Source organism: Corapipo altera, unplaced genomic scaffold (genome assembly GCF_003945725.1).
Source record: "Corapipo altera isolate COAL_440 unplaced genomic scaffold, ASM394572v1 56, whole genome shotgun sequence".
Lineage (NCBI taxonomy): Eukaryota > Metazoa > Chordata > Aves > Passeriformes > Pipridae > Corapipo > Corapipo altera.
Window position 1 is genome coordinate 1,585,983 of NW_020884896.1, and position 141,833 is coordinate 1,727,815.

The window sequence follows — 141,833 nt, forward strand, 5'->3', positions numbered from 1 at the left end:
CTCATGAAAGTTTCATTTACTCTCCTTAGAGCTGCTAAAGGAAGGAATTAGTGGCACTGAATGTAACATTTCTACCAAATACATTTATGGTAAGAAAAAAGACCTTTCAGCTGGGACCAAAGCTATTTGTGGACACAGACCAGCTCCAGCAGACCTTTCAAGTGAAAAGTCACTAGAGCTACAGCAGGCTGTGTGCCACTAGAGTTGCTGGCAGAAACAGATCCACTCAATACCCTCTGCACATGTGGGAACAAAACATTTTGTGAACTTGTTTCCAATTTGTTTGGAAGCAAAGCCAAATATAAAGCCTGAGACTATAGCAAAATGGGACTAGCCACCCCTTCGCAGCTAGCCAGCAGCTGTGATGCTAAGGCTAGTGACAGCATAAAACCCCATGACTCACCATATATTGCCTAGCTGATCAATCAACATTAGCTGGCAAATTCTTATGTTCTCCCCTATCTTTGCACCAGTCTTCACTGCCAACAGTAACTCAGCTGAAGCCTATAAGCCCAAGGCCTCTGTTTTGCTTTTAACCAAGGCTTGTGCCCAGCAGGCTCACTGGCAAACACTGAAACATTCATATCTCGCTCAAAGCACCTCACTAGCACATGGGGCATACTGCCAAGCAGGGCTGCATGCCGAAAATGCCCATACGAGGCTCAGTTTGCTATAGCTGAAGTTGTCACCTGGCCCAAGACCCCATCAGGGTCACATGCTCATTGCAGCCTGCCCAGTTACCAAGCCTCCCCAATTTCCAGCAGAGCCAGACACAGCACAAGTTTCTGCCCACCCTGCCAGGCACCCAGCAGTGCACATCTGACCCTCTGGGTAGCGTGTTTGTGTGAAGAGGCACTCACCTTTAGAACCAGCCTTTCACCCAGGTGTCTCCAGCTCCCACTGCCAGGCAGGTCCTACTTTCAAGGTGCTATTTTGGTGGGAAAGTAAAAGTAACAGCAGCAACAGATGGGCAGGGTCATTCCCTAATAGCTTAAAGTTCACTTCCCAAGACATAGTGGCTGTGCCCAGGTTAGAGCTGCCTTCTCCACAGGAACAACCATCACCCAGCAAAGCTTACTTAGCTGCTGCCTTTGATATTTAAGTATCCTACTGTGCTCCCATAGGCCACTACAACCAGCCAGCCCACCCTTCGCCTAAGAGATGACCTCTCCAGGTGAATCTTGGCTGAAATCCTGAAACCCCAAAAATTGCCCCAGGTGCAGCCTGGGAAATAGGAAAAAGGCTGGGGAAGAAACAAACAGATGGATGCTAGCAGTAGGTGAGCAATCATATCTATTGCTAGCCTCAGATCCCAGCTTTAAGTGTTGGGATAATCCTGTAACAACATGTTGAGAACATTTCTGGAGGGCATGACAGTAAACTGTGCTTGGGCAAGCTGCAGCAGTGCACAGTATGAAGTGAAGTTCATGATCAGACACAAACACAATCAAATACAAATATTTGCTCAGGGACACGGTCTGTTTGCAAAACAACATGCCTGATACTTTGCTTTCTTTTTAATGGGAATAATTTGTCAAAGAGTTTGTATCTCAAAGCAAGTTATAACTTTGTGCTTTAAATTAATAAGAATGCTTCTCTTTTCTGAGTCATTCCCATTCAGAAATAAAGCAATGCCAGCTGATCCGTAACATCCCCCAAATCATCAGCAGCAGAGAGGAGGCAGTCCAAGCAAAGAGCTTGTTAGCACCAGTCCACAGGCTGAAAGACATTACTCTGATATTTTTTTAAGCCTGTATTTAATTAGGAAATAATGTAGTACAGTTGGAGTAAGGGACAAGAAAATTTCATGCATCTTTGGAGATTTTATTCTGGCTTTTTTTCTGCAATTTTGACTCAAAAATATGCCATGAGCAGTAGCACAAGCTTAGCAGGACCACATTCACATAAGGTCCTCTGCTGCAGCCAGCCCACCTCCTTCTTAACTGAGAACTTCTGAAAAATAAACACTGTTTTCAGTGTTTGGTTTGACCAACTTTATGGAAGGACTTACTGTGAAGAAGACAAAGGCAAATCTGAGACAAGTTACTTCCTATTTGGCACCAAAACCTGATCTGAAAGACGTTCCTCAAACTCAACCCTGTTGCCCATGAGCAGATCAGATCTTTGTCCTGCCACCCTCAATGGGCATCACAATGCTGGCGAGGGGAGAGGGTAACTCCACAGCTGCACCATGCCTACAGCAGTTGAGCAACAGTCCCGTCTAATGTTTCATTTTTTAATAAGTATTCGAACTGAGAAGCAAATGCTGCTGCACAGCATGTTTGTAGGAAGCAAAAGGAAATAAATACATACCAGAGAGGAGGGGTGTGCGAGGAAGAGGAACACATAATCGGCTCCCAGCTGTCATCAGATGATTCTCTTTCTGGGGCACGTTCATTGAGAGAATGGCAGCAAATCTCCTGGATGCTCACATGAGAGACCCGAGTTAAAGCACTGCAGCTAGAAACCTCAGGCCTGACTCTGGTCAGTCTTACGTGATAACTAAAAATTATCAAATCACTATATAGATAGATAGATAGATATATGTCTTATAGTCTATACGTCTGGGTTGGTTTTGCAATTTCAAGTTGCATTAAAGTCAGGATGTTTAAAGAAGGGTCTGAATCTGACCCAGATTCATATCCAAAGGTGACCTCAACTTCTGATCCTTTTGTTCACAGCAGAAGACAGTGGCAATAATGGCCACACAAGCCAAGAAAGCCCTGGAGTTACCTCCAGCCTCCTCAGTTTTCACTGATATTCCCCCTTAGCCTTCTTCATCTTATTCCATCTTCATTTTTAGCTTTCTAAGTCCATGGTGGCCTCTCAAACATACTAAATATAAATGTGTGGACTCAGCTATGTAAATAAAATGGCTTATGTGGTGAGCACATGTGAGAGCAGGGGGCCTTTCCCATGGATGGGAAAGCTGATTGCCAAGCAAATCCCAGCCCTGCACTCCTGCACAGAGAAAGGGAACCTAAGATTTAGGAGGTGTCACAACTTTTCTTAAAACAGATGATCTTTTTCTGTACCTAGGATAGAAAATGGCAGTCACTGGCACTCTAAAATCTGCTTCGAGCACCAGAAGATGGAGACTTGGAAGAGAGAGGGCCAGGGGATAGGGAGATGTGGGGAGGAATTTTTACAGATGAATGGTATGCAACCAGAAGGGAGGGATTTCTCCAGTCTTACTGTTGTGTTGCTGGTATATGTGTACATCAGTGTTGAACAGGGTGGACAACTTATGTGGGCAGTTGGAGATAATTTATTTGAGTGAATCCCTTGTTCCTTCCTGAAAGGGAAGCAGCTCAGACTTCAAAAATTAATCACAGGGCTGTTCAACAGTGATGTTGACTGGATCTCAGTGTGAAGTGAGATGAAACACAGCCAGTAGTGCGCAGGATCACAGGGGAGGCCCAAGCCAGATGAATATAATACATGGTAGAAACTTCTGCCCATTTACCACAGACTCACCTGGACATTTGATGTGAGGGACAAACTCACATTTACATCCCAGCTTGCCAGCTGAGGCTGGGACAGCCTCCTCTTCTTCCTCCAAATCACAGTAGCCATGGCAGGGTCATAAGCTTTGCAAGGCAAGCGTCCTTTTTTTGAGACCCAGTGCCTGGTGCCTAGGATGGGAGACAGAGTTGGGATTTGGGTCCCTCCAGGGACTCCTCTGACCTTCTCCAAACTCCATCTCCAGGAGGTCTGTCTCCTTTGCTGCTCCTTCTCCTTGCTCTCAGCCTCTTCCTATTCCCAGCCCCACCTAGGGGTGACATGACAAACCTTCTGTTTTTAAACTTATATGCTTGAAACTCTTCTAGACAACCTAGTAAAAGAAGTGGTGGATCCTGCTGTGCTTGTTTGCTTTGCAGCCTTTTGGAGGCAATGCCAAATAAAAGGAAGCCCCAGAATAAATCCTACTGAACAGGAACATTTTTACAAATAAGCTCAGCTACACAGCTTCCAAGTGCTTGAGTATTTCAATATCTCTGCAGCCAAAAAACATGTGTTTTGTATTGCTTCACACAAATCTCCCTGGTTATTTATCTGCATAAAGCCTTTTATAAATTGCTCACTGGGACTTGAAATGCAGCAAGCAGGCTCTTTGATGTATGTCTCAATCACCAGGTGCATCAATCATTGCTGTGTACACCTTGTTTGCTTCCATGCAGGAAGAAGTTACCAGTCCCCTTTGCTAGAAAAGAGGGCAGAGAGTCAAATTGTTTTGATGGATGGATGAATGTCTATGGGCTAAAGCTTATGCACAGAGCTTGTATATACTGCATTACTAGCACTCTAGTGATATAAAATACTCCTCCACCAGCCTTCCTTATGAAATACACTCCAGACCAAGAGCCTGCACATGAATATTTGATCTCTTTGTGAGCTCCTTTTACACTGCTGCATTTCCTCCTGTGGTGGGAATTCCTCTCTGTACAGGAATAAGTAGAACATTGGCCTTATTCTGTAGTGTTAAGGTGGTATTTTAGTCTTGTTGCAGACCTGCTCCACACAGAGGTGGATCTCACTCTTCATCATTATAGCACAACTTTTAGCATTCATTTTGAGCCCTGGAAATGAATCATGGGTTTAGGTTAGAGTTTAGCTAAGTAGCTTCCTTGATTGAGAGCTAGCATTGTATTTCACAAGGGATGTGCAGACTCACTGACAGGCAGGTAAGATTCATTATCCTTGAGTAAACTGTAGTGCTGACGTGATACTGTCTGGATCAAGGCATCACCCTGCCTCAGTTTCCCCATTCAAAATGAAATGCAGTGGAAAAACTGCATGAAGTGCAGTGGAAAAACTAAGATCGCGTACTTTATGTTGACACATCACTACTGTTGGCCACATTTTCAGGTCTCCATGATGAGAAGCCTGCATATACAGAACACTGTAAGATGTCATACTACTCCAGGGAAAGCAATCCCTTGTGAACACCCTCACCCCTGCATGTGGCTCCTGCACTGCTGCTACAAGCTGCTCTCTCACAGGGTGACAGCTGATATTACAGATTTATTTTTCAGAGTGGAGGTTGAAGGGATGGAGAAGTTGGAAGAGGGGAGATGGAACCTTAGAGCAGCCTGGCCAGCAGTTCAAACACCTATTGTGACAGCCCAGAGCTCATATCCGCTGACAGCTACTGAGGAAGAAATTGTCTGGCTATGGGAGTAAGCTACAAACTTTACTCAGGGGTCCCACCAGCAGCTGAACTGCTGATTCAGACAGAATACGTGTGATTGATTTCATCCCTTCTTCAGCTCTGTACAAATAGGCTGAAAGTGTTCTGGAATATTTAATGGGTAATTTTTCTGCCTCTGCACTGCTGCTGTGTAGTTATCTTTGGTGCCCCCTGGACTCTGTGCTGTCTTGTGACCTGTGATGTGGGGCTGGATGTCTTTTAATACAGTCCACTGCTAGAAACAATATGCTATTATTAAAGGTGGGGATGGGTCTTTCAATCTACAATTACCTCCCTCTTTGATCACTCCAGTCCCACATGACTTCTTGTGGGGTAAAGAATTTTCCAGTGTCAGCGGGAAAAGTGGATGTGTGCTCACATGTATCCATATGAGGTGAAATCCATGGCTTTCACATCCAGATCACCAGCTATGCATATACTGCAGTAAGCGATCCTAAGCACAGCCTTTTCCATCTGCTCTGCCTGCCCATATGTGCATTACTGATCACTTCTGGTTGCCTCTTAAACAGTACTAAACAACATACCCACCTGCTAGGACAGCTTTGTCACATCAAACTTGGGAAGTGTTTTAAACTTCAACTCAGATATGCAGGCTCTATGGAAAAAGAAGATGGATTTATTTTTAGTGTAACACTCCATTGAGAGGCACTGATGCCAATTTCAGCGTGATGAGTCTCTCCCAAGTTCTGCAGCTGACCGATCCACGGTGGGGGTTCCTGTATGTGTGGGCCACATGTTCTGTGTGACACGTCAGTTCATCTTTGAACCCGTATGGAGTTCCCACAGTCACCGTATGGGAGCAGTTTACAGCAAGGGAGTCTGACCAAGCCCATACTCCTGCAAGAAAGAATGGGAACTGAGGGGCAGCAGACATATAGAGGACATGCAGGGACTCGTGCAGGGTGTAGCCATGCCCCAAGGTCACACGTAGCTCCCTTTATGTTTCCCTTCCCTCTTTACATGGAAGTCAAGGTCTTCTGTCATCCACCTGAGAGCCAAGATCAGTCTCATAAAGACCAGAGATTCCTAAGGAAGATGGACAAGGCCTGGAAGTCCCCACTACCAAGCCCAGCACTGAGTTCTGCTTCCTTTGCCCTGGGTATACCACAGATGGGCATACCCATCACACTGAGACTCCCTCTTGATCCCACTCCCTCTTGGTGGAGCTGACAACCAGCTCCTTTGCTGTGTTGCCCCACAGTGCAGGGCAGACAGCCCCACTGGAGAGGGCTTCTACCTGCAACCCAGAGCAACCCACCACTGGGTGCACCAGGCACATCCCTGATGAGCTCCCTGGCAGCTCCCTGGACAGAAGGCTCATGCCTCCCACTGCCTGGCATCCCCTCCCCCTCGCTAATTTGGGTGAGCATCCCCATCCCTGTCAGGCCTCTGCTGTCTCCACGATGCTTTGTAGCTCCCAGCCCCACTCCTACCTCAGTCCTTCTAACCACTCACTCTCTGCTGTCAGCAAAGAAACTGCACAGGCAGATGAGAAGTGGTGAGATCAAAGGCATTTGTTGTCTTGGGGCTTAGACTTGTAGTTAGTCTTGCATAATCACAAGTTTCTGGGAGCTGGACACGAGCCTCTGGGAGCCCTGCTATTGAACTGAAGATCAAATGCATAATAAATAAATGTCATTTTGATCATTCTTGTTATTATAGCTTATGGTTTTTCATTGCATACATACATACGTGTGCATACATCCTGATGACACATCTCTGTGCCAAATACTATGTAAAATGCCACAAGGTCAGCACACAGTGCCCAGCCCACTCTGTCTTGGAGAGCAGAGCGGCACTGGGATGGGGATTGATCCCAGCTGTACTGAGCAGAGCCAAGACCTGGATGATGGCCAGCCAGGAGCCCCTCACACATGCTTCCACGGGGAGCCAGTGTTAATCCAGTTTTTGGGAACCCTCTAAGGCTGGTGTCAAATAGGCGACCAAATAAGAGAAGGGAAGTTTATGCTGACATGTTGCCTTCCTGACCGAGAGGAGTTAGCTTGGGAATGAGGTGAGGAGGTTTGCAGGTTTCACAGGGAAAGTAGGAATCACCAACAAGTCAGAGGCACAGTCTACTTGGACCCTTGGCCCTCATCCACTGGAGGAGATAGAGGTGCTGTAGAGGTCTATGAGATCCCCACAAGTGTATCAGATGCCTTCCTACATCCATTTGCATTGATGGCCTTTGCCGCAGAACCACCAACCTCAGCCCCTTCCTCTGGCACCATCCCCACATCATCCCACACCACAGTGTTGTGAGTTTCATTAACACCATATACCTGGATGAGAGCTCACCTCCCAGCCATTGCCAGGCACAAGGCACAGGATGTGCAAATGCCAGGCCTGGCCCCAGGATAAACCCAGTGTCTCTCCTTCCTGCTGTCAGTGAGAGTGTCCCTAGGAGAGGCTGTGAGCACAAAGGCTCTTCATCAGCCCCTCCAGCTCACCCTCTCTGTTGGTTTAGCCTCCAGCACTGGAGCTGTGCACCAAAACCCTCTGGGGCTGGCTAGTCTGATGTGGGACAATTGGGGCAGTGTACAGCTGAGCCTTAGCATCCCTGGTGGGGTGGAAAATTCCCAGAGGAGCAGATGCATGTTCAGCAGCATGTTGATCCCTTTGATCTCAGAGCATAAAGCGAAAGAGATCGGTTATTGATTTGTGTTTGCTGCAGCTCTGGACTCTCCCCAGCCCCTTCAGATCCATGTGGTGTCTATCATGCTTTTCTTGTTCAAGCAGTAAAACTTAACGGTGCCCTTTCATCCCCACCTTGCAGAGGGCTGGCTGCAGCCTGCCTTATGCAGGGAGCAGCCGGACTGTCTGTGTAGTGGTGGGGCCCTGCTGTCCCCTGCTGGGCATCCCCAGCACGGCTTGTAGTGCTGCCCCAGGTTTTGAAACTCCAGAGGGCATGATTTTGTGGTTATAACATAGGAAGAGGGGGCACACTTAAGATTTTCTCTTTAGCTCTTCTGCTTATGTGGCTTCAGGCACCCTACTGCCATGTTTTTCTCTGCTCCAGGAGAGTAAGGAGATCTGCCAAGCTTGCCTCAGATGCTCTCAGTTCATTTAGACTGGTTTGGAAAGCTGCGGACCTCTCAGGTTACAAGGCAGAGCAAATCTCTGGATTGCAAGGTGTTTGCACCCAGTGAACCCACAGTTGCAGGTAGGTGCTTCCAATCAGCTGGGCCCATCTACCATTAGCTGGCTGCAGTGACAATCCATTTCCTCTCCACAGCAGATGACCTGGTGGAAGGAGGGCACAGGAAGGCAGCACGTGGCACCACTGCAAAGGCTCTGGGCAGCTGCCTGCTGGCTCCCTGTCCTTCAGTGGGCAAGGGAGGCTGTTGGTGTCAGTCTGTTTCAGATGGACACATTGGTGGAAGGACCTCTGCTGCCACTGCTCAGAGAGGGGACCAAAGCTGCCAAGCAAAGCTGCCAGACGTGGTAGTTATAGCTGAAGATGTGGAGAGAGGAGGGAGGGAAAGAGCAAAACCAGATTTCCAAAACATTGTACAAGGCAGTTTGGGAACTGTTTTTATACACTGGGCAAGCTAAGTCAAGCAAGTTTCTTCCAGAGTATGGGTTGTGGCACCCTATGCCCCATCATGGGCATCTCCACTCTCTGCAGTGCTCTTGCACCATCACCATTTTTCGGAGACAAACATGAGGTGTCTGTGCTGGTCCCCCACAGCCTTACAAGGGCAGCCACTCAGCACAGGTGCTGCACTGTGGCCTTGGTCACAGAAGAATGGCCACAATGGTTGTGCCACAGCAAAAATGACTTGAGCAAAGTGTGAGGAGGAAGAGATTAAGGCAAAGACTACCACCACCATGAAACCCTAACACTGAAATAAAATCCTCTCAAATCAACCCATAAATCACGGGAAGCAGCCTGTAAATGTGAATCCTGGCTGGCAGCCAAACTGCAAATGGCAAGCCTCTGAGCAAGAGAAGTGGCTTAATGCGCAGTGGAGACCATTGCTATTATGTGTCCTGGAACAGCCTGTGCTGGTGCATAGGTTTTGTAATGTTGGTTACAGTCTATTAAACCCCTCTCAGTCCTCTTCTGACTGCATAGCTCATTCCTAAAAACCTTACCAAAACACTCAAATGGCTTATAGCTTCATTGAGGGTATCATCTCCCCACTTGAACAGAGGCAGAATGAGAAAGGATTCTTCTACCAAGGAAAATCAGGTTCATGTGAGGTTGCTTTGTAGTAGCACTAGACAAAGAAATCCTAAATTGAAGGAAGGAGTGATTAAATGAGTGTTGGTAGAAGTCGTCTGCAGATACCTGTCCAGCTCACTCCATGCTACCCTCCTGGGTACTGGAGTGAGAGAAAGACCTAGTGCATGGAGAAACAGTGGGTGAAGACCTTATGTTACCCCAGGCTAGCGGTTTCCCAACGTGGGGGACAAGGACCTTCAGGAAGGCTAATATAGGCCCACTCAGAGGATGGAGGTTGGGCAGTAGCTAAAGGAACATGGGAAGGAGATGGAAAGTTTAAATTGTTAATGTATTAATCTGCGTTTTCCAAACAAATTCTGTCTCTCCATCACCACCACCACCGGCACCCATAAATTTACATTTATTTAAACCCCCGAGGTATGTTGCTTTCCAGAAAGGAAACATTGCTGTCAAGGGCACTTGGACAAAGTAATTTACTTTCTGAGTAAGAGCTCAGTGAAGTTTAATAAGAGCTCCAGAGTAACAGCCCAGCATGCTGCAATGCTCATGTTGGCTAAGGGGACCCCCATCACCGGAGGAGGCAGCAGCTTACTGCCTTGAGCAGTGCTGGGTGCTGCTGAAGGGTGGGTGCTGACAGCTCAGGGTTGCACTGTGGTGTTTTCTGCTTTTCATCAAGCCTAAGCTCATGGCTCTAAATGATTCTGAAACATTCTTATGTCTTCCTTTCATCTGTTTGCTCTTCAGGTAGTTTTCTAGTTTTCATGTTTGCAAAGAGACACCTTAAATTCAATGCATCAATGTTAAAAAAAAAGAACATGGCAGCAAGGAAAAAAAGCACCCAGACTGTTTGCACAACCTCAGGGCTCTTAAGCTGGTTTGGTGATTTCTGGAGGCAGAGGGTGTCCCTGGAACCTGCGGCAATGTGCTGGGGTGCCCTGGCTGGGCTTTTCCTCACTCTTCATGTGATCTTCCCTGCTGGCTGCCTCTGTTTTCCACTTTATGTTGCTCTTAAAAAGGAAGTTTTGACACACTAGTGAGTCACCAGTTGTGGAAAATGGGTAGTTCCTTCAAACACTGGAGATGGTGCAGGAGGACAAGAGGAAATGTAAACACCCAAAGACAGTGCCACTGCTGCAAAGCAAAGACACATTTTGGGTTTGCACCATTCAGCATTGCCCTCAGGATGCTTTGGAAGCCCTTCTCCAGTGGGCTTTTCCATTTTTCACATGAAAAATGCTCACTGCCCCCGAACCTTGTCAGCATTGCCTACTGGAAAATCCCTTCTACCCACAGTCTTGTGAGTGTTCAAAAAAGCACTATCAGCAGGAATTATAGACTCATTTCATAAGTTGAAGCATTTGGCTGCCCTGGGAGAATCCCAGTCTGAAATACAGACTCAGATCCTGTGGAAGAGAAGCTGTCACTGCGCCCTTGGACCAAGTCATCTCTACCCCTCGGACAAGTCAGTACAACACATACTGTCCAGGTTCAGCATTGTGGTGTCAGGCAGGTGAGAAGGGATCACAAGGGACAGGTTCAGCTGGTAGCTGCCTCCCCACAGGGCTGTCTGTGCATGAGCTGAGTGTGATTCACCCAGCCCCTTGCCTGCACCACTGCCAGCTTCACAGCAAGCACGGTGAGGGGCCAGGGCTTCAGTGACTCGCCAGACAGTGGCTGCAGCACAAGGTGAGCTCACTGACCTGTGAGCCTGCAGCCCAGTGGCACCAGACATCTGTGCTGGGACTGTGCTGTGCTCACATACCCCTCCCGCTGGGACTACCATGACCAGATGCTGTTGCCCACACCAGCTCTTCCCTGAGCAGCAGCATGTGGGGATCGATGGTGACCTCCAGCAAGATGCACCCTGTTCAAACACGTAGGAGTGTGGGGCTGGGGTCCAAAGCAGGCCAGTTCTTTCTTGTCTTGCCCTTCTGACACACCTAGGGCTGCCCCTCTCCTGAGGCAATGTGTCCTGCAGAGACAAGCCAAGGACCCCCAAGCTGTCTACCAAATTCAAGGCAAAGAGGTCAGAGTACCTGTTCAGCCCATTCTGCATGTTAGGACACTTGCAAGACCCTGATGCTGCTCAAATGGCTCTGATAGCTACAACACAAACCCACATTTCACTGGGGTTCCCAAGCAAAGAAATACAAATCTCCCTTGCTATGGTTGGCCAGAGTCTGTAGGACCTCTGTGAATAAATTTGATCTCTTTGTTCCTGTGGTTGCACATCAGCACAGACACTTCCCAAGCCATACTAGTCTGGAGCCTGGAGGAACCTGACATTGAGCAGCAGCCATGGCAGGGGACTGAGCTGCAGGGGGCAGTGGGGCTGGGGTGCCTCTTGTTGCTTGCCAGAAACGTGCTGCTCTCTTGCCAAGAACAAATATTGTCATCCTCACAAATGGTTAACCTGCCGGGAGCTGCACAGCACTAATGACTTCACATTCATTTAATCAGCTTGGGCTTCCAGAGCCTCCTCCTCAGGAGCAGGGAAGGCCATGCACCCATGCACCCGGGGTACAAATGCTCCCAAAGCCGCACCCCTGCCTTACCAATCATTAATCACGCCGGGCCAGCAAGGAGCAAGCGGCAAGCAAGCAGGAAAAGGCCAGGTCTCCACAGCCCCCACGGGAGCAGCAGGAAGCAGTGCTGACCAGTTCCCTGTGGTGGCAGCTCACTCTCTGACCACCCTCCCCTGGGAGGCCCCGTGGAGGTGGTCAGTCCTGCACGCACAGTCCTTTCCTTCAGGAAGGTCACTCGGTCCAGGGAGCGAGAGGCTCTGCCTGTTTCTGGGAGCTGCTGAGCTGCACATGAGGTGGGGGCTCTGAAGAGGAGTTTCTGTGTGGCTGTACCACAGTCTTCATCTCTTCACCATGCAGCACAAGGTGTTTTGGAGTGCCCTGGAGTACACCTGCCGATTGCTGGGCATCTCCACCGCAGCAGGTAAGAGGAAATTCTCTTTTTCTTTGTCACTAAAAGGCACTGAGTGGGTGTTGGGACCCCCAAGCTGCCTCCCTGCCTTTGGCCAGGTGCAGCCACTGCCCCATCATATGAAGGGGACAAGGAAACTTGCTCACTTTTGCTTTGGGACGAAGGGAGGGAGCATGCTGAGTGCCTGGCCAGGCTCTTTCCAGACACTGCAGGAGGCATAGTGAGACATCAGAAAGGAAGAGCCAGCACTCAGTATGTCAGAGGGCAAGATAAAGCACATATAGAAAAGAAAACTAAACCGTATTCTTCTAAAGCAGGCAGGGGCACAGTCAAGATGTGAATGAGACTGAAAAGCAAAATACTCATGGCTGTAAAAGACTACCAGGCTGCTCTGTGACATGTGAAGATGAAGGAAGAGCTCCCTGTGCTTTGTACAGTGAAATGTCCTGTGCCAGTCAGGATGGAGAGGTTCCATCCTAGTCATCACAGCACAGTTACTGCAAAAGCACTGCTCTGCCTCTCTAGTAACCTGTTGGGGAGCAGGCTCAGAGCAGTTCAGGTTATAGCTGCAGTGCAAACATCATAAATTCACGCACCTGGTTAGTTGCATCCTCTCACCCACTGTCAGGGGCTGCTTTGGACCAGGGTGTTCTGCGTTTGGTGACACATCCAAGCACTTGGTTTCAGGTGACATGCAGGTGTTTTGAGCCAGGTGTCAGACACAGCATCTCACCTAGAAGGGCTGAACAACCCTCTAACATGGATGATTCTAGATGGGATTAGGGGAAGAAACTAAAGCAGAGGGCTCAAGTGATGAGTCTGGCACTGATTCACTGTTGCTGACTCACTGTTACGGGACAGGACAGACAACACTTTCTGCCTCAGTTTCCCCATCAGTAAAGCAGAGATCAAGGTGCCTGATTTGTCTAAAGGCTGGAGGTGTGACACAGAGGTTCCTGGTGAGAAGTGACTTGAGGTGGTGCCTGTGGTTCCTGTTTCAGACCCCCAGGGATTTCATAATCAGACACTGTAGAAGAAATCACAGCAGGCCCTCCTACCTTTGCATTTCCTTTATCGACTGTGGACAGCCATAAAAGACACACTTTACTCTTGTCATGGGCAAAGTAAAAAGCACAGAGGTCAGCTGAAGAGTGCACAGGTCCCCAAGGACACGCAAAGCCCAGCTGGGACGATGAAGGCCCTGGAATGTGCTTCAAACAACTAATACTGATAACAAGCAGTGATTTGAGTCTCTGAGTTTACACAAACTCCCAGTAGATAAGTGCACATCATGATGAGACTGCAACAGTGGGAGCTGGGACACAGCTTTAATCAGCAAATGCAAATCTCTTCATTTCTCCCTCCCCATCCCCCTTGGGCTCCTATAAGTCCCATGCTGGTCATATTCTCACTTAAAGCTCCCAGGAAACTCATAGAGACCTTCCTGGGATAAAATGTGAGTTTGTTGCCATGAGAAAACTAAAGCTATAACAACAAAATTGAAAGTAATTTACAATGTGGAAGTGCGTTAGTGGAATATAATCTCTCTCCTTATTTTCTTTTCATCATTTTGCATCATCTGCATCTCTTTCTTTAGTTTTTCTTTAAATGAACAGTGCAGTTGTCTCTCTGCTGAGCATCACAGAGCATAGGACAGCTGTATGACCAATCTCTGTGCTTTTCCATACCTTTGGTGCATTCCTAGTATCACCTGACTTTCCAAAAATGCCATTGAAGGATGTGCCTGTGTTTTATTCCTCTATGTGTCTCAATGGAGTAAGAAATCAGCTTGATGCAGTATTCAGTGCCTGATGAAGTGTGTGAGGGTTTCGCATGAAATGGAAACCACACTGAAGAGACTCCCATGGGTTTTGTTTGAAAAAACTATGAAAGAGAGAGTGCATCAGCCTCACTAATTGATTCTGAGAAGGCCTGGCCAGCTCGATATGCTGCTAGTAAATACAGGTTATGCATAGTATAAACCTCCCTTTCCCCCAGGATCTTGGAGTGTAACAGCTGTCTGCAATGGTGTAGCTACAGGGTTTCTTCTGTATGAGAAAATGGCTAACTTGTCTTATGGCAAGTTAGCAAAATCAAATAGCCCTACAATTTGCTACAATATTGAGGTATCTCTCTAGTTCAGTGATTTTAGGCCTTGTGATATTTACATCTAGGAAAGAGTTCCTACTTACTTCTTAATTCTCATACTTTCAACCATTTAATTCCTAATCATGTGCCTTTAGCCACATGGTTTGGACAAAATCCAAATCAAGGCAGCGACTAGTCCAAATAAACACCTCGGAAAAAGCCCTTTTTTTCCCCGCAGATTCTTCATCCAAACAGCTTTGTGGATAAAGCAGAAACCGTACAAAATGAGGAAACCTCCCCATCCACAGCAGAGGCTCGAGCGTAACAGCCAAGCTGTTGAATTCTGCATTCATCCACAGGGAATAAATGAATAAATGAATGAACTCCACATTTGTAGGGAAGATTACAGAAAACAGTTCTCAGTCACAAGATAGTAGCGGACAATACTTTGCGTGTAGGATTACACAGCTCATGCAGCTTCACAGCCCTCTGATCAGAATAATTTCTCTGTGCTCTGCTCAGGGCTGGAAAGGCAGTGGAGGAGGGTGGCACATGGGCCCCATGTGTTCCCTTGGCTGACAGGGGCTAGCAGCTGCAGGTGACACAAGGAAAATACAGAGGCTCTTTGTTCAGCCCCAGTGGGAGAGCTGACCCTTGGTGTTGACCCACCCTGCAGTCTTGATGGACAGTGATGTGCATCCTTGTTTGGGAGCCTGGTATCCTTCTCCAGATGGGACAAACCACAACTCAGAGAAATGGATCCAACCTGCATCTCAAAACTTAGGCAGTGGGCATTGAGCAGGATCAGTGGTGAACTTCCTGAGCACCAGTGAATGGGTGGGGACTGCTCAGTGAGGTGTGGAGACATCAAGTGCAAACACAAGTGTAATGGTTGTCCAGAGTGATGCTCTGGCTGTAAAATCTGGGCTCCATTCATCTCTGTGCTGCTGGCACTGGTGCACTGTGACTGCAGCTGGTGTAAGTCACTATGTTTCTGCTCCATTTTAGAAATAGTCTTGAAGGAAACCGAAGGATGTTGAAGGAAATGTTCCATCTCCTGAAGCTATTGGCCAATCCATCGAAGACTTTAGCCTTATTAATACTCTTAATCCCCCTTAAACTGACTCCCTGGTGTGCTGCACTGGCTGGGGCACTGAGAGAATGTTCATTCTCTGTTTTTAATCTGCCTGCTCCCATTATGTTTTTCTGTTTGGCTAGCAAAGGATCTTGATGCTATGGCTACAGCCCTTTGTGAAGGCAGCTGACACAGTTCCTGTGTCCTGCTGCTGCCCTACAGCCCTGTGTTGGATGAAGCAGGCCTGGGCAAGCAGAAAGGGCAGGGGACTGAGGCTGGCAGGCACTGGGGGGACCTGGGCAGAGATGGATGGGGCAGTGGGCAGTGGGCCCTGTGGCAACAGTGATGTGGTGGTGTGGTAAAGGGTGAAAGGGTCACAGGTCACTGTTCACTTGCCCCATCAGTCCAAGGCCAGCTGGTATCCCCAGAGCACCTTTCCCCAGCCCACACAGTGGCAAGGCTGCCATAATAGTGGTGCTGCTGGGATGGGTTTCAGGGCTGTGTGTCAAGGCCAGCATTGAGCTCTGACTCCCATGGGCTGGTGTGTCAGCATGAATCACTGATGCTGCCAGTCCTAACGTGCTGCACTGCATGGGAGAAGCAGCCTTGCTTAGCCTCTGGGGAATGAGGGCATTGATCCTGGGAGCTGGTAGGGCACCAAGGAATCAGGAACTAACCCTGCAGTCAGCATCTTTCCTATCTTCTCTTTCTAGTGCTGATCGGTGTGGGCGTAGAAACTCTGCAGCGAGGACAGTTCAAAAGCCTGGCTTTCTATCTGCTGTGAGTATTTTTGCCCTTGAATTCAGAGCTGGCAGAGAGTGACACGGTCAACCCCTCCACCATATATGGCACCAGACCAGACTGCAACAACAGCAGGGAACAGTGTCCAAGGCTTTGGGGATTTCAGGTCTCCATATTGAGGTTTCAGAAAAATAAGCTATTTCTGGTAGAGAAAGACAAGCTACTGCAGATTCAGGCAGGCCAGAGGTGACACTGGCTGCAAGTTGACTGCGTGGGGACAGGAGGGCTGTGAGCTCTCCTCCACAAACTAGCTGAGCAGAGGGTGTTTGGACCTCAGCACACAGACTGTAGTGAACTGGATAGTAAATTCTGGTTCTCTGTGCCCCTTCTTCCACCTAGACAGCACACTTAAGCCCAGCCCTGTCCCCCTGACAGCTCCACCTTTCAGTTTTTCAGGGGTTGCAGTTACTGTCTGTGAAGGCTTCTTCTTTATCAGTTTGTTCCTGGAGATGTGTTTCACGTGAGTAGACCCTGTCCACTCTTCTCCAGCCTTGGTGGGACCTCCTAAGGCAACTTGCCTCTTACAGGCAACACCAGACCTGAGGGAGCTGCAAGTGCCAGACCAAAGGTCCTTTCCCTAATGCCATGGCAAGTGTACTCAGGTAGGGGTGAGGTAAGTGGGGCCGTGTCCAGCACCATTTACACCTGTGTTTTAAACCAGGCTTGTGCCTTAATTTGCTGAGCATCAGCACAACAAACTCTGCTCTCCAGCATCCACTTAACACAGTATGTAGGGACAAGTATGGGGGTTGAGGAAAGAGCCAGATCGCCAGGATGAGCTTCAGCTCCCTTCCAGAGACAGTGCAGAAATTAAAATTAAAATGTACAAAATCCTTATGTACTTTTCAGAGGCTGAGCACTGCCACTGTCTTCTAGCATAAACTCAAAAGCCCTCATATCTTAGAGGCAACACCTTACTCCAGCTACTCAGAGGCAACAACTTACTCCAGATAATACACACTTAATTAGTGACCAAGTGGGCAAACACATTGAGAGATTGCCTGAGATGCTGGCCTCTGGCAGATGCAGCCCCAGATTCTTGGCTTGGTTTACCTTCCCTGACCAACACACCAGTCTCCTGGAAAACCAGCGTGAAGATCTGCACATCTGGGTGGGTGACACTTAGGTCCAAATTCTTGCCATGTGCTTGGTGCCTCATCCCACAAGGACCTCTCTTTCTCTCCCCAGTCCCAAGCCTGAATCCCTGGCACAGGCCTGCTGGAAGCGAGCTAGACGCCCAGGGAGCTTCCAGAAATTCCTGGGGTACACGATGCTCTCAGTGGCTTGCTTCCTGCATCCCATCCTCGTCTGGCATGTCACCATTCCTGGTGAGAAGTTTGGGTGGGGAGCAGTGCAGACAGACGAGGAGCATGGTCTGTCAAGAGCCAGTGAGGGTGGGGATGTGTGGGGTGCTGGACCAGTGGCAGATGGTAGTGAGCTAGCCAGACCAAGCACTGTTTGGTGAGCTCTTCCCACCTGCCACAGCCCTCAGCCAACATGGCCTTTTCCCCAGGGTCCATGCTGGTGCTCACTGCCCTGGCCTACTTCCTGCTGAGCAAGAGGAGGAAGAGCCCAGGACACAAAGAGATGCATCCCCAGACGGGCCAGTACGTGGACCCTTCAGCCACAATGGCAGCCCCAACCATCGTTGGTGACACTGAGCAGATCTACACCTTCCACGGGGCCCAGAGGGAGCAGCACCACTCACTTCTGGGCCACATGAAGAGCATCCTGAAGGGCAGCAAGGACAGAAGCTCAGCCCCAGTAACTCCTGCCCAACCAGCAGCCATGTCAGTCCCTCGCAAGCAAGTGCACTTCCAGGAGAAGGTGGTGCAGATCATCCCCTCTGTCAGCGAGAGCTTGGAGGACATGGAGAGTGAGGCTGAAGAGACCACATCAGACACAACACCCATCCTCACACCACCAGATGCCCCCATCATCGTTGCTCCACTCAGCTCCACAGGGCTCTTTTGAGCCCTCAGCAGGAATGAGGACATGACAGACCTGCTACCCCTGGCACTGGTATTGCTCCCTGATGCTCCAGTAGCCAAAGGGCCCCAAGAAGTGGCTCTTCTTGCCCTCCCTGCGTCCAGGGTGGCAGCTGTGCCACTCCCCTTTTCAAGGGGCTGCCCACCCTACATGGTCCCACATGTTGTGGCAGGGCCAGGGGACAGGTGGTGGTTCAGCCAGGGTAGTGCAAGGACAGAGAGGTTTCTGCTCCCGTGGCCTCTCACATGGATCACCCCTCTGTTACAGCACTACAAATCACTGCAGCTGCTCCTGCCTAACATCACAGCCATGGCATGTGCCTCCCCTCTGGCAGCAGCAGGCAGGAAAAGCGGAGACTGACATGCCCCAGAGCAGCCTCTGCTGGGGCAGTTGTCTCCCTTTGGTCCTTTGTGCACATTGGAGAGCTCAGGGCTGGGACACGTTTGGCACAGGGCACTGCAGCCTGCAGGTTCCCTCACAGCACCTGCACCAGCTGCAGCAGCCTGGGATATCCAAAATGTCATTTTGGAGGTGGACTGGGACCAAGCACACCCCTGCTCAGTACCTCCCCTGAGACACACCCTGAGCCCAGCAGGGAAATTACCTCTGGCCTTGGGAGCACCTATGGGGCAGCAGGGAGCACCCTGGGGCTTTCTGGTGTCCCCTGCTTGGACAGACCTCTTGAATTAGGAGAGCTTTGGGATGATGTGTTAGCTCAGGTCCTGAGATTCAGCTCCACGCTGGCACGGCAGACTGTGTGCCACTCCCAGTGTGTAATTATGGCCCCTAGAGGGCAAAGGCAATAATAAAATTACATCGCTGTCTCACCAGTTCCCTCCATGCCAGCTCTTCCCTGAACACTTCATCTCTGGCATAATCCTAGCATAATTTCTGCCTCTTGAGGACCATTCCCTTATAATCAGGCATTTCCCTCCAGTTCAGCTTATATCTTTGGTTCTATCCCACCTGAGAACATGTGGGAAAGAACTCAAGTGGCTGGGTTTCCTTGAACATGGGACATTAAGCCACACTGTCACCCCTGTTGGGATGAAGAGTTGTAACTGTGCAGAGCTGAGACACACAGCATTGGGGTAAGACAACAGTAGAGAGAGAAGTTCCTTGAGACCTGCTAGACTATTTATAAGGTAGAAGCCAGTAATGCTGGCTGTTTTTCTTGAAAATAGGTTATTTCTTCTCTTTGAAATCTCACCTCTCCAAGTGACAATCATCATGCTCATTCAGGAAAGCGGTGTAGGTCAAAGTGTAATCAGAAAACACTTGAGATAAGAAACCAGTGGTACTTTTTAATAAACTCTTTTAAACTGACTTCTAATTTAGGAGATGGATGAGGAAGAAGGTGAAAGATGATGACTCCGAATATTTGACTGCCTGTGTTTGATAATGAAACGCTGTCAATAAGAGAAGCTTATGAAGGGTTGCACATGCTTGTCATTCCTACAATCAAACATAGACAAAACCTTTTTGTTGCATCACCAGCATTTAAAATGATAGCTGGTATCAATCTACTCTAAACATGATGCATGGATTAGAGACCTCTTTTTTCTAACTGCAGAATTTAACCTTCCCCCCATAATTGTGTGTTGGAGAAGAATCACGTACACATCTGCCTTTAGGGCAGATTTGCACCTGGAAAAATGTCTTCAGAAAATTGCACCTGGTTCTAGCCTAATGCTGCACAACTGATAGCAGCAAGCCCAGGATCCAACCACAGCTCCACCCCGACCTAGTGTGTTCTTCACATTAGGAAATAAAAAATAAAATTATTTTCCTCTGAAGTTGGTGACAAACAAGCACACCTGCACCCATGAAGGTCCTGACCCAGCCATGCTAACAGGGTACCCATCCTTGCCAACTGCCCAAAAAGGTTGTGCCTGGAGCTGGCTCCCCAGCTCAACTACACATCTGTTCTGCAATTAGAACTACTCTTATACAAAGAGTCAGCTTTCTGCATCATTCAAGGTTCTTCTTTGAACATTGCATAATTAATTACACACAGAGAGATAAACTTTGTTGAAAAGGCACCGCTCCCAGTGTATCAGGCAGTCTGCTGACAAGAAAGACCACAATTCTGCAGACTCCTCTCTAGCCCTCAGCAAAGGGCAGCCTGGGTGGGAACTGCTGCTCTGAAGCAAATTTCATCCTTCAGCCCTTACTTGATCAAGCCCTTACTTGATACACATGGGGCAGCAGGGCCAACTGGCAAGGGGAGAAGCAATGTGGTGAGAGCACCTGTGGCACCCTGAAGTGTGTGGGGTGCAAATTTCCTTGCTCTGTGAAATACTTAAAATGAGTTTGTAGTTTCTAGAGTCTGAAGAATTAGGTTTCAGTTTTTAGGCTCACCTTTTAAAAGTCTGTTGTAGGTTTCCCTTCAGAAGCAAGACTGGGGAAAGCTACAAGGTGAGGTGTTTTTTCACCCTTCATGGAGACAGCATTCAACCTGGTCGCTTTTCTTGCCTGCTCCCTTGTGTTGGCCTGGCCCCTCTCCAGACTCACAGTTAGTTGGCTCAGGAGATAAAGGCTAGGAAAAAAAACTGCTCATCTTTTCTGTGGTATTAAATTGACTGTTCAGTTAAGGTCCATAGCTGACTCACCCTGGAGTCAGCCAAGAGCCTGCATCAGTGCTAGGGAAGTGGATATTCCTTCAGAGGCAGACAGTTTGTGCCCCCAAAAGCACTAGAGGAATGTGATCCCACCACAGGAGCTGATCTGTTTCCTGGGTTGCCCCTGCCAAGAAGTCCATTTGTACCTCCTCTGCTCTGCTCCTCACCACCCATCCCACCCCTGGTGCCATATTCCAGCTCCATCAGCATACACACCTTGCTAGCCCAGAGGAAAAATAATTAGGAAAAAGAAAGTGGGTGGCTATCTTCTTGGGTAATGAGCCAAGTAAATTCAGGGAGGGCCAGCCACAAATGAAGGGGATGGGGAATAAAAGCACCTCTTTCAGAAGCAGAAGGCTGTTAGAGCAGCTCAACTGCTTAAAGAAACACAGCCTCAGGCTTTCTTTAAAATCGAAGTGCAGGGAAATGTTCAGCCTCAGGGGGTGTCAGATGACTTTGCAGAGGCCTCAGAGATTATTCACTCAAGTGTACACTTCTCTGTTGGCCCCTCTCCCTAAATCTAGCTGAGAGGGTTATCCCAGATGGTATTGAAAGCACCAGACATGCTGTGGAGGGCTGTGGGGGGTTCTGTATGAGAAAAACTCTCATATATGCAGGGTAATTGCAGGAAAAGAAAAAGAGGAAGCACTTGATGCTATTAACTGTGCAGTGCAGTAGTATCTGAATTTAAGCTGCTTGAACTGTAAGTTCACACAGCACTACATGAACTCTGCTATATAATTTTTGCCTGCATTGCAAAAATTCATTACTCAGCCGGTCCACTGAGATTAATTTACTGAGTTAGAGTGCATAAAGCTATAAACTCCTGTGGATTCACATACTGAAAGGAAACAAGATGAATCATCCAAACGAAATACATGTGTAAGGTAAAACTCTGTGAGGTAATCCTGGCAGAAATCGTTTCCTTCGAAATTTCCATGAAAGATATCCCTGCATGAGGAAAAATTTTCCTGCTTTGCACGTACATGTGTAGTGGAAACACTCTTCGATGCTACTTGACTATTCCCATCACCACTTTGTGAACTGCAATGTTGCAAACAATTACTCCATTTTAAGTTTTATATGAAGGCGAAACCAGATTTCAGTGCAAGCTTTAGTTACAATTCTTCTCTGCCTCCACTGCACACTAGTATGATTACCTGTTGCAGAGCCCCAGAGACAGCCCCACATGACTTGCCCTGCCACAGTGCTCCCACCTCACACCAGGTACTTAGATGGTCACCCTCCAAACTCCCTAGCTCCCCACTGGGACTCTGGTCCCCAGGGTCTCTGAGCACTGCTCCGTGTTTGAAACATGGAAACGAATGTTTTACGCAAACAACAGCAGTGTTAGGAAAATAAGGTACATTTGGAGAGAAAAGTGTTCAGTTTCTGCAGCGTCAGTACTCAAAATCAGCAGTGTCCTGCTTGTATCTGTGACTGCAACACCCATGGTAGCAAACACCAGTGTCAGCATCGGTGGTGTGGGTGGCTCCTAGTTCAGTATTGAGTCATATCCACATGCAGGAGAGGACCTGTCTCCACTTGATTCCAAATGCTTCATGTTCACATACTTGCAACCCCACCACTCATCATCACTGCACCTTCTATCCCATTCAGGAGATTCTACCAAGTGCTGGGCCAGAAATGCAGGTTCTGTTTTGTCTGGTCTCCTGCATTTTGTGCTGTGCAGGAAGTTACAGGAAGCAGAAACCAGATCCCAAACCTGCCTGGGATTGCTTGGAGCTGTCAGCTCCCTTATCTTCTTGGCATAATGCAAAATCAGGAATGTGACTTCCAGCCGCCATATCTCATCTGACATACCACTAGTGAAATGACTGCATAGGTTATATCTGAATGAATGATTAAGGCACCTTTTGGATTCTAATTCTAGGCAATTATTCACTCAGCGTGTGACTAAATTGAATCTTGTTTTGAGGCTCTTGGCAAAACACCAGGAACCAACCTGGGTCTTTGGATCATAGACTGAAGAGGGAATCCATATTTCAGAGAGAAAAGAAAGTAAATAAAAATGGGAAAAAAAGGGAAGGGTAATGTTTACTGGTAGCTCCTCCTCATCCCATCCCAGACTTCCTACAGCCCAGGAAGAAGTCGTGAACAACATCTTAACATTAATCCCCCTTTACATTCCCATCTCTTCCTTCTGCCCAGATACTCCTTCACTCCAAACCTTTCCACTCCAGAGCACTATTTAAAAAGAAGTATCGTCTTGATCAAGTCACGCTAAACAAAATTACACATACTGTGACACAATTACACAGTTCTTTTCTGCCCCTCCCTCTCCAAAACTGCCCTGTAGGAGTGGTTGGATTTGGTACTCACCCAGGCACCCAACCTTACTTGTTAGCCCGCAGCTCCCTGCTGGCACCCAGCTGGTGCACAGCCCACTGCCCCTAGACTTGCTCTCCCTGGAGTTACACACTTGCAGCTGAAGTTTTGGGTGAGGCTTTCAACACTGCAGAGGGAGGTAACACCTACCAAACTGTGCCTAGAAGGAAAGAAGGCAGCAGACACAGGGGATATGCCCAGTGAAGAGAGACTGTATGGCAGCCCTAGATAACTTGTTATGACTTTCTGGGTTTTCTTTGGCAAATCTCACCTTCCAGCTTTTGATGCCTTCTTATGCGCTACTAATATCACACCGTAAAAAAGCAATTTATTTTTTTCAGCATTATTTTTGCTAGATCGCATTACTTCCTTCAATAGTATGAGAAACCAGAAGAACACAAGAGTTTTATTGTGCACAAAACTGAGCTGAAGAAGCTCTTCTATATCGGCTGCTCTCTCAGACACACTCGAGTAGAATCCTCGGGGGGAATTTGGTATAGTGACAAGACTTTTGAATTTGATATAGTAACACTGCATTTCTCCTTTTCAAGGTGGGGAGACTTAGTCTGCTTTCTTTATTACTTCTTTCCCTGTTGTGCCTATTGAGGAGACAGTCCCCAGGATGGGAACAAGCCTGCTTCCCTGACCAATCAAATGAAGCGACCCCATCCCATTTTGTGCCACACGCTGCCAACTTATGTCCCCATACCATGTGCTCAGAAAGACTAAGGCTGCCAATGAATGTGCAGGTGTATTCTCTCCACTGGATTCTCTCCATGCTCCCAGATTTAGTGGGTGAAGTCAGATGGGCCATTTAATCTGAAGCTCTTTTCTGGGATACATTTGCAGCCACATGGCAAGGAAGCTTGATCTGGGAGGTTCTTGGGGGATAGGATTTGAGAATGGAATTACACCTTTTAGCCACACATTCCCCTCAAAAACCCAGGCCCAGGCATGAAAGTGAACCTCATCTTATTTCTCTCAAATTAATTATTATTCCATCCCAACATCTGTTTCTCATGTAAGCATATGCAAGCACAAAAGAAATCATCAGCTGCATAAATGGAAATCCAAGTGTCTTCCCCAGCATAGACATATTATATGTTCCACACAGAGAGTGCACCTTGTGACAGTGTAAAAAACATAACAATCTTACTGTCAACATCTCTCGTGGAAGTGCCCTAAGAAGGAAATTGCAAACAAGTTCCTGCTGACTGCTTTGGAAATGGAGAAGGCTGTGCTTTTGTCATTACTTTTCCTGGCTCTTATCCAGTACTAAAATATTGCATTTATGCTATAATTATTTTATCATTGTTACTCATTGTTTCAAGTTTCTTCCCTTCCAACTAGTAGTCACAGGCACAAACATTTCCTTATTTAAACTGATTTCTTCTAAGTCAAAATTACATGCCTTTATTTTCCACTTACATAGCACTTTCAACCATGGAAAAGCTGGCACAAAATGGTAAAGTATTTTTTGCTTTGTGTCCTGAAGCTACAACTAAGAATGCCCCAAACCTATTAATTGTAGCATTGCTCTTTCCTGAAAGAGTGCCATATGTATGAATTACTCCATCAGTACTGTGTATCTAGACAGGGCACCATGACAGATCATGCGATACAAGGCAAAAATACCATATGGAATTTATATTGCCATGAAATTCTGTTGCAGCTACTGTGCTGGTTCTGCCCTGAAACAGTGTCCTGTGTGCCATTCTGGATAGACTCTTTTCTTGTTACCTGCTTATAGCTGTAAACGACAGCAGAGAGATACCCAGAGCTCAGCTCCAGTTTCCTGCCCACCTGAGCATCTTCTGTGGCTCCCACTCTTGTGTGGTTCACACCTGTTAGATGCTCATACAGCCACTCAGGACTGCATGGAACTGCTGTGCAAAAGCTAACCTTTGTTACTCAATACTTTTATTGAAAAAGTAATTATTTGAGTTATTGCCCCACAAGCAGCTAAATCAGTAAAACAATTTAAAAAAAAAAAATGTAAGAAAAATCAAGTTGAGCAATGTGTTAAATCTTTTTTATAGGACTGTAACTCCTATGTTGCTGGCATTGAGATCAGCCATTCAAATGGGAGTGTTTTCTTGCTAAAAAAGATTGTACATCTCAGGCAAGCACTGTGAAAATTACAAGTTGAATGGCATGCAATCAAAGCTAGGCTCAAGTACAAAATCAAGTATTTTTAATCAAGTAGAGTTTTCACTTAACTAACTAGAAATTACAAGTTGAATCATATTTCTGAACACATTCCATGGATTTTTAATGCTTTAGTTACTAAGATGAAAGATAATTTTTATAGCATTTTGCTTTTGCTGTATCCTTTTAAGAAAGAGTCTGACATCTTTGGAAACTTTCTTGTGAAGCTGAGTAGGTGTGTATATGGCTCAGTACCTGTGCAGGGTAGCTGCTAAGAAGAACTGAAGCCAAGTAGAATTTCTGTTTTACTATATTGTGGTTTATATTTCATTTGATCTATTTAATCACATTTAAAGTCTGATTTATTCAAAATGGTCATGAGAAATTTTAACAGACCGCTGAGTTCACAAGTCTATAAATTTACTCTGCCTTGGGTGAATCATTCACAAATGGATGTGTACCAAAAGCAGGAGAGGTAAATGGAGATATTTTTTTTCCTTCATCCTGAGCAGAAATATGGCAATTTATAGTTGAATTTGAAACTGAAATTGTCACATATGTTAGAAGTGGCTCTTTCCCCTTCAAAGACCAGAAGGCAGACTAAAAAAAAGCAAATATATAGCAAACATAAACAAACATGGATACATGATGATTAATTGCTCTGTATAACTTTTCCATCAGCTTTTTAATTTTGAGATGGTTTGAACAGCTTGTGCAATACTCTCTGCTGCTTGCAGCATTGCTGTGTGGTTTCGTGGCAAGAGCAGCAGGACAATGTGCATCACTTCTCAGTGCAGATGGAGATGACTGGATGGGACTCTGAGACATGGTGCATCAGGTTGTGGATGGGAATGGCCTGTCCTTACAGTGCCACGGCTGCAGCTAACCAGCATTTCCTCAGCTCATACAGGAGGTACCACAGCTCTTCATGCTATGATTGTATTTAACAAACCAGGTTCACCCTAAATGACCACCCCTATCTATTACTAATAAACAAGACAAATGTGCATTGCATAATAAGACCCTGCTATTTCATTCTGTGTCACTGCAGTAAATCCACATTGCTTTGATGGGAAATATCAAGATGATTGTCTCCAATTAGGTACAGTGACAGTATTTCTGACTGTGATTTCCCAGACAGAAATGCATGTGTGCATGCTGGGTGCAAACCCTCTGGGATTCACATGCTAACAGAGCTAGCCTCTGCAGCACAGCTACACACACACTCAATGTGTATCACAGATCTCTTCAAGCGAAATGGTCTGTTGCATGTAAGGAAATATATCATGGCTAGAAAAGTAATAATGATGTAAAGCAGCCTCACCACCAGAGTTAATACCAAATATATCAGAAACAGGGGGAAAAAAGGCAACACGACTGAACCAAAACCCTCTAATCTGCACAACATCAAAAACTGGATAAAAAACTATGATATTACCTGCAAAATATTTTTAAGTCTGAGGATAATATCAAACCCTATATGATCATGATAGTAATTTTCAAGCTTGTCATAGCTATGAAGAGCCATAATTTAAATCATAATGGTGTCATAAATTAATGAATTTACTGAGATTTTATTGAAAGGTTGGTTGTAATTTCCATTAAAATTACTACTCCTGGAGTCATGTGAGGATATACTGAGTTTCTGTTGAAAGAGTCATACCTCAGTCATACAGAAAAAGGTTGAAAACCGGGAACACCTGCTGATCCTGGAGAGTTTGTTTGTGTCTTTAAATGCACAGAACTGACTAGTCTGCATCACCTGTTAAAGAGAAAATATTCAGAATTCCTCTCATAAACAACCTCCTGCTTTCACCCTTTCTTCCCTATAATGTTCAGCTACAAATAGCATAAATTTTGCAGACAATAGATGTCCATGAGTTTAACCAACTTGTGCCCATTAGTTGTTACAGATGGACAATTTCTTCTACACCTGAAAATCTGGCTGTGCTTTGCATAAACCAAGTGAAGATTACCTGCAAGTCCAGTCTTCATTGTTTACTAATAGCTTTGTAAATAAAGCAATCTTTAACAGATAAGGATAAAACATAAGGTAAACACTTCACAGACTCCAGACATGATCCAGCAAGAAACTGGTTCAGCCAAAATTACTACATACAAAGCCAAAGACAAATCCCAGAGGCAGGTAGGATGCCCAAGTGCATCTGAAATGGCACTAAACCCCATGTTTGGTTACTTCATGTTGTTGGATCCAGGGACTGATTACTTGTGTGTTAAGTAGCCCCTTTTGCTACACTCCTTTCTTTGTTGAGCGTTAGGAAGCAATGTCTAAAGACTGAAATAAAAAGAAAAAGCAGGCAGATTAGTGCCTGAAATTCTGTGATTCTGCAAAAAAAAAAAATTTCCCCAAAATTCTCTCTGAAATGAATTGCCAGCTAAGGGGAAAAATAGCCATTGTGAGTAGTGGATTGTATGTGCACAGCCTGTGTGCATATACACCTTGTATTTATGATTTCACCTGCTGGTAGTTGACAGCTGGTGTACCATGCAGAGGAGTCAGTTTGCCGTAAGCAATTACCTAGCTCTGGCTTTGATTTAAATTTCTAGTAAATAAACTCCAAGGCTGTAATTCTCTGCAGTCCCAAGTAAAAATTACAGGCTAGTGGTCACAGAAGCCATCTCAGAGCTGACCGGCCCCTGATACTGCTCCCCCTCCCTGGCGCCACTGGCAACAAACAGTGCGGAGAAGGCATCGCACGTGGGAAAGCCATCGCACATGGGGGAGGCATCGTGTGGGAGATCTGCTGAGCCAGGCAATCCTGCAGTGGGAAAGGGAAGGCTGTCTCCTTCCACAGATAATCCCAATGCCCCTTGCTAAGACATACAGTGTGAAAAGGACATTGTATGGTGACACGGTTCATTTCTGTGCCATCCGGAACAGCCTCCGGGGTGTTGAACATGCCAAAATGCTAATGTATCTTTCTCTGTACATTGCAAACCCCTCAGAGACTGGGAACTCTCCTCCATTTTTAGGTGGATCCTGTCTTCTCTGAACAGGTCTTATTTCAGTTCCTCCCTTGTTGAAATTGAACCATGCACAGCCATGCCGACTTCAGTGTGCTTCCTAAGCCGGTGCCTTCCATGGAAACAAATGCTTTCTTATGAAATTAAAAAAACAGGTACCCAGTATGCATATCACATACAAGTTTTGCATGGCTCATTGCCCATCAGGCTGTGTTAGTAATATCAGAGGGTCCATAATATTGGAATGACTCGTTTATTAAAAATACTGGCACATATCTTTATAATTTGAAAATTATACTAGTCTAAAAAAAACATTTTTTTTGCAACGACAAAATCCCTTTTCAAAACATGAAGACAAGAGCAATGCAGCAGCAGTGTAGAAGCATACAGTGATTTTATTCAAAGGCTTAAGGAAGGATGGTTTAGCTGCCTTCCTGAGGGATTATGCGGTCTGTGTGTTCTTCTGCATGTTTCCTGGTTTTCACTCATAACAGCATAGTTCTCCACAAAATAACTAAAGATTCATGTGTTGCATGACAAAAAGTTGACCAAGAGAAAGATTACAGGTGTCCTGACCAGTGAAGACTGTAACATGATTAGGAAATTAGAAGAGGAAGAAGAAGAGCAACAGAGATACCCCAATCACTGGAAATATTTAACTGGAGCTTGCAATCAACTGTAAGGTACAAACAGACAGGAAACCAGTGTTGCTTCACCTAGTGCTCAGGGAACAATTTATTAAGCACAGAAGAATTCTGGTAGGATTGAATGAAAATTCTGACAGCATTGCTAACTCCAAGAATCTGCTTGCCTGTTAAAATTTTGTTTCATTTTTTTTCAGATATTTTCTTTTTTTTAAGTCAAAGAAATCACTTCTTTATTTCCAGTAGTCTATTCTCACAAGTCTCTGTCAGTGCAATTTAATAAGGACATTTCTGTCTTTATGATTTATATGAATAAAATCTGACATCCCTTAGGGCACAAAAGGAAGGATTTCAGCCACAATTTTCATTTACTTATTTGAATATTCATTCAGATTAGCAAGACTGCAGCTTGAACTGAAATATCCCTTAGAAGCTGTTCAGACAAGTAGCAGGGACAGTTCATGCACAAAATCCTCCTAATTGAAGGTGCCATCTGGAAAACAGGAAAGAAACAAAAGCCCTGGAGACCAAAATTCCTTGGGAAGATTGAATAATACCAATGAGTGGCCCAATGTCCTAGTCATTAGACCTGGACACCAGTTATTTCAAGATGTCAGGATGACCTGAATGAGATAACAGGAATATAACAAGTGCAGAGTGATTTGGCTGAGCAGTGGTGTAGGGTACCAGGGAGTGCAACAGCAGGGAGGTGTCAGCCCAGCTTTGCAGCTGAGGAGCAGGGTACAGCGCAAGGGGTACAGCTCCTAAAAAAAATGATGCTGCCAGAGCCAGGTCTTAGCTGGTACCCCATATGCTGCTCTGTAGGGATGCTCAGACCAGAATCAGCCTGAGGATCACTGCACCACAACTTGTTGGACAGTGAAGATGTGACCAAATTTCCTGTTGGCTTTCAAAAGGAAAAACAAATTACCAGCTTTTCAGACCTGTTTGTCCTCTAATATTGGAGCCTCTCTGCTGCAGATTGACAGTCCCACTAGCAGAGCATGGATCCATGAGGCATCCCTGCTGAGGGACAGTGTCCTCTTACACAGACCTTGGGAACTCACTACTTTTCAGATGGTCACTATTACCTGCTCCAGGGGAACAAAACAGCCATGACACCCCTCTGCAAAGGGATCTTCCTGCCTCAAGACATTTCACAAAATGCTTCTAAAGGTCATTCTGATCATAAAAAACACATGGATTTCCTTTGTGACAGTCAGAATTATGCCCTTATCTGATATTACTTGTCTTAATTAAAGAATGTTCTCTTGCTTCATGAAAACTTGGAATGTCTAGTGCAACATCCAGTGGAGCAGAGCTTGAAAGTGGTCCACAAGTTTCATTTGTTCTTTGTGCATTGTTGTGGAATTGTGTGTTGGCACTAACATTTTAGAAGTAAACTTCCTACACGTAGCAAAAGAATGAAATATTTTGTTGACATAAGTAAAATAGAACATGTAGATTCTTCATTTGATTTTGAAAATAATCACTTTGGGGTCAGCAGACAAATTTTGTCTTTATAAGGGAAAGCTTCTATTGAAAACACAGACTATATTAGATAAGGAACTGTGCTATTTAAAGTGCATTTCTATATCTAAGGTTAAAATATTTTTATCATGTTCCATTTTCCTTACAAAAGGTCAAAACAATACTGTAAGTCATAAGTGCGAAGTAATCATCTTAATTTTATAATTACTTTGTATTTCATTTGTTGGGTTTTTTTGTAGTAGACAATGGGGGGAAATTAATGTTGACACCCAGAATGGAACAGCAGTTTGTATTGGTAATTGTATCTTCACTTTTTAAAGAAAAAGTATTGGATCTATGAGTTAGCAATACCTTTGCTGTTTCAAACAAAATTCCTACTGTGTGTAAAGGTACAAGTGAAAAAATAAGGGCTTTACAATTTGGAAAAAGCACAACTATGATTATTGACATAGCAACCTGTTGACATAGCAAAAGTTGGTGGGATATTGGTTTTTATGCATGAAAAAATTCAACAAACCATGATGGGGATGATTAGTAGTGGAATTCATATTTGAAGAGAATTTTCCCGCAGAAAGAAGGCATGGAAAAGATGCTCATGGGAAGAGAGCTGGTGGTCCCAGCTTCCAGCCACCTCGATGCTCAGCCCTGACCTAATCTCACTGCCCACTCCAGGCTGCTGCCAACTCAACCCTCGCTCAGCCCAGTTACAGGTATGCAAAGATCCCAGTTTGAGTGGAGAACAGAGGTTTTGTGATCCTGTTTCTAACCCCCTCCAGCAACCTCCTTCTGTGTCAGAGCAAACCTGTTACTTTAATTCTTAGCTCTAAGAAAAACCCAAGCCACTCTGCCCAGAGTCCCTCTGACCCATCCTTAAAAATAGCTGGGTAGGTCCTGCTAATGCCAACACAAAACTGACCATAGTACATTGCATGACCCAGCCCCACTCATTCATTAGTCCAAGCCTGCCAATGCATAATGGCCCATGCTCACCAGGACACTCACTAGCACTGACTGGTGCACACTGAGTGTTAAGTCCTGCATAGTGCTCCTACTGGTTCCAGTTCTTCTCCCAGAGGATTTGAATTCACACACACACACACACACACACACCAAGACTTTCATTTAGCAACAACTGCAAGAGAAATAAAGCATACTTAATTTTCATCTTTCCACACGTGTAGGCAGATTTGTGAGTTCCTTTTTTCTCTAATTACAATAGATACCTATGGGGGTGATGAGGTATTACTCTATACATTACTACATTACTACAAAATCAACAGAGGGATAAAAATTACACCTGCAGATTGTGGGGCAAAACAATTTGAACAGTTATGCAAAGCTTATAAATTGCAACACAGACTTCATCCACCCTCAGAGGTGAAGAAATCCTGGCTTCCATACATTTCACAAACTTCAGCATCAGCCAAAAAGTGTTGTAGAAATAATTGCTGTTTTCACAAATTGTATTTTCCTTGTATAAGTTAAAAGAGATGCTGGTGCTGAGCTTTTCATTTGCAAGTTACCCCTTCTATGGGTGACTGGTGCTTGGGCAGGAGGCCAACACTACCTGGGACATTCCCAGACAAAGAGCTGGGAGTGTGAGCAGAAGAGGTAGGCATGCAGCCCTCTCTGTCCTTCATGAGCCCTTCCTTTTGAGACTTCTTACTATACCTATACACCCAAGATTCATAATTATCTAAGTGCCAGCTCAGAGCTACCTCACTCATCACTTATGAATATTGTGCCATTCAACTTCATTGCTCGAAATCCGCAGGCCAGCCCATGCCATTGACCTTGATGATGAGTACCAGGAATATTCTTGCAGGCCTGACGGTGCTGAGGAGAATCTTCCACCCTATTCTCCCTAGTGTTCAGCACCTGTTCTCACTAGTGCTTTATGCTTTTTCACTCCGGTCTCTCTTTGTGTGGACTCCACTGGGAGGAATTCCATCGCTGTTTGGACCTGTAGGGTCCATTGCTGAACAGGGAAGGTCTGCCTTCACCCCCCAAAATACACCTGCCCTGGGAGCCAGCAGTGGTCCAGCCAAGGCAACAGTGTGGGGCAGGTGGCTGAGGGCAGTTGTTGCATTATTAATTGTATTATCCCAGGGATACTGTGGAGAGCGCACTGTTAGACCCTGTTCTTAGTTCTCAGTGCTTTACTCACACTCAATAAACAACTGCTTGCACCATTATGGCATGAAATGTTTTTAAAGCCATATGAGTGCTTGAGGGGTTCTTTCTGTTTTTTGCTGCTTTATGTTCCCTTGGAGACTCCTGGATGGCAGCTTTCACAAAAACAAGTCTGTCTCTCAATAAAGCATACCTCCCCTTAAAGGCCCTCCTTAACATACTCAAAATAGCCAAATGTTTCTGATAAGTACGTACACTAGCTGGATGAAGAAGCCAAAAGGACATATTTGATACATGATGAACTGCTATATTCAGCTGTATACAAATATCTTTCATTCCTAAGTCACTTCCAGAGCCAGGTCTAATTCCCAAAATAGGAGGGAATGGGGAGAGTAAAGAGTTTACAGAAAAGATCAAAATGCTAGCAATTATATGCTGGACATTGATGGGGCTTTCATCCATAAGGAGCACTGAAGGAGTTGACTTTCATAAACTGAGTGTGCAGTCAACAATTTATACAGAAGCACTTATTTATATAAGGGCACCTAGAGAGACCAGTTAAAAGTTCATTTACATATGACTACATTTGTGAAGATGCAACCACACCTCTCACAGCAACATCTCAACCTTTAAGCATTTCCACTTAATTCTACACCTGATTATAATGTGAGTAACTTCCCCTGAAACCTGTCAGTTTGCAACAGAGTGTGCATGTCTATTCTTTTTAGAAAATCAGCCCAATACCCACTCTTGTTCATCTTCTTTCCCCACCTCAAACACTCCCTTCAAACACGTACTGCCAATAACCTGCAATGACTTTATCCAATAGTTGGCTATTTATGGTATTATGCCATTTATACCTTGTCCTTTCATGCAATATTTTCTTTACTGAGTTATTTTTGTCATTGAAGCATTGCTTTGCACTAAAGAATGAAGCTGGCTTTGTTTACCACGAGTTAATAGCACATCTTAATGACTTAGAATAGCATGAGGTACTTGAAGGCAAGTATGCATTTAAACACTTCACTCATGAAATTCATGTCAAGCTTCAAAAGAAACGGAGACTTTTTAAAAGGGGAAACCCTGCTTTTCTTAGAGGGAAGATGAAAGAACTTATAGTATATGGAAGGAAATAATGAGAAGATTCAAGAAAAACCCCCATCCCATGTGTAGAGTCAATATTTGAAAACACTCCATGTCCTAAACCAGCTCTTTGAAAATCATTTCCTCTCCTAATTCCTTGCCAGAAACTGAACTCAGATCTTTCTATTTCTCTTTGAAGGCCTGATAACAAGTCTTGTAGGAACAACTCTTCTCTTGAGATTTTCTTCCATATTTCTTTCTGATCTGTAAATATTAAAGAAAATAACTTTTAAGGATATATTAAATATTTTTAGTCCTAACAACAGCCAGTACTGGAAGAAGAAAGCATGCAAGCTATAAAATAAATAGAAATGTCAAAGCCTGTTCAAAACCTTGCTCAACCTTCATCTCAGTGTTTAAGCTGATCTGTTCTATGTGGATGAACAGTATCTCTAAGACAAAATGAATATTTGGACAAACAAGTATAGCAAAATGAACAAGAAAGAATAATTAGTTTCAAGATTTAAAAGTACCACGCTGGAAAGGTAGAATGTAAAACCCACCAAGTTTATACCAGAGTACATAAGTGAAAAAAAAAGCCTCAACTCAATCATACTTCTGCAAAGTTTGTACTGTAGTTGTAGTGAAGACATCACTCCTGTGGTGAAACATGGCTCCACAAAAAGAGCCTCACAAAGGCCACTGTCCCGAAGACATAACTGTCTACTCAAAACTACCTACCTAATTTCCATTGCTGGACAATATTGGCCCACTCCCAGTATGCTTGAGACCACTGATACAAGTCTGCCCATTATAATAATGTTTTCTGAGTCCATAGAGATTATAGAAAAGCATACTGGTTTCATAGCTATTCATTTAGGAAAAATCTATTGAATTCTATGGCCATCTGAGAGATGAAAATATAAATAGAGGAAAACGTCCTGAAACCACTCCTGCAATAATGTAGAATTATAGAACAGCAACAAGAGCATTAAAAGAATAAAAGAAAAATATGTACAATAACATCTGTAGAGGTATCAAGAGTCAGAGTTCCTTCTATCCTTTCCAGATAACATGAGAAGCTGGAATTGGTAGGTTGTTAGTAAAAGAGAAAATTGTTACAGATTTATTGACAATTTCATTAGATATGATAAGGTATATCTATGAATATATTTGTTTTCAAAATTCCTGATCCTGCTCTGCCACTCCACAGAGACTGGCATTCTCCTTAAAAATCCAGCAATCTGTGATAATGAAAGAGCCTTGTTATAGCTGTTGTGGCTAAGGAGCTGGAAAGCACGAGGTTTAAGGATAAAAGGAGTCACCTCTCTCTCTAAGGTGCTACCTTAGGGGAAAGCTGAAGTGATAGTAGAAGGAATGAGGAGTGGGGAAGAAATAGCTACTTGTTGTCAAGATGCTGCATGATTGGGGAAAAAGCAGTGCATGACCATCATTTCACTGCCATCTTTACCCAGCACAGCTTCCTAACAGCCAGGAACTGAGTTTCTGTTCTTCAATAGCCAAACTCATGACTTCTGGTACAAGGTTGGTAATGCTTTGAATTATTTCTGATCCAAAACTGATGAAGACTTTGTGGGAGCAGCAAAAGATGGTATCAAACCTGAGCTTGAGGATTTGCTTTAATATTTGGAAACAGATATGTTTCATTGTGTTGTTTTGTTTGTAACTCATATGGCTCATATGTGCTCTTATGGCTATTTCTTTAAAAGTTCCTTTTGGATAAAGAGGAGTAGCCTGGCTCAACTACCTTGAATTTAGGTAACTGTGGGATAACTGCAGAGGTATGGGAAAATGGAAAGTGAGGGAATAAGAAAGCAGCGGCTTTAAACCAAAATAAAGGAGTCTAGCTCAGTAAAACAGAGGGTTTTTTAAACATCTGTTCCTTTTTCTGCAAAAGGACCCAAGTATTTTCAACACACAGATTGTACCGGAATGTAGTGCTAGGAAGTTAAAATATAAATTGTTGTTCTGTCATAAGAAAAAGGCTATCATATTACTCTGGAAAAAAAGTTTAGAAGTCTTGATTAGGAAAACAATAAATACAATAGGTTTTATGGCTGATTCAGGCTGGCTTAAAGATCTGTTACTGGGGCAACAGAAGTTCAGATGTGGCCTCCAGGGGTTTGTGTTATGTAGAGAGGATGCTGATTCAAACACTGCATTTTCTTTAAGCTATGAGTAGGTAGGTCTTCACAGACAGTGGAGCTGTTATGTGTGCATCTAAGCAGGATAGTTACCCTTCGGGTTTTTTTGTTCCTTACTTGCTGAACAAAACTGGATGTCCCTGTACTCAGTCTCTACCGAGCATTACATTTAGCAAAGCTTTCTTTTCTTTTCTCCATCCTCATTCTATAGAGTTGAAAAAATGTTGCCGTTGAGCAGTTTTGTATACATTTCACCAGGCAACTAAAAGTAACTGCTCTATTAAGGTTCCTAAGTTTTTGATTAAATTATATTTACTTTTTTCCTTTTATTTACTTTTTTTACTTTCAATTGTCTTTGCTTTTTTCAGCTAACTATCGAATAACTTGTTTGTCTGCACTTTTAAAACTTCACTGACATGATTGATTTACTTACAAGTTGCCCAATAACACCTCTTTCCAGGGTTAGCCAGAAATGTTTCTAAATTCATCTACAGAACAAATGTGTGGTACGGTAATACAAGTGACCTACTTCTCAGACAAATGAGTAAAATCCTTTTCTCCAAAAGCTTTGCTCCTTTCCTTGGATTCGTTGATATTTTTGCCCTATCAAGAGCAACACCCTGGTCCACGCCTTAGCAGAGAACCCAGGTTGCTACCAAACTCCCTCAGATAGGTGTTTGAAATCAGCTTTGTTCTGTTTAATTAAGAAGTAGAGTGTCCCAGACTGGCTCCATTTACTATTAGGCAGAACTTCCCTCATCAGAGACCTGTCTGGATTACAAGTGCAGAGCAGGACTACTGACAGATGAATGTATCGCTTTTTGCAGAGAGAAGATATGGCTGTTTGTTGCTGTGATGTGTTTGTTTCAGGGAATTACTTATTCAGAAGAACTGAAAAGAATGGAGAGAGCTGTGGATCCTGAAGCATTTATGAATGTTGTAAGTTGCTCGGTGGAGTGACCTGAGGGTGGACGTAATGCATGTCTTACAGTAGAGAGGTTTCTAAGTGTTAGAAAGAACAAGGTAGATAAGCTGCTTTACTTGACCTATCCTCTGTAGTCACTGTATATAGTATTGCTTTCTCTTCTCTTCTGTTTGCATGTCTAAGAGCACATCTTCTGTTTGATAGAAATTGAGGCAAACACCTTTCTTTAGTAAATCTCCAGAGTTAATTTCCTTTTACACATCACTTACCAGTTTGCTGTTGCTGGCACTATCTGCATATATGAAAGAATGATCATCAGGAATGTCAACATTTCATCAGCAAAGAAATCTCTAAATAACTAGTGGTGACCAGCATAGATCAGAAATGGCCAGCTTTTCAGAAGAATACCTCTCGCCAAGCAAACTTGTTTAGGTCTTTAGTCGCTTTTTAAAATCTTGGGGTTTCTGTCCTGCATGACAAAAAACATTGAGTAATTCTCTGAGTACAAGTTATAAAAAACAACTCTCTTTTGTAACAAATAGGTTAATGTTACAGGGCAAAAGTAATATTTACTTCAGATCTTAAGGTGGGCTGTGCTAGTGATTTCCCTCATGACTATGCAACTGACTGATCTTGTTTTTTCATAAAATAATGTAGTCAGCTTCTCAGCAGTACTCATTGAATCTATGCAGTTCACAATAGGGCAGTTGTGAAGCTTTCTGGGTTTCTCTGAAGGTAGTTTAAATAAACTGGTTACAGCTTCCATTGCAGCAGACCAGGAGCATTGCACTCAGGCAGCTCCTCACCTCAGCCACACACCTTATCTCAGCTCATAAACTCCTGCTATGAGTTTATAGTGATTCTTTTATCATCAGAATGCAAGATCTTGTGATGATTATATGGCAAGAGTATAATACAAGTTTTACACGACATATTTTAACTGAATGGTAAAACCCTAGATATAATAAAAAGAATAAACTAAATTTGTTGTTGTTTTTTTGAGGGTTACAATATCCAGTCTGATGATGGTTTATTCAGATGCTTAATATATGTAGATTAAATGCCCAATCTGCTTTCTAACATTTCTTCATTCTATTTTTTGCATGTAATACACGAAATGGAGTTCTGCAAGCAAATGTATTTGTACCTTCTCTTCTAGAATGAGCTCATTACTTACAAAGGGTACCCCAGCGAGCAGTATGAAGTGATGACAGAAGATGGTTATACCATTACCATTAACAGAATCCCTTATGGTACTCAGAATCAAGGAAGCTCAGGTACAGTTCTTTAATATGACACAAGACCAGCCTAGATAGGGCATGTTCTAAAAAGTGATACCTTGTATTTGCATAATGTCCATCAAAGCTTGTATACATGAGTGAAATTTTAAGAGCATTCTGGCTGCCCTGAACAACCTGCAAGATCTACAAAATTAATGTCAAATATGCCCATTTATAATAAAAATCCATTATAATATGAAACGCATGCCTCCTAATAAGAGTTGATGAGTAAAAGTTAAAAAAAAAAAAAAAATAGAATAAAGGTTGTAGTCTGCTTAATCAGCCTGTTACGAGAAAGCAGTTCTGGCTTCTAATTTTGCTTTGGTTTTGCTTACACAAGGTTAATATCAGTGACTGATTCATATTTTGAGTAAGGGAAACCTCTACAAACAATCCCACACCTTCATTCTCTGTATCAGAGTTGAGAATCTCAAGCTGAAGCTACACAAACAATGACCAGAGGGTGCCCAGTTAGATGTCAGGTAGATCTTTCTGTAAATCCTTACAGAAGCTTAGAAGTTCTCTCTTACACACAGGGATGTTTTGCTCTTATGATTAGTTGATGCAGGAATAAATCCCAGTATTGAATAATATCCCTCAACTACAAGGAAATGAAAAAAAAAGTTATTAATTGTTCTTTTGTTTCTGATTTGCTTTTCAGCTTCGAAACCTGTTGTGTTTCTCCAGCATGGATTATTGGGAGATGCTAGTAACTGGGTCACAAACCTGCCCAACAACAGCTTGGCCTTCATGCTAGCTGATGCTGGTTTTGACGTTTGGATGGGAAACAGCAGAGGGAATCGCTGGTCACGAAAACATCAAAAATATTCCATTGATCAAGATGAATTCTGGGCTTTCAGGTAGACAGAACCATTGAAGGGCATATCCATTGCCCATCCTCACATATTAATTTCAGCTGGCTAAAAATCCTACCTTTTAAAAAGCATTCTTTACCTTCACTTTTGCTGAGGTGCCCCTATACGTGCATGTGAACTGTAATAGTAATGGAGACTACTTTAATTACTGCTAGAACAGGTTCTTCAAACTAGAGGCATAGCAGCAGAGCAACTCAGAGGAACCTGCACAGGTGATCTCCAAGCCATTCCTATGCCCTGGAGGCAATTTTGGCAGCTATTAGAAACATTAGTCTGTATATTACAATAGCACAAAAGTGGCAGCAGGAAAAATGTAAATAATTTTTACCTTTATTTTAATGAGCGCTTAGAAACAGACCTTTTTTTTTAATGCCGAATTGTATAAAATGTGTGATTCCAAGGAAGGAGCTCTGTTTCTTCTGTATATTCAGTTACAATTCAGCCTGACACTTCTTGAAGCTATGGTCCTTCTGTTAAAGTCAAGGGAGAAATTACCCCAGAAATTCTTGAATAGTATCTTCCATATCCAGTGTCAGGAAAACACAGAACCGAAAACACTAAATGGTTCAGACTGTTTCTTTGCTGACAGGCCATTAATAAAAATGGGAATTCAATTCAAATTCTGATTTTTCATTTATGCATGTCTCTCTTTCAATCTCCTGACTACAGTTTTGATGAGATGGCAAAGTTTGATCTTCCAGCAGCAATAAATTTTATTGTGGAGAAAACAGGACAGGAGAAGTTGTACTATATTGGATATTCACAAGGTACTACCAACGGTAAGTTAACCACAACAGATGAATCCTTCAGAAAAACAGGAGGAAAATGTGATTTGAGATACTGAGCTACTGAATGTACCTTGGGTTCTCATTTACTCTTTACAGGTGTGAAAAGTACATTTTACATTTATTATAAAGGCAGTAAAATATAATGGACCAAATGCACTGCTACCAGAAGTCTGTCAACTTAAAATTATACTGAAAATTACTGTGGGCCATGAAAATTGTTTCTTTCCAAGATGCAGGGGTGTGCCCAACAGCATCTGGTCAGTTGACTAAAATAAACAAAACAGGAAGATGAGAGTACAGACAGAGAAGTTGGCCAGTTTGGACCGGATGTACACACAAAAAAAGAAAACATGAAATTGGACTGACAGGAAGAAAAACAACTTCTCCTCATATGAAATGCATGAATGTACATCAGAAATATGCATTTCTGTTTAAACAGGCCTGCAAGAAAGCTACAAAGGCAAAATATAGAGATTTCTCCAAAAAGGGAAAAAACCTACAAGCTGGTACTCATGGAGATGAGGGATTTCATGTAAATCTAGACTGAACCATAGTCACTGAACAACTAATAAGGTTGCTTGTAGGCTTGAAGTTGCAGAATAGCATTTATTAATAATGAAAAAAATTTACAAACAGTGGTTTTTTAACTCATTTTTTTTGTTTTCTCAGCTTTCATTGCATTTTCAACAATGCCAGAGCTGGCTCAAAAAATCAAACTCTATTTTGCATTGGCACCTGTCACCACTATTAAGTATGCTAAAGGCCCCGCCACAAAACTCCTCTACCTTCCTGAAAAAGTACTCAGGGTATGTGATATCTTGGTTTCAACTGTTTAACTGTATGCTTGCTTGTTCAGCTCTTAAAATGGTTAAACAGAAAGTATAGGGCTTTGTGAAGTCTACTTATTTGCATGTGGGTAGGTTTACCTTACGGCTGAAGCCTTTGAAAGTTCAGACTGGGCTTTCTATTGAAGGCAATACTGCAGCACTGGGATGGGTCACCCAGAGAGGCACAGAGATGCAGACCCTCAAAGGTGCCCAAGATTTGTGTAGACAAAACCACAACTGATATGCAAGCTTAAAATTAACTGTGAATTGGAGTTAATGTTTAACGTACTTCTTCATTAAAAGTGATGTAACAGAAATTGAGTAATGCCCAAGAAGGCTGATGCAATGCAAAACCAAGTTTTTTCTTTCTTGTTTGTGGGAACATCAATTGGCAATGGAGAAAAGCAAGCAAGAACCACTGACAGTGCTGGAGAAGAGGAACAATGTACATTCTTAAGTGAACGTTACTTTGTATTTCACAGGGTATGCTTGGCAAAAGAGAATTCCTTCCCCAGACTGAGGGTCTGACAAGGATAATAGCCCCTGTCTGCAGCCACCGAGCTTTTGCCAGCCTTTGTAGAAGTGTCTTCTTCAGTCTGGGTGGCTGTAACTTGAAAAACATTGATGTGGTATGTATAACTCTTGCCAGCTCTACTGAGAGTTTCACCTTCTGCTCCCAAAACTCGCCTTCTGTCCTGCAGTGTAAATCCTGAATTTCTGCTAGTGTGATGTTGCAGGGAACAGTCCCCACTACTGGACAGCAGTATGTGCTGATTGCCCTATCGCTACCAGGGGACCACTGCCTCACTCCTCAGAAGAGCACTTGGCAGCATCCCTGCAGTCAACAGCTGCTCAGAGCCCCCCAAAATTCTGTAGTCTGCCTTCTACCAGACCTCACCCAGGGCACATTTTACTCCTGGTTCATACTGTGTCTGCCACTGGTCTCATGAGAAATATTTAGTATGCTCGCACACTGCAGAAGAAGAAATAAAACACTTCATGTTTTCTCTTTGCAAGAGAGTAGGGAGTACATATATTTCCCCTTGTCCTCCTCCATGCCCAGAGGCACAAGATACCTTGGGGATACCCGAGAGAGAGTTGGCAGACACTGTAGGGGGTTATTAAGACATACTTGGGCACCTCATGCTTTGTTCAGCTCTAGGTCAGACCACACCAAAATTTTGCTCCAGCATTTTTCAAAAAATGCCTCAGAGTGTGTTTGCCGAGGAGGGATCACAGAGCAGCTTGTTAAGAAACCTGGCAGGACTAGAGTGTGTTTCCTTTCAAATAGTCATGCATTCCTAAGGCAATTACATTTCCCTTTGCTATTCTGTCCTAGAGTGATGCTCTCTCACATAGGATCTGATACAGATTTCTGAAAAAAACCGAGCTAGTTTGAGGTCTAAATTGCTGACTTTCTATTCTATACTTTCCACCTGTAGATTCTTTTAGATTGTCAGTCATACTGGAAAATGTTCTGATTGGGGATTGTTCTTCCAGTGCTACTCTTAACCTAACACATTGCCATATCTGGAGTAAATCTGAAGGAGTCTCCAATCACACCACTCCAATTTCTATTGGTTTTATCAATCCATGACACTGCTGTAGCAGATGTTTTGATGTACATCTGAATGGAAGGGAAGAAGAGAGTGCTCACTGAGTATTTTCTTTCAGAACCGAATCAATGTGTATATTGCCCAAACCTCCGCTGGAACTTCTGTGCAGAACATAGTCCACTGGAGTCAGGTATGAGCAAACCCCTGGAAGACAAAATACATACTCACCTTGGGGTGAATAGAGAGGTTTAGAGATATCCTGCCATGAAGCCATGGCTTATTTCTTGGAGACACATGTAACTTGTGGTTTACAACTAAAATCTCTGTTCAAAAGACTGTTTTTCATTGATCTTTCTTTTGCCAGCAGGATAGAAATACCTTGTGTGATACAGGTACATTTGAAGCTGCATTTGTGTAAAAACATGTATTCTGGAAGCTGTATATCCAGATGTATATATCGCTCTTCTTATGGGGTATCTAGTACCTTTTATAAATGATGTCCACAGTTCTGTACAGAGCTTCGCTTAAGACATTAGTCATGTTTCCAGTGTGGAGTGAAGAAATGAGCAGGACTTAGGCTGCTGTGTAAATGATCAATTTTACTAGTAAAAACCCATGTAGTTTCATCTCTTGCTTTCAAAGCTCTCAGTGTCTGGACAGCAGTATAACCATAAATAGTAAACTCTTTAGTAGACTCTTTATATCCCTTACCTACAAGGTACTGCCACAGTATTACTGCAGCAGCAATGCTGATGGGAGCTGCCTTTCTGTGTTGGGGCTCACACTTTCAGGATTCATAAAGCCTGGGCTCACTCACAGAAGCCCCTGTAGCAAGGCTGGTTTCCTGGCTGCACTGCAGGCTCTGGAGCAGCACAGGAAGGAGCCCTGAGCACAGTGAGCTTGCAAGAGCGTGAACGCACTTTTCAGCACAGCAAACACATGGGTATGTCTGAGTGACATCTGCACAGGCATTTACTCAAAATTAAACAATACTTTTGGCTGTTCAAATAAGATATTAGATTTGATGAAGTTGCTTTTGTAACCATGACTTAGACCTGTAAAGAAAAAGGGTCCCAAAAACACAGCGGGGGAAGTTCTGCAAACTGACGCAGATGTAATTCAGCATCTAACCACAGATTGGCAAGCACAAACATGCAGAAGTAATATTTCTGAGTCTTCACTGTCCTTGCTGTTATTACTATTCAGGGAGCCAACAGACTTTCAATATTAAGATCCCACTGAAGGTGTCTCTCACAGTAGTAGTAATCCATGCTGTAGGCAAAGCCAAGGAGCATATGAGAAGAATTAGAAATGGTGATTTCTGTACTTAAAATAGAGTGGGAAGAGAAAACATAAGATGAAGCCACTCATAGAGCTGAGTGATGGCAACACGACTGTCAGAAGAGGACAAGACAGTAGCAGTGAGGGGAACTTGCTGAAGGCAGTTGTTATTAGCAGTTTTCCAACCTGAACAAATTGCCTGCAACGACATCTCTGGGTCTTTCTGCAGAGGAGATGATTTTTTTGGTTCTGACAAAAACATTTGACTCCTTTTCACTGTTTGACATTTTTAATTAATTTACTACTGGCTCTTTCATAGCTCTTAGAAGAACTTCTGTTGGGGCTTTAGATTGGAGTCAGTGGCTCAGCAGGAAAAGAACACACAAACTTCCTGAATAACTGCCCTTCTCTTGTTCACCCTTCTAGGTGGCCCGCTCGGGGAAGTTCCAAGCTTATGACTGGGGAAGTTCAAAGAAGAACATGGAAAAATACCAACAGGTATGTTTTGGTGAAACAATATTACCACCCTTGGACATCACAGAAGCACAAAGGAAGTACGTAGGAGGAGACACATTTTCAGAATATAAGTAGATGAAAATATTACTACTTTTCACTTGGGAGGTCAGTGGAGAAAGCATACAAGCACTAATGGAAATAATAAATTTAATACATTTTAAAAGGAAAAAAGAGAGCAGGGAAGAGCAAAACTTTTAAATTACATTATCAATGGGAATAAGAGGAAGTAAGGGTAGAAATTATATAAAATGGATTTTGAAAAAGAAAACTAAAGGAAAAGAATAGAGACATATTACCTACTAGTGTATCTGAAACAGTTGACAATGCATGAGAGTTCACAGAAACAATATTAGGAAGAGTACAACTGAAGAACTAACAGCCACTCCTAAATTCTGGCAGCCAGAGACAAAAGGACTTTTTCCTCAAGAAGACTCTGAGGAACAACTTCTCCATTCAAGACTCTAATCCCATCCTTGACCCTCCTACCCTTTAGGTCTCCACAACAACCTGTCATTACGAGCTACATGTTTTAATTATGGTTTGCATGAAACACAACTTCTTTTGGTTTGACATGAATTTGCTTGCTCCTGGAAAGTCACTGGATGCCTTTTAGGTTTTGTGTTATGAGAAGTAGTGGGATAAATACTTCCTGTGTTCTTTCTTCATACTATTTGTGATTGTATAATCTTGTCTCCTGTACTTGCTCTGGCCTCTCTTTTCCAAACTCAGAAGTCCTAAGCTACATTCCCTCTCCTCCTGCAGAATCCACTCCATGATCCTTTTCATCCTTGTCACATATGTTTTCTAGCTAGATCATGTCTTCTGGGACTGACCAGCACTTCAAAAGGACCATGATGGGGATTTATCCAGAGGCATCCTGACATCTTCTGTCCTGTTCCAGGTTCTTGCCTTAAGATTCCTGGTTGAGAGGGCAAAGACCCAACAGTAACTCTTTGTCAACCCAGGAGGTGTTTTACCTTTGACACTGCTGTCAGTTGAGCAGTGATAGGCGAGCAAGAGAACTTCCTTCCTCTTTGGTTTAGGCACCTCTACTTTGAAAAGTGACAGAAGAAAGCCCAAAATGGACATTTAAAGTTTTCTGTGCTCTCCTGGACATTCATTCCTGTACTGCTTCATGTTTTCTAGACTATTCCTCCTGTCTACAACATAGAAGAGATGACTGTGCCAACTGCAGTGTGGACTGGAGGACAAGACTTGCTCGCAGATCCCAAGGATGCAGCCATTTTACTGTCTAAAATTAAGAAGCTTATCTATCACAAGAAGATTCCTGAATGGGCACACCTGGATTTTATCTGGGGATTGGATGCACCTTTGCATATGTACAATGAAATTATTGATCTGATGCAGAAATATCCTTAACCCACAACCAGTAGCCTTACCTGACTCATTCAACAGTATTCACTTTCATTCAGTATGAAAAAACCCCTTCTGTTGCATCTGGAGGCAGAGAAAGGCTTCCTCCTGCACACTCCCTGTTACTCCAATGCTTTTTGCATCCTGATAGTGCACTTCATATTTTCTGGCAACCCCGTGGCTCTGTAATACTTTCTTGATTGATACAGGTTAGATTCTGCGATAACCATACTTTGCTAACAGAGGACAGGGTTTGCTTGCAGCCTGCTCTCTTCTTTAGGCTGTTAACAGTAACAAAAGCACTTACTTTCTCTGGATACATTCAGTGATCTCAAGATGTTTTCAGTTCTTCATATTATTTCTCAGTTTATTGGGTTGACAATTATTTAAAGGCATAGTGTAAGCCAAGACTAACTCTAACAGTTGTAGTATTTATTAATTTTCTTATTAAATGAGATGATAACCATAAAGCAAAAACTGAGTTAATACAAAAGAATCCTCACTCCTGAAAAGAAGATGGTTTGTCTTAATTTTAAACAGGACTGCTCACTGTTTTCATGAGGAAGAGCAAGGGACACAGGGAGACCCAACAGAAAACAATAGCCAGTCTCATGGTTCAAGCATGCACTTGGAAGCTGGGAAACTTGGGTTCAGGGCCCACCCTGAGATAGGGAAATATTTACAAACTCGATCTCTGCTGACAACACTTTCAGGATCTGTGTACATGATCTTTCCAGTGTGGGAGAAAGGAGCCGATTTTATTTTGGCAACACTTTCACAGGACACTTTAGTAATACCCTGAACCCAGCAGGAATCTCACACCTCCTTTTATTTTCCATGTAAGCTACTGGCTACCACACAGTTGAGCTGTTCTGACCTTTATCGTGGCTCTGAGCAGCCTCTCCGGAGTTTAAACACTAAAATGAAAAGCACCCAAACATTGCTAGAAAGAATCCATTATCTCCACCCCATGGGTATTTAGAGCACTTTGACCACTACTGAAAAGGGCTGCTTTCAAAACAGTGCTGAAGAAACTGTCATCCTATTAATTTCCCAGGATAACTATGACTCTACCAATCTTCTTTCAAAGAGGTAGTTACTGCACAAAACCACTCAGTTGAAGGGTAACCTCCATGGTTATTAGGTTACAGCATGATAGGTCACCATCCCTCCACAATAAAATGCCATTAGCTTCACTGTGAAAAGAAACACAGTGCATTTAGGGGTTTCCTTTCAGCATGACAACTTCATTCTCCATTTGAATGAAATGTTAATGTGGGCCAAATCTGGGATGCTATCCAGGGCAGGTATAGCTGTTAGACTAGGACAGTTCACCGGTTACACTGTATGACCAAAAGACCAGTGCCTCACTCTGCGTAATGGTTCATTAGCCAAACAAATTAACCATGGCTATTGCCACTTCTGCACCCTTCCCTTCCAAAACAAACAACAGGCCTGTTTCATCTTCGAAGCCCACTGCTGAAGCCTGTTCTGTTTCCTTCTGCTTCACAAATGTAACTAGAGTTTGATCCAAACAAAACAGCTCTCCTCCAGACAAGGACATTCCTTACACGAAATACAAATTCCTGGAGTCAAATACCCTTCAGAGAGTCAATCTTTCAACTCTCTCACTGCTTGTAGGGGAAATGTATGAGGACTTCAGGCCTACATTATAAGTTTTTCATACTTTCAATGGTAAATGACATTGCAATATAGCTGAAAGTAGCCAGAGCATTCCTTAAGGTCACCTAGGAAAGAGCTTGCAACCGTACAGCTATTTTACTACCTGAGACACCACAGAGGAGGCAGGGTGTTGAATTTTCTGGAAAATCAGTAAAAGCAGGTTGGGCAAACAGCATTGGACACATTGTGGGGACTATTGATCTCACCCTGGGATGTGAGGAGGGATGAGGCATCATGTGATTAATTATGTGATTAGTCTGAGTGATTAATTTATGGTTTAATGAAAGTTGTTGTCACTTACAGACATCAGAGAAGCCAAGTTATAATGCTTTTCACTAAGAAAATATCAAATCACATTTTTCACTGTCCCAAACAATGTTCTTTACTTTGTATGTAAAGCAGAACTGCTACTGTGCCTTCACTGACATCTTGTTATTTCACTCTTTTCCTTCCCCCACTAGTCAAAGGTATCATATCATTTGCAATGGTGTTCCCAAGAATACACCCCTTTCATCTGATGTTCTTCTAAATGCTCATCAGCCCATGATGAAACACAAGTTCTTCTGAAGACACTTGTGAATGTATTGGCTGAACAGGCTGATCCTCACATAGGAGGATTCTGCTTAGTTTATAGCCCAGCTGCCCAAGGGCAGAACGAGTCCTTCTGCCCATGGTCATCAAACCAATCTCAGTGAGCACTGAGCCCTCAGGCTGACTATAACTAATTCAGCCATTAGGCAAAGATCTCCAAAGATACCATGTTTTCAGAGCTGATGAAAATGGCTTGGGATAAACAAGACCCCTTGTTTGTTCCCTCACTGGGAGAAAGGTTGTATGTTGTGTTCAAGCATTCTTTGGCACTGGAGTGTGATAAACGCAGAATAAGATGGGTTTCATGAGTTGTCATGCTCAGTGGGAAACAGATTTAGGTCAGTCTGGAATCGTAAAGTTAACATAAACAAATGAAAAGCAATAGCAGAGACTGTTCTTGAGAGACTATGTTGAGAGAAGCTGGACACTTCCTCGTTTTCATCTTAAAAGATTATATTTGAAGCAGACCCTCAGTTGGGCAACAGTACTGGTCAAGGTCTGCCACAGCCCCAGCAAACTGGAACACCCAGGTCCCAGCTAAACATCCTAACCACTGATTTGTAGGTAGTCTGTAAACTCTCCTGCTCCATAGTGCATTTTGGGTTTGTGAATTAAACCAGAAGATCTTTTTCATCACAAGGATTTCCCCACTTCTGAAGCATTGCCAAATCAGCACTTAAACACGTTCTACAATACATGCTGCCAGCTCATGACACTCACAGCTGCTTCCCCGAAGTGCTCATTTTGTTTTGACTTCCTTTTATCTGCGCAGGTTTCTGCCAGTGAATCAGTCTGCTAGTGGAGACGGAGCAGGGACAGTGGCAGAAGATACAAGCAAGGCAGTCAAAGCAGAGGTAAGTTGCTTGTACATATGTGTTCATGGTCTCTTCCTCTGTTGCCTGTCTCCACAAAGATGTGCTGTCTTGGTTTTATGCAGTTCGTTGTAAAAATAGACAGTGTTTTGCCTCTCTGATCTGTAAACCTACTGCTATGCACAGAGGTGCTTCTTTGCTCAAGTTAGAAGACAAATAAGTTTGATGTGCACAAAAGGAAGAAAAAGAGCAACTATTTAATTTTTCTCTACTTGTTTTCTTCAGTCTGAGAACAAGGGAATGAATGTCCCAGAATTGCAACAGTGTGTGTAATCTGGACCTCCCATTCCTGCCGTGTAATGCACATGTATGTTTTGTTAGTGAGTAAGGCAGCAAATTCTCATATATGTTTAGTCACAGTCGCTTTTCTGGTTGGTGTGTGGTTGCCTTACAGCTTCTGTGAAATAAATTTTAGACTGCTTAAGGCACAAGGGTAGAAGGATGAATTTCGGAATGGCTTTCATCTTAGTATCACTAAATCTTAGAAGTACCTAAAGAACTTTCAAGGGCATTTCTTTCTCTGAGCATTTTTCCATCTAAGCATGTTCTTTTATAACAGTTTGGTTTCACTAAATCTTAGAAGTACCTAAAGAACTTTCAAGAGCATTTCTCTCTCTGAGCATTTTTCCATCTAAGCATGTTCTTTTATGACAGTTTACCATGCCCAGTAGTTACTTAGTTATTTCACCTCACTCGTTGGAAACAGCTGCTCACATCTCCTGTCTATATTCCTAAAACTTAAGAGACTAGTGGCCTACCAAGATTGATAGTACTCAGCCTGCTCTATCTCGTTTAAAAGGTGAATACCTGGAAGTCCATGAGCCATGCCAGCTAAGCCAGGTGATGACAGAGTGCATTGAGGAAAGTTTGCCCTAACAAGAGGAATAATTTAGCCTCTGCATTGCCACAGCTAATCTTGGTAGTGATTTGGAAACAAGCTGAGCGGAACTTTTTCTTCCCAAATGAGATTCCCTGTGCAAGGAGAGAGAGGTATATTTTACTCCCACTAGAACAGAACAAAACAGCAGAAAGCAAAACAGTGTTGCACTGCCTGAGTATGTAGTTGTGAGGCTTCCTGTTTTGACAACAGAAATTAAGAAGTATTTGTTATACAAAGGGAATCAAATGAATGTGTTTTGATGCCAAGTTTAAAGTTTTGGGTGTTTCCAAATGCTGCCTCATTTCAACTGTTTGATGACTCATGAGATTTAACTTCTTCAAATTTGTTCAGTCAATTTTAAAGGTTAAATTGAATATCACAAAAAGCCAAAACATATTATCCTATAAGGATGTTTAGAGACTAAAAAAATCTCTTGGTTACCCCCCTCTCATTCCCACAAATCCTGTTCATATTCCCCATTACTTGACAGGGAATAGTTTCTTATTTTCTCTTGATCTTGATATTGAACATTTCCAAGTACAAATACACTTCATAGAGCACCATATCTCATCATAGTAGATGACTTATGCTAGAAGCAGACTCAATAAACATGTGGCTGCATGAGAACCTCTGTTCTTCATTAAAAATTACATTCTCCATCTCTAATGCCTGCTTTAAGAAAGACTTGTCTCCTGGGTCTGCTTAACTTCCTAATGAAAACTGTACAGCAGACACAGGTCCTATGAAATTCACTCACAAACCATGCATGCTGTAGCTACTTTGAAACTACATGGACACTGAAAATTGACTTGCTCACTCTTGCTGACTGCTCAGCTGATTGCCGGACATACAACAGCTGCCTTCAGCCTGCCTCCCCTCATGCAAGGCTAAACCCTGTTGAATAGTCCTTCCCTGACAAACAGTCCTCAGGAGCCCCATTACCTTACAGGGTTGTATCTCAGTGCTGACAATTACATCAAAAGTTAAATATGGGATGGACAGAAAGGTGAACTAACACAAACACACCATGGTCATGTCCTCTTCTTCTGAGGAAACCAAGCTCACAAGAGCAGTAATGTCCTCAGTCATTACTGGTGAGGCAATCTTACAAGACACCTTGATGAGCTGAAGCCTTACACTGCATTACGTGTACCTTTTGTCCCATGGATTCTATTGTTGAACATTTGGGTGTCCTGCCTGATCTTTATGGTCTTTATACACATGCAGAATGGCTGCTACTTTTCCCTTCACAGCCCTCATTCTCTCCTCCCACATTCAAGCACAGCATACAACAAAAATCAGATGTATAAGGGCTTTTCCAGAATGTGTGAGCACAGTACTGAGCTTCATGCTTTAATCTTTTTGTACAGTTTTTTAGAAAGGATAATCCCATCCCCAAATCCCATCCCCTCCAGCTGTCTTGTAGGCAGGGAGCACTGAAGTTGTCAGCACTTCTCTTGCTCTCCAAACAATTTTAGTCCATAATCCCACACTCAGTAACTTTCTGGGTCACAGAATCTGTTCTTCCCTTTCCTAGGTTGTATTCAAGTCAAAATTTTCATGTCAAAAAAAAGGTCTGGGAAGGTCACAGAGAGCAGTGTTCCCGCTCTCATGGACCTGAATTCTGGAAAATAAAGACTAAAGCCTGGAAGCAATATCTCCTACTCTTACTGTAGGTGGAGTGGACATAAACTTGTACTAGGTCAACTGCACTCTGCAATTTCTATTCAGAAAAGCTCATCTGGTGCCATCAGTCAACCCAGGAAAGGGCAAGATCTCTCACCTCCCCATGACCAATACAAGATTTGCACTGTGGACAGCTATTTCTAAGACAGAAAGGAGACAGGCCCCTGGCAACACAAAAGCAGTCTTGGGATCCACTGCTCACTGCTCAGGCTGCTCAACTGGTGGCTGAGAGGTAAGGCTGACTGGGAACTGACTCATGGGAATTGTGGGGAGCCACACATGGCCACCTTGTTTGCTTCATATTCTCAGAGGAACTAATTTCAAGCAGGACTTGAACCTGATCTTGGGCACCTCATCCTGTGATGAAAGTACAAGCTGGCACTGACCGTTGCAAGTATGTTCCCCTAAGCCGAGTACATCTCCTCACAGAGTCCTTGAATCACTTCTGGCCCCTTCATGAGCCTCATTATCTGATGCCTCACCCCCACATGCCACTGACAGCCCTAGGAATGGCATTTGATCATAGAAGAGGAGAGGGTAGGTTCAAAGAGAGCCCATCCTAATCCTCTCTCACCTCATTCCTGAGGAGACAAGAATCAAACAAAACTTTCTTCTCCGTTCACCTCTTCTGCTGGCAAAAGAGTGGAGAGAGATAAAGGCAGGCAAGCTGGGTGATAGTCATCTGAGGTACTCATGCTTCTTTGTCAAGCTTCTCCTAGACTGATACCAAGAGCTGGCCTTGCCTACTGACCACAGTTCTCTAGGAATCTACAGAGTGCTCAGGCATATTCTTGCATGGTATCCCAAAGTGTTTTATTCTCCTGTTCTGCAACCCTACCTGTTAAACAGGGTGAACTGTACACAGCCCCTTCTCACACAGATACTTATTCTGCCCTTTGGGAAACAGACCTTGGGCAACCTTCAGGAGATTTCTCACCTGGGTCTTCTAGTGGAATTCCACACCACTCCCTTCCTAACAGGCACACCCCTGCATGTGCTCTTTCACACAGCCCCAAGATGTGGTGCCTCCTCCTGCTGCTCTGCTCCCAGGGAATTGCCTTTTCAGCAGGATTCACAGCACCCTCCATTCTGAGTGCAGACACAAGCCCGTGCAAGAAGACTCGCAACCCTGAATGCTTTATGAATGTTGTAAGTTGGATCACCTTCTTTCCCTTTCTTTCTAAAGCTTCTCTCCCAGTACCATTACTACTAACAGTCCTTGTCAGGAAGCTAAGAAGGGCCCCTTTTACATTTCCCATTTTCCCAATCTTCTGTTTCCAAAACCACTGCCTTAGAGTCACCACCAAAATGAGGGCTGGCTCTGAACATGCCAGGGACATATTGCACAAGGGCAGACACATAGCACTGTGTCACAGTGCACAGCCAGAGAATGCTGGCTGCTTCTTTTGGCTCCAAGGCTAGGCAACTCCCTAGAACCTCCTGAGGAGCACTGGATGCCCAGGCTACTGAATTTTGATCCCAGCAACTGGACTCAGATGTGGACTGTGGCAAGAGCACAGATTACGTGCTCCAGTCCGTATCAAACTGAACAGCAGACTTTTGCTGCATGTGTTTAGGGTGAACCTCAACAGATACATGATAAACGTGAAGCTGTGTCATGCCTCATGACAAATGTTTGCAGCCAGCTTTTTCAACACATATTGGTATTTTGGACTACCGCACAAAGGGAGGAGTGCAAACCTGGCAAGAGGACAAAGAGCCCTCCAGCAACAGCCTGGAAGAAACCTTTAGTCTCCTATCTGAACAGTCTGGGCTGCCACAGAGAAGAATTCCTTTGCAATGGAGGCAAAGGCTGGTTTCTAATCTCAAGTGAAGCAAAGGCCTGCCCTTCCGTAAGAACCTGTTTGCTCAGAGGTAGGAGAAGTTGAACTCCTCCTTCAAACAGCAGATTCTCACAACACAAACTAATCCAAGATGGCTTGCCCTGAATCACCAAAGATTTCCTCAGAGTACATGCAAAATTAGGTGTAGGTGGTCTTATGAGTTCCTTTGACAAGGTCTCCACCCTTGTTTGCCTTGCCTGCATGGCTTGCCTAACCACACTTTGGCAAGAAAGGATTCATTATGGACCTCCCCACAGCTTTTAGCATTGTCTTATGCAGATAGGGCGGCATATTTAATCTGTAGAATGGTACGATCTGTATCAGCCTTGCAAAGCATGACAAATTGTCTCCCAAAAGGTTAGTCACTGAGTACAGTTCTGCTTTGTCCCATAATAGGGAGCCAAAAACCAAACGACTACGATCTAAGCAGGTCTGGAGAGGACTCTGCTGCGTCTTTTTACAAGACCTGTAATATTTATTGTCAGCCAAGGTCCTTGTGGCCAGGGGCCTTGCCCTACCACCACAGTACATCTCATATCCACACTGTTATTTTGGTTACCTTCCAGAACAGGACAACTTGCGTGTTAACAAACTCTCCTTTGGCTTTCTGCAGAGTGAAATTATCAGATATCATGGGTACCCCAGTGAGGAATATGAAGTTACAACAGAGGATGGATACATTCTTGCTGTTTTCAGAATTCCTGCTGGGAGGAACAGCCGAAATACAGGTGTGACAGAGTTATAGGACATAAAGAAGGTCTGAAACCCAACTCTTACTTGGGTGCCCTCCCCTTGGCACATGCAATGGCATGTACCACACCTTTCCATCTCCACAACAGCATCTCGTCAGAAATGTGGTTTGAATACTGAATCCATCTGAAGTCTGCACATTCACTGTCTCTGCCTTTATTTTAGACTTTTCTAATAATTTTGTCGTATCCCAGTTTGGGGTTTTTTTGCTCAAATGAGCTGTGGGGATGGATTGGTAAACAGGATTTGGGAAGGTTTTGTATTAACACACTAAGTAATAAACATATAAAATAGAAGCCTGATAACAAAGCCTCTGAGGTTAGGCATACAAATATTCATTCCTGGGCTTCTGAAGGACAGAGATATTCTTGAGGAAGGAGGTAAGAAATCATGTCATTGGTGAAAAGCAAATGCATTTCATCAGTTTCATCACATTTTCTGAATGGAATAAAAATGTCTAGCTGAAATTTGAAGCATCCTGGGTACTGCTACTTTGTTTAGTACTCCTTGTTAGAATTATAGAATTATTTATTTCAGATGCCTTCTCCTAATTGAATCTCTTCCTTTGGAGACCGTTTGGACCAGCCTGACTCTCAAAGTAAGGCTAACCAAGGTTAGATGAAGGGCCTCTCAGCCCTGCTCACTTTGTTACCTAAGGGTGGATATGCTTCTTTGGATGAATTTTTCTTTGTCTTCAATACACTATTACGCCTTCAGCAGTTTTCAGCTTTGGGTAGATGGTTTCAGCATAGGCCCTGTAAGTTGGCTTTCCAGTGCTAGAAGAGATGAGGACAGGTCTCCTCAGTAAATTCTTTATTTACCAGACCTGTCATAAAATGGCTATGAAATGTCATAAAAAGGTTCCTGCTTGCATGGAACAAACCTCCAGGTTTCTCAGAACAATATCTAAGTATAGTTCTCCTGGGAGCTTCTTGAAGATGGAAACCTCTCACAAGCTGAACTCTGCACTTCAATGTTAATTACTGCTCCAATATAGGAATATTTTAATCTTTTTCAGGGCAAAGGCCTGTAGTCTTCCTACAGCATGCTTTTCTAGGAGATGCTACTCACTGGATTTCTAACCTGCACAACGACAGCTTGGGCTTCATCCTCGCAGATGCTGGCTGTGATGTGTGGATGGGAAACACCAGAGGGAACACTTGGTCTTTAAAACACAGGACCCTTAATCCCAGCCAGAAAGAATTCTGGAAGTTCAGGTACTCTGTAGAGAGAGAATTACTTAACATAGAAACTCCAAGGGGACTAGATAGCTTCAGCCTTATGGCTTTTACCTAAACCAGCATTAGAACAAGATCTACACCAACCAAGGAGAGTAAAGAATCAGATGAAGAACGATGCTCATAGCTACTCAGGGTTGGGAGAATTGGCTGGGAATTTCAGACACTGGGAAATTAAATATCATGCTGAGGAAAAGGGAGTACTGTGAGAGGGAGAGCAAGAACCTCAGCTAGAACAGGCCGAGCAGCCTTGTCTAGAGATCTCTAATCTCTCACAGTTGAATTCAACCGAGAAAGAAATGTGTTTTGTAACCCATGCTGGTGAAAGCATTGATTAAATTCAGTTCCCCAAGGGCTGCAGCTGTCAGGCAAAACTGGCATCTCCTCCACAGAGAGCCCAAGGCATCAGGCAGCCTGGCTGTATAGCTGTGTCCCTCTGCCCACTTCCCCAAATCAAGCAGACACAGCCTGCAACCTCATCCTTCAATGGGTCCTGCTGGGTGCAAGGAACAAAACTGACATTCAGTAACTCACACTGAGATGGCTGAATTATCTGCAAGCTTTTTGTGTTTCTCCCTTTAGCTTTGATGAAATGGGTAAATATGATATTCCAGCAGAGCTGTACTTCATCATGAATAAAACTGGACAGAAGGATGTGTATTATATTGGTCACTCTGAAGGCACAACTGCAGGTAATGTTAGGACACATTCACAATGATTCATGTCCCTATCTGATCAGTAGGTGGGTCTCCCCATTGATTCTCTTGTTTCTCTTGTTCATAGAGAGCTAGAAAAACATAGAGGGTTTTCTGGGTTCAGATTTGGAAAATATGCAAAACTTTTCTAAAAACAGTTTTGGTCACTGTTAATAAGCAAATAAACCTAATAGCAGATGGAAATATAGTTTAACTTTTTAAATAATTAGAGACATAGAAGTGAACATTTACTGGGTACTTCAAGTACTGTCATTGGCTATTTTTCTCAGCAATAGGAATTTTCATTAAGTTCTTTGTTTGTATAGAATCATAGAATATCCTGAGTTGGAAGGGACCCACAAAGGTCATCAAAGACCAGCTCATGGCTCGGCACAGGCCAGCCCCAAGAATCACACCATGTGCCTGAGAGCATTGTCCAAATTCTTCTCTTCTTGAGCTCTGGCAGGATTGGTGCTGTGACCACTTCCTTTGGGAGCCTGTTCCTTGTGAATCATAGAATCATAGAATCATAGAATAGATTGGGTTGGAAAAGACCTCCAAGATCATCAAGTCCAACCCCTGATCCAACTCCAATTACTATATCATGGCACTAAGGGCCACGTCCAATCTCTTTTTAAAAACCTCTAGGGATGGTGAATCCACCACCTCTCTGGGTAGGCCGTTCCAATGCCTGATAACCCTCTCTGTAAAGAATTTCTTCCTAAAGATGGAAAAACTAAAAAGATAAAACAGCACATATAATACATAATTAAAATTAACAGAAGACAAGGAAAAATAACCTCAACATTACTAAGTCATGTGACTTAATGTCAATCCTACAATTTAAAGTGTAGTTCATGAGTGGCTATAACTGGCCACATTACTGTTTAAAAGCATAGTGCCAGAGACTGAAAATTAGGAAAGAAAAAATATTATTAACTTCTTTTCTCTTAGGCCCAACCTTTAGCATTAATTTATTTCATGGCCTCTGAATGCACCTAACTTTCTTCTAGCATCAGTTGAAAGCTCTTGATATTTATGGTTTATATGTAAGATCCATGAACAGATATTGATCAGAAATGAACAACTGCCAGTTCATTAGTGTAAACAACCCAGAAAAAAAAGAGAAGGAAGAGTGGGAAAATCATAATATTATCACAGCTCCAGATCTTACCTTCTTTGCCTCTCATAAGAGATTTAAAGACCCCATGGCCAAACAAACTAACCATCTAGGCATTCTTCAGCTACTGGTGATGCAAACAATCGGTTGAAAACACTCAAACCTCCCAGTATTCAGCTGATTATTGTACAATTTCTTCATGAAAGCATAAACAGATAATATATATATATTATATATATAATATAATAAACTATAATCTGAAAATCTCATTTTTTATGAGTGTTTCTTGAACTTTAGAGGGAATTAATGTTATCATGAAAACCTCATTGACATGTTGCTACAAAAGCTGTTCTGATGAAGGCAATGCCCAGACATGCTCTAAACCTCAGAATGAACTTTGCCTCCCAAATAAATTTATTTTCAGGACTTATCTTCAACACTTGCCGTAAGCAAAACACGCAGCACAGACAAACATGAACAACAGACAGCAAATCTGGTATCAGTACCTGCTGTTTATGTATTTAATTTATCTTTGGAAGATATCTTCACTAACTCAGTCTGCCTCTTCTCTGTTTGCAGGCTTCATAGCATTTTCTACATACCCTGAGCTGGCCCAACGGGTGAAAGTGTTCTTTGCTCTGGCTCCAGTAACCGCATGCCCACATGCTACAAGCATTCTGGTTAGGATAACAAATCTTCCTGAACCACTGCTCAGGGTATGTCATTTTTCCTTCTAAGGGGCCCAATCCCTTAGTAACCTTCATGAGGTTCACTCAGCCTGAGATGAAGTGTTCCCAAACAAGTGACCTGCTGACACTGAGCTTGGGATGAATTGAGTGCTCTTGAAAAATCTGTTCCCAAACTCCATGGGTAAAACAGTCAGGTTACAGAGCTTTCAGCAGCAGATCCCTGTGAAGCAGGAGACTAGTGAAATTCTATCTTCTTGTACAACTCTTGCAGTTTAACTAATATTTTGCTGGCCTCATGCAGGAGGAACTAAACCAGTGCAATAGCAGCCATGGTAGTTTCTGAGACTTCAAAAATGATTAGGCATTGAGGTCATTACACTAGAAATAGAAGGATGGCTTCCTCCAGGATTGATTATAATAATATGAAAAAGGAAGAATAAATGATGCACTGTGGGGAAGAGGGTGTTTTAAGGGGTACTGTGAGGGTAAGCTGTTTCAGCACTCTTTGAATAGTGCTCTGGGATGCTAGGCTATTAGCTACAATTTCCTGCATAAAATGCTTCTGTAACAAGAAAAAAAATGTTGCACTTTTCCTTTCCTTCAGTTAATGTTCGGCTGCAAAGGAGCCTTTCACCAGATCGGATTTCTGAAAGGACCCGTGACACAGTTATGTACAAACTTGGATAAGTTTTGTGCCCATGTTCTCTGTTACATAGCTGGAGGCAGCATAAAAAATCTGAACACGGTAAGTATATGCAAGAACACCTATTCAAAGTAAAACTAAAGTGATTTTGGAAGTTTCGCTTGTACATTCTCTCCTTACCCAGTTACTGTTGTGGATGTAAACATACATAAACCACAACATAGTTCTCAGCAGACTGAGGGAATGCCAGGACATTGTGTGCTGTCAACAGCAGCAGCATGACTAGAGGCAGTGATGGATGGGACCAAAAACTAGGCACATTCCTATTCCAGAAAGAAAGGACTGAATTCAGAGTACAGCTATATTGTAAATGTCAATAGATGTACTCTCTCTGGGGGCTAAGCCAAACAGAATTGGTCACACACAGATGTACTTTAAAAAGAGACAGTGAATGATGGAGTCAGATTTATTTTTGGCAATACAGTTGCCAGTTTCTTCCCTTGACATGTGGACACTGGGGTCCTCTGAACACTGGAATAGCTAAAAGTCAGGAAAAAGCCCCTTTTAAATTCCCACTTTTAAGACTACTTGCACCAAAACTTGGTCCCAAAGAACAACTGTAAGGGGTATTTTCCCATTTTGTTGACCTTAGAACTGGACCCAACAGCTCAATCTACAAGATGCAGAGCTACACAAAGTCCTTACGTTGTGCTGAGGAGTGCAGCACACCTACAGTGGGATTCACAAACACTAATGCATCAGTCAGAGGGGAAGGAGAGACAGAAGAGTTTTCTGTGTGCTTGCCAGCATATGGACATTGTGGTGTCAAGCCCCTTTACAGTGGCCAAAGTGCAGAAGCTGGCCTGTATAATGTTTATTACTGCAATAGCTGTAATGACGGGAGGCATTTTTTCCATCTATAACCACTTAAAAGCAGTTAGAATCAAAGGTTCAATGCAAAAGAAATTAAAGGCATCGCAGCCCTTTTGAATTGCAGAGCTAAACCATTAAGGATATTTCCTGATTTGTGTTAAGTCACTCATGTGGTCCTCAGGGCAAGGTAACATGGCTGAGGAAGAATCTGGGGAGATGGAACTGGAACATCTCCCTAATAGAACTACAAAAAATACAAACAGAAACAAAATGTATCAGTTTTGTAAGTTGGCTTCTTTAGGACTAGGAGTGAAGTGAAGAAAAAACCAAATCTTCATAAGACTTATAGATGCATGGGGGTCTGGTGTGAGATGGGAAGTCTCCTTTGAAAGAGTTGGAAGGTTTTTCCCTAATTTTGCTTGGCACAGGATCCCACAGCAGTACTGTCTTCGTGGAATGTACTGCTTTCCTGGAGAGGGCATGTAGATACATACTCTTAACCAGCTATTCTGAAGTCTGCTTCTCCGTTTTCTGTCTGATATTCAAAGAATATCCCATTAATATGAAGGTTTAATACAGCAGCAGTATGTTGCTCAGTTTCTTCGCATTTTTATTCTGTCACAACACTGGGTCTCTGTCTTTATAAAATTTCTGCTTTCTCCTCAGAGTCGAATAGACACATACGTAGGACATTCCCCAGCTGGAACATCAGTACAGAATATTATTCATTGGCAACAGGTATAACTGCGCACAGATGTATAAACAGTCTCTTCCTACTGCTTTTTATGCAACCAACAGCCTACAAGGAAATCCAGAGATTATGGATCTGGGAAACTGACCATCACACTTTCTCACCTGCTGCCATGAGCACCTGCACACTTAATGTAGTCTAGAATGTAGATTTGCTCTTGAAGACACCCTTGACAATGATTCCCAGCAGTCAGTCCCACAGGATACAACCAGCCAGGACATGGAGAAAAACCACTGACAGCTAGCGACTTTACAGTCTATTTTGCCAGCCTCTAACAAAGTCAGGTGGATAAAAGCAAACACATACAGCAAGATCAAATAGCAGAGACAATACAGCAAGGAGATTTCTAGCACACACCCAGCTACTTAAATCCTTGAAGCAAAGGTTTTCTAAATTGAGAGGCCCTGGCTTTCTTTCAACCTCCATTACATACAACTACTCACAAATGAAATTACTTGTCATGTTCATGCAAAAAATAAAATCACCAAAGCAAACAAAAAATTCCAGGTATATGTACTTAACTCTTCACTGATCAGTCCTGCAAGGTATATTACACTAGACTAGTAATAGCCCTGACACGTTATAGACATTCAGGTTCTCTTTCCATGGGACAACTGAACCCAACTCTGTATTATGAACAGAAACCCCAACCTTAGTTACCCAAGGTAGTAAAGCAAAATTTTAAGTAACAAAACATACCAAGGGTGGAAGATAAGGATCATGATAAAAAATTAGCAAGAGAAAAGGCAATGAAGCCACTTATCCTATGATCTACCCTCAATATCCAGGAAGCCTGCAACCAGAGAAAGGTGGGGAAGTAACTCACAGTCCACTACCTGAGCCTTGGCTTAAATCGTAGGCACTCTGCTTCTTGGTCTCCTGTCACTTTCATCTTATCTGTTCTTTTAACAGCTAGCACATACAGACCAATTTCAAGCTTACAACTATGGCTCTAAGGAAAACATGAAGAAATACAACCAGGTAAGGCAATATGTTTTCCTTGAGAACTCATTCTTGGGTCCTGGTAAAACTAAGAATAGAAAAATTCAAATTTTAGCACATGTGAATGCTACCAAGGGAAAGAGGGGTCTCAGGCAATGTTTCAACTGAATCACACACAAAAGTATAAAAGTCTATTCACAGACATTGCATGGACGATCCTTGCAAACAGCTAACAGAAGTTCCTTTTGCCTCCCCTACTGATGCAGGGATGTGTCCAATGACATGCTAACTTAAATGTCATTCTCAAAAGGCAAAGAGCCAGACCCAAGTCCTGGGACTGGATGGGTACAGTGCTCTTCAATTCTCCCAAAATCTTCAGGATCTGCTTTTCAATTAAGGGAGGAAATGAATTTCACAGCTACAGCGATCTCTCCAATGGACTGACAATCATTTCACTTTTAATCAGAACATTTGACTTGCAGTGTCCTGTGCTGTCTGCTAACCACAGACAGAAAGACTCCAGAGATATAATCAGTCCATTTCTATCTCGCCTACTGTCTCAGAAATTTTCTAGAGTGAAATTATAAATGGCCAAATTATTTTCTTGTCACTTAAGTTCCAAGCATGAAAACTAAAATGAACAGTTGCACTCCATGGCTCAACTAAACTTATAGATCTTCACACCCTGAATATCAGGAAAGAGAAAGAGAGATGTTTGCACAGAATCCTTCCCTAAACATAACTTTGATCCAACAGCATTTACTCAGGCTTCTTCCCTTCTTACAGACTGCTCCTCCTGTGTACAAGATAGAGGAGATAACCATACCAATTGCTGTTTGGAGTGGAGGAGAGGACACATTTGCAGATCCAAAAGACACGGCAAGACTACTTCCTCAGATTAGTAATCTCATTTACCATGAGCAGTTTCCTACATGGGGACATCTTGATTTCATCTGGGGCCTTGATGCAACTGAGAAAATGTATATGAAAATCATTGAACTAATAAAACAATACTTTTGAAATTAATGAAAGCTGAAAACATGAATGTATTCGAGCATGTACTACAGGGATCACTTAATTTGAACAGCTTTTATTTCTATGAGACTGATCTGCCTAAGCCTACATTCTGTTGTTCTCTTGTATATCTTATGTACTCCATCAAGGCATTCCCATGCCCAATTTGTGTCTTCCTATGGAGACCTAAAAGTGTGATTTGATCATTTCTCTGTTGAAATGAGCACCTTTATTTACATTAAATTATTTATCCCCTTGACAGAGGACTTGGCTTTTTTTTTTTTCCCTCCTCATAGAGATCTTCAAACACAAGAAACTGAGCAGACAATAGATGACTACCAAATATCAAGGAATCCAGCCTCAGAAAAACTCATAGAAGTATTCTGCTGCCCTCCATGCCTACAAAGCACCCAAATGTCTGTTCACACACTCTAAACCCCTCAATTTTGAAGACCATGGATGGCAGCTGAGGAATAATGAAATGCAGACCCATCTGGCAAGGTGCACTGCAAGCAATACAGGTTCCACTGCATGAATTATTCTTGAAACTGGCAGTGAAGCTGTTTCAAGCATTCTGAGATATCAGCTTTGATTTTTAGACAGCTCTGTGTCTTGTCCATTCTTCCTTTAAGCAGATTCTAAAACATGGGAAAGCAGTCAGTAGTTTTTCTTTTCCAGCCATTAGCCCTAAGAGATGGCATCTTCATTATCCATGGAAGTGCCTCACATCTACTCACGTAGGTCTGGCAGGTAAGACCACCTGTCCCCAGGTTACACATAAAGTGTTCATGATTACAGGCCCAAACAGGGAGCTTGGTTTCGTAGGGTGTTTCTGGCTGCAGACTCAAACTCAAACTGCCCAACCAAGACCCTTTGCAGTTGGAGTTGGCATCCAATAGAATAGTTACACTGAAAAATGTCTGTCTTCTTCAACACAAGAAAAATACACTACCTTGTCCCTGCACCTAGTGTAGCACCCATTAGCAATGTTAATCATGGCATCTATCTACTGCACGTCTGACAGCTTATGGGAAAAGGCCAAAATTGCCAACAAAAACAAAGATCCATTAGATCAAGAAGGCAAAATACAGCAGCCTTCCAAAGGAGATTCCCTTTTATTGCTGCATTATTAAATCACAAAGCAGCGGGACACATTGCTTACAAATGCAGGGTTTCCTCTGCTTTTACCTATGCAAGATAAGATTCATGGATATATTATTATTATTATTGGTATTATCCCCTGCTGCATTCACCAATCTGAAAAGCATACTATCCTGTCCAGTCCCATGGGAAGGATACGTCTGGTTCTCGTCAACAGCATTTCATTTATTGATTTTTTTTTTAGTACACTGTTTATATTGGAAAGGTAGTCAAGAGACCTGTTTCTCTATGATGCCAAACATATTTTCATTATTATTTCTTAATGCATTAAAGTGATCTGGGAATTTGCTTTCTTTATGGACTCCAGCAAGCCATTGAATCTCTTTTTGCTGTGTCTTATATGAAAAAAAAAAAAAAAGGGAGAAGATAATCCTACCCTTGTAGCAACATAGTGAGAATAAAGGTGTGTGAAACTTGTAGGAAGGATGGAAGGGAAAAGTGCTCAACTGAGACACCTATTTTCCCAGTCACTCCCATTGTGGGAAGAGAAATACTAAGAGGAAGGGTACCAGACTTTGTACAACTGCTGTAGCATATTGTTTAATTCCCCTATAGAACAAGTAATGTGCACTCTAAAGGATATTTTATTTTTGCATTGGCTGCCAACCATACGCAATATTTAGGCTTCCAGATATTTTATAGCTAGCTTTCAAAAACCACAGACTGCAGAAGTCAAGTAATAAGACTGATGAAGCAGATGGGAAGGGCGATATTTTGACCACTATTGCAATCATTCATGGCTCAGTAAAATCAAATTAACTCCTTTCACCCCACACATGGCCTTGGGGGTACTGACAAGTCTCACACAAAGTTGTCAAAGTCTACAGCAAGGAATGGGTGGATGTGGACCAAGTTTTTATCAAGTAACAGCCTTCACCCTCTGTTGGACGTTTGCTGTTATGCAAGATGCATTGTTAGATGAGGTAATTTTCTGCATGTTTGAGAGTCCTTGATGACTAGGAAGCTTTTCTTAGCATGCTTTCAATGTTGTGGAACTGCAGTCTTCTTGCTATATCTAAGGGAGTCTCCCCATCCTGAAAGAAACAGATGAAATACATTGCAATATCATAGATATCGATCAAGTACAAGGAGCTTTCCTGAACTTGTCACCCAGATGCAGTGGTCTCCTGTGTAAGTTCCCCTGTCACATCCATGCTCTAAAACAAAGGTTTCAGAACATGCTGGACCTAATACTACTTTGAAGACAGACAGCCATTCCACTGTTTCCTGAGACTAATATCCAAAAGTCAATTTTGGATATTAGCACAGCCTTAAATCTTAGCACAGCTAAGATTTGGATTCAAGAGCAACATGGGTAATACATTGCTCACCTCAACTCAGTAATGCAGATACTCCCAGGTCAATATTGATTTGGGCAACATTTGAGCTATTCTGGTGACAGGAGCAGCTTGACTTAGCCTCTCTCAGAATAATGGTGTACAACAGCATGAAAAGCACCTAAGAAGGCTCTTACCACTCCCCTGTAGCCTGCTTCTTAGGAACAGAATGGTAGAGCAGCTCTGAGTTAAGAAGAGGTACTGTAAAGACAGATGAGATATGCCAAACCAGGGGACATAAGGGCAGTGTTTACTGGTAGAAATCCAGCAGTGAAGGATTTGTACTTCAAAGTTGCTCTTGCCAACAAAAGCAGTGGAGTAAATGTTTTATACCAAACAGGAAACAACTCCACTGCCAGGAAGCTGAGCACCCTTTTCTTTAAATTGCTGCACACCAGCTAAGACTTATAGCATACTGATTCACCCTCATGATAAGGAAATACAGTTATCAATTTCACCTTCTTACCTGATTCTTTACAGAAGTGTCTGCATGAGCTTCAAGCAGTAGAGGAATGACTTCCTGATTTTTCATTTCACAAGCATAGTGAAGGGCTGTGCTACTAGACTGAAGGGAGACAGAAGCAGATGAATTTTAGTTCTATGAATTCTTTAGTAGACCTTAAGCAAGTACCTGTAGCCTTATCAGTTTCCCTCAACAGCTGGATGCAAAACACACATATCAGTTTCTATCACAACACACTACACAGTAAAACAAATACATTATCATTCCAGCAACAGGAACACAAAAAAAAAAAAAACAACCATTCCCTCCATGGAAAGCAGCTGCTAAAACAGGTTTGATACCTTCAGCAGGAAGCCAGTAGTTCTTTACTAATTTCAGAGGATTCCAGAATATTGATCCCAACAATACTGTTTGCTTGCACTTCAGTGTTTTAGAATTTGGTTGCTGATAAAATTGGGCATTCTTTTCTGTCTTAGAGTAGAGGAGGTCTTTATCACACCCAAGTAGGCTAGTGGATACAGGACTCTGTCTATGGCAGATCAGCACACTCTGATAACCAAGAGTAGACACAGGGTCTAGCCCTGTGGCATGATCTTTGCCCAAAAATATGCTCCAGTCCAAGAACTCATAAATGCTGATAAACTGAGACCCTTATATCAGTAGAATCTTTATAGGATCAGGTATTTCATACATAAGTATCTCAGGTCAGCTTACCTGGATTCTTGTACGTGGGCATTGTTCAAAAAAAATAATTAGTTGATCAGTGGGGATTATTTCTGTGTACATTAGTATATTGAAAAACTGCTGCCTAAATGTCAAGGGGAAACACTGAATTCTCCTGGAACATCACAGTCAGTTCAGTCCCTGATCCCATTCTATAGCAGAACTATGTTGCTAGAAGATTCTGAAGTCTGATTTTAGAATTGTTGCATGCATGCAAACCACATTTACATTTTTATAAATCCACTTACAGAGTCTGTAGCATTCACATCAGCTCCAGCTCTGAGCAACATCTTGATCAGGTTTTCATTCTGTTTCGTCTTCGAGACCTGTTTGGTGCAAGAGAAAGAGTAACACAGTAAGACAGTTCATCTATATATAGTGCTAAGTAAATTTGAGATAAATACTGTGGTTTTTTTCCAAAAAGAAGAGTGTCTTCTGCAAATACCAGGCTGATGCAGTGCTACAATTCTGCTCCTACACCAGCTATATTCACAGCAAAATTCCTGTTTCTTCTGTTGTATTCATCTAGTCCTTGCTTTAAAAAAGCAGTCCTGTGTACTATACAGGTTCCTAGCCTGAAAAACTGCCACGAAAAATGTCATAAAGGGAAAGGGAAAGATATAGTGTTTTTCCTGCTTTCATCCAGACTCACCATGAGAAGATATCCAATAAGCATAACTGGCATGAGGATTATGATGAGCACATAGTCAAGGAAGGTAAACCGTTTTCTCACAGCATAATGCAGGCAAGTGCGGTCCTTCTAAACACAAAATAACTCTGATTAGCACCAGATTCAGTGATCTGACTTTATTTGTTTAATATTGACACATTTTAGATTTCACAAGCTTTCTTTTAGACTACCTACTGGAAATATTCCTCTGATTTTCAAGCAGAAACAGACACATTTTGCATTTTGCTTCCTTCAAGTAGAAGCATATTTAACACATATAGGGGCATTGAAATTGGACTACACGTGCAAGGAGGATGTGGGATCCAAAGGATTCCATGGGTATGTCTGCACACTTGGACATGGCTGCAGAGACTGAAAGGACAGAGTGGACATCTCGTGGGTACTATCACCACCCATCAAGTTAAATTAGCAGGAAGAATCCCCATAACTCCTCTTCTTATGGAGGTGCTGGTTACTGAAGCAAGGACATATGAGACTTTAGGACATCTCCTTTGGGACATCTGAGAAACACAGGCAAGTAGCAATAACCACCACAAATTCCTAGTGAGAACAGGGTTTAAAGAAACTTTGAATGCTGAATGTACCAAAGCAACTAACGGGCAGGGCTACAAAGTTTCATGCTAAAGTGTTAAGCTTCTTGCAGATTGTCAAACTGGAATTTGACAAACTAGGTTATGGTGTTACACAGGGGTCCAAAGTAAGCAGACAAGCCCTTCTGTGCCACCTGCTGTTCCTCATTCTCAGTCTTGAGCATCACAGTCAAGCTCTGTGCCTGAAGGCCTTATTCCATCTATGAAGGTGAAGCAGGGAGGCATTTAAGAACGCCAGGCATGGCTAGCAAATGGCTACCAATGAAATTTAAACTATCTTAATGCAAAACACTGAACCCTTTCAAAGGGACTTTGAAGTAAGATGGACAGCTTTCTGCATTAAGAAGAATAGGTAGGATAGAATATTCCACTGGCCTCATGAACATTTCCTGCCCTTCTATGAAAGGAAAAAAGCACTGGAAAGCAGATATGTGAGATAGCCCACAAATGTGCAGGAACTCGATGAACATTGCCTTGTATGAGATGATAAAATACAACTGACAATGCTGTGGGGTTTTTCCTGGCTATTTAGCACCCTTGACATCATAAGAATATATTACTAATGAAGCCAGAACACGCATCTTTCAGCCACTTTTTATTTGTAACCTACCAGAAAATTTATCACAAAAACACACTTTCTCATCACATTAGGCATGGTACTTAGTTGTTGGCTGGTGTTAAACAACAACAGCAAGGAAGGTCGGTTTTCTGAATTAGAGAACAGGGCAGGAAGACAGAGAAGGCTTCTCTCCTTGCCCCCTAGGATGCTACTGCTCTGTACTATGACAAGCTGCAGGTCTGGTGAGGAAATAAGGAAGGTTTTTATAGAGTCGGTCTCTCTTTGAGGACATATTTGTGAAAGGTCAACAGGCTCTTGTTCACTTTCCTTTTAACCAGGGTGAAGAAAAAAGCAGAGGAAAAAAGACTACAGAGGAGACAGACACAAGGTGGAGGGCAAAATGAATGTGGAGTGCTGCATGGGTAAGCTAGAATCCACTGGGGACCAGGGATGGCATGCAGTGTTACCTAAATGGGGAACAAGAACACAGAGAAAAATTCAGGTTTGCAATGTTTATTATCTTGTGTGCACTAACAAGTTAAGAAAAGAAATGAGGAGACAAACAGAAACATATAGGTTTATTGGATTATAATTTGGGGGTTATAGTTAAGCCTCAGTAGGAAACAAACATCAGGTTTGGCTGTGCTTGCCAGTGTGCCCACTGGCACTCCAAGAATCTGAAAGAACAGTTGTTGCAAAGGAGTCAGTGTCCACTTACCTTATTTCTGAGGTTTACATCAGCATGTCTTCTTAGAAGATAGCTAACTATCCTGTTGTTTCCCTTTTTACATGCACAAATTAAGGGGGTGTCTCCACTGAAACTGTCCTGGATATTCAGATAGTTGCAGTTGCTCTCCAAAAGGAACTGAACTTTATTGAAATCGTTGTTATAGGCTGCCTGACAAATGGGCTGAAGGGAGAAGACAATATTAATCAGTATATGTTTCATTAAGACATCCATACTTCCCATTCTGATTTACTACTTGCACATCCCAAAATAATTGACAGAGCTTGTAGTTCTTGGTGACTTCCAGAAGATGGTGGTAGGAGACACTCCTGCAGCTGCCACACAGCAGCTCTCAGCCCTCAGCCCTCAGCCCCAGAAGTCACAGCCTTTGCACAGTGGAATGAGTTTTCTGTTAATTTTGGATGTTATTTATATAATTCAAGAAATAAATACGGCTTATTTGCAGCCTTTAAAAAAAACGGCTTCCAATCTCATAGGAGCTGGTCACTGTATTAAGCAGCAAGCAAAGACAAGCCCAAGTTCTCTCTGAGTTTACAACAGGCTTTCCCTTTGTCTGAGCACTTCTGAACAGAAGGTACCATTCCTGACTCATTAGTTCTCAGAACAGAACCACACTTCTAGTAAAAGTTGAGAAAACAACCCCCCCAATGTTTTTTTTCAAGCTTGAAGCTAAACTTTTTACCTAAAAAATATATGTCTGTATGCCCACAACTCAGACTCTGATTGGCTTTGGAGAATTGCTTGCTGCTCAGCTTTTGCTTAGTATTTCTACACATCCTTCACCTAAATTGCAATTCCTTCCCTCTCCAGCAGCACGAATTCAGACTAAGGAGAGGCTGAGAATGGCAAGAGTAATACAAGTTTCTAACAGCCTAATACAGGCAGAAAGTAGCAGTGACAGATAGGGCAGACTGGTGGCATTTGAGTTCTCCAGTCAAAAAGAGAACAATTTTCTTTTTTTCTGTCTTTGATACTGAGGATTTTATTCAACATTTTACAAAATAGTAATTTTCTTTAAATACTGTCTGCAGTTTTTCCTTTCCATTCTCCTTTTTTCACATCCTAAATATACTACATAAAAAAAAAATCTGGCCCTGAACTCCAAGCTGTTTCCTCACTCTGCCTGCAGTTATTTCCCTCCTCTCATACTCTCCCCCCATATTAAAATTATTCTTATTTATACTTTCACTTCAGTAAACTTTGATCTACAACACAAGTTTACCTCCAGCATCATTACTGCTTCTGGACAGCTGCATAAGAAAGTGATTTGTTTCCTAAGAAAATATTTACATGTTTACAGACCTTGCACCACTTCTTGTTTTGTTTTTATTATTTCAGATAAATATCAACAGCAAACACCTGCAATATTGTAAATTTGCACATCTGACTGTATTCTTATAAAAGCCTACATATACCATTTGCTATTTTGCACTCCACCAGAATCAGAACTGTTTTAATGGTTTGGAGGAGAAAACCCTCCTTTAAACCCTTTTTGGTGTGACCAGCACGTAGGTGCCATCTAAATGATCAGTTTTCTCTGTCACGTCAGTGTCTAGTACTGTATCTTCAGGTCCAGGAAAGAGAAGGTAAGTGGAGTCTGTCTGCACCTCTGATTTCCCTTCTATTCTTGCTTTTAGGTATTGCTTTGCTTATTTAAAGATGCAGAAGATTTGCTGTTTGGTTGAACACCTGATCAAATTGCAGTCATTTACCATATAGTTTTATTCTTTCCTAGAATGATACTTGCTAGTTCAGCAGCTCATGTCAGCAAATGATATGCTTTTTTGCTTTTCTTTCTTTACTTGCTAGGCCATTAAACCCCAGGCATTTCTGACTGATACTCTCACTGACCCGTGGGATCTTTTTCTAAACCTTACACTACTGTTGAACTCAGTTCTAGAGCCATGAATAATGATGGAGCACATACCACTCCCTAGGAGACCACATTATTTAGGACTGAAGTCATGCAAAGAGACCAGCACATATGACTCATGCATGCTATTTTACCTACCGAAACCAGCTATTCTCAGAAAACATCCAGGGCACAGAGAATGTAAGGAAGCAATTCTCATCCATTCCTACAGTTAATACATGGGTAATTGATGTACTTGAAGTATTTTTTTACTTATTGTTATTCCACTGCAGTGGTGGTTCTTTGTAGAAATTATTCTCTCCTGCATTAATATGTTCTGTTCATGCTTAAAGAAAAAAAAGTCAAACTTTTTTCCTGGTTTTGTGGGATTTTTTTGAGGCCCACTCTGCTAGTTTATATTCTAGAAAATGCCTCTTTTAGTCAAAAAAAGGTGAAAGGTCCCATGGATCACTTGTAGTATACCTCCCAAACTGGCAAACACAACTCCATGACTGGAAGGACAAACCTAGGAGCAGAACATTTAAGTAAGGGAACAAAGTAATACAGACAACTATAAATTCATTATATTGATATCAATAACAATAGAGATTCAGAAAATGTGTTAGGAAAGAACACAAGTCCGTGTTATTGTAATAAACTTGTAATAAATTCCAAATAAGTGGCAATCAGTCACCTGCCCAAGAAAAGCAACAGCAACCAGTGACAAATGCTGTATTAGAGAGTCTCTCTCACAGGAAGATAAGAGAGTTGTTATAGAAGGCACTTAACTGGGATAGTGAATACAGTTCTTGTCACTTGTGTCCAAAAATGAGATCAGACTATAGCAGGACCATCTCTACAACTGAGGAATATGAAGAGCCTGAAGAAAGATTGATTTGCTTAGCTGAGCCGGGTACAGACAAGGTTGTAGGTGTTCCAAAGTAAATTAAAGGGTAAGTGTTAATTGGTTTCAAGGAACAAGGTAGAAAAGGTGATATATCTGGCCAAGAAATTTAGTATGAAAATTATAAAGAGATTTCTACTAATCTGCAGAGTAAAATAACAAAACAGGCTTTCAGTAGCAGGAGAATGGACACAGAACCTGACTGGCTCCAGGCTGGAGCTTGAGCACGTGCCAGGATTTCTGTGTTTGTGAAGTCTCTGCCACAAATCACTCTTCCATCTCTCACTTTTTTGTTGTTGCCACTCTGGTGGTCCTATCTAAAGGAGAACTAACTGTGCTTAAGACTGTTTTAAAAAATTTTCCAAACTTTGCTTACAAGACTAATAGAGTTTCTTACAAATAGACAGTTAGAGGGCACTTATCTGGAAGATGAGTAGAGAGGCAAATGATGGAGTTAGAACAATGTTAGGTACAAGCAGTAGATTCCATCCAAAACCCAAGAAAAAATATTTTCTTTAAGTCTACAGAAAAGCCTGGAGGATAACTGAGTGAGATAAAAACCTCACTCAGTTGTCTGCAGTGTTAGAAGGCTGCCTCAGCAGTGATACAGCTTAACAACCAGCTTCGGATTTTCATGTTATTGTTATCCACCCATCATACACAAGGGAGGAATAAACTTATGGAATACGTACTCAGAATAACTGGGCTTTACATGCAAGGTGGAAGCCATATTCAAGGAATCCACAGTTCACACCTCAGACTTGGGCTCAGGTGTGGAGTAGAGCAGGAGTACAAGAGCAGAAATCTGATGGCAGTGGAGGACAGCCAGGAGCCCCTGCAGCTTCCCTTCTTAGAGATGCACTGGCAACCGGAGCACAGATACACTGTCTATGACATCTCCTTTAGGTATGTGTGAGAAACAAGGGCCAGTGTTCCCACAACAAAAAACTCTGAAGAAAGCATCAGTGGGAACTGAGTTCACAACTTCTGGAGAGGTTTGCAGTCCAAGATAGAGAGTGGCTACTCTTGCCAACACCACATTATTTATAAATCCCTATGTCCTGACTGCCCCAGAGAACTCACAAAAGACCTGGCCCACCTCCATAACACAGCAGGGTAGACCTGGCACAGGCACAACAAACATTGCACCCAATAAAAACATGAGCTCAGGTGTGAAGGGAGGGGGAGCAGGCCCAAGATTTCCAGTTTAGGCAAAGAGGAAGAGAGCACCTCTTTGAAGTGTCTGGCAGCAAAGCCCTTCTCCTCTGCTCCTAATCACACATCTGCAGCACCACTCAACATTCAGACAAGATACAAAAGATGAGCCTGACAGCACAATGCTGCACAAAACACGTGATGGAAGGGAGGGAAAACAGAGAATCCCAACAGCAAACTCCTTCCACTCTGACCAGTTGTGCCTTTTCCCTGCCATACCATCAGGGCTAACCATGAACTAGAGCACAGTCTGCCCAACTGAAAAAAGCAAAGAACAGACACTGGAGAGTGGAGTTTGAAGATTATATATGCCAATGATTGAGTGCTTAAAATCTCTCTTTCTACAATACTTCTTCTGCAAGCCCTTCGGACCAGGATTTAATTGTTCAGTGTCTACTTACGGCTTCAGGAAAGGTGAGAAGTACTCATAGGAGAGACAAGAGTTTTCATGGCCGAGATCACTCAATACAAGATAACCAGATAAGGAGTGCAAGAATAGCAAAAAAACTTTCACTGTCAGGAAATTCAATTGCAGAACAGATTCTTTGATTTTTATTTTTAATTTTTATTTTTAATTAATTGTGGGACATGTGATTGGTAGTTTACTCATATCCAGATGAACAGCCACATCTGAATTTGTCTACTTGTTTTCAGGATTTCTTGCATCTCTCTCTGCTTAGTTTTGCTGAGCTAGTGATAAATCTCAAGCTATTTAGCAAGTTCTACCACACGTGAAATAAAGGATAAAGGCACAGTATGAAGGACAAAGCATTCAGCCAGTAGAGAGGAGGTGAAGGTAAAGCCTGTCTTGCAACTAGGAGAGCAATTTTGGTTTATAATTGCTTCCTCCTTTGAGAACGGTCAGGGATTGCCTAAATTACATCAACACTTTGCAGTTGTTTAGACAAAAAGGAGATACATTGCAATGTCAAAATATTCTGAACCAATCCACAGCCTCTTCCTGTGTATTAAATTAATTCAAAGGCACAGTATGAACTAAACAGGGAAGTCTAAATCATGTTTAGGATGCTGAGAAATGCCCTAATATCTAATGCATACTTCTCAGAAAAGGCAACTTACACTGTCTTATTTTTATTTCTCTAAATTTCTGTCCTGTAGAAATGAACCATATTTTACCTAGAAAACTGTACCTCAACATTTTTAAAGGAAGAAAGCTAATGTATATGAGAATATTGACTAATAAGCATGGAAAATATGGACAGTATTTGAACATTCTTAAAACACCCATTTAATTAAGCTAGATGATACTGGTTTCCCATGCAATACTATCTCAGAAGAGTAGACCTGGAGAGAGGCAAAAAATCGTTTCAGAATAAGCTACAGTCTATTCACCAATCACCTTATGAATGCACAGATTCAAGGTCCTCGTAATACTGAAAGAGGAGAAGATACTTGGTTTCATTGAATAGCTTTTTAAAAATAAAAGAGTGTCTTTCAGCAAAGAAATGTAACCTTTTAAAGGAACAACTATGTGATGCTATCTCCAGAAAAAGAAATAGCAGTGCAACACACTCTATTCATAGTCAAAAAGGATCAAAATCCTTATTTGTTCCCATGTGTACAAATGGAAAGTTTATAAAACAATATGTTTAGGTAGCATTTATGCTAAAGTCTAGGAAAATACTAAATGAAGCACGGCCTGTGGACAAAACCATAAAGATAAGTTCAAAGAAAAAAGAAATTCCTTCCTAAAACAAGTTTGCAGGGAGGGGAATGTTTTCTTAGGCATTAGCTTTATTATCTATATTCAATGTAAGCCAAGGGGTTGTCTGATTTTGCAAAGTTGTCTGTTGCTTGCACCACATTCAGAATCATTCTGATCTCAACACAGAACAACAAAAAATGTTGAACACATACTTTGTGAAATCACAATAATTACACTGGTTATTGCATTTTCTTTGCTCCTTCTGACAACTCGCAACGGGCAAAGAAAAACATTTCCAAAGGGAAAAATGTTCCAGATCTGTATAAGCCTCTGTATGGGGGGCTGCGAAGGGAACAAACCAAACCCAGTGAATATCCACACCTTCAACAGCTTCAGTTTCTGTGCAAAAAACAGTCACGTACCTCTGAGTAGAGTATCCCCATGCCTGTTCTTCACTGCTTGAGTTCGTTCTTGTTCAGCTGCCCAACAAGTTAACCACACTTGAAATACTCTTGAGTTTGTTTGAATCTGGTTAATATTTAACTTAAAAGTATCACACTTTCTTATGCTACATTTCCTTTCAGTGCTTTCTACTTGGTGGAATAAAACAATTGTCTTCAGAAACCCAACCCAGGGAGGTAAACGTGAGAACAGCAGCTTGCAGAAGACTGACAGAACAAGTTACAACACAGAAGCATTTTCCTTTGTCATTTTTGCAATAACATCCTTCAGTTGCCTAAAAAGGAAAGTAGCAAAACAGGTCGAGGAGAGGAGGAGGGAGAGAGAGGAAGAAAGTTTCACAAGTGAAGAAATGGAGAATAGAATAAAAAGCATGAAATCTAAAACTTAAAATAAGTAACTACGAATGGTAGCTAGTGTGCCACACAAGCTATTTCTGACTAAAACATATTCCAAACGCTCTGCAAGAATATCTCAAGACTCCTTTCAGGAAAAGGGAAGCAACTAAATCCCACGCCTTTAATGAGACCTTCCAGTATAATTATCCTCAGTCTCTAATTAAACAGGCCATCTGCTTTCATCACCTTTTGCTCAGTCTTCTCTTCCTAGCCCAGCCCAAACAATGAATATGATTCATGTTTAACCTGATAATTTTATATGTTAATTCAGAAGAGAATTATTGTTGATGGCTCTGATGATAAGATGCTGTACTACACTCAGGCTTTCTGAGTAGGGCATGTGTATTTCAAGTGTCTGCAGTCACCTCAAAATATCTTTTCCCTTTATATTTTAAATTCATGTTTCCTGTATTCCAAGCAAATTTTAAAACAAGTTTTAAAACATATGCATGTAAGTATGCATCTTAAATCCAAGCCCTTCACCTTACATTTGAGAACTTTAATTTCCATATAACTTTCATAATTATTCTCCAATGAGGTGGAGGACCATATAAAATTACTTATACTATCTCTATCCTTCTCTAATTAAAGTACTAGTATAGCACCACAGCTGTAATGTTTGTTTGCTGACACCAGTTTTAATGGCTGTTTATCTGAAGAAAATTACATTGACATGTAACAGAAACAGACATCTACCTGTGACAAACTCACTAGGATCCTCACAATAGATTGCTCTTTCAGCACGTGGTGAAAATTCTGTAGGACTAACAACATGGAGGAGTGAGTAACACCTCAAAGGTGAAAAGGTATTCCTCACCAGTACTTCTTCACATCCAGCTCCTAAGGAATTCACATCTTCCTGCATCAGCTGTTGAAATTGTTGAAATTTCTCAACTACAACTTGTTGAAATGCTCGTCAAATCACTATGAAGTTACATATAACAATTTAGTAATTTAATTAATCCTTTCCTAACACAAATAAATAAATGTACAGTAATCTGAAAAACTATTTTAAAAAACAACAAACAAACAAACAAAAAGCCCATCCTCTACAAATCAGAGTAATAGCTTCAGGCAACATTTCTCCCAAGAGAGTGTAAATTACTATTTAATCCAGCATCACATCTCATGTCCTCTTGAAAAGCACTTTAGTCAGAGCTTCAGTTGCAGAACAGATAAGCAGCTCAACCATGATGAGGTATGAGACTCAAGCAAAGCTATATAGTCACAGGTTCACTTCTGTTTCACATATGCATTAGTGTTCTTTGCCATGCTTATAATTAGATTAGAATCCTGAAAATGTTGATTGTTGTTGTTGTTGTTGTTGTTGTTGTTGTTGTTGTTGTTGTTGTTGTTGTTGTTGTTGTTGTTGTTGTTGAATATGTCTTTTTTGTCCAAAAGCTGCCAAGATTCAGTACATGGGCAGACTGTCACCTACTCAGCATGTAGGAAACATGATTCTTACTTCCTGACAGACTTTAACAACACTACAAAAGTTTCAGATGAGCCAAAAGGGAACTAAGAGTTTGTCAGAAGGGCCTTTGTCAGGGAAATAATACAAGAAACTAATTTTTTAAGCTAGATATCAATTAAACTTCAGAACAGCACATTCATTAAAAGACACAGAAGATATTTGTCTCTTTGAATTCCAAGCGCTAGAGACTCAAGGGATATGATACATTTAATAAAAAATAAAAATAATTGAGAAGTCCCTCCCTCATGAAGAAGTTCAGAGAAAACAAACATTTTGCCTATTCTTTCCACACTTTTCAAATCTTAAAGATTTTTGCCAAGACTGGTTTTATGACCTGTTTCGTCCATGCTGATTACAAAGGTGGCTACAGCCAAAAAGCAGGAGTTTAAATGGATAGAGAGCACTCTACGAATTCTATTCAGACAAGTTTCACTGTGATCACTAGACAATCCTTAAAATTTCACAAAAATTCAGCCTTTTGTCCAGGAAAGACAGATTTACAACAGGGAAGACCATATGTGAGAGAGAAAGGAAGGTACTCAGCACAAACTAGCATTGATGTCATACAAACACATGCCCCTAGGTTGGTTCCTTATCATCCTGGAGCCTTTGACTCATTCCTGACCCATATTAAACAGGGTGAGCTGTAGACAGTCCTTCCTCACACAGGTACTTATTCTGACAGCACCATTGGGAACAGGCCTTGAGCAACCTTACAGAGACTCCCTCATTTGGGTCTTCCTGTGAAATTCCACACCACTCCCTTCTTAAGACAAACACCCTTGCATTTTCTCTTTCACACAGCCCCGAGATGTGGTGCCTCCTCTTTCTGCTCTGCTCCCAGGGAATTGTCTTTTCAGTGGGAATCACAGCATCCTCCACTCTGAGTGTAGACACAAGCTCATGCAAGAAAACTCGCAACCCTGAATGCTTTATGAATGTTGTAAGTTGGGTCACCTTCTCTCCCTTTCTTTCTAAAGCTTCTCTCCCAGTACCATTAACACTAGCAGTTCCTGTCACAAGGCTAAAAGTATGTTCGCTTCAAAAGGGTCCCTCCAGAATTGTGAGCACCTGCCCAGAAAAAACTTTGATGCTCCTCTCCAAACAGTCTGAGCCAGAGAGAAGAATTCCTTTAGAGTGGAAGCAAAGGCTGGTTTCTAGTCTCAAGTGAAGCAAAGGTCTACCCTTCTATAACAACCTGTTTGCTCAGTACAGTGGTAAGGCAGCTTGAAACCCTTCTCCAAACAGCAGACTCTCACAACAAAAACCTCAAGACCCCTTGCTCTGGATCACCAAAGATTTCCTCACTGTGACAAGTGTAACACGTGGTGCTGTGAGTGAGTCTGTAACAGGAGATCCATCCTACATGGCTTGCCTAACCACACTTTGGCAAGAAAAGATTCAGTATGGACCGGATAGAGATACTGATACATGGTTACTCTCTAGAAAGATACAACCTATATCATCCTTGTAAAACATGACAAAATATCTCCCAAAAGGTTAGTCAGTTCTTTTTTGTCCCATAATAGGAGGTCAAACACCAGACAACTACCATCTAAGCAAATCTGAAGAAGACTTTGCTGCATTCTGCTACTCTTGTAAGTCTGTGTAGTGCTTGAGTACCAATGCTACAGCAATTATTACAATTTGAATCATACAGCACAACGTAGTGTACAGAAACTACACCACAGAAACACATCCCAACTACTCTCACTGCCGTTTGCATCCTCCAGCCTCCGTGGCTAAGGCATGGCATATATTGGATCATCCACGAAAGAGAGAGATGTGGTTTGTTTTTTTTTTCCCTGCAGGAATCCCTTTTGGTGTACCTTTCTACCAGTATAACACACAGCACTAGAGAAAAGCTAGCAATATGTTATCACATTTATCTTACTGGCATATTCTTGGCTACGTTCATGTTCCTGGACAGAAGCAGCCTCTAAATGTCTTCTACACCAATATCTACACTGTAAATGCATCTTAATAAACTGTCCTTTGGCTTTCCACAGAGTGAAATTATCAGGTATCATGAATACTCCAGTAAGGAATATGAAGTTACAACAGAGGATGGATACATTCTTGGTGTTTTCAGAATTCCCGATGGAAGGAATAGCCAAAATGCAGGTATGACAGTTGTAGGACATAAGGAAGGTCTGAGAGACAACTCTTACATGGGTTCCCCATCTTTCCCCTCTGCACATGCAATGGCATGTTCCATACCTTTCCATCTCAGCAAAGGCACCCAGTCATTCAGCCTAGAACGTGGCCTAAATTCTGTACATGGGTTAAAAAACTCCTGCAAAACCAGATTCAGCACCCCAGTTTTAACTACACATTAGCTTCTACTACAGTCTAAGAAAACCTCTTCTGTTTTAGGGGAAAAGCCTGCACTTTTGCTACACTATGGTGTTCTAGCAGATTCTATTAACTGGATTTCTAACCTGCCCATCAACAGCCTAGGCTTCATTCTTGCAGACGCTGGCTATGATGTCTGGATGGGAAACAGCCGAGGAAACACCTGGTCTTTAAAACACAAGACCCTTAAGCCCTGCCAGAGTGAGTTCTGGCAGTTCAGGTACTTAATGGAAAAAGAATTACTGAAGAAAGCAACATTCAGGTAACTAGCAAGATTAGGTGGTTGCTATCAAAATGCAGAAACTTTCGCCCTCTGGTTCGATGAAAAAAATACCTTCTGAACTATATGAAAACACTACTGTTGTTCATATAATCTGACTTCCAAGTGGGACATGCAACATCTAAGAAGACTAGACCAACTCTTTTCCACAGATACAGCCAATTCTGGGTATGTCAGGGGGCTCATAAGAAGGACTACATGATCTGGATGGGCTCTTTTGGAATCAGTACATACAGAAGCAAAGCTGGAAGTACGTAGATCACCTCTGTCCATACACCATGCTGGTTCCTTTGGGAACAGGCTTCCAAAACTGGGAGGCATCTGTAGCCTTTAAGTCTCACACCATTACCATGTCCCAAGTGCAGAAAGGAGACTGATCAGCTCTGTTGAGAAATCTGATCTACCACAAATGATGGTAACTGGGAGAAAAATGATTCTTGTAACCCATGCTCGTGAAAGTATTGATTAAATTCAGTTCCCCAAGGGCTGCAGCTGTCAGGTAAAACTGGCATCTCCTCCACAGAGAGCCCAAGGCATCAGGCAGCCTGGCTGTACAGCTGCGTCCCTCTGCCCACTTCCCTAAATCAAGCAGACACAGCCTGCAACCTCATCCTTCAGTGGGTCCTGCTGGGTGCAAGGAACAAAACTGACATTCAGTAACTCACACTGAGATGGCTGAATTATCTGCAAGCTTTTTGTGTTTCTCCCTTTAGCTTTGATGAAATGGGTAAATATGATATCCCAGTAGAGCTGTACTTCATCATGAATAAAACTGGACAGAAGGATGTATATTATGTTGGTCACTCTGAAGGCACAACTGCAGGTAATGTTAGGATTGTCTGGGTACAAAACACAGGGTTTATGACCTATATATAAGATACGTGAGCAGACACTGGGATTTATTCCATGGTGTACCATTGTCCTTTTAAAAAAATAGAAACAGAGGGAAAAATGGGGGGAAGTGGCATATCGCTCCATTCTTAGAAAATTATTTTCCTTTCTTTCCATATGTGCATTCTAAGAGTCTTTTTGCAGAATGAATAATTCAGACCAAGTCACCACCTTCTTTGTCTTTAGATACTTATGTCAACTGGTCAAAATTCTAACACAATCCATCAGTGGAGAAATTTAGACATGTTCAGAAAGCAGGATGGGATGAACCCTTTTTGGTTTTCATTCCTTCCTTCCTTATACTCCTCCTTTATTTGTGCATTCACTCTCACACAAGTATGTGCTTAGTTACAAGAAAAATTTTGTTCCTAATCTTCAGATAATTATTGCATTGCTGCATGCCAGCATAAACATATACAGTCTTTTAGAGACTGCAAGCCAAGAAACTAATTATTTTATTAGAGTTTAGGGAACTTTAAAGAGAATTTGAATTTAAAAAATCTGATTAATGGGCCTTCTCCCCGAAAAATAGCCTTAACCCAAAACTGTCAGTTCTGAGAAAATTGATGTCTGGACATGCTCTAATGAGCTTATATCCTTAGAATTAACTCTGTCTTCCAAATAAGTTTCAAGCAAGAATCAAACATTCTCCTTAGGTCTGCAGGACAGCAATGAACAGCCAGTTGAATGCTAATCTAGTCTCCCTTCTTTGCTGCCTACCATTTTTTTATTTATTTGGTCTGTGGAGATCTCTTCATTAACTTGACTCTTCTGTGCTTGCAGGCTTCGTAGTATTTTCTACTTATCCTGAGTTGTCTCAGAAGATTAGAGCATTCTTTGCTTTGGGACCAGTAGCCACAATCACACATGCTACCAATCCTACGGTAGCGTTTACACGTCTTCCCCAGTCACTGATCAGGGTATATAATTTCTCTTTCTAGAAAACATAGTATTGTCTGCTTTGTCTCTACTGGACTCATTCAACCTGAACTTTTAAGGAGTGCTGAGTTAGAAGTGAATTCAGTGTATCAGGCTGCTGACAGTGCCTTGAGACTTCAGATTTCCCACAGAGCTAAGCTGCGAGGCTGGATGTGGTACCTCTTTTGCAGCATCTTTAAGGTAACAGGCATACTTTCATCATTATTTATTTATATCAAATGTTTCTGAAGGAAACTCACAAATACCAGAACAAAACTAATATAATTTACTAAATCTAGCCTTAAGCACTAACAAAAAACTGCAAATAAGATACTTCACATCTTAATTTTATTAGACATGCAGTCCATTTATGTTTGTGAAATATTTGTAAAGTGATAAACAAAACTTAAAGGGAAATATCTATTTCACACCAGAATGTGTCAATTTCATAGAATTTGCTCAGAATGGTGAAAATCATGCATGCTACACTTTGTCAAACCACAGGAGCACATCCTCTTTCTGTCGAAGCTGTACCCATGATGTGACTACAGAGCAGCCAGCTCAACATCCTTCTCATTTGTCTGATCCCTTTTTCCTTAGTAGGAACACTCACAGTACAGTTTGTGCACCTGCCTGAAAGAAATATTAGGGCAAAAAGGGACTTCCTGTATTCTGCAGTCATCAGTGCAGTCAACTACATTTCTCACTGAGATCAGTAGACTAAAAACAGATGGATAGTGACCTTCAGGACTCACCTAATAAGAAGCAGGAAGAACATGTGGTATGCCCTTGGGAAGAACACACTATAAATGATAGCTGGCAAGCAGCTTCAGCAGTCTTGCCTCAAGGCTATTAAAGAAGAGGGAGTGACAGTTTTCTGCATGAAATAATCCTGCAACAACAAAAAAACTTCTGCACTTTTCCTCCCTCAGTTACCACTTGGCTGCAATGGAGTTCTTCACCAGAATGAACTGATGAAAGGACCTCTAACATGCTTCTGTAGATCTCTGGGTAAAGTTTGTGGCAGTATCTTGTGTCTCATAGCTGGGGGCAGGATACAAAATCTGAACATGGTAAGCATGTCCAAGAAAAGTTTAATACAAGTAAATCTAAATTAGTTTTGAAGGAAAAACAGTTATTTTGCCTGATGTCTATGTACAGTTGCAAGGACGTAGAGCAATGTGTTGGGGCTGTCCCCTCTTCTGGGGCTAAGCCAAAGAAATTTTGGACAGGCACCAAATGTTTTTAAAATGGACAACTGGATGAAGAAAGATCTTTTTCTCTTTTGGACAATTCATATATTTTCCTTCCTAAACAGGAAGATATCTGGATCATTTGAACATAAGAGATGGTTTCTTTTTGCTTGTTACACATCAAAACATTTCCAGTCAAAACTCAAAGCTGTTTCTTCACACTTCTTCCAAAAGCAAGAATGCATTCCTTTACTTGCATACCTGACTGGTACCTGTTTTTCTTACAATCCTAGACATGTCTGTTCTCCACAGACCTTCTATCTCTCGTGTGCAGACTATTTAATAAGTGTTCTCATATCAAGCTCTCACACATGTAGCCTCATTATAGTCCTCTACTGATTATGCACAAGCATTATATGAACCGTAGAAACTGGGAAAAACAAATGCCATACACACTCCCCAAATGATATTTTCCATATGACTAGGGACTTACGTTGAAAAGACTCTTCCCAGAGGTATAAAATCCTATGTAATCATTCCTGCTGTAAACTCACACATTTGTGAGTCTTTCTTCAACTTCCTTGTATATGTTTGAAGAATATTCTATAAAAATGGGATTTTAACACAGCAGCAGTATGTTGCTCAGAGCCTTCACAGCTTTATTCTGTCACAGCACTGGATCTCTGCCTTTATAATGCTTCTGCTTTCTCTGCAGAGTCGAATTGATACATATATAGGACTGGAATATTCCCAGCTGGAATATCAGCACAGAACATTATTCATTGGCATCAGGTATAACTGTGAAACATACAAACAGTCTCTTACTACTGCTTTTTATGCAATTGAGAGCCTACAGGGAAGTACAGAAGTGATGGATCTGGGAATCTGCCCATCATGCCTTCACACCTACTGCTGTGAACACCTGTCACAGAGGGAGCACTGTTTCCCATGGTTCACCAGATCATTCCCTGAATTGCCCCTTTGGTACCAGGCTCAGATTTCCCCAGGGCACATCACGCATCTCCATGTTGGGTTTTAATGGCATCCAGCCTTCATTGTTATTTATAAAGACATTTGCCTTGAAAGATGTAGAAGTGAATGCAAGTGTGGTCTAGGCACTTGGCAGGAAGCAGAAGGATAATGAAAGCTTTAGCAGCCAGGGGATGATCACAAAGAAATCATCTAGGTTATCTGTCATCTGTCTCCCAGAAGGTTAACTGCAGCCTGGATCACCTCCCAAAGCCAGTTAACTGCACAAACCCTTTTGCTGGCACAATGGCAAAGAGCGGAACTGCCTCTTCTGCTGGCATCTCATGCCACTTTCAGATCTAAGCTTATTCTGTCTAGCTCCAAATCAGACCAGGGCAAGAGACATTGGCTCAGAAACACATCACTGTATGTGCACACAACTGTGTCACTTCAGCCAGCATTTAAATATATGCATGCTGCTGCACAGTCCCCTGCCCATAATCCCTAGTATCCAAACCACCAGCACCCAGAGCCAGAAAACAGAGATGAGCTAGCAGATTTCTATCATATCCTCAGCTACTTAAAGGTTTGGATAAAAAAAATGCACACACGTTATCATTTTATTATTTTTATTTTAGTTTAGAAAAATCACATTCAAGAAGACAACAGCTTAGTGCTAAGCTGATTACACCCTGCTCCCCACAGCCAAACTCTTGTAAGCAGTACAGAGCCTGCAGAGTGGAATTGTTGCCACTACTGTGAGCAGACTAGACAAAACTGGCACACAACAGTCGAGGTGTGTGAGGAGGCAACACAAGCATGTAACAGCCCTGACACACTCCTGCCTCACAAAGAGCTAATTTAGCTAACTAAAGAGCCAGCTAAGATAATGCAGCAAGATTTTAATAACTAAACATACCAAGAGTGGTGACTGAGGATCCGGAGAGAATGTTAGCAAGGGGAAAGGCTGTGAAAACACCCTACGATCCATTCTCAGTATCCCTGGAATTCTGTCTACAGCTCAAGACTTGACTTCAACCACATGCAAGAAAACAACTTCTGCACTCTGCTCTGTCTCTTAACACTCTCCTTTTATATGTCCTTGTTACAATATTAACAGCTACAATGTGCAGACCAATTTCAAGCTTACAACTATGGTTCTAAGGAAAACATGAAAAATACCACCAGGTAAGGCAATACATTTCTCTGAGAACTCATGCTTGGGTCCTGGCAAAACTAGTAATAGAAAAATTCATATTTTAGCCCCTAAAGTGCTGCAGAAAGAGGGGGAGAGTGGTCTCAGGTAATGTTTCACCAGAATCTAATATTAATAATTGTCAAAGTTTATTCACAGACATGGCATAGACAGGTCCTTGCAAACAGCTAACAGAAGTTCATTTTGCCTCCTCCATTGACTCAGGGATGTGTCCAATGACATGTCAACTTACCTGCCATTTCCAAAAGCCTAAGAGCCACACCCAAGTCCTAGGACTGGATGAGTACAGAGCTCTTCACTTCTCCAAAAATCCTCAAGGTCTGCCTTGACATCTAAGCAGGCAGAAGTTGGTTATGATGGCCTAAATGTGGAGAAATCCAACACCAGAAAATGTATGTCAGAGAGAAATCACTTGATTGTTGGACAGATGCAGATACTCTTTTACCCTCACACTCACTAATGGCTTGTTAACCCCCTTATTACAAAGAGAACAACTGTCTTCATGCTCATAACCTGGCAACTGAGGATTGAGAAGATGGAGGCATAGCAGCAACCTGCACACAAAAGACAACAGCATCCATCTCAATATTCCTGGCACTATCAGTAAAGAAGTTGTTTAAAATTCCTCTAGGTTCTCACTTCTAGACTCACCATGACTCACCATGTCAGTGTCTCCCGCTTGCTCACCTACAAGACCGGTCCAGGAGGTGAAAGATCACATCTAAGGGCTCATCATTACAGGGCAAGACAGGGTAGCTCAGGCACTGTAGCTGTTTCTGGGTGGAGACATAAGCCCAGGTTCTTCAATCAAGACTTGTGGAAAGTGAAACCCATTTGATTGTAATCCGGGAGATAGACATCAATATATAAACAAAACATGTTTTTCTCATGCAATATAGAAAACACATGCAAAGGACATCTTCATGCAAACATGTGCAAATGACACACCTTCTCTAGCAATCTGTGGTACCAGTGGGAACAGAGTTCTCAACTTTTGGAGAGGTTTGCAGTCCAAGACAGAGAGTGGCTACTCTTGCCTACACCACGTTATTTATAAATCCCAGTGTTCTGACCACCCCAGAGAACTCACAATAGACCTGGCCCACCTCCATAACGTAGCAGGGCACACCTGGCACAGGCACAACAAACACTGCACCTAATGCAGACAAGAGCTCTGGTCTGAAGACAGGGGGAGTAGGATCTAAAATTCCAGCTTGACAAAGAGGAAGTGTCCACCTCTTTGAATTGTCTGGCAGCAAAGTCCTTCACCTCTGCTCCCATTCATATATCTGCAGCACCATTCAACATTCAGACAACACATACAGGATGAACCTGCCAATGTGATGTTGCACAAAACATACAATGGGAGGGGGAAAAAGGAGAATTGCAACCGCAAACTCTTTCCACCCTGACCAGTTGTGCCTTTTCCTTGCTGTAGAATCAGGGCTAACTGTGAGCTGGAACTCAGATTCCTCATGACCCAGAGCACATAGCTCTGCCCAACTGTAGAAAGTACTGGGCAGATGCTGAGGACTGCCCTTCTAGGGAGGTGAATGAAGGTGGATCTAGCAGTGCCTCAAAATCTGGTTGTGTGGACAGAGATCTGAAATTAGGCTTAGTCAGCCTGGAAACAGCCACCAAGGGCCACTCCAGGACATCAAGTTCAAACTTTCCTAGAGCATCTTCCTGTGCTGTACAGGAACTAGCCACAGACACACCCTGTAAGAGGTTACAGTGAAGCATTCAGGTCTGTGACCAACACAGCTTGGGAAAGAACACAATGTGCAGTGTCTTCAACACTGAACATCTAAACCAGCCTAACATCACCTCTGACCTGAGTTTTACAAGTTTTTCAAACAGAAGACAATTTCCAAATACTCATTAGATAGGCGCTGCACTTACCAAAGTTTCCTACAACCAAACTTTATCTTCTTATTGCCATTAATCAGAAATGCAGTCTCCCATCTGAACAATAGGAATACCCACTCTTCACACTTCACCTTGGAAAACTGTTAGCTACCCAGACAAACTCCTTGCAGCACTGTAAGTGTCCCTTCCATGTCTGCTTCAGGATGGGATTAACTCAACAGTCCCACTGAAACCCTTCCATGGCATAGGCTGGAGCCTCTAACAACCAGCAACAAGTTGTTCCTTACCCAGATCAGTCCTTCCTGTTCTTAAAGCAGGACCAAGACCTGTTTTTGCACTCCACAGCCACCAGCGCCAAGAGTGGTACTTCAAAGCTGGGATGCCCAGCAGCCAGAACAGCCTTCCACACAACGAAAGGACGAAAAGGGAAATGCCCTTACCATGTTTGGGGGTGTAGGATGAGCCAAATCTTAGACCACATCTAAGACTTCCATGTCCAGGTTTGGGCCACAGGAAAGACATCAGTATGATCAATATCTGATGAGCAAGTTCAACAGAAAGACAACAAGCAGGTCATCCAAACATACCATGGTGTGAGTAACTGCTGTGTTGGCAGGACATTCCCATCAGAGATCTAGGCCAGCCCACAGCACTGCCCGACTTCCGCAGAAACCCAGGCTGTGACCCCCTACCTCCTTTACCTAAGGGGAGGAAGTTTCTCCTGCCCAGCATCCTCCCAGGCACCACAGCCCTACACCGACCACTACACCTTCATTTTACCCCTTCTCCTCTTCCTCCTTGCTCACAGACAGCCTCCTCAGCAAGGCTGCTAACAGGGTCTGCTCCCAGTTAGCCCGCTGCAAAGTTCAGGAGAGCCCAGGTGAGGTGTGCGTATCCTCCGGCACACAGGCGTGGCCGGGCCGACCGCCGGAGGTGCAGGGGGGGACACACGCCAGGTGAGCTGCACCCCCGGGCCCCTCTGCCTGCGTTCGCCGCCGCTCCCTCTCGCCCCCGCGGGGCTGCAGCGGCGGCGGCGGCGGCGGCGGCGGCCGGACCCCGCGGCGCAGAGCGGGACGCGGCCACGCCGCTCGCCCGGCGCGGCGCAGGCTCCTCCCTTCGCCCCGCACCGTAACCCGGGCGGCTGCGGCGGCGCAAGGCTCGGCTCGGCGCCGCCGGCACCTGCCGCCCTGCCCGCCGCTCCCGCACACGGCGCCCGGGGCTCCGCGTCCCGGCGGGGCGAGGCCGGCGGAGCAGAGGGAGGAGGAGGAGGAGGAGGCCCAGGCCGCCCCGCCGCTCCTGCCTCCCCCCGCCCCGCGCTTTGTCCGCGGCAGCCGCCGCGGCGCCGCTCACGCGGATGCCAGACCCGGTAAGCGGCCGTCGCCCTTCCCGGTGCGGGGAGCGCGGAGCTGCCGCGCCGCCGTCTCCCGCCGTCTCCCGCCTCCATCCCGCTGCTCTGCGCCAGCGGTCCCTGCGGGAAGAGGGCGAAAGGGGCTGGTAGCCCTTCCGGAGCCGGGAGGCGGTGGGAGCCGGGGCCGGTGGCAGCTCCCTCCGCCGCGCCGCGCCGGCGTCCCCGGTCCCGTGCCCGCCCCGGTGTCAGGTGCGGTGAGCCGCGGAGGCCTGTCGGAAACAGCCCTCCTCCGGGCAGGGCGGAACTTCGGGCGGGAGCGGCCCCGGGCGGGAGCGCGGCGGGGAGCGGGAGCGGCTGGCGGTGCGGGGATGCAGCGCGGGCATCGCGGTGCCGCTGGGGGTGTGCGGGAGGCGGGGGGCTGCGAGCCCGGGCTGCCTAAAGCTGCTGACTCCGCTGCGGCTACGCAAAGAGGTGGTGGCAGGTTGGTGGGGAGCCGAGTCCAGAGTGTTACCGTCTTCCAGGGAGAAATCACACTGATAACAATATTCTAGTTTTTTAAATGATTTCCATATACATGTGAAAGATTATCATCGGAATAGAAAGTGAAAGAATGTGAAAAAGTAGAAATTGTGTTCGCTGGGTATATGTAACTCTCGGTTTCTGCTCATGTACTTCATTTTGTACCTGCCTCCTTCTGACCTCTGTAGGATCGAAGGTGTCCTTCCGAAGTGCACGGAGGAATTTAATTTACTCCTCTCGCACAGTCTGCTCTGTTTCAGAAGGGTACCCAAAAGTCTCTTCTGGGGAAATTCCTCTTGGTCTGAAATTTTTTTTATTTAATATGCACATGATTCTGAATACTCAAAGAAGTCATGGGCAGAAAAAACCCTACCGTTTACTGAGAATGGGAAGTGGTGAGATTATGAGGTCTTGGATGGACAGTAGTTCCGAGGGAGTTCATCCCCAGGTGAAGACCAGCTTTGAGAAAGTTCTGTCTTCATGGAAGTGGGCTTTCTCCTCTTTGCAAGCTAAGGTGCATGACTGTCCAAAGCTGTGCTTAGCATATATTGATGAATTGCCTTAGACCATCAGGTCCTAGAAAACAGGATACAGACCCAGAACTTCATGAAATATTCCCAGGAGGATGGAGTCTAAGTTTGTTCCTGTGGGTGCTGCTCAGGCAATATATTGTGTTACTCTGAAACAAGCTGGATTTTCTGACATACTAAAAACATTTCTGCTGGTATCTTGCATGGCTAAGTGCTAAATATTTGAATAACTAAACTGAAGGCCAGTGTTGACAAATCTGGAGTTTCATACATCACAGGACACTGTAGGAATGTAGGAAGCATTCATCCCAAAATCTGTATCATTGTTTAGGTACAAATTTCATAGTGTGGGGGGGAGGTTGTTTATAGTATTTTTAAATGGCTACAAGTGCAGGGGAGTTATTTGGTAGTGTTACATTTACAAAGTAGGTTTCAGTATCTTGATCAGTCCTGCAATCATTTGTATTACTTGGTACTGCTATGCAAATACCGTGAAGGCATTTCTCATGTGGTTTTCCTGATGTGTATGAAGCATGCTCAAGTTCAGGCCTTAAGGCATTTTCTGAAGTTAATCACCAAGCTGAGGAAGAATATAGCTCAAGGTGAGGGGTCATGAAATCTTCAGCTGCTGAGGGAATGGCATGAAGACACTGAGAAAATGTTGTATAAAAATATGTACTTGGTTTCTGTTTGCTGGACATGTATGAACAGTGGGTTTTTTCTGGTCTTATCTGACTCCTAAAATTTTATTTTTGCATCAAAGGTTACACCTTCAGTTTGTGTTCTTAAAAGTAGTTTGCTGCCACATAAAGAAAGTCTTTATCTATACAATTTTAATAAAATTAGAACATCTGGATTTTCATGCCAGGAAACATATTTTCTGTCATAGTTTCCATTATAAATAGAAGTATCAGTCCATAAAAGCAAATGATCTTGCTTGTGCAGTTCCTGAATGATCCATATGTAGTTGGTTAGTACTGTTGTTGCATAAAAATCCCTTTTATAAAAATCCAACATTTTCAATCTTGCACGGCTGATGATGCCTCTTGGTAATGCTGTGAGTCAGTAAGCTCCTCAGACACAACCCGTTGCCTACCACTTCCTACTGGCAGCTCCAGATGACTCACAGTTCAGCACACAACATACGGAATTACATTATGGAAGCTGTGGGCTCACTACATAATCAACGTAGGAAGTGTCTTCCTCTTTTAGCATCTCTGAACCATTGTCAAAATGCCCTCAGAGATATCTATTGCTCTGTGTTGACTTGGAAAAGAGTTTGTATAGCCTGCAAAGATCAATGAACTCATCCTGAGGGGAAAAGCAAATAATTTGAAAATGGACTCAAAGGTTGTCTGCATAGCTTCACTGGGATGAATAGCCTGGTGGCCTGCAAGCGTATAAAATGTTAACCACAAATCATTGCACTCAGCTTTGATATTCGGGATAATTCAGCTGACTGTCAAGCAGCCCTGTGAGCTGACTGTGTTACAGATCACTGTGCTGCTGTAAAACTTGTGCTTAGCATTGTCAATCTTAGCAAACTTACATAAGAGAAATTAAATATTGTAACTGTCCCAGTAGAAAAAGTAGTCTAAATTCTCCTCATGGAGCCAGACATTCCTGTTGTTTTTCCCATCTGCTCATAGCATGAGACATCCTGAATCATCTAGGCTAGGGCAGAAGGTCAAAGATTTCATTATGAAATCAACTAACTGTATTATCTTAATATAGGCATCATACTACAGAAACATGCCAGATTAAATGGTAATTATTTGTATCAGTTGATCACACTTGATCCTGTAGGTAATATTACTATCCATTTCTTACCTGCCCTTTAATTACTTAACCATTACTGTGCAAAACAGTCAGAATCCTTAGAACTAGTGCCCCAAATTATTTTTTCTAGATTTGAGGCCACAAGACAAGCTTCATTCTTTATAATAGGCAATTTAATAGACTTCAGATGAACTGTGAATTTGTATGTCAGAAATGCCGAGTAAATTTGGTTCTCCTTTATTTTCTAGCCTGTATTATGAACATAAGAAGTAAGACGGAGTAGGAATTTGTCATCAGATAGAAATTGCTTGTTGCAACCGGTTATGCACTTAATTAACAAGTGTCCTTATTAGAGGCTATGGAGTCTGAAAGTGTTCAAAATGAAGTAGAAAATATTGCTAGAAAAGTCATTACCTTTTAAAGGAAAACCCAGAAGATTCTTAACCCTCCTAGCCTAGGGGAGGAGAGTTTCTTCTGAGAGAAATAGGACTACAGGCAGAAAAAACTGTGAAACCTAAGACTTTGCAAGGAATCATACTTTCTTTGTGTCCTGGGAGTCTATGAAGTTGCAGGCCTCTGTGCTGATTTTTAGCCTCTCATTTGTTTCCCTTAGCAACACAGCTTCTTGTCTTTATGGTGGAAGTTAGTTTTATCAATGATGTTCTGTATTGCAGGTATCTCCTTTTTTCAGTGTTTCAGTTGAATCATCAAAGAACAAACTATATAACAACAGCTATTTATTTTATTTCTGCCCTCTTCTGGGTTACTGTGCCCTGGTACACTAATTTTGATGGGGGACTGTTGTGGATTTCCTAAAGGAAGGAAATGGCACTGTTTTTCTACACCATGTCTAGAACATCCTTTTAGTGGGTCACTGGAAAGATGCTGTTCTGTGTTGCATGAGTATATTTCACTGAATGCCTAAGAAGGCTATAGCTTGTAATCCAAGACATTCTACCATTGGTGATACTTTATCCGTTATTTTAAAAATGCTTTTCTGCTGCAACCAAAAGGTGTTACCAAAAAAGGGAGAGAGGAGAGGGATTGTTTCGACACAAAAAACCTCAAGAGAAAGAACTGTCAGTTCACAAATGCATGTTTGAATGTTCAATATTTCCAGTCCATTTTTCAGGACATTCTCTTAAATATCCTGTAACTAATATTTTTGTAGACAGAGCGTATTAATAAATCAGGTAGCAAGCCATCATCAAGATGTACAGCTCAAGTGCACAGGGTTATGTTATAATAGCACAAACATACTAAATGTTGATTTCAAAACAATCTGCCTAAAAATTAATGAGAAAATAGTTGAAAGTCAGAGGTTTCCTCTGTGCTTTGAAGGTACAGGAAAAGTATTCACATACTCTGTAGGGAGTAATAGTCAGGTTCTTGCATGTACCCTGTTGGATGTTACCTGCATATTGCAGTGGTTTATCACTCTTACAGACCCAGTAGCAAACTAATTTTATTGACATAGCTGCTTTATTCACTATTATTGGTATCTGTGCCAAAAGGAGAACTGTCCCTAGAAGACAGCCAATCAATTATATTCAAGGAATTACATTGACTAACTGCAGTCATCCAAATATTTGCAGACCAACTTTAAAAGCCTTCAAATAATTATTCTAACTTCTTTTTTAACTGTGAGAAAACAGAGCCTCGTGCCAACGACTTTTTCTTTAGATGAAAATAAAGCTCAGTTTTGTGATGTGAGATACAGCACTGAGTAGCCTAACCATATAAGTAAGGCATGGGTTTGGCAGATCTGTGCATGGAGGATCTTCCCTGCATGTGATTTCTCCCTCTCAGCACCCAAACCAATGAAGGTGCTACTGTCTATACACCACTGACATGGTCTGCAGAGAGACCTCTCAGCAGTGCTGAGACATGGTGGCGCTGTCCTTCACCAGTGAAAAACAGGAAATAATCTTGACCTGCTTCTAGGAGAGATGATAGTACAGCTTGGAAGTTGCCTCTGAGAGTTAGGGGAGCTTAGGAGGAGGTCTTAGCAATGCTGTTTAAATGAAGCCATGGAGCTAAGGGCCAATGTTAAAGTATGAACTATTACTGAGATGGGCTTTTCTAGAGCCAAGCTTAGTAGCTCCTACTGTGAAGAGCAACTTCTCCATTGAAAGGTGCAGGGTTTTTAGGAAGCTACTCCTCGCAGTGCTTCCTTTCATTGAAAGGCCATTCTGTTGGGTTTTGTTGATTGGGTATTTTTTCTGCACAAGAGAATGATCTTGCCATGACATTCAGCGCTTTGCTGTATTTTTTCCAGATGAGACTCCTTACTATACCAGCTGAATCACTTGCTGTGATTCTGAACGGTTGTTACAAAAAGCATGTTGACAGATGAACAGGCTGTTTCTTTAGCATATTTATATATCAAACCCAAGTGTGTATATAAATTGTTATGTGCTGTGCCAATACATGCCCTGGCATTTCAAAAAGAGCTGAGTGAGGTAGATTCCTGTATTTCTAACCTATTTTTCACCACATTCACTTGAACATCCAAGTACAGAAGTAGAAGTATCTGCTTCATGGATGACTTATTGGCATGAAACAGTCCCTTATCTTCATCTGGCAATCGCTGCCGTGCCCTATTTAAAGTTTGCTGAGACAATTCAGTTCCATTATGGGTAATTAAAAGGTGTTATTTGCACTTACTAATTTGGCTGTTTTAATGAGGACTGGCCTCTTTATGGTTTGAGCTGCATCTTTATTCTAGGATTCTGTAATCATCACACTTCCTAGAATAGTAAATTGAAGTCTGACTGTGTTAACTTCTCATGACAATATTAAAACAAGCTTTTTCATGCCATGGGATGAATGCAGAAAAGTTCTCTCAAAAGCAGTTTGTAAAAAGTAGAACTATACCACATTTTAGCTTCTATATTAGCAAGCAGGTATTTTTAGATATACTGTAAGGATCCTGATCCCAGTGTACTGAAGTGAATGATTTTTGTGGGAACCTCATCTGGTATTTACATTCCACCAAAATATCAGACAAAAGGATGAGAAATTCTGAAATAATCCACTATTAAAAATATGCAAAGAATAAATCATTGCATAAGTAAACTGCTGTTATTCTTAACAGAACCTAATCTTTGAATGAAGAAAGTGCTTTGGGAAATTTTACCAGTGATCTCTTTAATGCAGCTTTTTAGTAAGACCAATAGTCAGAATATCGACAAATGTTGATGACAGCAGTGAAGTCAGTGTTATGAATAATTCCCTTAGAATTTAAAAATGTTACAAAGAGGAAACTAATATTTCAAATTAAGTAATAACAATGTTTCAAAGTAATCTTAAAAAGTGAAACTAAGTATTAAACTAATATTTATTGAAGTTAGTCAGTTACTTGTTTAAAAAAATCCAAAAAGCTGATTCAACATTTAAAAGTCTCTTCTGAAGAACTGAAGAAGGAAACACAGCTTCCAGATGATCACAAGGTGTTGAAATTCAGTCCTCACAGTCTGCAGTCAGCTACTTTCTGTGAGGTCCTGACACTCTGAGCTCCTCTTTGTGCCCATGTCTTCTCCAGAAGGTTGGAGCACACAGCTCCCACTGGGGTACTGCAGTCACTGTGTGCATCCTTGGGCAGGGCATGGTCCCACTTGGCTTTGTTGACTGTGGTGGTACAGTCGTCTCAGTCGGTTGTATCAGTGCAGGACACACCGTACTAATCAGACATCTGAGAGTCTGTCATAACAAGGTGTGAAGACAGATACAAGCTCCTTCTGCCCAGGCTGTGAGCTGGCTCCACTGAAGGCATTGCAGACACAAACTACAACTTAAAGAGCTCCTACTGCAGTCGAGCCGATAAGCCTTGCTGTGCAGCCACGTGTACCACCCCTCACTATCACACCGCAGTTACGCAGCTGGGGAAATTAGCGGGGCTGTGCCTCTCGGGCTCTGAGAACAGGCAGGGTGGCTCATTTGTCCACATCCATCCTGGCAATTGTGTGAAACATCATCATGCAGCAAACTGTGAAGGCATTGGAGAACCTGTGATGAATTGTGACATTATACCTCTCAGAAAAGCATGAGAGTTTGTGCATGCATTCCCCTGATCTTCTCATACCACCTGTCTTATTAGCCTACTCCTAAGGTACTTGATATGTCTTGATATATTTATTCTGTCTTCATGTACTACTATTTGCATATACTTTCAGTTAAAATTGCTCTCTCTGCTTTTCACTTTCTGGTGCTTGGTACCATGCTTGTTAGCCCAAACAGAAAAATTACTTTCAATGCCATTTAAAATGTTGATTTTCTCACTTTGCACTGTTTCCTGTGGCTGAAGGGTTTGATTTAATAAAGCTGAATTTTTCAAGGTTAATACATAGCATAATAAGATGGATCATGTAGGAAAACAATGGTTTTTGAGGAGGAAATGGAATTTGGTGAGGAATGCTATACCAATGAAATAAAGAAAAGTTTTTTAACTGTTGAATGGATGTTAAATGATTATATTCTGGTAATGACTATCAGAAAACTCATAATTAGAAAAAACTTGATTTGAATGACAAATGTCCAGGCATTTTTTCTCAAACAAACATTACTTAAGTCGATCTAAGTTAATTTGAAATGCCTGAATTAGCAAAGCAGAAAAATGCATCTTTACTCTTGGAATTTAGAGCACTTTACAGTCTAATAGCCTAAGACAGCTCCAAGCTAGTGTTGCTATTTGTCTCCTGTTATTGTGGTTGGAGTATAGTTCACTGTATTAGCATAACTATTTTGTATATTTGAGTATAATCAGTTATTCAGAGTGGTTGGGTATTTGAATTTATCTTTGCTCTTGTAAAGTAAAATATAAGTTTATTGTCAGAAAACATGTCAAGGCTGGGCAATTTTTGTAGGTGCTATACAAGCTCTTGTGGTGTCTTTTCAAAGGCAGTTTCTATCAATCTAGAACAGCACTGCCTCAGAAAGGAACTAATCTGTCTGTTTTGCTGACTTCATGGTTCTGCCTCCTCCTTTGCATTTTGATTTTGAGAAGAAAGTAGTTAAGTTTAAAAGTCCATTTAATTTTGATTTGGATCAGCTACAACTTGCCTCGAAGTCACTGGAGCCAACAAAATTAGAGTACAAAAAAGCATGGTGAGGGTGAGGTGAGCCCCTTGGCAGTGTCATGCCCTTCAGCTGGCTAAAGGTGACCGTGAGGCTGTGCTGTGAAGAACATTATGCACAGAGGCATTCCAGGGAGCTGGCACCACATACCTGTGGTGGTGTTTTTAGTAAAGCTTAACTTTCTGCATTTTAATCATTCATTATCCTGCCAGTGTGTCCACATATAATATATTGAAGTGCTGTCATAAGACAGCCAGCGTTCTTTTTAGAGTTTTTTTCTTAGAGTTTTTTTAGAGTTTTTTTCTTGCCACCTGTAATAGCTAAGATATTTGAGTCTTATTTGAGGTTTTTGTAAAAGTGATACAAATTCATCTCAGTATTTCTTCTTTATTTGCAATGTCTGGTTTTTAAAGTGTTCCTGAAGCTAAATTTAAAAAGTCTGTTTCCTCTTTTATTTGTAGCCATTCTTCTGCTAAGCTCTTGCACTGAGACTTGTCGTATGCTCTGTGCAGAGCTTCTTCATCTTTTCCAGGCTCTGAGGAAGTGTGAGTTTCTGCTATTAGCAGATGTCTCCTCTTTAAAATACCCACTCTTACACTTTTAAAACTAATGCTATTACTATTAATCCTTCTTTAGGCTAAAAATTCACTGAATTAACTTGTGTTTGTAACTTTAATATTAGAGGAAACCAAGCTGACAAATATTTGCAAGTAAAAGGTTCTGTGATGTCTCCCTGTGCCATTTTTAAAGAGATTTTGAATGGGAAATACCATAGGCTTCTTTAACAAAGATCTGTTTGGGAATACTGGCCTCCCAAAACCAAAACAAACCATGAATTAGTGGCTCTTGTTTGCCACTTGCTGCACCAACTTTTTTCCACTTGCCTGCCAGCTCGGCTGAGAGGTCTTCAAGCAGTGGTGATAGTTGAAAGAAGTATTTGATCAATATCTTGTGTCCTCAGTAGGGAAGTAGGGAAGTAGTCCTCATGAACAGTCTCTTCAATGTCCATTTCCTCACTAGACTTTGGTGAAAATCTGTTGAGAGAGAAAGCCTTGAAAAATGGTTTTCTTGCTCAGAAGCTGCTAACTGAAATAAGGAATTGAACAGAAATGCATTTCTACTGCTTTACTTCTTAAGGAAAAATTTTTGTTATACATTGAGTGACTAGAATATTTTGCAGTTTGTTATGCTTGGATGCATACTTTAGACCAAATCCAACCTTTCATTCAGGTGTTGTAGATGTCGCAGTTGCTTCTAGGGGAAATAAAATAAAAAATCCAAAAGTAATGGATAAGAGAATGGACAAATAGTTTTAAAATATATGCTTTTTAGCTCCTTTTTTTTTTTTTTTTGCTCATTTATTTGTTTGGTTTGGTTTTCAGTTTTTGTTCCTGAGCTCCACAGATCATATGAATGCAGAGTCTCTCACTGATGATTTCATTTCTGCTTAGAGTCTGAGCTGCATAGGCAGAAGATTAACATGAGCTCTGCACTGGCCAAGCTTTTAGCCCTCTCCTTTCACAGTCTACCAGTGCTTCAGCTGAAGAAGGGCTTCAGGTGGAACTAGGTGTAAAGCAGAGTATTTCCTGGAGTAGGCTAAAGCAAAAATATTTCATTATTGTTGTCCCAAAGGGCCTTTCTACAGTTTGTGAATAGGTAATGAGTAGGCTCTCCTGCCAGGCTGATCATTTACGCCAGAGCTCTATGTATATAAAATTGAATTGTTTAGAGAGCAGTTTCCATTAGCACAGCAACCACAACTAAGATTGCTTTCTTGGGTGTGTAAGCTGTGGTCCAGTTTTTTTGGTTACAAATGGTACAAACAGTTTGAATACCTAAATTTCCAGAAAGCAGGCCTTGAAACTGAATTCACTTATCTGTGGCATACCTTATGATGAGAATAAAAATCTTGAAAATGAAAAACATTGGTATAAAGGCAGTCAAGAATATACTCATTGAGATCGGGAGGTCATACATAAAAATGGAGTAAGATTGATTCAATAAGGTGGAATGAATCTACCAGTAATGGCTTTTACAAGTAAAACAGGATAATTCTGACTATTCTAAATAAAGTGTATTACTTCAATGAATTTAATGTCTCCTACAATACTTGCACTAATGGTTAAAGTTTAGGACTAATCTAATAGATACTGTTGGTTTTGGGAAAAAATGAGGAAGACTCAAATACAAAAATCAGTACTTGAGAAATACAGCCAGCTAAAAACACATTAGGGTTGTTTTTCTCTAACCCAGAGTCCTCTGGCCTCTAGAAAGAGGTAGGCTGAGAAAATATCTTTGCTGAACCCACTCTATGCTTTTACAGAAGCATAAGCATATTTATTGCAGCGTATAAAGTGCCTTCGACTTTCAGGATCAAATCTGTTTAGACTGAGTGCACAGAAGGGAAAAAACACACTAGAAACTTAATTTTCACACTTCCCGTGTAATTTAAATAATTCATTCCTCTTTCAGTGTTGGGTTTTTTGGTTTTGGTTTAGTTTTGGTCGGGTTTTTTTCTGAAGACCACGACATCTAAATACTTGTCTTAACTTGTTCAAAGCTGTGCAAGGAGCAGTTATTATAAGTTGACTCATCAGAGTTCATCGTATTTTGAGTGTTTTTGAAGTCAGCAAGCTGTGCAGGTGGAACACATGGTGCTTGAAGTATTTTCTCTGCTTTATGTTACTGATACGAGTTTGTGTGTAAAATTTTATTTTTAATTACAGGCTTAGCAGGAAATAAAGATGCCAGATTCACACTGTTCATCAAAACATATGCTCAAGGAAGCACAGATTCTGTGATTAGTCCTCGAACTTCTGAGTTTTTCACTTAATGCTTGAAACTTGGGCGTTTTTTAAGTTGCTGTAAAAATTGTAAAAATAATTTGTTATATCATGTTCAAATCCACTGTAATAACATTAGTGAAGGTCAGCTAGTCTACAACTGCACTGAAGCCCCCATGCATTCCCAATTTAAATTCTAGATGCTTGGTGAGTTCTAAATTGTTATTAAACATGGAAGTACTGTGTCATCAAAGTAATGAGTGAGTGCTGGCATGCAAACTTATGTGACATTTGAATGTATTTCTAATCTGAATGACTTGTCTTATTTTTTCCAGCACACAACCACAATCAACATATCTATTTTCAAGTTTCCCTTGGGCTATTAAACCCTGAGACATCTGGTTGCAAATATTGAGCGCTGGATTGATACTGCCCTTTTCAGTCAGATGGAGACTTTGGAGGAAAAGAGCAATCTCCTTGGTTTGCAGGCAGACAACAGCATGGAACAACCATTCACTGTCAGCTCATTGGTGCGTATTACAAAGAAATGCTTCAGTGGCTGAGCAACTCCTCTTTCAATTAGGAATCAGTTCAAGAGAGCTGTTTAGCAATGTTGGCTATCAGCTCCATGGGTCTCTTTCTGCATGCTGCCAGTTCCTCCCACATTCTGCCTGATGGTTTTGTTGGAATTTTTTTTATTTCTATATTCTTGGTTTATGGGGTTTCAGCAATCAGGTTTTTAAAAAGTTGAAATGGACATTTTGAGTAGAAAGAGTAAAAAATTTCATCAAAGTGAGAGGAAACAACTTGCACTAGCCAATTATTGAGCTACTTAACAGGAAGGCAATGACCACAATAAGCAGCTATGCTTCTTCTTCACTAGTTAGTTCTGATTTATTTAGTGGCCTCATTTAAAATTGGAAATGAAGATTTGAAGTGAGATGTTGACTGAATCAGGGGAACTTATTACTCTTTGTTACCTGAACTATTCCAGACAGTCAGAGCTATACATCATGTAATAGGAGTCTGAGTATTCAGGACCTCCATCAAATTATTTCAGTTATTTCAACCATTTCAATACTTAAGACAGACTCTTGTAGAATTCATGTGTAGGGCATTCTAAAGGGTTCTATTGCCTTTGGTAATTTCTATAGGGGGTTACTTGATTTTATCTTTTTTTTTATTTTTTTTTTTCTACAGGGGTTTTCCTAATTTTGTCTTTTTTAGGGGGGAGGGGGAAAGGGGGATGAGATCACTTTTTATTTTAATTGTAATCACAATTTATCTTTCAACTGAGAAACATGTTAGAATGTTTCAGCTGTGGCTAGCAGTGGGGAAACCAATGCCTGTCATGAGAACAGCTAATTAAAAAATTAGCTGAAGATTTCCCTTGAGCTTCTTAGGACTGAGACCGCTTACTGAAAGTGAAACGGAATATTCTCTTTGCTAATCACTCTGTTCCTTTTCAGAAAAAGCTAGTAGCTATTCCTGACCACACAGACATCTCTGTGACTCCAGAAGAGAGAGTACGTGCCTTAAGCAAACTGGGCAGCAATATCACAATCAATGAAGATATCACTCCACGCCGCTACTTTAGATCTGGAGTAGAGATGGAGCGAATGGCGTCGGTGTACATGGAGGAGGGAAACCTGGAGAACGCTTTTGTTTTTTATAATAAGTTCATAACGTAAGAAACCAATTGTAGTCTTTACAGCTTATAATTCTGAGTAAACTGAAATAGAGAGCTGCAGTGAAAACCCCTTTAGATGAGGAGAAAATTGTTCAGTGTGTTCTTGCAGAATGACTTTGTTCTCTGGAGGTCTTTATGCTAAGCATAGGCTTTGTTAAAATTGCATCTCACCTGTATGGTAGTCCTACCCATCTCTTAACTGCTAGGCATGAATTAACCTAATATACAGAGGTTGGAATTTACTGTGCAGGCCAAACCATGAGCACTGTTGCCCACAGATTATTCTGTATATATCAGCATGTTGGTTAAATACAGTGTCTGACTTACAAAACAATGTTTAGATAAGATTTCTGAGCCTTTAGTAGTTATGCTCTATGAGTGTCTACTGATCTTAAAGATGGTAGTATTGCACAGCACTTTAAAAACATGAAAAAAATGGCTTTTTGCTTATTTTTCACTTTTCTTCCCCCAAAGGATCAAGTTTGTTACAGGAATAAATGCAAAACCTATAATATATGTTCATCTTATGATTATTCTCCCCACTGCAGAAAACCAGTTCTGGCCAGCTTTCATTACAACTCTCAAAATAGACAGCCAAAAAATATATTAGTGGCAGATTTAAATGTTTAACCTAGCTAGTTTTGCTGTAGTGTTGCTTGGTTTGTTTTATTACTTCTGAAAGGTTTTTTTAATATGCATATTCTAAAATTTTTATAATAGGAAACATCCTTCCTCCCTCCTTATTTTCCTCATGTTCTGAAAACTAGACCAAACCTTTCTTATCCCACTTGATTTTAAATTTATCTATGTCCATAAAAAGAGGGTCTAGAGGTGAACATTGTGCAACTTGCTGAAAGAATGATAGCAGCTGTATATTCCAAACTCTGTGCAGTTGAGCGTTGCCATAATTTATCTGTCAGGTAGCTGTGCAGCTTGGTCTGGTAAAAATAACTGCTTTAATGATAGTCAGTGTCACATTCTTTCTTTAAGGTTCAGCATTTTGGCTAAGAATAGATAAAGACAGTAGAAATAGTATTTATTAATGCTGAGTAGAGTGGAGGGTGCTTTTCATGGATATTTTTAGGTGCTGCCTGCTAGTTAGTCCTTTTTTTTTAATCCAACCCACTACTAATGAAAGCCAAACTATATATCAGATGTGGAAAATAATCTCCTGTCTTTATCCTGTGTGTCTCATGCAGGTCCATACAATAATGTGTTATTTTAAACATGTGTGTAGAAACCTGCTCCAAATCATCTGGAATTCAGTGTTTATGTGAAACTGATTTTTCTGCCAGCATAAAAACTATTATGGATATTTCTCTGAATTCTGAGGCAAACACATGCATGTTTAATTTTCCAGATTATTTGTAGAAAAGCTGCCCAGTCACCGAGACTATCACCAATGCGCAGTACCAGAAAAACAAGATATTATTAAGGTAGGGTTATGGTTTCCTGGCATTTAAGAAATGTTTTGCACAGAATCTCTCCGTTTTTTCCCAGCACTCCTTTTCCCCCTATGCACACATAGTCCATGGCAGCCACCACAGCTTGAATTTCTGATACCTTTCTCCACTAGCCATTCATGTTTTATTTTGGTTTAATTATTTGATCATTACTGGAAATTAAATTATCAGTCTAGAAGATGAATGAGAATGGTTGCTAGGCTGTTGGAAACTCAGGTACATCTATTTCTGAAAGTTTACATATTAAAAATGCAATATATTAACAGTACTTAGTTTGATTCTGGTCCCAATTATGTGCGTGGATAATGGTCCAAGCTAATGATTGCAAACAGAGGGAGAGATATGTGACATTACTGGTGTCTGTGCAGTATTTGCTTACTCTGCTAAATAAGCAAAGTATATTTTTGCTTTCTTTATTACCAAATATATATTTATGTAGTTTTTACATATTTTTCCCTCCATTTCTATACAAAATAGTTTTACTTGGGTTTTTTCCCCCTCTAGAAAATGAATTTCAAATGTAGCCTTATACTGAGCTTTAAACAGTTGGAGTTGCCCAGTGAGAATTGTTAGAAGAGCACAATTGTCTCTTGCTTCATGCTCCCATATTTGCATGCTTTTTCTGCTGCTAAAGCTGAGTGTTATAGTCAAAATCAAAATGCTTTATGCCAAAGTTTCGACTGCGGCCACAATCTAGGGAAAACATCCCTATTGAGAAGGGGTATCCAACATGCCTCCTCTATGGCACTCAGCAGGATTAGGCAAATGGTCTCTTTCCCTTCCTTGCCTACAGCCCCTGAATTATTTTGTAGTCTTCACATTAGTAGAAAACATTGGGCATCGGTTTTGTTTTAAAGACAATATTGTTTTGTCTTCCAGGGCTGTCACAGTAAGCTACAGGGCTCTTCAAAGAAACGGGTTTTTTTCCCCCACCTGGAAACAGGCATATTTAGACATATTTATGACTAGGAAGTCAATGCAATGATCCTACCTGAAACTTTGAAAGTTGGCCTTAGTTTTTTTATAAATTACACCTGCAACAAAAATGTTAGTCACCACACTCTGTTTAAACAAAACAGAGATAACAGATTGCTATTAAAAGAGCTGATCTTTCCTTGAGATAACAAGTAGCCATGTCACACCTTTCACTAATATAAATTAATATAACTTTATTGAAATCAATGTACTATAGAAGTTTCATAAGCTGGTGATTTAGTATGTATTTCTTCCTTTTTTTTTTTTTCTGGGAGAAGAGCAGGGTTTTTTTCTATTTTGTATTTTTTTAAATCTATTACAACTGAGTTTGTTTTCCAGGTGGTTCTTTTAAAAAGTGAAAAGTAAACTTACCTGTCTTTCTCCCCCATTCCACCCCAAAGAAATTGAAGGAGGTTGCATTTCCACGGACGGATGAATTGAAAAGAGATCTTTTAAAAAAATACAACTTAGAATACCAGGAATACATGCAAAAAAAAGTAAGTTTTATATGGTTATTAAATAATGGTTTGCATGAATATTTTTCTGTCATATAAACCTTAAAAATTAAGCAGTAAAATGCCAGGTCTGCAAAAACCTAATAATTTTCTGGGCTGATTAGTAATTGCTTTTCATTTCTTCTTTAGAATCAGCTTGTCCTTTGAAAATAAGTGATGCAAGTGTGTGCTAGGAAATACATATCCTGTGATATTTACTTAATAACTGTCTACAAATATCTGGATAGGCCTTTGGTGCACTGATTCTGTTTTATAAAGAGGATTCAGTTGATATTTATATCAGTATGTGGAAAAAGTCCCTTGAATCCAAATATGCTCAAGTTTGAATTGAGTCTCTAAGTAACTGTAAATACCTGCATCTTGTGTTTTGAAGTCACTGAAAACAGGATTTATAGTTTAAAAACTTGTCTTGGAAAAAGCATCTGAGAAAACATGTATTTTTCTTTCCCTCACTTAAATACTTATTATCTTTTCCTTACTACCTTTGGGGAGTATAGCTTTATATTCCAGTTTAGCAAATAGGTTCCAAAAGACTCCATTTTTTATGACAGGATTTGATGGCTTTATTAAACTGCTAGATTGCTGCTTTACTTTCATTTTTTGTAACTTTTTCTGTGTTCTGAGAATGCCATTATATTGCATATGTTTCAGAACAAACGTAACACTGAAATTCTGAAGAAATTAGAGCATCAAAAGCTCATAGAGGCAGAGAAGAAACGAATTGCACATATGAGGCAACAGCAGCTTGAATCAGAGCAGTTTCAATTCTTTGAGGATCAACTTAAGAAGCAAGAACTAGCTCGAGATCAGAAAATCAAAGAAAGTGTGGCTATGTCTGAACAAATAGACGGAAGTATGCTATCTTGTATTTCTGTACCAGAGAACAATTCCCTGTCTACTGCAGTGCTTGAGGAAAAAGAGAGGAGTGGCACATCTGGCTGTGCTGGACACTCACCTCCAGTAAACCGGGTCTTAAAGCCAGCTGCTACTCTAAGTGCTGTTCAGAGTAAGTGCAGAGATTTCTTTTTTCCCCTATTTTTTTTTTAATCTATGTGCATATGTATTTATTCACTGTGAGGATTTCCATAGGGAAATAAACATTAATCAGTTCTCTATAGTTTCTTCATTTTAAGAGAGGACATTAGTTACAGTTTCACATTTTCCAGCTGAGTACCAATGAATGGATCTAGAGAGTGAGTCTCAGTGTTCCTCTGGAATGAAGTCTGAATCTTGCCATGGGACCTCAAGGGAGCAGAGGCAGAACCTGCAGTGGTTCACCCTGAAAAGCCCTGGCCTGGGAGATGATATCAGCTCACTTTCACCTGAGGGACAGGCTAGTGAGCATATCTTATGGGCTGGCCACTTCAATTTAGATGAAGTGCTTGTTCTGTAGATTTATTCTTATTAGAAATCTATTATATGGTAAATATAATTCTTTCACCTTTAATAATAGAATATGATATACTTTGTGTATTTCCTTATTTTAAGGATCTTCACTGTCTAAGCTGTAATTGCCTTTTTATCTCTCTTTCTCTCTCTTTTTTTTTAAATTTTTTTTATTCTTGGTTAGCTCAACTGGCTGAAGCGCTCAGAGGTGTCATTTTGCCCAGGGATCTCTGTCACAAATTTCTGCTGCTAGCAGAGGCAAATACAGTAAGAGGAATAGAGACATGTGGAATTCTCTGTGGAAAACTGGTACAGTTTAATGCTCACATTTGTATGGGGAAGATGTATTTGATTGTACTGTGTTATCCTGTGATGTATTGATTTCAGAGTAGATCTAAATGATCAGTCTTTAATGTAATTAACTTCATATTATAATCTGAGTGATCACTTCAGCATTGTGGGCTTGCTTTACTGGGAAAACATCTGATCAAAGTACTCTGTTGTTGTTATAAAATGTAGCAAGTTTTTCAGCTGGTGTACAACACAGGCTTTTGCGAGTACTTTCTCTGGCATTCATCTAAGGTAAGTGAGGTTTAGTTACAGGACAATGAAATATAAAGACTGCTAGAATCCACTGGAGTCATCAAATTCATAGTGGCACAACAAAAAAGAAGAAGAAAATCCCCCTATCAAACTGTAGAACATCTGATTTTCAGTCTGGTTTTTTCCCTTTGACCTAGATAACACTTAATGTCCTTCAGAGCAGGAAAAGATGTCATGGCTGATGCTGGCATCCAAAGAATTTTAAAGATGATCTCAAGTGTATTTGAATTGTATGGAGAGAAAGAATAGCAACAGTAGTCATGTTCCACATTTCACAGAAAATAATTATAGTTTTCTCAAACCTCTTGTATATGTTTTTAATTATTTTAAAGGATAATCTTTTCACAGTGATCTCTGAGAATATTTCAATACAACAGTCTCGTGTTGTGACTAATGCTACCCTGTATGCTTTTATAATAAAGTACTGAGGCATATTTTCAGGTGCAGTGTGTTAGTAGAGCCACACTGGAATCAGTGGAGCCCATCCTTTTTTTTTTAGCTGATAGGCTGACATCTTTCAGATTCTGATTCAGCATTTATTCATTACTTCGTTTGTTCCACTCTAAGTCAACGTTTGTTTTACAGACACATAATGAATTTACTATTACACATGTAATAGTGCCAAAGCAAACTGCAGGACCAGACTACTGTGACATGGAGAACGTGGAAGAATTATTTGGTATTCAGGATCAGTATAATCTCCTCACTTTGGGTTGGATCCATGTACGTATGATTCATAAATTCTGGCTTTTCTATATTGGCTCTAAATACTGTGTGAAAAAGAAACCTGGAAATAAACTTAAGAAACAACTGGAATAATCCAAATGAATTTGCTTACTTAATTCTAATTGTAGTGATGTAAATGAGCACTAATGTTGTCCACAGAGTATTTTTTAATGCAGTTGAGGCATCCTGTTGACACAATGGGCCTGCTTCTGCCTGTGCAACTTTTGTTTATATTTAAGGGTATTTTATTACTTTCTAATGCCGTATTCAAAAGTAGGGGAGGGGAGGTATTGTGTTGTTGAAACTTTATATTCATTTCACTCTTAGGGATTTTGTACAATCCAGGAATTTCCCTTTGTCTTGTGCTTTTTCATTCAACCTTTCCCTCCCTGTGATCAGAAAACTGCTTATGTACCTGATTGTGAATGTGCCTCCATGAATCTCATCCTGAAGAGCCACCCTAACAATAAAGAATCTAGGTTAATAAGAACTTAAGAAACCAACCTGAGGAAGTACTGATGCTTTCACTTGTCACAAATTATTGGTCCTACTTGAATTTATGTTGACCTTGATCTATAAGAATTATTTCATGATGTTGAGTTTTCCCTTTCTTTTTCTAGACACATCCAACACAAACTGCATTCTTATCCAGTGTTGATCTTCATACTCATTGTTCTTATCAGCTAATGTTGCCAGAGGCCATTGCAATTGTTTGTTCACCAAAGCATAATGAGTGAGTTCTGATTTTTTTAAGTAATATTTAGATATTTTTCCCTGCTCCTTCTCAGAAAATTTGATCAAATGCAAAAAGTACATACCAGCTCAGATAAAGGGCATGAATATTGAGTTGAGTGTTTGTTTTCTGTAAGTAGCTCAGACTTGCATTTCAGTCAGTCCCTATGCACACCATTGTTTCTGGTTTCTCTCTCCTCCTCCTTTCCCAGACCCAGGTTTTAAATTTTGTTTGTTTTTAAATTCTGCTTGACAAAGTAATAAGGACAAGAGCTATTCTTCTGGAGTCCTCATTGCCAGTGGCCTACCATAGATCTATCTTCATTCTGTCTAGTTAAGGAAGTGGAGGGAGATTAGGCATATTTCTCTAGAATTATATGAAAATTGCAGTTTGCGAAGCAGAAGGATAAAGATTACTTTTTTTGATAATAAAAGTCTATTTTTCTATTTCATAAAATATAAACAATATATACTGAAAAAAAATATGGAACCGTGTAAATATTAACGTGAAGGTTTGTAATGGAACATGTTGCCCAGAGAGGGTGTGAACTCTTAATCGTAGGAGATATTCAAAACTTGACTGCACATGGTCCTGGCAACCTGCTCAGGGTGATTCTGCCAGAGCAGGGGTGTTGGACCAGACAATCTTCAGAGGTTCCTCCCAGCCTCATCAATTTTCTGATTCACCTTTGGTGTGCTTGGCATTTCAGGGCACCAGGGCTAACTCCATTGTTTAGACTGTGCATTTCTTCAACCTTTTTTTCTGGCCTTCTGCCTCTTTAGATGATTTCAATGAACCCTGTCCTGGATACTTAACTTCCCATATGGGCCATTAAGGTAGCAGAGTTGTGAATAAAGATTGAGTGGCAAGAGCACAAGCACTAGGCTTTGTAACCTTGAGCATATCTGTATACCTTTTCAAATTTCTGGTCTTCCGAATTTCTTTCATAGTTTATGCTATACCCTGTAACCAACTCTAACCTGTAACATTTATTATGAGGTGCTGTCCTGCAGTTAATAGGTATCAATCTTCTTTACAGAAGGGTGGGGTTTCTAACATTTTAGTGCAGCAGTGCATTTTCTAATGCTTTGCACTACGTGATTACCTAAAGGAGTGGTAATCACCACTAGTCATTTAGACAGCTAGCTTAAAGGCTGTTTTAAGTTGCCCTGGGTGAAATGCAATCCAGAACACCTAAGTTTCTGTAGGAACTAGCCTTAGCCCTCAGTAGGCTAACCTGCCTAATGGGAGTAGCACCACTACTGTGATTCTTTTTCTAACCCCTTCCCTTCATCATCTCTCCCTTTATAGGAATACAACTCCCTTTGGTTTAAAATACCTTTAAAAATCCAACTCAGCCTGGGCTCTTGTGTATTGAAGGTCACCAAATGCCATTCTATTGTCCTTCTCTTAAGCTAAGCCATTTGTGTGTGAAACCTTGGACATGTATTATGGGAGCAGTGTGTAACAGGAGTTTCTTGTTTTGCTTTCCAGCACCGGCATCTTCAGACTTACTAATGCTGGCATGCTAGAAGTATCTGCTTGTAAAAAGAAGGGATTCCATCCACATACAAAGGACCCTAGGTTATTTAATGTAAGTATATAATCCAACATGGTTTTGACTATTTAAATTCTTGCCCATGAATCTACTATGAGCAGAAATCACATGTGCTTGAGGTTAGATTTCTTAATAACTTTCCTGCTGTCTTAATGTTTCATTACCCTTAGTTGACTAAGGTGGACAGCAGGAGACTGCTTAAGCAATCAGTAGCAGCCATGAAATGAGTGTTACATGCTGCCATTTAAATGGTGGCTAACCAGAGGCAGTTACCATCAGTCAACACTTCTTGCCTGCTGCTTTCTGAAGGAGCAAAAACCACATTTTCAAATGGGAGTTATTCCTGAGCTCTTTAGTTTTTAAACAAAGAATCAGCTCAGTTCTTCTCTCCAACTGCAGTGTCCCAACATAACATCCCAGCCGCTAAAAAGTGCAGCTATGGGTAGGTTAAGCCCTATTTCTTTCATTGCCCATAATTTTCCCCTGGCTACCATATCTTTTGATAATGACAACTATGTTGTAATAACATAGTAAGCTATAGTATAGCTCAACAGTAGAGTCAGTCAGAGTTGTCTTCCAGATAACAGTAATATTTCTTGTAAGTCTTTACCTTTGAATAATTAAGAATTTGGGGTTTTTAAATAGGCCTCACTTTAAATACATAAGCATCTCATATAGATCAAAACAAAGTGATCAAATACAGAGAAGTAATGCTGAGAGACAGTGGAAATTACTTTGTTGTCAGACTTTCTGAGTGTCAGTATTAGTCCTCAAAAGAAGGAGAAGTCGGGGTTCTTTGTTTTGTTCTGTTCTTTTATTGTTCATTGTAGGGGTAATGAGAAGGTAGTCCAGCTCTGAAAAACATTAAGATTTTTTGTTCCAAGTGGGCCCTTTTCACTGATCCTTTACAAACCTGATTCATGAATGAAGTTACTGGCTATTTTACTGAAACTGATTTCTGTCAGTAATGGATTGACTTCTTCTGCAGCCATGTACCCATGTGGTTGGGAAAGACATAAAGATAATTGTGCTGGATCTGAGGTGATACGGATGGATGATATTGATGTTGTTCTACAAAAGGCCAAAAAAGAAAAATGGATTCCTGTTTTTCCTACATTTTCAGAAATTACTTTTATATTTATACATTTTAGATTGAATGGTTTGATATTTATTGCTGTAGCCTGTTTTGGAGTTATTTTGTTGCTCTGTCAAGGTGGTCTTCAGTGGCATTACCCCTGAATCTGTAAACAAACCTCACCTATAAAACACAATAAAATGAACTTCAAACAACAGTAACTGTGTTGAAATAAGTAATGTTTCTTTTATCACTTGCTGGAATTAATTGACTTCTGAGAATCAGAGATCTTTAACAGTTGTTGGCTTTTTGTGATTTCCAGCCATGTACATCGCTTCAGTGAATTTACATTATGTAGTAGCGGTAAATAGATCAGTTTGGGTGATTCTTTTTTTTCCATCCTTTCCCCTCTTCCAACTTGGTATAGCTCAAGTTTCAGCTAACAGGAAACACTCAGGAAAACACAAATCCTTTACCTGAGAGCTGACCCCTATCACATCTTGGGATAGCAAAGATGCATCAGAGTCCTTTGGAGAAATGTGTCTCCTCCAGCAATCCTCTAGTAGAAATTTTCAATTTAAAGACACTTCTTATCCTGCAAAGGATTCCCTGGATCTATCTAGAGTTAGATAAAAGGATCTAGATAGAGTTAGAAGGAAGAACCAAACAAAGTTATTTGCTTTTACAAGAGTTTATTTAGTAATTGTTCCAAGAACTTAGATGACCTATACTTTAAATAATGAGGTTAGTACAAAGAGGTTTGCAACATGTGCTAACACTCAGAAGCTGGACAAGATCTGGAACACCGGCGTTATGCAGGTAAATAACAGGTGCTGTTGCAAAGAGCTTACAGTTTGAAAGATAACAAGTAACAGGTGAGATAAACTATTGAGTTTAGGGAGGAAAACAGGTTAACAAAAATAAATAGCATCTTTTATCCTGAACTCTAATGAATACAGATTGCAGCAAGTTCCTTAGAAGTAACCTTTTCCGGGTCTGTCTCAGTGAATTCTTTATTCATATATATATATATATGTATACTTTTCAGATAGTATTACTGGCTTCAGCTTCTATGCATATGCTTTTAGCTGACTATCAGTTTTGATGTATTTAAGATTATAAAAGGAATCAGAAAAATCACAGAAAAAGAAAATTGTCTAAATTATTTTAGCTACTTTGATTACATTACTCACCCACCCACCCCCCAAAAAAAAAGTTCTGAAGAGAAAGTGTATTAAGCCAGCTTAATTACTCTTTAGATCTTGCTAGAAATCACAACATAAAAATAATAGGCTGCACTCATCCTGAGGGCATATGTTCAACCTAATATTAATGTTTAGATATGCTCCCAAAGGAACAGGTTTTGTTTCTTCAAAGAAATGTTGTGGTACACATTGTACACCTCTGGGCCATGTCCTGTAAGCAATTAGCTTTTCCAGCATGACAGCTGTGAATTAAGAAGTGACGTGGAGAGAGAATATTTCCAGATAGAGCAGATGCAAAGCAGAGTGCTCATGCTCATCCTGATATCGAACACATGCTATGCTCCTTTGGTACTAGCCCAGAACTTTGGAAAAAATCACAACATGTTCTGTTTGCAGATTAAAATGTTTTCTGAGGCTGAACTTTGAGAACGTGCAGCCTGATAGGTAAGCATTTTCTGGCATTGGTATCATTGAGGTAAAGGTACCCCTTTTCTGTTAAGCCCAGTACAGTGTAGTAACAAATTCATGTCACAAGATGGTGCTTCAAACCAGCCGTAATGGCATCTCCACACATGCACGGCTTGGCTTTTGGTTTTGTTTTTTTAAATAGGAGCAGCAATTTCATAGCATAATTAAAATTTATTTAAAAAAAATACACAGTATCCAATTAATTAGATTAATTACGATGATGGATTTATGGAATGAAGTTATAAGAATGTATTTTCCTGAATACATTCACACGAAGGAGACATATAAAGACAAAGCAATTTAAAAGCATTTGCGGTGAACAATGGATGGGCCAGCTTCATCATATTCCTGTTTGCTGATCCACATCTGCTGGAAAGTAGACAGGGAGGCAAGAATAGAACCTCCAATCCAGACAGAATACTTGCGTTCAGGAGGAGCAATGATCTGTTTAAAAAATAAAAGCATTAATTACAATTGTCTACTGTGAATAAAATGCATTTTTTTATACAAAATTAGTAAAGCAGTGATATGTGATATTAACAAAAATACTGCATATATGTGCTAGTGTCATCACTGGCATTATATCTAGCCTTTGCTGCAAGCAGTAAAGTTAACAATTTGTTATATAAGTGTATACTTTCAATTTCTCTTCCTGAGTCAGCCTCCACATTAACCTCTATCCCTGATGTATTTGTATACTCACTGCCTTATATGAGAAAAGAGAGATAATTGCTCTGGAAGCAAACAATGATAGTCCAGGAGGACTTGGAAAAACAAGAAGGAGGAAGATTGGTTTGTCAGAGTCTTCTTCTTTTTTGAACTTGTAGGCCAAAGTAAAAGCCAGCATTTCTCTCTCCCATGTCCATCAGATAAAAAGGACTGAAAAAATATCACATACACCCTAGAGGAAAATTTATGCTGCTGAGTCCATGGTATTCTTCTTTGGCCATGTTAGGGCAGTTGGCAGAATTCAACATGAACACAGAAATGAGAGGACTCTTCTTCCAGCATCAAAGTTACCAGGTGGTGATTATTTGCTAAACAGTCCACATGTGATTCAAAATATGTTAAAAGCACTTACTTTGTAAAGTGTCACTATATTTCACTAGATCTTTAAGGACTTTGTAAATGCCAGCTTATATAGTCTACAAATTATTCCACCCTACATACCTTGATCTTCATAGTGCTAGGAGCCAAAGCAGTTATTTCCTTCTGCATCCTGTCTGCAATACCCGGGTACATTGTAGTGCCTCCAGACAGCACGTTGTTGGCATAAAGATCCTTTCTGATGTCTATGTCACATTTCATGATGCTGTTGTAAGTGGTTTCGTGAATGCCAGCAGACTCCATGCCTGGGGAAGGTACAGAACAACACTGAGGAAGCAGCTCTGTACAGAGACTTAAAATTGTTAACATAGAACATGAACTTTAGCATCTCTTTAGAAGATATCAGTCTTCAGAGCTTTGGAAATCTGGAAAGTCGTTCTGCAACTCTTGCTTAAGAGTTCCTTGGTGTACAGCTCTCCTCTCCCCCTTATGCACACATCTCCTCCTTAAAAAGAAAGCTGGGGGTGTGGAATAGTAAAGTTTCCACTTGGCTTTTGCAGGCAATCTCAATTGTACTAACAACTCCTTATATGGTCTTGGAATAACTTGTTTTCTTTTTTCTTTTTAAATTAAGTTAGCTTAGACACAGAACAGTCAAAATATGTCCTAATACCTCTAGGCATGCAACTACGTTATGTTTGAGCTGAAATTCTGCCGATTGGCAGAACTGACATTGGATTTCTGTGTGACCTAGTTGCAAATCTGCCTTCATGGACGTTGATTAGCATGGCCTTGCCTTGGCTTTGCTCTGAAAATGCGATGAACCATGGATACTGGATGTTGAGCAGTCTTTTGGAAAAATAAAAGTAGGTCTTCCTGCCTGCCTGCCTTCCCCTGCCACCCCTGCTCACTCCTGGCAACCACATTCAAACATTCCAAATGGCACAGGTCCAATGCCAGAAGCCAGGAATAAACATTGTGGGTTTATTTTGGGAAAGCATTTTGCCTAATTGTTTGACATGAGTTTCTTCCCACCACATTAATAGTACTGTTCTGAAAGATTATTTTATAATGGGTGCTAGGACAGCTTGTGTATAGGTCTGAGTGAGTTAGTAATGGAACACAGTCAAAAGAAAATGGGGACTTGATATTTATGTGCAGTTTACCAAGGTAGAACAGTCATTCAACTCACCAATGAAAGATGGCTGGAAGAGGGTCTCTGGGCAGCGGAAGCGTTCGTTTCCAATGGTGATCACCTGACCATCAGGAAGCTCATAGCTTTTTTCCAGAGAGGAGGAAGATGCAGCAGTGGCCATCTCATTTTCAAAGTCCAGGGCCACGTAACACAGCTTCTCTTTGATGTCACGGACAATTTCACGTTCCGCTGTCAAGAGGATTCAGTCTTTACAATAGCATTCAGGAAGGACCCAGCCATACTGACAGGTTGTTCCCTTTCATCCTCCAACACCCTCCCCATATTTTAAACAAATCATTGCTAGTCTTGCAAGGGACTTTAACGTTGAATCCTTCTTGTGCCTGTTTAACTGCAGGACCACTGCTAGTCCTTCTAAGACCAGTAGAAACATTGCACATTAAAAACTCTCCTTCTCAGTCAAAAGCATGTCCTTACCAGTGGTCACAAAGGAATATCCACGCTCTGTCAGGATTTTCATGAGGTAGTCTGTCAGGTCACGGCCTGCCAGGTCCAGACGCATGATGGCGTGTGGCAGGGCATAGCCTTCGTAAATTGGCACATTGTGGGTGACACCATCCCCAGAGTCAAGCACGATCCCTTTGAGAAGATAACACGATTCATTCCCAGGTGCTCATCAACACACGTAACTATTTCTAAGTCTATGTCACACTCCCCAGAGGCCTACCTGTGGTACGTCCAGAGGCATAGAGGGACAGAACAGCTTGAATAGCTACATACATGGCTGGCACATTAAATGTCTCAAACATAATCTGAAATGCAATGAAAATAATTGTCTTAATACTGTGGGGGTTTAGCTTAGTTGAAGCAATTGACTGAAAGAGAGGTAGAATAAAAGATTTTCGTATTTCTCAATGGTTTTACAAGCTGTTACAAGGAAGTAAAACACAAAATCTAAATCCAAAAATATTTGTCCAGTAAGGTATCTCCCTGTATTTGGCCTATATCTTTAAGGTATTAATATAGACATATGTTCATATTAAAGATAATTTTGTAATAGGCGTGGGCATAAAAATAGATTAAGATGACATAAAACTTGGACAGACTGAAGTATTCACATGTGAAATGGATACACTGATTTTCTAAAGTAAATGTAATAACATGTAAATAAAACAGGTGGTCACTATGCACTTTCCATCTTCCATAACAAAGGGAGAGAGACTGCTGGACAACACGACTAACTGAAATGATGAAGGTCATATCCTGTTGAACTGCAAAGTTGAATTATCCCATAGTTTTAGTGTGAGCTCACCTGGGTCATTTTCTCACGGTTGGCTTTGGGATTCAGTGGTGCTTCAGTCAGCAGAGTCGGGTGTTCTTCAGGTGCAACCCGGAGCTCATTGTAGAAAGAGTGATGCCAGATCTGAGGATAATGGAAGAAGCCAAAGGAAAGAAACACCATCATCCAGCAGGTCAGGATCACTTCCAGACAGGAATTGGGCTCCAGCACTCTGCTTACAGCCCTAGATATAGACTAGTGATGTTTCTCATGCAGTTGTTCTTACTGCCTTCATAGAGATTACCAGAATAAGTGTAGAAAGAAAAGCACTATCCTCAAGTTTTATTGCCAGTAATATATGATTTACTTTAAGGACACATAAGTTAATGAAAATTGATGTTATTCTTACAGTATAAAAGAGTGAGCAGGACAGACTTGGTTCCAGCAAAGCTATTTCAACTACTGAAAGTTAAACACTTCCAGAACAACTCTAGAACATACACAGAGTTCAACAAATAATAGATTTCTTGACAATTTCATCATTTGGTTTGTAGAGGCCAGCCCGAGAATTCATAAAAATAAATGAAGGTAAATGGTTTGTGGGGCTGAAAGGCAACTTGTATTTATCACCTCCACACAACTCATTCCTACAAGCTGTAAAAATCTGAGGCCAAGTGGATTGCAATGAGGAGGTTAAGACACCAATAAGAAGTAGACCAACCAGAAACTTTAGTCTAAAGTTTTTGCTAAGCTTGTTTTCAAGGTGGTGGTGATTAGGGATCAGTTAATATGTTTGGGTCTAAAAGACTTTGCTTTCAAGTAAAATCTACAGTACTGTGACTCCACACATTTACAGTGTGTTGCGATGTCCTCACTGTTCCAAATAGCTCCATTTTTGCAGAACAACATTAAATGGAGATACCATTTTAGAATCACAGAAATTATATTATCTGTACAAATTATGACTATACACATAGTTCTGGAAGCCTTTCATCCAAATACTGTCTCTGAAATGGTTGCATTGCACTGCAATATTGCTGATCTTTCAAGCATTAAAAAGTGCGTGTATAAACAGTGCCCTTCACATAAGAATCACATACATACTTTGCATTTTTGCAGAAACAGACACCTTCTTAATTTCCATTTTCTTACTAGCAAATTGACATATTCCTTTTCTTTCTTTCCTCCTCTCTCTTCCCTCTCCTTACCTTGCCATCCCTCCCCCCCCTCAGTAATCAGCAAAGATCAGATGGGAGTAAAAGAACTCCCAATGACTATTTTGATGGACTTCTAGTGATAATCAAGCTTTAGATGCAAGTTAAGCTTGGCTGTTAACAAGCTTCTCATTAAACCACACTGGATAGCATGACAATTTCATCTAAAATTTAGTGGGTAAATATTTGGTTCAAGTAGTTTTGCTTACTAGTGATACACATCAACTTTTCAAAGCTGAAATACCTTCTCCATGTCATCCCAGTTTGTAATGATGCCATGTTCTATGGGGTATTTCAAGGTCAGGATTCCTCTCTTGCTTTGAGCCTCATCACCTACGTAGCTGTCTTTTTGACCCATACCAACCATCACACCCTATAAAATAATACAAATTGAGTTAGTCCCTCAGGGAGAAGTGTCACAAAGTAGACAAAACATTACCTGTGAAATAAATCCAGTTGCCAGTTATGCTAGTTACAACATACTTTACGAATACCAACAAATGCAGAATTATTCGTTGCTCTTAAATTGCCAATATTAAATGTTTAGTTCACTTAAATCCCTGGAGTTCATGTTTGCACTACGGTTTAAGTAAACAGAACAAGTACAATATTAAATACATCAAGATAAAGTGGAAAAATAAAGTTGTTTTAATGCTTGTTATTATTTAGGGATGAAATGTCTGCTAAATTATAATAAAGTGGAGTAAAAGCAGAAAGTGATATTGTGCCATCTAAGGGTCAAGATGGAGCGATACACACTTCATATTTCCCAAAGCTTAAGTTTCAACATTTTTTAACCCTCTTTTTGAACACTATAATATTGTAATTAGAGAAAGACAATTTAAATCTAATGGTACAGGCTTTTTTATAGGTATTTTCATGGATCCTGTAGTCCTAGCTTCTATACTGACAGGCAGATATTTTTCCAGTCCTGAAGAACTTAAAATGCATTTGCAGGGTATATAAAGTGCCACATCTTACAACCAGCTTGTTTCTTTCCACCAGGGCCTTAGGTGACGTAGAAGCAATTAGGTGGATCTGCTAATTATGTGAATTAGTTTGTTGTGGCCTGGCCAAGCTGCTCTAGTTCATGCTAATGATGATCCATCTCATAAACTTCCTATATTTAACAGCTCAGATAATAAATGTATTTTGCAAACTATTAAAATATAGTGGAATGCATCATATACTCAAATGTAAACCCTGAAGCTAAAGAAACTCAGCCCTAGGCAGGTGCCATTTTGTGATACAACTAAATGAATAAACTCAGGAAGGTTAGTAGGAAGCTGACTGAAAACTTCTTCCTCCTTTAGTTTTCCACATATTACCTATCATTAGCTTTAAGGGCAGTCAAAATTTTCAGATATTTCTCCGCTGGGCTTACTTGGGGTTTGGGTTGGTTTTTTGTTTGTTTGTTTGTTTTTTAAACCAGCTGTACTCACCAAATTTTCTGGTTGATTCAAAATTAAGGGGCACAGAAAAGGTGGTATAGAAGGGAGAGAAAAATTTTAGAAGGATTTCTTTCATAAGGCAAGAGACTTGCTTTCACTCAGGTGAATGCACTGCTGGACTTATTTTGCCTGGAAATACTGTGTTACACAGATCACCCCAGGCTAGACTAGCTCCAGACACAGGAAATGGTGAAGAGCTGGGGCCAGGACAGCAAAGCCTTCTACAAGTCCAGTAAGGAATAATCAATTTTGTTCATCACCTGGTGCCTCGGACGACCCACAATGGATGGGAAAACTGCTCTTGGAGCGTCATCCCCAGCAAAGCCAGCTTTACAGAGCCCTGACCCATTGTCACACACAAGGGCAGTGCTGTCTTCTTCCTCACACATCTTCTATGTCAGTGTCCTCTGGCCCTCCAGACAGAAAACAGCCCTATGAAAACAGCAGAGAAGAATTAAACCAAAACCAAAAAACATAGTCAGGTATCAGATCCCCCCTGAAGACAGAGATGGCTGTATGGAAGCAGCAGCACAGCAAGGAGGGGCAAGGTCCCGGTCTGGCAATCAAGGGCTGCTGGGCTATCCAAGGGAATGGGCTTCCTTTTGAAAGTGTGAGAGGTTTCAACCATGTCTGCCAAGGGGCTGTGTGCACTAGGCATTATCCAGGGAATTCCAGAGGAGACTTCCAGCCCTGCAGCATGGGCAGAGAGATCAAGGAGCAGCAAATGTTTATCTAAATTTGGTCACAGAAATCCACGGCTGGGGGTGGGAGATAAAGGACAGAACTGGACTGACAGCTGCAAAAACAAAGATCCATTTGCATGGGATTCGGCACAACTTCTTCCACTTTTCTATCACCCTGATAAAATCCTGACACATGAGGAAAACTGTCAAAGGTAAGAGCACTTCATCTTTCCCTTTTAGTCCTGTGCTTCCCAACAACTAACCACATGAAATGCTATGCATGTACCAGGGGTGTTTTCTGGAGGCAAATATTAACCCACTGGGTGAAGATGGCCAATTAAGTTTGTGTTGAACCTTTTAAAAGAAAAGAAATGTTCTAAATCAAAAAGGAAAAAAAAAAGAAACTAAGAATTTTTCAGTCCTCCCCTAATCACTCAGAAAAAAACACCACTTTTAAAATGAAGCCAGAGAGAGTATGTATTTTTAAAACAGGCCATTTCATCATTTCAAAGCAGCTAATAAACTACATTTGTAGAGTGACAGAGCAATTCATGTTGGCTCCTTGACTCAGTAAAAAGAAACTGTTTTCTTCCTCTGGCAATAGGAAGATAATATGGGTAATAAAAATACTTCAAAGGCTTTGTATTAAAGTCAATTACAGAAACAAGCACTGAATACCAGGAGTCAAGAAGAACTATTTGCTTGCAATTTATAGTGTGTTAGGGAATCACTTGGCTCACTCCAAGCCTGGGCTTCCATGCAGGGTTCAACAAATTGCAATGTGTTAACAGCTAAAGGAGACAGCTGTCATCCATGGACCAGCTGGCTCCACATGCAGTCAAAACCTTCTGCCACAGGAATACTGGAAGCACAGGACAAAGTGGAAATGCAGTCAGCAAGAGCCAAGGGAGTCCACAATCTGTTCATCCTCTACCTGGATGGAACAAGCATGGACAGTTCTTCCAAATGCTTCGAGATCCTCTGCCTCTGCCCAGGCAGCCACCAGACATGGCTGCAACCCTGCTCCTGCAGAATGAGTGGGCAGAATTCCCAGGAGAAGACACGAATAAAGAAATCCTAAGTTTGTGTACTCCAGATATTTTATCATTACAATTGGGAAAGTAGGTTGCAATTTCTTCATTTATTAAATTCCTGGGGAACCAGGCTCTTTACATTCAAATATTTACTGAATGGAGTACAACTGTTGTCTAACATGAATGAACAGACTGGTTTGGACAAACCATTTCCTAATTAGGAAATAGGCTTTTCAACCATCTGTTTTTGGAACTGAGTTCGAGGTCAGGGGGTTTGTTCAAACCAATGCAGCTAATGCAATGCCAAAAATCACTGGGGGGAGGGGAAAAAAGAGGGCAGGAAAGGCTACATTTCTGAGCCTAGTGGACTCTAAATGAAAACCATATTTAGTAATAAAGCACAAAAAGCTGAAAAATCAGACAGAGGGCTCTGCTGCCAACCAGCGAGTTACAGCTCAGGACTGCTATGGCATGCAGTAGCAACGTTTAAGAGCAGCAAATGTCACTGAGTACTGTGGAAGATAGGACATTTTTCTCCCAAGCAATCAATAGTCTCTAGTCTCTTCTCCTTGCCTTACTTCTAAATATAATCAATCACTTCACCAATCTCCACAACGAGCTATTAAAGAGAACTCCACCTCCACAAGAAGTCTGTGTGTGTTTCTTCATGTTTGGCATTTTACAGAACAGTAGTTTCGTATACATAGAGACAAGGATGAATACACACACATCTTCATTTCATCCTATTAGACACTGCTAATTTGCACACTTCCAGCTCTTCTTACAGTCATATTTCCCAAAACACTCATGTACATTACACTGGGTTAACTGCACTGAAGCAAATCTGCTAAAAAACACGACTGCATACCCCTTCAGGAATTTTGTTGTGTTACAGACTAAGACCCCAAGGTCACATGAGTTCATTTAAACCTGAACATAGCTGTAATTCCAGCTGTGGCATTACACAAACCATTTCTTTATACAATTACTGAAGTGCTGGTAGAATCAGCAAAATTATTAGGTAGAACTTTTCTGTCCCTTTCAGAAGTGCTATAAAGTTAACTCAGTACAGATACTACAAGTATTTTATCAACTCAATTCTAATAAGTAAGTTTGCCTAAGCAAACTACAGCACAGCAGTACATCCTCCTGAATAGCTTCTATTTGACATTATTTAATTGAAGTCCTCCAGCAATCTGTAAATCATACTACTGGTTCCATGCCACTTACCCTGACAGTGCTTGGCTGGGGATAGCTGCTCTGGGATGGTGCACTCTGTATCTGAAAGCTCTGAGGTTATATAGCCCCTTCAGCTCTTCTCCTCCCACTAGCCTCCCAAACAAGGAGCAGAGACAGACAGAGACAGAGCTGAAGTCTTTAACAAAACCATATAGGGACCTTAATACAAAAACTCTAATCTGGGTGGCCACAGGCCCTGGGTCTCTTCCACTGCATTCCAGTGTAGAGCTCATGAAACAGGAGGAGAGTTTCAGCTGTGTAATCTAAACACTTTAAAACTTCAGGAGAGTTGCTAAAATACAGAGCATGCCCACGATAGACATCTTCTGGCAGGAGGATCATGTGTTCAAACAGGAGATGTCCAGGACTCCACAGTAACATTCAAGAGGCAGAATGAGAAATTGAAAGAGCAGTCATTTATAACAGGGAAGGTGTTTTTAAAGAAACACTTTCCTGACCTTAAAGATTTTGACAAAAACAATGAAAATATTTCTGGCCAGCTAAACAGCTTCTCAGTTTTTCTACAAAGTCTCTTTAAAAGCTTGGCATTTTGCTTGTATATAAATATTGCCCATAGGCTTAAAGGTAATTAAAAAAGTACCTGCTGTTGTTTATGGTTCACAGAGAAGTCTTTGAAGGTTGTGAAAAAGTTCAGTTAAAAGCTTATTATGATCCCCTCTGGATTATGATAGGTTAGAATCAATTCTGTTTCTCAGTCAGCTTGTTTTTCAACCCTGGGACCTGCAGGCCAAATATGCCCTAGTGCTACTTCACTGAAGGCCACAAGTTTGGACTGCCGTAAACTCACGTCTCAAATTGTTTGTAGTAAAGTAGTTGAATTTTATAACCCCAGCTAGCTTTTCCATTGAACATATTTTTAGCAAATAAAGGAACGGTTCTCCCTGTACAAGTTATTTTCATCACAGGCCTCAATTTTTACAGCTGTAGCCAACTGTTCTCTGGACAGGCTAATTCTAGTGTAGCAGCTCTTTCATAGCCAACATTTTGTCATTAAGTTTTTACAAAATACCAGAAACAGCATGTCTTAACTCCAATGCTAAACCTTACAAATTTAAAACTGGTCCAAGCACACAAGCCAAGAAAGATGTGAAAATCCAAGTGAGATCCTTGCTTTGTGAGTCTTGTTGCAATAGGGAGAGGTATCGTGCGTTTGCTTACGGAGTGCTTGCTGCCTAATTGAGCAGCCTTAATACGAGAAAATCTCCCACAAAACCACAGTGAAAGTTTTTCTGATGTGAAAATTTAAGGAATAAGCTAGTAGTAGAGATAGCAGATAGACAGAATTATGGATTGAAGACCAAAAGGAATTTAACTTTTAAGGAAAGGAACTTTGAAGGAATGTAACTGCCTTGGAGAGTCAGAAACAGAAGCTATCAAATGTTGAAACATGAGCCATGCAAAAGCTATTTATTATTTCACTGCTAGCATCAGGGCAAAAGACAAAGATTTTTTTTAAAAAAAGAAGAAAAAGAAAAAAGGAAAAAAATTTTAAAAACTCAAACCACCAAGGTAAGCAACCTAAAAGAGAGGATCTAAACAGGCCCTTTTTTGCATATCTCCAACTCAAAGGACAGCCAAAACCAAATTCTTTGTTTTCAAATAACACTCAATAACACAGCTGAGAAAACTTGTATACATCATATAAAACATATGGTACTAGATACAGAACTTTGATCAAGGGGAAGAATTTCACACAGCATAACCCTTCAATGCAGTATCATGTCTAATTTTGATAAAAACATCAATTACCTTCTAGAGTAGAAGAAACACAATCCTAGGTTTTCAGAAACATCATCAGCTACTACTCCTTGGAAATACCAAGACTGGGACAAAGATTCAAAAGAATCCAAACTTTTTGCCTTACTGAGCAGAAGTTTACACTCCCAAAAAAGCTTACTAGTGATGATGCTATAGCAGGTACAGCATATATAAGATTGCAGAGCCAAGTAAACAACCCTTCAGTAGAACTGATACATCATTCACACTGCATCTCAGCATAACTAGAAATATCAGCAACAGTTTTCTACAAGAGGCCTCTTTGAACATTAAGGAAAGATTTGCCATGCAGATACCATAGACTTGTACCTCTACTGAGCTTCATCACAACACCTATAAACTTAGCCTGGTACACACCACAATTCCTGTTGGTGGTAATGATGGCAGCAGCAGCACCTTGGCTGCTTTGAGGAATGGTTTTTTGGGTGGGGGTCACACATCACCCTACCTGTCATGGGCACCAAAGATGTAGGAGTCCTAGTTTTCAGGGTGCTCATGAAAAAGACACAGCTGACACAGTTTCACTCAGAGCAGGTAGTTGTTGATATGGTCACACAGAGTAAACACCAGTTGTTTGGAAGGACCTGCTATATGAAGGACATTTGTTAGAGACAGACATAGGCAGACTAGAAGGAAGAAGTAAGTCAGAGGCTTGACTAAGCAGTAGTGATGGATATACAGAAACAGCAAAGGAAAAATGCAGAGATGCTGCCCAGCCATGCCTCCAGCACACAGTGAAGAGCAGTGCTCAGCAGGCAGCATGTCTCTGCAGTGTGATGTTATGGAAAGTGCTGGGGCAGGAAGGAAGCAGGCAAACAGGTGAACTATGCAAGGAAATTAGGTCAGTCCAGCTCGAGGGACATTATAGAATGAAAGTATTCCTTTCTTTTCGGTGAGTCCACGCTGAAGTTACGGTCACACAGTTATTACTAGACATAAAAGTACATCAGTATTTTACACCTTTTTTGTCAGCAACTTAGGTTATTGTCAGAAGGGGGGGCTGGGAAGGGGAGAATGTACTTGGCATGAGATATGAGTAATAACCTAAAGAGAACTGAATAGAACGAGTCTTCTGAGAATCAAACCTAAATGCTGGGGATCAAAACTCTGAACTCTCCTCTGCAGCTATGGACACAAAAGAGTTTATTCCAAATATATATATGTATGTATGTGTATTATATATATATATATATATATAAGGTAGATTGGTTTTGTTTGTTTGTTTGTTTCTTCAAGAAAAAGAACACAACACCATTCCTGAAAGTAGTTTACCTTTTCCTCTGGAGGCTACTTCCATCACCAGTTTCTGCTGCCTATCTTTCAGTCCTTATGCCACTCATTTGTATAGAAATCACAGAGCACAATTGCCTGGTGGGTCTATATCCCAAGGTTCCCATTCTTTTTTTGTATCCATAGCCAAAACTTATGTTTTTCATTAGCTTCCCCTCAGAACTTCGTTTTTCCATACTAAACCCTTTCGCAGTCTGTATCACAGGAGTATGTCTGGAGTGCAATGAGAGAAAGAAAAACAAGAGGAAAAAGTAATTTTGCCTCTCTCTTAATACCCTTTTCCCTGATCTCTTTATAGAGACACTAGCAAAGCTCCAACGCACGTTGGGAACTTCCCTATTGATTTCAAGCATCTTTCAATATATCAGTGGAAACTCTTAGCTACATCTTCCTTAAGTTCTTTCTTTTTCAGTAATTTGTGAAGATTTCCATATGGGCCCAAAGTGTACTTGGGACTCCACAGCAGCTGTGCAGCCACCATGCCTGGGAAAAGGGCTCCAGCTGGCCTGAAGAATGCCAGCTCAGAGGCCCCACACCAGTGAGTAGATGCCATACTTTTTTGGTAAAGGAGGACAGAAGCTGCAGGCTTATCCCAACTGCTATAGAAGACTGTGAATAAAGTAAATCCTTTGCTTTACTTTATAAGGGAAAACAACTTCTGAGATGTGCGTGGAGACCTTCCTGCCTGTATTCAATTGGCTGTTTAGGAATGAGGCTCTGCTAAATATGTATCTGGCTCCTTTTTATTTGGGGATTCCTTTCATCTTCGTAACATTAGCAAAATCTCTAAATGTTTTGGTTTGTCTGGCTTCAGGCCCTCTACCTCATTGATAGGCTTTACACTTCCCCACCCCACCCACTCACACACAGCCTCATTTTGAGAAAGACAGGAATAAATAAGCTTTAGGGAGCAGAAAGTTGCTCTAATAATCTGATTCATTGCAGCTGTCACACAGTATGCATCTGTAAAGTGTCAGATTAAACATAAACTGTCAGACCCATAGATTAGCTTTCTCTGATTGTCAGGCTCTTGCACTGGTGTCTCTCTAAGAACTAAGCCAAAATTACTCTAATCATTCTCAAATATGGCAGTTTTCAACCTACAAAGTTTAGAAAATAGTTTTGCCACTGCTGTTCAAGAGCTAACGGAGCCAGTGTTTGCCTCCTGGGCCTCTTGAGCACGGTGATGAAGAATGTTAATTCACAACCTTCCTTCATCTTGACAAGGTATCTTCCTCCATGGTAATGCGGTAGTTATCCTTCATTCAAAATCAAAGGAACACGTTCAAAGTAAAAATGAGATAATGGCTCTCTCCTCATTCCTTCTTAGATAAATAAACAGAACATAAGTACAAGCCCTGCTGTGTCAGGCTGATATCCATATAGCTCAGTATCCTGTCTCTGAGATTTCCTGATACCAGATCTCAGGAAAGAAATAGGACTTCTACAGTGGTATTTTTTTTTCCTATAGCCTTTCTCCTTTCATATATGCAACAGAAGGATTTCTTGAGACAGGAGTTTATACTCATGTCCTCATGCGTAATAGATGCAGATTTTTCCACCATAAATTTGCATAATTTTAAACACATAGTTTTGAAAGCCCTTGATGATTTTTTATTTTCTTTTTTTTTGGTAGATATAACCTCTACATTTTATCTGCAAGGCATCACCCATAGTTCACACTCCAGCTGGTGTAGACTTGCCTAATATTAGAAAGAAAACCTCAAATATATCAGAAACATAGTCAAAGGAACACTGTCTATACTAAGAGCTGCAAATCCACCAGATATCATGGATAAGCCCTCAGGCCACTGGCCAAGGCCAAGCTCTGCCCCACTGTGCAAACTATCAGCAGCACCTCAGTAGCTTGTTCACAGTTCATGATGACATATCTGTCTGAAATTACATTGTAGATAAGGGTTCACAATAATGTTACATTGGCAGATCTCCCAAAAGTTACAGGACAACAGATTCCCCTAGACTATTATCAGAACCTCTTCAGTAACATGCTGTCTAAATTTGTCAAAACGTAAATTAAATCTTCCCACTGTGGAAGACAAGTCCCGTACTTCTAAGGAAGTCAGACCTACACTACATGTGTGTGGGACAGGCAGAGCACAGGGGTCCTTCCTCCACAATGACTTCCAAGCTCCCCAACCAACATATTCCAAGGCTGACAGCAACAAGGAGGCCAATTCCCACTACATTTTTGCAAGTGGCTTTCCTGTTATTATTTCACTGAGAGCAAAGTTTCAAGGTGAGCTTGCACAATATAAGAAATCAGATGGTTCCCATGAGAGAAATTTGCTGGAAGCGAGTTTCATGGAGCTATTACAGATCAAACCTGTGGGCTCTGCATGCTTAGCTATATCACAAAGCCTCACAAATTCAATGCCTGTATCAGCCAATTTGGCTGGCCCTCCAGCAAACCATAAGAAAAAGGACCTCTACAAGGTCATCTCTTTCACTGGCGAATTTAATAATTTGTCGAAGTGCCAGAGTTACACTTTTTGTAGTCAACACATCTTCTTTGCCCATAGGCTCTGGATTATGACAAACTGCAGAGTTACTCTCACCACAAATATCACCAAGCCAGTACCTGCCTCTCCCAAGTGTTCATCTCTGGTCTCCAGCCCCTTTTTGCTGGCACCTGGGTTGGAGCACTCGGAGCAGTTAGGTGTCGCTGCTGGGCAGGACAAGGAGACGTGGCTCTGCTGCAGCTTCCTTGTCTTCTGTATGAGTCACTCAGCACAACCTGCAAACAACTGAGAGCACAGCTGAACTGTTTATTTTTTTTTAAATCTACACAAGAACAACTGTATCACAGTGAAGGAATGAGCATTACTGGCAATAAACACAAGAATATACAAAATATACAAGCAGAAATCTACCACCTGTATGACGAAAGTGAACATATACTTTTAAAAATGCCTTAAGATAAAAAGGAAACCTACTTTTGGAACTGGCATGCCATTATATGAAAGTGTATGTTGCTATGTGCAAGAGTAAAATCTAATGTGGCAAATGCAAACATATTTAATACATGTGCATTTTCTGTTCCGGGGTGGGGGGAGGGTGGGGAAAGCCAGAATTGCAAAATCGTTTGTGGCTTTTTTTTTTTTTTTATTTCAACTCCACTTGAAGAGGGTGCTAAAAGAGCAGTAAAATTGGGCATGCACATTGCAGCAGGTATGAACAGCCTGCATCCACACAGGTGTTCCAAAGAACAGGTCAAAGTGCCTCCAGAACAATTAACACTTATTTCCATTAGCCCTTAAAAATGCTTAAGGGGTTTTCCCCAGGAAGAAAGGCAGTTCAACAAAAATTTCAAGCATATAATGAAAAGAAGTAGCTAACTACAAACTTACCAGATGAACACACCACTCTGAGTTAACCTATCACAGCTGCCAATACAAACTCAAATAATAAAAAATAAAATGAGATAATATAATAAAGATTGATGAGTACGGCTTTGTGAAAATGACTTCTTGTACAGCTTTTTTAGAGGAATATTATAAACACATTTGCAAAGCCCTCTAAAGCCTTTTATATTCTGAAACATGAAATAATTACAAATAAAGTAAATGCAGGTCCGACATATGCAGAGTAGCAAGCAAACTGCCCCTGAAACTGAAGCCTTTCAGCACAGCACAGGGAAATCACCACTGAGTGGGTGCGTTTCTGTGGGACCTTCCCTACCCATCACTGGCCTTCATCAGTGATCTAAAAATAACATGAGTTACAGAAAAATATCACAGATAAAATGTGTTTTTATAACTTGCTACAACCTACATTACCGATCTAAGATAAAACAGAGTTCTCCCCAGCAGAATCCTGTTTATAATATGAAGCCTTGAGAAGACTCTTTCCATCTCTGACCTGTACAAAAGGATCCTTGCCCCTCCTTACCTCCATGGAACTTTTGCTGAATGTCATTTTGGTTAATGAAAACAAGGTACAGACAAACACACCTGGTAAAGCGGTGCCTAAACACTGCAGCCTGTAGGAAGGACAGGACTTCACTGGTGCTCTCCTCTGCCTCATGAGCAGTGTCACCCTGCCTCTGTCACACCTTCCTGCACACATCCTGGCAGCTGCTTGGGCCTGGAAGACCGTCCTGCTACCTAGTGTGGTGCCCCAAGAGACAGATAGCTGACGATGGTTGGTCACTTAGCCAGGAGGAACTTAGCACTCAGCTATTATTCATGCTTTAACATATTTGGCTTATAAACCACTCCCCAAACAATGCTAAAGCCTCACAAGAAAACTGAAGCAGGTAGGGTTTTGGTCCTTGCTTTGCAGATGCATCTTAGTTACATAAGGTAGTTTCTTCTTCCTCTTTCTTACAGGCAGTTGTAAGAACTATGGAAAAGTACAGATAACATGCTATTTTTGTTTAATAATTTGGTTGGTTTTCTGAAAGTGTACCAGTACTTTCCAGTCAAACTCAGGGTTTTCTTTTCCACTAAATGTGTTTTACATGCCCAGTTTTAACTGTTTGCTCAGATTTCCTTCTCAGGCCAAATAAAGATTTATTCTTTCCCTTTTATGACTGTAAGGAAGACTTAGATACACAATTCTGAAACAAACATAACCATCTTTCAGAAATACAGAAAAACTCAGAATTCTGCAAAGCTTTTCCTCATTCTAGCCCATTTCAAGACCAATTGTTGTACCACTGGTGTCATGGGGGATGAAAACTGTCAGGACTCAGGTCTAATCTGCCTACAGCTCAGTGGGAGATTTCTGCAACCTCAACTGTTTTTTGATCCATTTCTTAACTAGAATAAGATCATATATACTGTCCTGTATTACACACACCCATATAGTGTTTCCATAGGGATTGGTACAGGTACAGCTCTTCATTCCACTTACAGGCTAACATTTCCCTGATTTCACTGCAATTTTAAGGACTCCAAGAATATTCCAAGTACCTTTGGGCAGAAAATGCTAAAGTCTGCTGATTCATATTCTGTTCTTCCTGCAAGTCAGTAACAGCACTAAAAGAAGGTCTCAGAATTATAATTTCTACCATGTTGTCAGTCCTGTAAGTACTTCCCAAGTTTCTTTCTTTTTCAGTTCCTTGCTAGTAACTTGTTGAAAAGATGTAGTAAATCCTTTCACTGCTGCAAAAACACTTTTGTCCAAGGATCTTGAAAATGCCTGGATAGTTTCCACATCAGGATACCAGAACTACACAACTCTTCCAGCTTCTTAATTAGAGCCTGTTACTAACTGCATTGTATTTAGCTCTCTCTGGAAATTCATTTACAAGGTCAAATGTTCAGACCTCTTCAAAACAATATAAATCATTTCCCTGCACACTGATTAGCCTGTGCTACACAGCATGAACACATTGTTTAATAAAAGGAGAAAATTATGCAATTAGCAGATCTTCTGCATAAATATGTTCCCCTTTCTGAATTGCATTTAAATAAAATAGTGCCACTTGCACTGCAAATGGCCAGGCCTTTTCAGAAAAAGAGGTTGGGAGGAACAGGAGACAACCACACTTGGGAAAAAGTTCTAACATCTGTGTTCTTTTATTCTGCATACACAATACAAGCTACTGTTTGCATGAGGGCAAAACCTTCCCTATTGCCTATATTTTGATAACTTATAGTTATTCTTCTGTAAATTGTTTTTGTCAGATCCCATTTTTCAGGTAGGCCCCCTGAAAAGAAAACATGTGTGGTTTGTACCAGGTCACTCAGGAATAGTGGAACAGCAGCTTGGGAGGGCAAGGAACAAGTTCCACGAATCAACAGCCTTTCACTGCAGCAAGATGAGACGCCCCAGGCTCTGCCATGTGGTTAGTGCAGGGCAGACTGGGCTGCCCCTTCAGCGAGCTGATGGAGAAGGCCTTGGTGGCCAGCCCTGCCTCCCAAAAAGAGGGAAGTCCCCAGATATCGATATCACATATCATTACATGTGCTTTGTGCATGTGTAGTGAAATCTTATCTTCAAACAAGACAATATCAAAATTTCCATTGGTCTCAAGTAAAACCATGGCTCACTGAAGTGATGAAACGAAAGCTGAGAATTCAGTCCAAAACCTCTACTTCAAGAAGATAAGACAATTTCCCTACACTATTACAGCAAGTGGTTGTGAGTCCCTCTTCATTTCCCACCTGAAACTGAGGGACTACTCTCCTCTCAGCTGGCTACCTCCAGGCAGGGAGGTTTCTGAGTATCCCCAAGCTGGGAGAAACACATGGGAAACCTGTGGCTGTTAAAACTGTGGCCTGCACTGGCACCAGATCCTCCTGTCTATCCCAGGGAACGAGAAATGCACATTCTGCTGTCCATCCTTCTTCGATCCCTCTTCCAGTTTCCTATTCCTGCATTTGAGCTGGCTGACAGCAGAAGAGGCAGCTACTGTGCAGTGTGGAAAGGCTGCCTCTTTCAAAATACTTCACTTCCAAGAAATATTTGATAAATGATTCAGCTGAAAAATATCGCTAACGTCTTATCTGGGAATTTAGCAGACTGCTTCAGAAGCAAACATGGATGTATCCCTTCTTGTTATGACCACCCTTAGAAACACACAGCTTTCTAAGCCCATCACTTAATTGCGGATGAGAACCACTAGCAGAAACCAACCAACTGCATCTTGAAAGAAACATGAATCAGTTTGTACTATATACTCAATTCATTTGCTACAGCTCATAAAAACTTACTAAGCAGTGGGCTGTGCAGCTGAACAGAGAAGATATGACTCACTCCTGTAGCTGCATAAGCTACCCAGGCCTCTCTGCTTTTTGTGCATATGTGTGATAGAAATGGGTTAGTAGGTGAAGGTAGGGAACAGCCATAGTCCCCTCATCTCCAAACTTTGTTCCTATCACAACAGCTTCTCTCTATTAGGAGCTGTTAAACATCTACCTGAAGCATAAGTCCTGGTTAAAACCACACAGCAGTGCCCAGGAGGCAAACATTCAGAGCAAGATCACGGCATCCTGTTCTCACTCTGAAGAACGTTTGATGTCACAGAGGATGCTGAACTACATCTGAGGTATCAGTGGGAGGGATAAAACTTTTCACATCAGTGTCATGTCTCCACCACCCCCAAAGAATTTCAAAGGTTAAGAGATATCAAAAGAAACCAAAACAAGACTGTTTGGAGTCTCAGCCACAAGGCATCACTTTATCTAGTTTCACTTATCAGATGATATCCCAGAAAGAGAAGCATGACAGTGCAAAGCAAAACAATGGAACTGAATCCCAAAGAAATAATATTTCTTACAATCTCAGAAACTACACTATGCTAAGATCCTTTAAAATGTTTCCTTTAGCTTCTCCTGTTCACTAACTTTAATAAAATTTTTCTTAGTTTATTTTCAAATTATAATGAAAACTGTTTTCCTTGAAGGGCAGCTGTTTGGGGTGTCACTCAGCATCAGAAATAAAGTCATCTGGTACACCTGTTACTGTCATCTTCAGATTAGAGATTAAGAGCAAAACTAAAGATCTCCTTTTACTCATATTTACCTTTTAACTCCAGACATTTCTTTACAGATCTTCCCTCTCTCATCCTTGGTACAAGGATTCAGTCTTGGATTTAACTCACAAATTAAATCAGCAGTGGTCTGTCCAGGCAGTGCCTGAAGGGAAAAGGTTTGAACACTTCCTCACCCCTGGAGAACATCTAGCATCCCTAGCAGATTATCTCAAAAGCTTTTACAGCTCATCTGTTACATGTTTGACAGTTAGCATTTGCTGTACATCAAGCTTCAAATGTGTAAAGCATAATCTTAGTAACAGCACCTTCAAAAAACAACTAAGACCAATTAGCTCGAAAAAAGAGAAAAGAGCACCAGCCGGCCTCTGAAGCTAAGCTGCCTGCTGCAAGATCTGGATGGAGACAGAGCTCTGCAAAACAATTAAAAGAGATGCATTTACAGTCTATCAAGTCACATAGTCAAATTTGAGTGAGCTCACTTAAGTCAGCCCATGTGATGTGCAAAATATTTGCTAAATAATGCAGCATCCAGTATCTCAGCACTCCCTGGTACAGTGCACACACAGAGGACTGGGACAGGATGGTCCCATGGCTAAAATAAAGTCAATAATCAACTCTAAGATAGAAACACATCTACATTTATGGTAAGGTTATAGTGATTGGCTGTAGAAGCCACCAGGCATCCAGCCAATTTGCTTTTCCAGTCTAAGGAAATGCTCGGTTTGTTTGAAAAATGATTTTTTTTCCCCTGCTGTGAAGAATGCATTGACGTCATCTGAACTGGGTCTGTTGAACGAAAGCATGGATCCAGGGTTGTGTCAGGAAGTTGAATTATGAGAAAAAGGACATCCGTCTGCTACAGCTTTCTTTTGGAGGGCCAGGGCCTATGCCCAGTTCTCCTTTATCACCGTCTCCAGAGAAGAACTGCTAAAGGGGAAAAGGTACTTGCTACAAGTTTCAGTTTCCACTGTTTTGTTCTAGTTCAGGTTTTTTTGTTTCCACTCTGTTTTCTTGCTTGTGTGGGTTGTTTTTTTTTTTAGATAAACACTAGCAGCTATGGCTCCACAGGCAGTTATATCAGACTTCCATTATTTTTAAAATAAACATGCTGCATGTCAGAACTTCCTGATTTGATGTAACACCACACGGCACCCTTATGAAAAAGCCCACAGAGTCTTCATAAACCTCTCTGCTCACATCCCACTTTCCCACTTCTATGAAGTCATATGAGCTCCTCCACACACAGAACAGGGTGTTTGGTCTACCACATCATCTGACCAAGAACCTTTTGCTATACCACAAATCCAGATGATTCTAAGTGTTAAGAAAAAGGGAGAAGGGTAATCCCCAATTGCCAGAATCTGGCCACACCACACTGCAACACAGAAGCCAACAGTTAACAGTGGTTACAAATCTTTTCTGGTCTACAAGACCTCAGAACAAAGGGTGCACCTGGTAGCTGGAGCAAGGTCACTGTTTTAACGTTTCACAGAAGATTTGGAAAACAATAAAACCATCATAAAACTGTACTGAGCAAGAACTGATTATTTAAGGACCGATGCCACTCTAATAATTTCCCAATAGTGTAGGCTGACGCTTGTGATGAGAGTCACAAAACAGAAGAGGTTTGAATCAAGGACGAAGGAGATGCAATACAGCTGCACAAGTAATGGATTGCTTACTCTAGTACTTAAACAAAAAGTCAAAATTAGGTTGGTTGTTCTGAACCAGAGAGAGGGGAGAGGCAAAACAGAAAAGCAAACTAAATCAAAAGGCCGACAGAAAGTGCAACAAACAAATAAGCAAAACAAAACAGAAACCTTGGGTCCAATTATTAAGTGTTTGAGCTTTATCTTCTTTCCCTTAAAACTTCAGGGTCTTTCAAAAACTTGAATCACATAATAAAATGTATAATTTTAAGTATCTCTAAAATGTACATTCTGCATTCTCTCCTATTTTCCTCTCTTTCCAGCCAAATCAAGTTGTGCAAATACAAAAGTTGTGTGCCATAATCCACATTTTAAGGCAAGCTTATTATCTACTAAAAGACAGCAGAATAAGTCAATATATACAAGAAAAGAAAATGTAAAGTTAACAGGAAGAGAAATGTAGTAGGGAGTTCTTAATAGCTCCCACATTTATTATATTAAGGTATCTCAGTGTAAGTCTTCTGCTCAATAATAATCTTCTAATGTGTATTTTAGGTCAAAGGAGAATTTAAGTTTGGCATAACTACTTTGGTTAAGTTATACTATATTAACCTAATTGTCCAATCTTAATACAAAAGAAGTGCTAAAAATTACCAATATGCCAAAACAAATCTAAACAAAATATTAAAAAAAAAATTAAAAAATCTGTAACAATTTAACAGAGAAGCAAGTAGTAGAAAGCAAGTCAGATCTTATGCTTCCTCCCCTGTTATTTTCCTTCTGGAATATAAATATGGATGCAACATTCTGAGGTGAGACCAATACAATGCAAAGGGCTCCAGGCCCTCAATTACATTTTATTGCACCTTGACAATTTTTTGTTCACCTGGAGAGATTAGTTAAGGTAACCCTCTCAAAAACTTAGCAATTCATAATGTCATAATATCCCAACAGAGTTAGTTTCTCTAGGTGCAAGTAAGTTTCTGGAGAAGGAAGAAAAGGTTTGATGCCAGTTAGGGCATGAATACAGATCCCAACTCAGCAATTCTAATAGTCAGAATAATATGATCATGTGTATTCAGAATTATTCCTTTGGTGTTTTTGCAGCTACCTGGAATAGAATTTCCTATGACCAGTGTATGTGGATACAGGACAACAATAACAAGGAAAAAACAAAACAACAACAACAACAACAAATCCAGCCAGTATAGTAAAATAAAATAAAATAAAATAAAAATAAAAAAATTCACTTTAATTCCAGGACCTTGCATTTCTAAAGGCGGAATTGCAAGAGCTAAAAAGTGTGTGTTAACTGTTCCTCGGGTTGCATCTCGCCCCTGTCAGATCCCTCTTCGCGAGTTAGGAGAGGCACAAGGCCATCTGCTGGCAAGAGAAATACTGCAGCGCCTGCACTGCTTAACGTGCCTCTGCTGACACCCGAATTAAGCTTTAGATGAAGGTTGAGTAAAGACAAGAGTCAACCCTACAACTTTTACCAGCCAAAAAAAAAAGCTGCTGCAACCCAATGAACATAGAAAAGAGCAAAACACTGACCTTCTAGTGCTCACTGATACCAGCTCAGGATAGTCAAACAACAAACAAAAAATCCTGCCAACACATTTCTCTTTTTTCGTTATATATATAAAACTCCCAAACAATTACGTAAGGTACGACTGCAAGCAACATTCAGGCAGTGCTGTTTTGACATGAATATGGTGGCTTCTAAAATGTCTCTCAAAGCTCCCTATCAAGACAAAAAACACTCCACCGCAAAACAGCTACATGCACACAGTCATCACACCCCCGGGGGGGGCAGGGAGGAGTGCAAACCACACGCACCTAAGAGACATTAGCTACATTAGCAGAAGATTTTGGATAACTGGGGCAAGGGACACATCGAGGTGTTACCCAACGCTAAGCAATGCCTGCTGAGGGCCCAGGCACATACAGTTTTGCTTTTAGGACAAAACACAACCCCCTGAGTGAAGAATTTGGAAATAATTTTACCAAGCTTTCTGCTGCAGCAACCATCCAGATCCGGACAAAGTTGCTTGCAGTCCCTACTCCACCCCTACTCGCACATAAACTTCTGCTAAAAGTAGCAGTCTCAAGTACACACTGATTTGGGTTTGCCCAGTAAGAACTACACACATGTAACCCAGGCGCTACACCCAAGAGAGGTGCCTCTCGTTCCTTATATTCCATCCTACCATTGGGAACGCAAAAAGTTGATTGTTCAAGGATACTCCAAAGGTAGCATCTCTAAAAATGTGTCAGCAGTACATTTCAGTTTATCCGGAAGCGGTTAAAAAGCCCGAAATATTTAAAACAGCAGCTATTTTTTGGTGATGTTATGAACCCAGCTTATCTGTATGGCAGCTAAGGCCCGTACTAGCAGAAAAGCTGAAGAGTTTCTGAAAATCTGAGTCATAAACCACTGAAAAATGGTGTTTAAAATGAAAACGCCAGCTCGATTGCAACCATATCTTCCCAAGGCATCAGAATCATGTCAAAACCTGAAAGATCAAAACACATATTGATAACTCACACCCTCACGTTATTTCTAACTCTACAAAGGAGGCCAGACTACCAGTACTTCAAAACACTGAAAGCTTGCACGAAAAACACAAGTGACTAGAAAGCTACAAAATGTCACAGGCTTGAGCAATCCCTTCAACAGCAATCCCTTCCGCTGCAGTGAGTTTAGCCTGTTCTGAGACTGCTCCACTCCTACTGATTCGGGACTCCCTACCCCAAGCCTGTCCTTGTCAATACTACAGAAGCGGAGTTTCTGCCCTCGGTGGGGAGGACATTGCTTCGCCCAGCAGCTAGGACATAAATTAAATTCCTCATTCCCAGCCCAAAGTCCGTTGGCTTCGTGACCTCGGGGCTGTGCTTGGCATTCACAGGCTGCCGGGTGGGTGTGTCTGACGAAGAGCCGCGATCCCCGCGGAGCTCCCGACAGCCGCCGTGCCCTCGCTCTGTGTGACCGCGGGGCTGTGCTGGGCCGTGCCCGCGGGCTCACCCGGCGGAGGGGACCCTGCCCGGGGCCGCTTCACCGCGCCGGGAACCTGCGGGGCAGCAGCAGCGCTCCCCAACCCCGCTGCCCGCCCCTCCGCGCCGCCCAGCCCCGCTCCAGCTGCCAGCATATGGGAGGAGCCCGGTGGGCAGGGCCGCCTGCCTTGCCGGGGCGTGCGGGCTGTGCTCTGCCGGAAGGTGCGGGGCAGCGCTGGGCAGCGGCGGGATGGCCCGGGGGCTCCTTTCCCTGCTCCTCGTAAGTGTCCGCCCGGGCAGGGCAGCGGGGCGGGCGGCGGGGCGGTGTCAGGTCTGGCTGCTCGGCCGCGGGCGGCGGGACCAGCCCGGGCGGCGGGACCAGCCCGGGCGGGGGCTGCGGGGCCGGGCGGGGACTCGGCACAGCCGAGCGACAAACGCTGCCCGGGTGCTGATCGCCGCCGGCAGCGACAGGCTTCTTCCCGGGATTCCAGCTAACTCGTTTAGGCGATGTTTTAAAAGGGAAAAAGAAAACCCCCACTTTCAAGTTTAGGCACTTTATGATGTTACAGCCGCTTCTGAGGGTGCAGGGCGAAGGGAAGTGGGTGTTGTGGAAAAGCGGACGGAAGAAAAGGAGTATGGATGTGGGGCGCTGTCAGGGACACGGGGTCGTGTGCTGGAGGTGGGGGGACAAAGGGACAGCTGTGGCTGGTCTCGCTCCGCAGCTACCGGTGCTGTCCGGAGACGCTGGACGGCAGGTTGAGCATCTCGCACCGCCAGCACGGTGAGACCCTGCCCGCGCTGAAACCACGTTAGTGGGGGAGCTGTCTTGCACTGCGCCTCAGGGCATCCATAACACAGCGATTCGGTAAAGCAACATAAAAGCAAATACCCGTGCGGGAGGAGTCTGAACCACTGTGACAGTGACCCAGGAAAAGCTAGAGGAATAGTCCAAGCCTGGTGGCATGGTGTGCAGCATTTACTGGAAGCAGTGGGGCAGGGCCTTCCCGTCTTGCCTGAATCATCCCTGCGCACACAACATGTGTCCCAGCAGCTTCATAGGTTTGGTTTCGTGTCTTACTTTCATTGGTAAAGTTACCTTCACAAACACCGATTTTGAAGGGCTGCTGCCAACAGGAAAGGTTAGGAGGTGTGTCGGTGCCCAGCCCAGGGATCTGCACTAGTACAGGCGCTTTAGGCCAAAGAGCTGTAGTGGCAGCAAGCTCCAGGGCAGGAGACCGAGGGACACATGGATGCCCTGACTCAGCCTGGGCTCTGCTAGAGCCGCCCCCAGGCAATCCTGCTCCTAGAGCCCAGACATGGGATAGTGGGGATGAGGCAGGTGACAGTGAGCCCTGTTGCATAGCAGAGCCTCCCACTGCCTGGAAGTGTGGATGCAGTACACAATGCTTCCCCAACCCCAATTTTCACCTGTTTCAGAGATAATTCACTGGAGCTGACATTTAAAGCCTCTTCACAGTGTGGTTACATTACTAGCAAACACAGTTTGTTTGCGGTTTGTTGGGTTAGAATCAAGTCTTAACATATAAACCACTCAAATTCTGATCTGATTTACTATATAACAGGTAATAAACTATCTAAAGCATTTCAGAGAGTTCTATCCATGCCCCTACACAAATCGCCAGAGCATAGTTAAATACAAAGAAGGATTTTCATCTGCTGACAGAAGGGTGTATTATCTGTTCCTCTACAGGAGCAGCAAACCACTGGCAGAAATATCAGTCTGGCTTGCTGTGTTGGAACTATTCAGAATATGTATTAAGGTTAAAAGTACTTTCTATCTTATCTCACTGCTCCCAGAGAATATATAATTTATATTCTTATTTTCCAATTGTTTCCATATTTCAGTACCCCTTAGAAAGACCATAACACTCCTAAATACTTTCTATTTTAAATTTATTTTTTTTTTAATTGGCATCTTGTTCCACTACTTATGAATGAGTAAACCTGGTCAGGGTTTGGCATGTTGTTTTGGTTAAACCAGAACATGAAAGCGGTTTGTTGAATGAGACCTCAATTTTGCAAGGAGCTCTGCGCTGCACTGAAGTCACAGGGATAGTCACGCAAAAATAGCAACGGTCTATGTAGTTAGAAAACATCTAAGTTCTCCTTGTAAAAAGAGCCACGAAACTATATACTACTTGGAGACACTCTAAAGGAACAGAACTAAAAGAACTCTGAAGAGAGTGAAGTGTTACCTAAATATTTTATCTAGGATATTTTTTATCTGATACGACTACAGAGCAGGCAGTTTTCTGGAAATTCAGAAGGACATACCCTTGAAAACAGGACTCCTACATTAAAGTGCTGATCCTTCTTTTCTCATTTCACGGGAAACCAGTACACACGTTTACATGTACACGCATAAACAGCCATAAAATGGGTTGGGATGACCCAAGATTCAAGTGAAAAGTATAAGGGCCCCAGTTCTGGAAACATGTCTGGGCATGTTCCCACAGCTAACTGCCTTTGTCTTTGCAGTACCTCACTGAACAAAGAGAAAGTCACAGTAAGAAAACCTTACTGTTTACAAAAGCAAGAAAGGAAAGAGTTGCTAAAGTTCTGTGCTGTCCAGCTCTTATTCATCCTTAACCACAACATCAAAGTGAGATGAGAGCTGTTAATATTATTCCAACTCTTCCAAATTGTATTTACTAGGTGTTCATTAGTACAGTACTCCTGAAAAACAAAAAACCAAAACCCAATAAAATAACAAACCATACAACTCCCAGCCCCAATGTATTGCTGTAATTTGCACGTGAGTCAGCTGAGATGTGAAATAATAATTAATTGAATTTGGACAGTGACTATTTTAAGAAGCTGGACAATAGCTGAGGCTTCTTGCTTTCACAGGCACTGAACACGTGCCTTTTCAAAATTTAAGAAGCTCAGGATGCTTCTAGTGGTGGAAAAATATCAACTCCCATTGCTGGGCTCCAGAAAATGGAACTGGTTTCTTTTTGTCCTTCCCATAAAAGATTTTAGAATGTGCAGTACTATTTTTAGAGGTTATTTTGGTGCTAACTATGAACTGAAGCCTTGGTGGCAGAAAAAAAAAAAGAGTTGGAGGGAAAGTGATACTGGAGATTTTGGAGGCAGAAATTACATGTCATAGTGAAAGAATTGGAGTAGAGAATCCTCTTAACATTACTCTTTGAGTGAAATTATTCTTTGAAAAAGCTATCCTGAAAGAGTTAATACAACGGAGATTAATTACAGAGAAAAGTGTATTAAGATGGAGCTAACTCTAGCAACCCAACTTCCACTAGGCAAAAAAAAAAAAAGCAAGAAAAATCCCCCCTCCACCTTTTTTTTACACTTAGAAAGCCCCTGATGAGCTCATGCACCTTACTCCATGTAACAAATGTGTAGTGGGAAAAAAAAGGCCACCAAGTTCTGAAGGCATCATCCTTCTCATTCACTGGCATCTAGGGATTAGAAATGAGAGAAGTGGTTTGCTAAAAATAAAATGTATTGTAGAGGTAACAGGAGAAAGCAGAGACAATTTTTTTCTCAGGGTTAACATTGAAAAATTTTAAAAAGTCCTGTATGCAAATTACACATTCACACACTTTGAAAGATGGGATTACATGCCTATAAACCATGTCTGCAGAAGCTTTTCAGTTGAAGTAGGTTGACATGTTATGAAGAATACTCCGATAAAGGAAAAATTGGAGGCCTGAAAATCCCCAAATGACATGAATATTCAAAGAAACTAAAGTTCTTGTCACTCTGCCCTCAGAATGCAGATGAAAACAGGTTTTATAAGTCTCCTTAGCAAATAAGCTGTTGGTGAAAGCATTTTGGAGGACTCAGTTGGAATGAAGGAGAGGGAGCGGGTAGAAAACTCTCTTCATTGCCTGGGCAATGTAAATGGAAAGAAACCAGAAAATATGGGCTCATGTGATAATTTTTATGGATTCTGTTAAGGTTAGGTGTCCCTGACTGATTGATCTTCTTCCCATTGACTGCTTAGTTCAATCTAAGTCTTCAGTTTAGATATGAAATTTACTTGTCTTTTTTTTAGGTTAAGATGAGAAAGTTAAAAGAGAGCCTCTGTGAGTCATTTTAGGCTGAGAACATACAGCTGCTGCTTGAGCATACAGATCACAAAAAAGCACCTATCATCCCTGCCTGTATAAAAGCCCCTAAGTGCTTCCTTTCTGATATTAGTGTTACTGCTCAGTGACAACAAAAAAAGCAGCTAAGGTGTGTACAGGAAGCAAAATGACTATTGACTCTTTTTTTTTTTTCCTATAAGAAACACCAAAATTTTTATATAGAAAGTGGATTGCCATTAAGCGGGTGAGAAAAGGAGAAGAAATGTTTGGAAAAAATTAGGGTGTTGCTTTGAAAAATATCTCCACAGTTTTATTATTATTCCTTCTACAGAACGGCGTTGTAAGATGTCTCTGCAAGCAGAACCAAAGTAGGTGTTTGGTGCTGCTTAAGTGTCAGATTCTGAGAAGTGACCCCCACTTCTTGTAAGTGTACCAGGAAGTTCATCTCCGTGAGCAAGAGAGGAGGGCTTCTATCTAAAAATTTATGACACTGTAGCCCTTCACTGTACCAGCATAGCTCACTTGTATAAGAGCGTAAACAAGAGGCAGAGAGGTTTGTTCACGTGAGGGAAGATGTGTCTCTGCACACACCGTATTTGCAGGCATTTGGTAAACACAGCAAAAAGATCGCTAAGTTTTGCTGATATTAGTAATTTAGAAAGATGTTTCTTTCATTATATCCCCTTTTCTGCATGACTCTCTGGACATTTTCTTCATACTGCTTTAGGGAAAGCCAAACTAGAAAGGTTGTACGTCCCTGACTACATCTTAGTAATTATTTTTTAATTGGACTTTCTTACCCAGTATTTAGTAAGACAGTTCTCCCAGGCAAAAGGAAAAAAAATCACACTAATTTGACACATCCATTTGAAAGCTTCTGTTTACGCCTTCCATTGACTTTAAACTTTTAAAAGCATTACACTGGGATTCAGAAAAGACCTCTGTGAAAGCTTTGACAGTAAAGGAAGAGAGTGCATTGATCAGAGGAAGTGATGGGCTGAGCATCTATACCCACAGATACCCAAGCTTCTCCTCCAGGTGCAAAGAAAGGTCTTCTTCATTTCAGCCTAGTAACTAATATTATATACATTTTTAAACAGATGGCTGCCAAGGAAATAAAATGCTTTCCACCTTCCCATCTCTGAATAGACTAGAGGATCAAAAGAAATGGATACTTTTAGAAGTCAGAAGACAGTGATCATATTGATTACATCAGTAATGCAACAGATAACACTTCCTTCACTTGCGAGCCCAGTTTGATATCCAAATCCATTTTTCAGCAAGTTAACATAAAGAGTTTTCTGAATCTAACTAAAGTAATGGTCAGCATGCAAGCAGTATGTAGCTCCATTATATAGATATCTCATATTTAGTGCATGCAGAGTATATACAGAATTCCCCAGAAACTATTGCTGAGAAAAAGGCAAACTATAGCAGATTTATCCTTTTCATTTTCCCACCTCACTCCGAAATAGACAAAAAAAAAAAAGAAAAGAAAAAAAAGGAATGGTTTGACCTCTCATTCACAGTGGTTTATTTTTATCATGGAAAATGATACGGACTATTAATAAAGCTATTAATGGACTACTAATAAAGCTCCTACTGACTAGTAACAGAAAAAAAATGCAAACAAACAAAAAAACCCAAGCACTGTGCAATTGAACTTGACATTACATTCAAAGAAATTCAGAGAAATGGATCAGTTTAAATTAATTTGAGAGGAGAGTGCCTGTAGAGGTAGGGTTCATGGCTTTCAGTCTAGTATGTGCTCTCATTGTCCATTAAATCTTCTAAAGTCATGAACAGTTTTAATAAGCAGGTGCATGTCAATATGTTTAGCTATAGAGTAACACTTCTGATGTGACTGATAGTATTAAAACACACCTACAGTCCTTCATAGCTTTTTGTCTAATTTGCTGTTCTTCTCTTCTAGGTGGCTGTCTTAATTATTGAAGCACAGTGCAAAAATGATACTGAAGCTCTAACGCACATAGACTACAACAGGAGGATCATTGCCAGGAGGGAAATTAATTGTAACCAGGATGAATATGATTTAGATGGTCAGTGTTGTAAGAAATGTAAAAGTGGTGAGTATCATTGTAAGATTGTGTTTGAAAAGTCATTAACAGCAGAAACCATAGCATGGACAATTGCTTTGTGCTGGGATAAGTGGCATGAGGTGCTTTCCTAGATGCAGTGCTTCATTCTAGCTGTATCTGTCTTTGTTACAGGACATCAGCCACTTCAAAAGTATTTCTTGAGCTCAGTGCACCAATAACTTCTCACTATAGATAGTAGTTGTCACATACCATGCTTGTTACAAAAGAGCAAAGAATTAAGCATACTTGAAAGAGGTTAAAAAAGTGAAAACACATGCTTTTGCCTACAAGATTCCATATATTCATGGTTGTTCCAATTTTATTTGGTGTCTTGTCCTTCAGTCTTAAATTGAAGAAAAAGGGGGGTAATCAGATCTTACATATTCTGCATTCCTGAAGTGCATATACATATACATGAAGAATATAGACTCTATATTTGGAATGAAAAAGTATTAGGGAATAAAAATAAAATTCTGATGAAAGTCTTATAGCTGGTGGCTTCTGTCCATATTCTTGTTTTTCTTTCTCTACAGGTTTTGTTAAAAATATCACCTGCCCAACAGATATTAGCAAACACTGTGCTCAGTGTCAAAGTGGAAAGGAGTACACAGAGCACCTCAATGATTTGAATGAGTGTAGGAGATGCTCTTCGTGCGACAGCGTGTTTGGTATGTCTGTAGAAATGGCAACTCGTAATGACTCTTCTTTGATACAGGATTTCACTGAAAAGTCTCCACAATCCCTGAATAGTGGGTAGCATGCAGATTCAAAACTTTTAGTGGTAGAACATAAATGATTTCATAAGAAAGTAATGTTTATCCTCCGGTTCCCGTTCATCAAGCACAAAGTAGGAAGAAGAATAGTTGGTCCATTATTTATCCTTATATCTACCTTTGCTCAGCCAAAGTGCTTGCAAAGCAGAAGCTATACAAACTGGTTAGAGGCCAGGAAGAGAAGCTCTTCCTCTTCTTCACTCTCTATTTAAAAAAGGGGTGTAAGAAGCAATGATGGGAGAATTCCCAATGGTTTGTTTTGTAGTCTTCCATGTAATTACTTATTTAAAATTGCTAGAGCTGATAGATCGTTGTCATTTATACATTCAAGATGCTGTGTGGGACATAGGGTCAAACTATGAGACTAACAGGAATGCCCTACTGGGTCAGACCAGTGGCCCACCTACCCCAGTATTCTGCATTCAGCAGTGGAGGCAAGAGGTGTTATTTAGAAATAACACAAACATTTTCCACTTCCTCATTCCTCATACCCAAAATCAAGTTTTAGCGAGTGGAGAGACAGCTCTTAACTCCAATATGGTTTTACTCGGATCACCTGCTGGAATGTCAATCTCCAGTGCTCTCCTCTTCTTGTAAGACCCCAATATGGACAGAAAATTTTCCTCT

General features: G+C 41.6%; 7 protein-coding genes across 15 annotated transcripts in view; 5 read left to right on the forward strand and 2 right to left on the reverse strand.

The window, feature by feature from the left end:
• Positions 1–11,899: 11,899 nt before the first annotated feature.
• Positions 11,900–45,479, forward strand: LOC113949521 (lipase member M-like). 2 transcript variants are annotated; one of them, XM_027648210.1, is made up of 11 exons: positions 11,900–12,347; positions 16,212–16,278; positions 36,735–36,846; positions 37,992–38,109; positions 38,774–38,972; positions 39,657–39,766; positions 40,445–40,581; positions 41,085–41,231; positions 42,277–42,348; positions 43,866–43,937; positions 45,102–45,479. In XM_027648210.1, the coding sequence occupies exons 1-11, from the start codon at positions 12,278–12,280 to the stop codon at positions 45,333–45,335; spliced, it is 1,338 nt and encodes a 445-aa protein (XP_027504011.1). In that variant the 5' UTR covers positions 11,900–12,277; the 3' UTR covers positions 45,336–45,479. The 2 variants fall into 2 exon arrangements, with proteins under 2 accessions (XP_027504011.1, XP_027504012.1); XM_027648211.1 differs by lacking the exons at positions 11,900–12,347; positions 16,212–16,278 and adding an exon at positions 35,108–35,287.
• Positions 12,315–19,115, forward strand: TMEM72 (transmembrane protein 72). 4 transcript variants are annotated; one of them, XM_027648214.1, is made up of 5 exons: positions 12,315–12,347; positions 16,212–16,278; positions 16,696–16,759; positions 17,488–17,627; positions 17,813–19,115. In XM_027648214.1, the coding sequence occupies exons 3-5, from the start codon at positions 16,749–16,751 to the stop codon at positions 18,271–18,273; spliced, it is 612 nt and encodes a 203-aa protein (XP_027504015.1). In that variant the 5' UTR covers positions 12,315–12,347; positions 16,212–16,278; positions 16,696–16,748; the 3' UTR covers positions 18,274–19,115. The 4 variants fall into 4 exon arrangements, with proteins under 4 accessions (XP_027504015.1, XP_027504014.1, XP_027504016.1 ...); XM_027648213.1 differs by lacking the exons at positions 12,315–12,347; positions 16,212–16,278; positions 16,696–16,759 and adding an exon at positions 16,766–16,901; XM_027648215.1 differs by lacking the exons at positions 12,315–12,347; positions 16,212–16,278; positions 16,696–16,759 and adding an exon at positions 16,822–16,912.
• Positions 45,480–48,095: 2,616 nt separating the features above from the next.
• LOC113949562 (lysosomal acid lipase/cholesteryl ester hydrolase-like) lies at positions 48,096–61,813 on the forward strand. Of its 2 annotated transcripts, XM_027648330.1 has the most exons (11): positions 48,096–48,163; positions 48,376–48,457; positions 52,052–52,190; positions 53,499–53,613; positions 54,654–54,852; positions 55,456–55,565; positions 57,268–57,404; positions 57,982–58,122; positions 59,560–59,631; positions 60,557–60,625; positions 61,373–61,813. In XM_027648330.1, the coding sequence occupies exons 3-11, from the start codon at positions 52,059–52,061 to the stop codon at positions 61,604–61,606; spliced, it is 1,209 nt and encodes a 402-aa protein (XP_027504131.1). In that variant the 5' UTR covers positions 48,096–48,163; positions 48,376–48,457; positions 52,052–52,058; the 3' UTR covers positions 61,607–61,813. The 2 variants fall into 2 exon arrangements, with proteins under 2 accessions (XP_027504131.1, XP_027504132.1); XM_027648331.1 differs by lacking the exons at positions 48,096–48,163; positions 48,376–48,457 and adding an exon at positions 51,204–51,273.
• Positions 61,814–62,940: 1,127 nt separating this feature from the next.
• On the reverse strand, positions 62,941–75,678 carry ANKRD22 (ankyrin repeat domain 22). Its single transcript, XM_027648333.1, has 7 exons — positions 75,184–75,678; positions 73,932–74,245; positions 67,843–68,034; positions 65,937–66,044; positions 65,533–65,610; positions 64,565–64,663; positions 62,941–63,795 (listed from the first exon to the last, which is right to left on the reverse strand). The coding sequence occupies exons 2-7, from the start codon at positions 73,950–73,952 to the stop codon at positions 63,718–63,720; spliced, it is 576 nt and encodes a 191-aa protein (XP_027504134.1). The 5' UTR covers positions 73,953–74,245; positions 75,184–75,678; the 3' UTR covers positions 62,941–63,717.
• A 10,928-nt stretch (positions 75,679–86,606) lies between these two features.
• Positions 86,607–108,507, forward strand: STAMBPL1 (STAM binding protein like 1). Of its 4 annotated transcripts, none has more exons than XM_027648329.1 (11): positions 86,607–86,897; positions 97,902–98,096; positions 99,036–99,253; positions 100,617–100,692; positions 102,096–102,191; positions 102,861–103,215; positions 103,780–103,862; positions 104,784–104,921; positions 105,545–105,657; positions 107,152–107,251; positions 108,204–108,507. In XM_027648329.1, exons 2-11 carry the CDS (start codon positions 98,013–98,015, stop codon positions 108,258–108,260), a joined length of 1,320 nt encoding a protein of 439 aa, XP_027504130.1. In that variant the 5' UTR covers positions 86,607–86,897; positions 97,902–98,012; the 3' UTR covers positions 108,261–108,507. The 4 variants fall into 4 exon arrangements, with proteins under 4 accessions (XP_027504130.1, XP_027504127.1, XP_027504128.1 ...); XM_027648326.1 differs by having other exon boundaries at positions 86,609–86,897; positions 103,780–103,904; XM_027648327.1 differs by lacking the exon at positions 86,607–86,897 and adding an exon at positions 87,011–87,128 and having other exon boundaries at positions 103,780–103,904.
• Positions 108,508–108,965: 458 nt separating this feature from the next.
• Positions 108,966–119,161, reverse strand: ACTA2 (actin, alpha 2, smooth muscle, aorta). Its single transcript, XM_027648332.1, has 9 exons — positions 119,055–119,161; positions 116,368–116,539; positions 114,901–115,029; positions 113,476–113,586; positions 112,891–112,975; positions 112,641–112,802; positions 112,203–112,394; positions 111,134–111,315; positions 108,966–110,407 (listed from the first exon to the last, which is right to left on the reverse strand). The coding sequence occupies exons 2-9, from the start codon at positions 116,494–116,496 to the stop codon at positions 110,264–110,266; spliced, it is 1,134 nt and encodes a 377-aa protein (XP_027504133.1). The 5' UTR covers positions 116,497–116,539; positions 119,055–119,161; the 3' UTR covers positions 108,966–110,263.
• Positions 119,162–134,428: 15,267 nt separating this feature from the next.
• FAS (Fas cell surface death receptor) overlaps positions 134,429–141,833 on the forward strand; it is a 12,081-nt gene continuing 4,676 nt past the window's right edge. The window contains exons 1-3 of the mRNA XM_027648335.1: positions 134,429–134,535; positions 140,268–140,421; positions 140,967–141,101. Coding sequence (XP_027504136.1) covers positions 134,506–134,535; positions 140,268–140,421; positions 140,967–141,101 — 319 coding nt within the window. The 5' untranslated portion in view covers positions 134,429–134,505. The remainder of the gene's footprint in view (positions 134,536–140,267; positions 140,422–140,966; positions 141,102–141,833) is intronic.

What these genes read in the sequence shown, in the direction of transcription:
- LOC113949521 (XM_027648210.1), top strand. Translation starts at nt 12,278, where the DNA reads ATGCAGCACAAGGTGTTTTGGAGTGCCCTGGAGTACACCTGCCGATTG. An exon ending in AGCCTGGCTTTCTATCTGCT is followed by an intron (nt 16,279 to 36,734) that starts GTGAGTATTTTT and finishes CGCTTTTTGCAG; the next exon opens with AGAGAAGATATGGCTGTTTG. An exon ending in ACATAGTCCACTGGAGTCAG is followed by an intron (nt 42,349 to 43,865) that starts GTATGAGCAAAC and finishes TCACCCTTCTAG; the next exon opens with GTGGCCCGCTCGGGGAAGTT.
- ACTA2 (XM_027648332.1), bottom strand. Translation starts at nt 116,496, where the DNA reads ATGTGTGAGGAAGAAGACAGCACTGCCCTTGTGTGTGACAATGGGTCA. An exon ending in TGCCTCTGGACGTACCACAG is followed by an intron (nt 112,803 to 112,890) that starts GTAGGCCTCTGG and finishes ATCTTCTCAAAG; the next exon opens with GGATCGTGCTTGACTCTGGG. An exon ending in CTAGCACTATGAAGATCAAG is followed by an intron (nt 110,408 to 111,133) that starts GTATGTAGGGTG and finishes TTTTTTAAACAG; the next exon opens with ATCATTGCTCCTCCTGAACG.
- STAMBPL1 (XM_027648326.1), top strand. Translation starts at nt 98,013, where the DNA reads ATGGAGACTTTGGAGGAAAAGAGCAATCTCCTTGGTTTGCAGGCAGAC. An exon ending in TTTTATAATAAGTTCATAAC is followed by an intron (nt 99,254 to 100,616) that starts GTAAGAAACCAA and finishes TTAATTTTCCAG; the next exon opens with ATTATTTGTAGAAAAGCTGC. An exon ending in TCACTTTGGGTTGGATCCAT is followed by an intron (nt 104,922 to 105,544) that starts GTACGTATGATT and finishes TTCTTTTTCTAG; the next exon opens with ACACATCCAACACAAACTGC.
- ANKRD22 (XM_027648333.1), bottom strand. Translation starts at nt 73,952, where the DNA reads ATGGGGATACTCTACTCAGAG. An exon ending in TGGGGATACTCTACTCAGAG is followed by an intron (nt 68,035 to 73,931) that starts GTACGTGACTGT and finishes TTCTCCCTTCAG; the next exon opens with CCCATTTGTCAGGCAGCCTA. An exon ending in ATGTGAATGCTACAGACTCT is followed by an intron (nt 64,664 to 65,532) that starts GTAAGTGGATTT and finishes GTCTCCCTTCAG; the next exon opens with TCTAGTAGCACAGCCCTTCA.
- LOC113949562 (XM_027648330.1), top strand. Translation starts at nt 52,059, where the DNA reads ATGTGGTGCCTCCTCCTGCTGCTCTGCTCCCAGGGAATTGCCTTTTCA. An exon ending in AAAGAATTCTGGAAGTTCAG is followed by an intron (nt 54,853 to 55,455) that starts GTACTCTGTAGA and finishes TTCTCCCTTTAG; the next exon opens with CTTTGATGAAATGGGTAAAT. An exon ending in GCATAAAAAATCTGAACACG is followed by an intron (nt 58,123 to 59,559) that starts GTAAGTATATGC and finishes CTTTCTCCTCAG; the next exon opens with AGTCGAATAGACACATACGT.
- TMEM72 (XM_027648212.1), top strand. Translation starts at nt 17,441, where the DNA reads ATGTGCTTGGTGCCTCATCCCACAAGGACCTCTCTTTCTCTCCCCAGT. An exon ending in CTGGCATGTCACCATTCCTG is followed by an intron (nt 17,628 to 17,812) that starts GTGAGAAGTTTG and finishes CCTTTTCCCCAG; the next exon opens with GGTCCATGCTGGTGCTCACT.